Raw genomic sequence first — 107,274 nt, forward strand, 5'->3', positions numbered from 1 at the left:
GAAAACAATGATAATGAATTACTCAAAGTAATAGACGACTATGAACAAAGTGACCCTTGGACCCACCTTACACTGATGGAGCAATGGAAGAAGCTGACCCTGTTCATTACATCACTCCTCCCATCATCATACCAGCCACGAGGCCTGACCAGCTGAGACTATCCTACAGAGACGAGCTAGCCTCCCTCACCATAGAGGACTACAGAAGACCAGCCCCTCCCCCTCCAATTTGTCGTCTTGCTGTTACGCACACAGAAATTGGCACCATACACAATAAAGCGTGAACTGTCTTATTTATCTGAGCAGAGATTATAATCTCTGATTTGTAGTCTATACTTTTATACAACGTTTGAGTAGTTCAGTGTCGTTGGAATAATTCTTTATGTTTCTAGTTTAAAAATAGACTTTTGTAGAGATAATGGTTGTGCTATATAATTATGATTCAATAATATTTGATTCCACAAAACTGTTGGATAATTATGTATCGCTGCCATAGATTACATTCATGACTCGAGAAATAAGCTTGCAAATCCACGAATTAAGAGAATGTGGCTAGAATCCTATAATATTATTATAGAAGCGATTATTTTGAATGCTGAGATGTGATAGATTCTATTAAATTAAGATTAGTCCATTGATTCGAGGCAGGAACCGCAGGACTGCTCTTATATATAGCCGCAGATACTTTTGGAAATGTAGCCACCTCGCTATTGCGGCCAAACTGCACTGTCCCAAGAGTGACCGGACTAAAGAGAGTCTACTGTATGCATGCCGTGTTTTGTACAATCCACCACGATCATAAAATTAATCCATAAGTATACAACATTATTATACATATAATTATGCTAGGTTAAATCTGATGTAGACTCTAGCCAAAGCTATGCGAAAACAACAAATATGAACGTTAATGTGTGTTTCAATGTCATGCATGTCCGTCATCGATAATGTTAATCATCCAAGTCCATGTTCTCAATTGCCTTGACTAGGTGTGGTACTAGTGTGTGGTAAGGGATGCCTACACCTTGCTCACTAGTCACACCCATTCCAGTCAAGAGCTCATCCACTTCTGCAGATGTCATCTGAAAAAAATCACACATTGTCAAATTAACGTATTGGAAAAAATAGTAGGTCAAAAATAGTTGGTCAGTTTTTCAAACCCTAAGGTGCATGGAATTGAGCTTTGTACTATGTATATCATATTCATCTTCATGCACATCACACTACAGCTATGTCGGTACGCCGAATAAGATTAGATTTAGAAGCTGTTTTATATAAGAAATATAGTCGCCTGCAGAGATGTGGTTGCATATGTTACATGCCCTTAATTTCTACAACCATGCATGCACTATAATTACTTTTAATTGTCTATTCTGAATGTTCATTTGTGTACATGTATCGTATAGCTATAAACATGCTCATGCAGCACTCACCCCAGACAGCTGTCTAAGAGACGCTGTAAGCTCCCTGGTTGTTACAAACCCAGTGGATCCCAAATCCTTCTCACACAGCAGCTCCAGCAGTGTCTGTTCCAGGGGGGTGCTGGCTCGCAACTGCTCAGCTGTATGGGCACGAGAGGTGGGCGTGACCGGTTGAGGCGTAACAGGCCGTGGAGGAGGGTCCGACAAGGAAAGGTGCACACTCTCGTCTAACATAACCTTTGTGGGGGGTGGGGTGGGGGGTGTGCGTAGCTTCAGCTCTTCTTGTAGCCGTTGTAGTTCCTTAGCTTTCTTTGAGGACTTATGGGCCAGTTGTTGGATCCTGTGCATGGATATCATTTTCTATACCGTATTTGAAAAACTTTTGTAAATAAGCCAAATCAGCAGAAAATTTAACAATTTGCTATCTAACTTTTGCGATCTGGCAAGAATTGTGATGTCATACAAGTACGAAGCGATCAATACTCGTTAAATTCACGTTTTCAATTTTGTTGCTCATAAAACATTCTAGTAATACGGTGTGTAAGAGGGAACTTTCAAGGATCTCAATTCTTATTAGCATTTTGTGGTTTCATGTAGCTCGTACATTACAGTAGACTCTCGCTATTCCGGCTCTCTGAAGTGCGGCCACCTCGATATACCGGCCATTTGGTTTGGCACGGATTGCTAGCTATAATTATGTTTACTACAAAACTCACCGTGAAGTACGGCCACTCGCTATTCCGTATACTAGCTGGCCAGTGCTGGCTGTCCCAAACTAGGTTTTCAATGCAGGTTTATTACAGCCGGATATGACGCTTTGGATGTAGTTTGGCAGATAGAATTGGAAATAGAGAGCAGAATGACTCATTATCCTCGAGACAAGAACCGCAAAAGTAGTCATTAGATTCGAGGTAAGGTCGTTTTTAAGCCACGGCTATTTCGCGAAATACAGCCACCTCGCTCTTCCGGCCAAGTTGCACTGTACCAAGGGTGACCGAGAGTCTACTATATTGCCATTGGTATTTTTCTTGGTTGTGGCGATCTACCCCTTGCTATAAAGTGAGCCTATAATAGCTTGGTTATCTCAGTCAGTCGAATATTTACGTGAATTCGAATATAATTGCTTATAAGATTAGATTATATTGTGATGTGTGACATACTTTTTGCTCATACTCTCTACGCTTTCCCCTCCCTCCATAGTCAGCTGGCTCTGTGTTGAGGGAGGACTTGCTGACATGGCACTTAAACTATTCCCCTCTTGATTAACTGCATGTGGGCTCGATACCTGCATGTACAGAAATATTGCAGGCTGAGCATTCAAAAGTGAACCCTCTAGCCAGTAAATAAATAAAGGCGTCACCACAAAGACAAAAAAGCACGACTTCATACTAGAAAGACGGGTCTCTATGAAGGACAAAGTCAAACACTGTGCTGATGAAAACAAGTGTAATGTACAAATTAATGCAAGCTCCAAAACTGGACATTGCATTTGCCAGCGATCAGTATATACCTTGCTCGCTTTACTAGCTGATCGACTGATCTCAAATCCTGTAGGTAGCTTCTCTCTCACTCTAGGTACTGCAGTACCTCCACTCATGGGCTGCAGCAATAATTATACGTCACTAAACAGCAGGTATATGCTATATGCTGTATATAGGCCTGGTTTTGAATGCTCAATTTTAATTGAGGTTTCAGTATCGATTGCAACCGTTAAAATTGGCAAGAGTTACAATGGGAATGCACAGACCTCATTTAATTGTGCTATACAAATGTATGCGCCAATTCAAGGTATAGTATCACGCATTTATTTTTAGAACTATAAATTAGTATACAAATTCAAAACTCGCCTATACAGCACAATTTATTGTTGTGATGATCAACTACAATAATACCTTACGACCAGTTACACAGATGATGTCAGCAGCTTTTACCATCACGCCATGGCTGGGAGGACACTGGAAGTAGCGTCTTCCTTTTAGATACCCATCTATGTTGCCCACTAGAAACACAATCATGATAATATTATTATAGTTACACTGTGAATTACATTACCAGGCAAGTCTAGGTGTATGCCAATGAAAATGTGGTCAGCAGCGTCAAAATCCAACCTGCCAATGTAGCACACTGTTCCCAGCCTCTCTCCCTTTAGTACCACTCTGTCGCACAACAAAATCTGCTGCCCACTTCTGTATAGATAAGGGTGTACAGAAATCTCAGATCAGTATGTGAATCCACAAAATTGATTGACGGATCACATGACATTTTTGTCGTCAATCATTGTTCACTCACTTTGTGACTTGACTGGCGGTTTGATGCTGACATAGTTCCCTGTTTAGAGTCAGTGCCCCAAGGCTCTGCTGGGCATTACATTCTGAGCAAGAGCAACCGAACAATGGTGGTGGGAGGGGCTCAACCTTGGACTTTGCTGGCAACGTAAAGGGTGGAGCCTGTTTGACCTTTACACTTTGTGCTGGATAGGTTGACCTCCGTAAATGCCGTGATTTATTCTTGACTCGCCTGTACAAAAGAAACTTTCATCAAAATTAATTATTTAGGATTTAGGTAAACTTACTGGTTGTCAACGTATTTTCCCTTAGCATTAACTGTTCTTGCTCGTTCAGATGCTGTTAGTACCTGCACTGTGACCCCTCTCTCCATTAACTGACTCTATCAATAGTATTACAGTGTTGATGATGATTATAATTATCATAAGTACTGCCATATGTTGTTTTACAACTCACCCTTGCAGCTCTTTGTGCTTGCTTCTCCCTGAAAACAAATCGCATGAAAATACTGAAAAATACTACATAATCATTCTCTTACAGCTCCTGTCTTTTTCTCTCCCTCTGTTGAGTTCTGGCTCGTTCTCCGCGAATCTCTGATGGTGTCATTTGGAGAATGGAGAGCTGTCCTTTCAAGTGCTGCACATCATTAAGATATATGCGGCTGTTATACTACAAAATAATTAAATACAGCAACTCACCCTGACTTCCCTTCTTGCTCTATCAAGAGAAGCTTGCAGGTGCTCATTTTCTACAGCAGCTGATAGTGTATAAAAATAGGTGCATAACAATTTTATGGCTAGGGCACACTGCTTTTAAGTATTACACAAAGAGTGTTGCTCTTGACACTGGTTGGCAAGGGAAATACAGATGGGTGAGGCCCGCTAGATACCAGGAAGGCCGGGGAAAATGTGGGTCTGACTGCATGCCTAAACGTGGACTAGTGTAGATAAAAACTGTCTGGAACATATATACATGTATAGTCTCGTGTGCGTACTTTGGAGAGAGAACATTCATGCAAGCACAGATTTTGTGCACTGAGGAATGTAGAACATGATATTCCAAAGTCATAATTATTAGCAGCTAGCTATAGCTCTAGCTTGCTCGAGTTTATTCGCATCTATGTGTGGTGCAACATTAAATTATCTTTATCAAGTTTATTTTTGCACACAGGCAATTCGTGAACTTAGTCTTAGTTCGAAGAGGTTCGCCCTTTCGGAATCACTTCTAACTAAAGACTAAGCTAATTGGAGAACCTCGAAGTACTTGTATAGTGTTACCGCCCACTAAACACGTAGCTAGTTGTGTCCGAGGTGAGGTAGCTACATTATAATTTAAGGCAACGTAAACCATATTTGTCCTAGGGACTTCCCCATCGGCCTCAGAGGTTTGCTGCCATAAATTCTGATGTATAGTGGACAATAATTATAAACCCACTCACTTTCTTTGTACTGCTTCTCAAGGTTGTCGTCATGGGTGGTGATGACAGTCAGTTCCTCCAAGGCAGCCCTAACTTCAACGCGGACATTCTTCAACAAAATTCCAAGAGAATTAGAGCCACTCAGACCAAGCTGTACATAAATAACATACCTGAGGCTATGAAAATGATTGCCTAGCCTATGAGTACACACAGCTCTTGAGGAATGCCTCTACAGGATTGACAAACTTACAGCTTCCAACAGGTTCTCTGTAGATATTCCTATATAAAGGAATTACGTTGTGTTAGCTTGCCTGATTAAATTTTTGTGACGTTGTATAGGTAGTGCAAACTAACCTTCTTTCTTTTCGTCTGGGATAATTGGTGGCAACTGCAGCTCCTCAGATTGCTCATAAGTGACATTGGTGACACTAGCCGGTTGTCCAATTTCCTCCTCTTCTTGGATAGGTTTGAGGTCTGATCAAAAAATGGTGACACAACCGAATAAAACCAATAAAATTGGCTCAAGCTAGCTAGTCTACGGACATGGCAAAACAACTGACTGGAGTGAGGTCTCATTATATCTCACCTGGAAGTCTGCTCATTTGCTTACTGCCTCTATCTTCCCTTGGTCCTCCTACATACGACGGATTTTCTGCTACCACAGTGGCCATTGCATGCACAACATAAAAGAGGGAGGGGCTGGTTTCCATAGTATGGCTTCAGGCAATTGAAGGTAAACAAGATCACGTTAGCTCTATGACGTCAGAAAGGCTACTTCACATTGCACTTTGCACTCGAGCGTGGACGTGGACATACGTGATCAAGTCGAGCTAAACTCTTTTGTTCTATTACTCGGTCTCGGTTCTAATATGGGAGGTGCACAGTCGTCAACTGGCATCCCAGAAGGAGGCACAGAGGGGTACCATGTTTTAAAGGTAGTGTATTAACTATTTTCATTGTAAGCTTGTATGGAAAGTATTTTTACAACATTCCATCATCACCATGATAACCATGATCCGTCATAGTCCTCTGTGCTTGTACCCCAGGTACTTGACTCGTCCCCAGCCAGTAAAGCTGCTCTCGATCCATATTTTGACTTCATCGTGTGTATAGATGGGGTCAGGCTGGTAAGTCAACCATAATTATATGAAACATCCCTCCCTAAAAGCGAACCGAGTACATGTATGTTAATACGATGAGACTCTGAGACTCTTTCTGGACACTAAAAACTCTATGTTTATGTAATTTTACACCCTAAGTGTAGTTTGCCTAAAAATGTATCATTCTACAGAACCAGGAGAATGACATGTTAAAGCAGGTACTCCAGAAGTACATAGACCAGCCGGTACAGCTGGTGGTGTACAGCTCAAAGACACGGACCACCAGAGGTGAGCTTTGTATAAAATATGGTACATGTACTCACTAGTGAGCATTCAGTTCCTGTTGGTGGTGATCAGGTGTATACGTACTGTAAAATGTCTAATAAAGGTTCCAGAAAAATTATTCTTTGGCACGCACAAATAGAACGGAGAAAATTCCCTTATCGGCGATTCATTTAGAGTGCCGGCCACGTTTAAATTGTAGCAATAAATAGCTTGAAGGCGCATTTGGCGCACAATTAGATCCAAGCTGTTCAGTTCTGTGCTAAGATTAGATTTTGATGGTATTTCAGTTTGTGGTCATGTGTACCCTAGTTGATATTCCATATGTATCAGAGCACATCATACGCTTTGTAAAGTTTTCAGTGTGCTTTCGTGATACTTCTTGCAGAGTTGAGCCTGGTGCCTAGTAACGTGTGGGGAGGTCAGGGACTGTTGGGAGTGTCCATTAGATTCTGCTCATTCGAAAAGGCCACAGAGAACATCTGGCACGTGTTGGTAAGATGTTGTGTTGTGGTACTAATGCGTATCAGTCGTGTACCTTGAATTGTGGCTTTTTGGCAGTGTTACTTTATTTGAGACTAAGCATTGGCTCTATGGAGTCTGAAGGTTTACACCTAGGTTTCTATACACTTCACATTTTAAATTTATGTACATGTATGTACTGGATTCACTCATTATAATTATGCTGTATACAGTACATTGTCGTCGTACATGTAGTGTCGAATTTTAGTATCATTCCAGTCGGGGTGACTTAGCGTAGCTGTCGTGTATTGTACTTTCACCTCTTCACGCACACACATACACTGTACCATAGGAGGTTCATCCCAATTCACCAGCTGCCCAAGCTGGGCTCATTCCCCACACAGACTACATCCTAGGGTCAGAGGTGATGGCAGGGGACGATGACTTATACACTATCATCGAGAACAACGATCACAAGCAGATTAAGCTCTTTGTCTACAACGGTGACACAGACCTCTGCAGAGAGGTCAGTAATTATTTCATGACTTGTATATAGGTAGCGCAGGCAAGAGGAGGTTAGGCAATACAATAATTTATTATAGCTAATAGTGTGTTGTGCGCTCTGCAGTATAACGTACTAAGAATTTTGTAGATGGTGCAGATACAGTACTATTTAGTGTACAGTCTCTTTACAACCCCTCCCCCCACACACGCACACTCCTCAGGTTCTACTGACACCCAACACTGAGTGGGGAGGAGAGGGTTCCCTCGGCTGTGGTATTGGGTACGGCTACCTCCATCGAATCCCAGCCAAGAAGGAGACGCTGGGAGGGAAGGTTAGAGATCCTGAGCTAGGAGGCCACACCGACCTCCCTGACGGGCCAAACACAGCCCCTACTGAGGGTTACTCTGATGTAAGTCAGGAGTTACATGTATATACTATAGTCCCAGGAGTAAAAAGCTTGCGTATGTAAAAACTAAATATGGATGTACAATGTGTTCCTTCCAAGCTGTATGGTGTGATTATTTTGACTGGATGTTGTATCTTCTGTAGGTTCCTCTGTCTGTGCCAAGCCAGCCAAGTACTCCTGGACATTCTGAGGTTGCAACCACGGCAGCAAGCTCCATAGCAACCATTGAAGCCAGTGTCAACTCGATGAGCATCACACAACCAATCACGAATCTTCCAAGCTCTCTAACACCTGCTCCCGTTACTGTTGTCAGAATTCCCAACCCCAACCAGCCCTCATCTGAAGCTGTCGTTTCTCCTCAGCCTATGCCTGCATATCAAGCGCCTCCTTCAAACGTTATGCACCAAGCTTCTCCTCAACAGCAGGGTATGCCCACACAATACATAGGAGCTCCACAACTTCAAGCTACAGCAGTACCAATGGAACAACAACTTACCTCAGGAGTACCTACACAGCAGCAACAACTGTCAATGCCGCAGTCTACCCAAGTGACTTCTTTGCCTGGAGCTCAATACTCGCAACGACAGACACCTGTTCCTGCTACCTACTCCCAGCTTCCAATCAATACACATATGACGACAGGAGTGACCCCACAGGTGTTTACAAGTGCCACAGGTGCTGTGTCTGGATTACCCGCAGCCCCGCCCACTTTCTCACTCCCTAGTGTGCCCCCTACGATCAGTCTTGGACCGGCCCCTTCCTTATCGCAGAGTGTCTCAGCAAACTGATATCTATGTACTAGATTCGTATGATATCAAGTGATTCTGTAATCATGCTCATTTTCTACCTTGATGCAAGCATAATTATATAGATGCTAATTTATGATGCAAGCTTGTGACTAGGAAATGATCGATCATGAAATTGGCACGGAGTAGCCTCGTTCCAGGCGGGTTTGTCTTCGTCTACAATATTTTGCATCTGCTACCGCGCATGCGCCTAAATATACTAATTACAGTCTCCATAGAAACTAGACTATTATTATTAATGCACATCGTAATGAAGTTGAGTTCTTCTTCCACTCATCTATCTTTGCACCACCCCTAAAATGGACAAGGTGAGAGTTAGATATTTTGATATGATTTGCATCACATGTAAATCATACTATGGTTCATAGGCAAAGAATCGAAATCCAGCGGCTGATCTTCGCAAAATGCGACGAATCATTGCTGAAGACCCCGAGTGGAACTTGGAGATTGTACCTCCTCTTGTGGATGTGTGTATATCACATATAGTGGGAAACTTTGGAGGTTAGACTCGCGAGCCGTCCTTTTGCACGGCGAAAAGTAGACTGGTCACACTGTGTGTAGAATCTTGTGCAACGTTTGCCACTGTAATAGTGGCAACCAACTCAAGTGGCTAGATCGCATGCAGTTACCACAAAATAATTGATAGTAACGTTGAATGTACGTGATGTTCGCTACCATAGGCATAAGTATGCAATTTCAGTACTGGTAGTACGAACTTTCATGGCACTAGGAGATTTTTGTGCAGCTAGTTTTGTGGTAGTTTAAGTATCACATTCAGTATGCTAACATTACGAAAACCACAGCCACTTAAAATCTTATCTGATGTGCTGACTGCAACACGAGTCTCAACACAGAGTTTGACCTTTGCCGTGCAAAAGTGACAGCTCACAAGTCTAAGAAAATGTGGCTTTACGGAGTATAATATTTTGATCGAGTATACTGACCAATAAAATCTACGTGTATGTGGTATGTATGAGCAGAGGGTGACTATACTGCGTATCTAATATTTTAAACTTCATATCTTAATTAATTTGCAGAAAATCCACTTTTTGAAGAACTTTTACCAAAGCACAAACAAAACGTTCTCAAGAAACTTTCCCCTAATATTCCGCTCAAAATCACTGCCCCTTTAATTAATGACGAGTCATATTGGGAGCGTTGTTGCCGGGGGCGATGGGAGCTGTGTGACTTGTCCGAGTACAGTGGCCAGTGGAAGAGGATGTTCTTTGAGAGGAATGCACAAGAGACAGTTGAAACCTTCGTCCCTGAGCAGAGTGACATTTTCAAGGTGAGAAATTCAAGTCGTAGGAATGTTGTGAACTAGGTGCATAATTATCCTTATACAATAATAATGTGTCCTTTAGGCTTGGACACTATAATTATAATACATTGTGTGCATATAAATTATAGTTGCCTCACTCCACACATACATGTAGTTGGAGGGCACTCTGCAGTTGTCGAGTCAGTATGTACATAGATTGAGAGTAAATCAGCTTCTTCCCCCGCCCCGAGACAAGGCAATAAATGGAGATGATGATGATGGGTAAGTTTTCACTCATACGTGTACTAGTTGGCTTGGTATCATACAATAGTCTAACAAACAATAGTTTTAGCCTTTGGCCAGTAGCTTTTCTATCAGTGCTTAAATCGATGTACACATACAGTTGAGCCTCGACTATCCGAACCCCAATTATCCGAATTCTCGATTAAAGATTCGACCAAATTTAATGACATTCATAGCAAACACCTAACAATAATAGCTTGCTACTGTGTTCTGTCCACTGATGAATTACGTCAAAGACTAGTACATTTGTAAGTGCTGAACATCGTTTGCTGATTATGCATCAGAGGCTAACTCGAATTATTGAGGCGTGGATCATTTAAAGTCATTCTGGTATTCGAATATTTCAGCCATCCGGATGAGGTGGGGGACACCAGGTGTTTGGATAATCGAGGCTCAACTGTACTAGAATGTTATGTACATGTACTGTAGGTTGTAAACATAGTCTGTCTAACAAGGCCCAATGTTGCTTGTTGCTTTTCTTGCTACAATTTCGATACTTTAGCCTGAGCTGTGATTGTATCTTTACCAGCATTCCTATTTGTATGTACCATTTTCCCTGCTTTCATTTCTGTATTTAATTTTACTGGAACACTATAGTCTTTTCTGAATGACAGAATCAGGGTCAAGATACACTTTTATGTGATACACATATCTTATGACTCACACCAACATGTACATGTGTCTTATGGCTCACTCTAAGCTTGTATACTGTATTAAGTTCAGAGTTTTCTTCTCACACAGATTGACTGAGGATGGTACACTGTCAGTGTGTAACGATCATCTTAACTGCGGTCTCATCCTGAAGAACTTGCATCAACTTGATGAGCTGTCCCTCACTTTTGGGTATGAATTACTATAATTGGTATTCATGCCTACACTTGTACATACGTACTTGAGACAGCCGAACCATAATTATTCTCTGTTGGCGTGCTATTTTAACGTCTTCCCTGACGACTCTTTATGGTTTGTTGTCTTGGAAGGCGTTTTGTTCATCCTAGCCCATAATCATTTCTAACTCTAGGCTTATTTGCTTACTACATGTAGCTCTGATAAGAGTGCTCTAGCTCGTCATAAAATAATTCTCTTCACATTACACTCCGTATATTTTCCTATCCAGAGTGAAAAATTGTGGAATGAACTTTGACTGGTCTTTGTTCGAATTCACGGCTCGAGACAGCCAGCTGTTAGCCAATGGGCTCAAGGCCACGCCCACTTTGAGGGTGTTTCGCCTGAACCGTAGTAAAGTTGGTGATCAGAAGGGACGACTCATCATCTCACATCTCTTAGACCACCCTTCGCTCTCAGTGCTAGGTGTGTGTTCGTGATGTGTGTACTGTACAGTGGAACTAAGAAATGTTGAGGGCAATAATTATAAGTCATGTGAATTATTTTTTGGAGAGGTTCCGTTGTCCTTAACATGCACAGGGAAGTTTTGTAACAATTAAGAGATGGGGGCACTAGAAAGGTTGTAGTACAGTGTCCCTTGTTTGGGGAGGTTCTACTGTACTGTAAAATTACATGGCATTTATATTTATCAAAAGGCTACAGAGCTGCTACGTGTTTAGTATCTAGGTGGATTAATGTACCTGTAGGTAACCACACACCACATGCTGCTAGTACATACAAGTAGGAACCAGGTGTGGTGTGTACTTGTAATTCCAACTTTCTGATGGTCTCTTTTGTAGTACCAATTTCTCTCCAGTAACAGGATTAGGGTTATCTAATTACGTACATGTACTATACATTGTATTGCACCCTCTCTCTCTCAAAACTTTGTTATTATTGTTTATAATGACTAGTAAGAGCAAATTTGTGTTTAGGTACGTTACGTGTGTGTTGGGTACATGTAATTCAGTCATGTAATTGTGTCTCCTTCTTCAACAGATCTCTCTCACAACAAGTTGGGAGACAATGCTGGGCGAGCAATAGGCAAACTGTTAAATGGCCACTCTCCAAAACTGGTCACAGTGGAGCTGAGCAACAATCTAATCGGCAAACAAGGGGGAGTGTCAATAGGCCACGCCCTCCATAACAACGGAATTGTTAGAGAACTCAATCTCCGTATGAACAGACTTGGAGACGAGGGTACACAATCGATACTCAAGGCACTGCAGGGCAAGAACGATAGTCTACTGACCCTCAACATAGGGAGCAATGACATGGGGGAGGCCTCGGCTCAAGCACTCTCAGAGGTAACTGATTTTGGCCACTAGTTATGCAGTTACAATTTCTTTAGCACCGTTTTTAAATTCTGCTAAGCTGTGAAATTAATGTTTTGTAATTACGCACGTATGAGATTCATTGCATTTTTAATTAGCGTTCATAATCTACAGATGGTGATCATAAACAAGACACTACAGAACCTCAACATTACCTGCAACAAAATACTTGAGGTGAGTGTCAGGCACGATGCACGTACATGATGTATAGCATGCATTACCTTATTATCAAGCTTACGTGGTAATTCTGCTTTTGCTGGATATTATGGTATTAATGCTTGCCTGAGCAGGCGCTACTACAGGTATAGGAATGGATTATTTCCCCATCTCTGTAGACTCTCCCTACCTACCCTAATCAGTGACTTGCATTGTTATAAATGTGCACTGTTTTCACTGTCTTATCACATACTCTATATACAGGCTGGTGGCAAACTCATACAACACGGTATGGAGGAGAACAAGTCTCTATTGAACTTTGACCTACGTCTGACGGAGATTAGCCAGGAGAGCGAGTACTGTATTAATCAAGCAGTCAAAGACAATCAGGACAGGGGAGGGACGAGATAGCTATAGTACATAATTATGTATATAATATTTGTATGTGTTGATTATTGTTTGTCTGTACATGTATACGGTATAATATGGTGTTTGTTGGCTGTATAGCCTGTATTTACAAACTTTAATAATATTTATTGTGGTTTTTGCTGATATTCTAAAATTGATCAACTTACATGACATTGTAGTTTGTGAACATTAATTTGCAATATAATTATATACATGAAGAATGTGAAGTGAATTATGTCTTATGAGAAACAACTATTAAACACAGACACAATTATATAATACATGTAGCACCTGGACACTAAATGTCCATGAAAGTACCTTGTTCCAGTAATTCATTAGCTGATGATTCAGACTCTTGCTCGACAATAACATCTCTTATTGGGGAGACTGCACCCTTATGTTTCAGGAAAGAGTCAGAATAGGGGTTAGTTTTTGACAGCACTACATGAGTGTCCTCGGACCCTTGTTTCACGTTTACATAACTGTGTAGTGAGGGTACACTCTCTCTTGGAAACGAGTCGGAATAAGAATTGCTCGTAGTGTGATCGGAGTCACTAGGCTGCCTTTGCTCGACATTGACATATCCAGTTTGTGCATTACAGTTCTTTGGCAATGAGTCGGAATAATCCGTACTACCTTCTCTCTCGTCGCGTGATTTCTTTAATACATTTGCCATGTATATTGGGTCTCGCTCGTAATTTCCTGAATATTTGCGGCCCAGCAAGCTTCTGTCTTCTCTCAAGGGAGAGGGAACATACGTAGGATTCCTCTCATAATCTCCTCTATATTTGGAGAGGGCATCAACCCCCACGCTTTGTCGTCGAGGTACAGGCTTAGGCTCCCTATCGACGACTCGGTTTTGATTTGACGAGGTAAACGAGGCTCTACGTGGAGGGGGCTGGGGGATATAGTTGGGATCACGTTCGTAGTCCCCCCGATACTTAGGGTCAATCTCATTGGTTTTAATTTTAACAGTAGGACATGTGTACTCGGGAGAACGCTCGTAGTCACCTGTGTACCGAGGGTCGATAATTTCAAACCGTTTTTCTTTTTTACTATTGACTTTCTTCACAGGCGAGTAATCGGGATCATCAAACAAAGTGGAGCTCTTCTTGGTTGACTTCTCACTGTCTCTTCTTGGAATAACTGGATTGTAGTCAGGGTGACAATTGCGCACATTTGAGGCACTGAATCGTCGTCCCGGTCCATCTAAAGAGTTGTAAATGTTCATAGGGGGTGCACCATTTGTAGACACCTCTTTGGACACGTACCGCTCCAGATCTTTATCCTCTAGCTCGTTATATATACGAGATTCTCGTGACTGCTGAGGGACTTCTTCTCCGATGACGAGTTTGGAGTAGCCTGGGGCAATTGATTCGTGATGCGATTGGGAGGAGGAGTGTGAGCGTATAAGACGAGAGTAGTCATCTTGTGGGCTCATGCTAGATGAGACGAGTGGGGCAGGGGAGTGGGTGGAGAGGTGGTGTGGGCGTGTGGAGTGAGTTGAGCTTGTGAGAGAGGAGGGGTTATCAGCAATGACACCATTAGCAAGTTCATTGACCCTGTGTGTGTGTGTGTGTGTGTGTGTGTGTGTGTGTGTGTGTGTGTGTGTGTGTGTGTGTGTGTGTGTGTGTGTGTGTGTGTGTGTGTGTGTGTGTGTGTGTGTGTGTGTGTGTGTGTGTGTGTGTGTGTGTGTGTGTGTGTGTGTGTGTGTGTGTGTGTGTGTGTGTGTGTGTGTGTGTGTGTGTGTGTGTGTGTGTGTGTACAGTATAATGTTTTAGTGTCTAAAAGACAACCCGGATAATTATACTTAATTATGTCAGTCGCAATATTTTAATTCAATTAGGATAGATACCAAGTTACATTGTAGATACAAATGTACAATCTGTTCATATCATGCAGAAACTACATTTTTAAGATATGCAAATTTCATCACTTTAATTGTGTACGTACAGGCAACTATGACATGCGGTTGAACATGTATGACCACCCATGTCATGTTTGTGACATTTGATTCATTATCGGAATGTACCCAGGCTGACTGCCCCTAACTAACACATGTACAACTGCTGCTCGGTAATTAGCAAATATGATATTAATGTAGCATGCAGGTATTCACATCACAGCACTCACTATACATACATGCAGCTGGTTGTCATAGTGCTATAATAATTACCGGTGTATGTTAGTATTGCATTAGTATAGAAAAACACCCATCACAAAAAGATGGAAACAGGTTCGCTAATTAAGGCAATCCATGTAGGTAAGAGTTTCCAAAATAAGCAATTGTCTATATGCAAGCTCTTGGCGAGCTAAAAAAATCCATACCCCAAAAGGAAAATAGACAGAAACTAGGATGGTTATGTAAACAGTTTACATGCTTAATTGCTGTATGCTAATTAGTTTAAGTTAAGATACAGACTAGACAGGTTATGGCAGTAATGCATATACAGTGTTAGTGTGTGCTCACCTTTCCCTGTCAGTTGTAAAGCCACTGTATGGATTGCTGCCAGCTTGATCTGGGGATGTGTGCATGTGGGGTGGGCAGGTCATGCTTGAACTGAAGTGTGTACACACATAATAAGGAGTGTGTGTGTCTGTGTGTGTCTGTTGTGTACCAATACTGCAACTTTACCGAATACTTCATTGACAACATCTGTAACAATGGTACCTAATGAACTGCATTATACTATGACCAAATTGTAACAACACTTTTGCAGCTACAGTTTACAAACAACCACGGCAACACGTCGAGCTTGCACACACTCAGACATTCTAGAGTCCCATCAGAAACCACTAGTGATCATTAGCTACTTTGCTAAGTTGATCATAACAGCTGATTAAGAGCTGTGCACTAACGCTCGGTCACGTTTAAAAAGCACAAGTGAATAACAGCTTTAGTGAGTCAATTATGGCAAATACGTAGGTAACACAGATTTTCAATCCTCCTCAATAACAAGGCCTAAATTGTCTAATTTGCGAATAATGGTTCCATTCGCAAGTTTAGAATAAGGAAGAGCTGAATAGAACTGCCGATATGAAATGCCAAGATTCTGGGTACACTACCTTACCACAATGAATATGTGTAAATAGCACTGGTGGACAGGCTCAAACCACTAGCTCTGCACACACTACACACGATGAATATTGAATGACCCCAAACCACTAGCTGCCGTAACAACCTACAATGAATAGCAGGACCTGACCACTACCTGCACAGACCCCAACCACTAGTTGCACACACAACCTGTCTGCAGAAACCTCATCATAAAGGTAGTTTTGACTGGTAGGTAGCCATAGTAAGCATGACATCACTGAGAGTATAACGTAATTGAAGGGCTACAAATAGTCACAAGCACATATACTGTAACAGGAGTAGGGAAGAAAGGGCACTCTATAGTTTCAGCATCTAGAATGAAGACTCAAGACAAAATAGTCGTTGCCCTAAGGGAAGATGAATCTCCTTCCCTGTCAACAGTGCATGTTATTGATATGACCATAACTACATTCATTGAAGTGGCTAGCCACATGAAGTAAAGTAGGATGTTCCTAATTGATTTTACGTCACTCACAAGTGAAATTGTGTGTGGAGCAAAGTGCAACTAAAATTCTTTGAATGCCGCAAGTGTTTGACTACTACTTGATAGCCATTCAGCAAATGCTCATGTCCCCTCAATTAAGGGCATGCGTGCAGATGTCCTCAATGGCAATTTTAAGTATTAACCAGGACTTAAACTTTTATCATGTCGTTATTTTGTCTATTAGAGGCCATAGAGGAACACATTATTACAAGGCTTCTTGATGGAACTTATTTGTGTGAGAAAACACATTGGGGGCCGGTGCTTCAATGCATCAACATAGACGGTCTCATAGTAAATTGTAAACACCTAATCTATATATGCATGCACATAGAAAATTACGATTATACTTTGGTTGCACGGTACTGTTCATATTAACTCACCAGCAGTTTTTATGTCACCTCTTCCACACTTTCTCCTCCTGTATAGCAGCACAATGGTCACTGTTAGTGTTACTATGACGAGGCAGAACACTAGGATCACTGCAATAACTGCATAGAGAGCCGGGCCCAGACTGTCAGGGGCAGGAGGAGTGGTCTCGTTGCCGGCCATTGTGGTAGGTGAGGAGGTGATCTGATCCATTGCAAGCAGCGGTGGAGTTTCAGCAACAGAAGAGGCAGCATTTATACACCTACCAGTTGATGATTGTTCTGAAAGTTCCTCATTGGTGCAATTCATATCATTCTCATAAACGTTTTGGTTGTATAGAGTTAATTTACTGCTGTCCTCTAGTTGAGTTCCATTACTCAATGTAGCTCGGCACCAGAACATACCCACACGATTTATTAAGTTTCTGACGTTCAACCTTGACCGAATTCCGTCACTGAAATTCAAAGTATCGATCCTTACTTTCATCATGTCACTAGAGTCTAGTAACTCTATGAGCTCTGAACTGGAGTCAGCTTGCCAGATCCATTGTATGGTGAAACTAAAGTCTGGTGCTCTTACTGTGCAATGCAACGTGATACCATCTGATGGATATGGATTGCAGGGCAAGACAAGCAGTGGCTCCTCTGTAAGCTTGTACAGACAAACTGTGAGGGGAAAATGTTCCACTTTCAAGGGTTGAGAAGCATTAGAATCTACTCTAAAATAAATTTTTCATCTCCCTTGCTCACCTTGTCCATTTACAGACAGCCATGAAATAGTGAGCACAAAGGTTACTGCTAGCAGCTTCATTTTGTTTTGTTGCTTGAGCTCCATATCTGTAGTACAATAACTAGACTACTAGATACTGTACACAATCCATCTCTTCCGAGGTATTTTACCACAAACTCTGCCCACAGGACATTAATGATTCAGACTGATTGTGAATATCATTACAAAAACGTAAACTTGAGGGCGACCTCCTATGTACCAAATGTTGTCGACCTAGCGTTAAAATAGAAAACATTCAGGGATGGTGCGCGAGACTAGGTCTCTGAAATTTAAAATTAGGCCAATGTTAATCAATGTCTTGTTTCTGGTTACCTCCCTCCTCAAATTTCACTGCCTCATCAAAAAACTCATTATTATGACATCACTCCATTATTTTCATTAGCCACACCTACTTGTGGGTGTGTCACATGATAAATAGCATAGATTGCAGCATAGATTAGGTAAGATTTCCTTTTTCATATTTGTGGTTTTATTGTATATCCAGTGTGGTTATTTTAATTAACAGGAAATGGGGTTTTACAGGAAGTGATGTCACAATGAATAATGATAACCTCCCTCCCTCACTAGTGGTAAGGTGATTTCCAAACCAGAAAACAAGACATTGACGAACACTGGCCTTAAAATTAGTGGTGATCAGTTTTATATATCAAGAGTACTCTTGGTTATTGTTCTCTCTCAAGAAATTCCGGACTTGCAATTCGTTTGACACTGACTCGAGCATATTCTCTTCTTGGTTCCATTTTAGTGGAATCTAGTTTAGTGTACTGATGTTTCCTCTTCTGTGGTGATGACGACCCCTCTTTCTTGCCAGTAGGTGGTACTATTCTCCAGTGGTAGCCGTCTTTATCCTCTACTTCGATCATGCAGGGTAGAGTAATTTGATTGGTTAGCTCTACATCTGTGTTGGGTGTACCATAGCTGCTTTGTGATTTGGCGGTAGAAGTGTCACCTGCAATTACATAATTAGAGAGCATTAAGAACGGCATTATGTCACAAATAATTATTAGGCAGCCAACAAAATTAATGATTTTATTCGTAATGCATGGCAGCCTCGATTCCAGGCCGCGAAGAGAAAGGCGGCCTGGTATACTTTGTATGAGCATGCGCGTACATTACCCCAAAAAGGGGGGTAATCCGTGTATTTGTGGATACTTTCAGTAAAATAATGAAGTTACAGTCTAGTCCGTTACAAAGATGACTGAGTTCTTACGCCCTTTATTGTATCAGGCCAAGTCTCTACTTAACGACAACCTACACTGTAAGGCTATACAGATGTTATAGGAAAGGCATGATGTGTTCCTTGATGAGGCTGTGGTAATATGGACCAGGCAAGTCTTCTGCTACTAAATCTTGCCTTTATGTTTGACAGAAAGTCATTGCTGAAGATAAAAAAGCTAATGATTACTCCTGAAAGCTTTTAATAAGCTTTAACTCGACACTCAGGAAGTTTAATATTCACTCAAGATCTACTGATGTATTAAAGAGTCAACCACTCTTCCTAGCTGGCAGCTCTACTGTCTGCATGGGAGGCCTTCTTGAACTGTCTCTTTGATAAACAGAGCTAGAAGAAGTACGTTCTACTTTGATTAGTGTCTCTGAAAGCTAGCTGCCATTGTGGTCAGGGGCGTAGCCAGGATTTGAGAGAGGGGGTGCTGAATGAATGGATTGTCTGAATTACCAGTGCGCAGAGTGCATTGGCGGTGCAAAATGTGCCCCAACGTCTGGGGGCACTCCCCCAGAAATTGTTGTTGTTATATGCTCTGAGATTGATTCTAACGCAATCTGACTAAAGAAATGAGGGTACTGCTGCTTTGAGGGTACTGGTGGTTAAGCCACATCTTCATCTGAAGATGTCCTATTGTTTTGAATTAAATCATATACAGCTGCTAACCAAGTTCTGCTTGTGAATTAGCAGGACAGGGTAGCAAGCCACTTGCAGTTGCAGTGCTGCTCTGTGAACTGGGCTCAACTGAAAAGTACTCAAAGAGTGACATGACTATGATGGTGATAGCTGCTGACAGTCTGCAACTCTGTGGGGACCTTGGTCTGCTCAGCCCGGCTTTGCGCATGTGCACTGAATATTTGGAGGTGGAGCTGGAGTTTTGAGTTATCGTGCAATAGAGCTCTAGTTCTCTCATATCAGCTAGCTAGTTAGTACTTGTGGAGCAGAGTCTGCATGAGGCCAGAGGGGGGTGCTGGAGCACCCTCTGCATCCATCTGGCTACGCCACTGGTGATCACATTGTCATACGTATTCTTTCTTTTTGTAACTTTGTCCGTTTTTTTACAATTTGTATGATGAAATTGTTGTCAATTATTTCGCGCATGCGCATACAGAGTATACCAGGCCGCCTTTCTCTTCGCGGCCTGGAATCGAGGCTAAATACATGGGTGACATAGTGGCCCTGGGTCACCCACTATGATTAAATTAATCTAGGGCCTATACATGTAGCTGGTCTCCGTCAACATTCCCTTAATGTAACTGTTATACCTTCTTTCCAATTCCGCAGTAGGAACTCTCGACCTTCTGCGTCACTGTAACCAGGACACTCTAAGACATGGTAGTAGTGAGAGTCAGGTGAGTCTGAGCGTTCGCTAGAGTGTGCACCTATGTCATTGTGACGCTGCTCATCAAATTCATTGGTCAGCGAGAGTCTGTGATGCTCACAAACACCTACATTGTACATATATAATTAATTCATGTATAACTGTTACAGTATCATGATTGTTGTTACAGTATAATTACAGCCTACAGGCTAAATTTGGTGCTCCATTCAAATGCATGAAACTCATTATTTTGCCTATAACTGTAACAGTTCCTCCTATCATGTATATATGCATGCATATGCATGATAGCATCACTTACCCTTAATAACTGCTTCCCTCTGCTCCATACTTGTAGCAATTGTTAGGCTGGAGAGAGAGTCAGAGTGCCCTGAGGCTGAGGCCACTACACCAGTACACTCCTGTTTCGGCCTTGCCGTTATCGACTGTGATAGTGGTGATAATTGAGTCGACGATATGGGTGAGTCCGTGATGAGGTGTATACTACTTTCGTTGATAACAGACATTGCAGCCAAGCCTGAATTAGACTTACTCCTGAGTGTGTGAATGCATGCATGGATAACTTTTCAGTACCTGCATGCGTGAATGAATTTAGCTAATCTCAACAACGATTTATGACAACAATACCAAGGTTTTAGTTTTCCTTTCACCACAAAACTACGTACGAACAATTAAGCACATTTGGATACATGCATGCATTCGGACATATACAGATAGGGTGCGGTTGAGCACTTTCCAAGAGTGTTATAATTACAGTATATGAACACAACAGTCGCCTGGCAATTACATACATCAAAGAACATACAAGAACATCAAAGAACAAGAAAGGGGTGTTGAACATTGCATCATGTATGGGCACTATGGCTACAGCATAAAAATATCTCCGTGTGCATGGGCAACCATAGTAATTAATAATCGTTCATTGCCATGGGCCATGGCATTTACCACATGGCAGGTGTTGAGCACTAGACATCCTGTATCTCAAAGGCTTCTATTGTACAGACACAATCTCTCACACCTAGACTGCACCATATGGTGGACTGATTCTACTAATGCACTCAACTAACGTGCATGCATGCACTTACCACACGGGATTGTTGAGAGGTTGGGAGCTTATGTTGCTAGCAACGACTGACTCTTTCTCTCGTTTTTTGGCTCTTGGAACCTTACACAAAACTATCACAGCTGCCAGTAGTACCAGGATTACCACTAGCAACAGACAGCACACCCCGACACCCACATAGAGACCAACTCGGAGCTCCTGCTGAGATAGTGGTGTTTTCGTTGATTGCATTGATCCAATAGGAACCACGTTCAATGGTTGACTGCTCAAATGCATACCGTTAGACACAGAATTCATCATTGGTCCAGAATTTAGTACGAATGAGTTTTGTTGTGATAAAGGAGTGTTTGAAAAAAGTGATACTGGTGTGCTTTCAACTGCAACAGTGTTAGTTTCTACTTGATAAGTGTCAATCATTGATTGCTTTGTAGAAATGAAGACGGTTTCACTAGAACTGGATGTCGATAATGTTTGTCCTGATTCCATCAGTTCTGAAGAACTAATAGATGTCTGCACAGTGGATCCACAAATTGTATTGGCTACACACACCATTTCTTCATTCATTGGGAAACTATGGCAATTGGACATTCCAGTATACTGAGCCCCTTCCAGAAGACAAAACTGACTACTGGGTTGAATATTGAAAGCACACTTTTCCCCATCATTGACGCTGATCTCACACCAGTAACAACCCATATCACTATTACTAACATTGTGGATTATGAGTGAGAAGTTAACAAACTTAAAGTCTATCAGATCGCCACTGGAAACAGGATTAGAATATTTTGGATCAGGGCCTCCCGGATAAACTCGCATTATAGTGCCTTCATCGACAAGTCCGTTTTTATACCACTTAACATTAGGCAGATGATCGTTCTTGGGTGCTAGAATGTGGCAGTGAAGAGGAAGTGTGGTGGTATTGTTCAGTAAAGGCCAGGGATTGCATGATGCACCGAGACTCGGTTGTCTTACAAAGTAGTAGTAACAGTCACCTAGAAATGGGAGGATAGAATGGCTACATAATTTTTTTATGTATAAACATAGGTCTGACTATGCAGTTACCATAATGATCGAATTTGTGAGACTCAAAATAATAGCCACTATAAATGTGGGAGTCCATGAGATCTATAGCTAGCTCACCTTTTTGAGATAAGCAATGTCCCAATACTGATAGAAGAACAACCACCTTCAGTGGCATGAGATCCATTGTGAGATTATAGACTTAGCTAGCTATTACTATAGGCCTCTGCTTCATACACTCTTACTTAGACTATAGTATAACTTTCCTTTTATGTCTGCTGTGTAAACCTTGCACTTAAAGCTAAACCACAATAATAGATATGGTTAGATCTAGTACAGCTACAGTATATCAAACAAGCCCTCAAGGCTTGTGCACATGCACTGACTCAGAGCTAGACAATGCTGAGCTTGTGGAAGGTGTGTATAGTAGAGTCTACACTCAAGGCTAAACTATTGTATGCATTGTGCAATACAAAGTGGTTGAGGTTGGCTGCCAAGTGTGGTGACAACTTGTATTGTTTTGCTTACTGACAGTTAACACTAGGCTGGCACTTGTAATCAACATTTTGATATGGCTCTAGCAATGTATAGATGATGTTAATTTTGTCTATGCATGTATCAATTATACAAGGTGTGTGTATATATATACATAATATTAAACTCTATATAATTATTAACGTCAAATGTAATAGGCTGCCATATAATAATGTTGGTGTCAGAGATTTATAATGAACTGATGAACTGAACAGTATTTTCACAGTTAATACATCTGACTGCAGTATTGAAATGTACATGCAGACAACTTAAAATCATACACAGTGAGTAATGGTGCATCTATACTAACTTATAGAATAGTGCATGCATGCAACTATAGTATTGTTCTAGTTCTCATAAATGTCCGGCCTTGTCTTGGTTGTAGAAATCCATCTTGGCAGCCTGAGTGACCTTCTTTCTGTGGCTCCTCTCTTCATAAGCGTTTCTTGAGGTTGGATCAGAGTGACAATGGATGGAGAGCTGCGAGAAAAGTCTTTCTGTTTCGTCAGTCCACTCCTAACATAATCTCCTTCGCCGTAAGGGTCCAGTTTGAGTCTGGCATAGCGTGGATCGTCAAACAGCTCCTGCAAGTGTGCTGACACTTTGTCAATGTTTTCACCGCCTCCAACATTGAAAGCCTGGCTGCTAGTGTGACTAGCTGTTGCAGAACGCAGCATTCCCGAGCCATCATCCTCGAGAGTATGGTAATAGTGATCAGGCACTTTAGGAAGTTTCTCGTTATGCATTTCTGATGTGGACACGGCTGAATGCATCGAGGTGCTGCTTTTAATTACCATCGTGCTATTGTCCACTCTTATTGTAACTGGTTCAAGGTGATCATAGCTTGCAGGGGTGTTTGATTTTTTGGGTTTAGGGGGTAGTTCTGGAGGTGGCTTATCAGCTGAAGTTGCTAGGCAAGACTCTGTTTCAATAGTTGAGCGTTTTAGATGCCCAAATGGTGTGCTACTCTCTGAGGCAAGAGTTCTGCTTTGTTCAGAAAAACTGACTTCGACTTGTGTACCTTTCATCACTGATCTCTGCTCCAGAACACTGCATGCATATTAAAATATATACTTTCCACGCCAAATTTGTAGTACTAAGCATAAAAGCGACAATATATAATGTACCTATTTTGTAAATTAAGTGTGTACTAGCTGTTACTACTGTACTTGATCTTGATGGATATAGCTACTCATCTGTGAACACTCCTCACCTCCCATCCACTTGTTCACTCACATGATTGGCTGTATTGAGTAAAATGTTAACAAGTATTATTATACTTCCTGACGTGTACCAAATTACTTTATCCATTATACTTGTGTGCATGTGGTGTGGCTATGAAAAGTGGATTAGTGTAGTATAAACAAACTTAATTCAAAGCTGCTGGAATTCATAAGTGAAATTTTTAATGGAGTATCATGCACTGACTATGTCTATAGTCCATGTCTAACGAATAAATAATCAGCTCATACTGTGCTATAGTGCATATGCTACACTGTACAGTTTATATAGTAGCTGTGCAATGGTGTACGTGCATGTATACAGTTTAACTATAATTATACTTGCCTTCTTGTGAGTTCCTTCTTGAATTAGTAGCTCTGTGAAGCTTTTGTCTCAAATAATCACTTACTTGTACCAAACAGGAACACTTTTTCCTTACAAGACAAAGAATCATGATCACCAACCCTACAATAACTCCTATAAATAAGATGCAAACTATTATAGCAGCATAAAGGGCTCCTTCGAAGCTTGATCTTGGCACTGTCTCCTCCATTCCTCTCACTATAATAGTATTGACTGTACTAGAAGTTGTGTTGTTCATGGGAGACTCAGTTGTGCTACTACTGACAAACGAATCTTTAAGTTTTGAACTAGGAGTGGCATAAACTTGTGTCTTTGCGATAGACGTAGCAACTTTAGTGCCAATATGCAAAGTTTGAGTGTTTATCAATGTTTTGCCTGACTGAATGGCTTCACTGCCAAACATTGTGGAGACTAAGCTGCTGCCGCTTTGTGCTTTTCCTGTGAGTGATAGAATGTTACTAGAAATTGTAGGGCTAGTTATAATGTCTCTTTCATTGTTTAAGCTTTCCAGAGCACTCGCCAAATCCGGGGAAACGTGTACACACAGAACTGATGTGTTTACCAACATGACGACTGAATCACCGCAGTCATCAACTCCGGCAAAATGTTCTTCATTATCAATGCAAACAACTTCACTCTTTACCGGTAGTATAAGTCTGCTGAATTCAATTTGACACCAAAAGCAAACTCCACTCATAGTTGAATCAATATTCTTTGTAAGAAGAATAGACGTAGCACTTCTCTTCTCATCCATCACATCTAGCATGTTGTTTCTGATAAGACAGTCATTCTTTGATGTGATTCTTGTTGTGCTACTAACTGATCTGTTACTACGGTACCACTGTATACGGAACGAGGGGAGGAGCGGCCCTGTTGCTCCACAGTGTATCTGCAGCCGAGATCCATTAGGGTCACAGTTCAGTTGAGTCACAGGTTGCTGGGTGTACTGATATATACAGTTACTGGTTTTATCTAGAGAATTATTCATCATTATAAATAAACGCCAGTATTCATCTCACCTCCTCCACACTCCGTTATTGAAAGAACTAGCAGTACTAGACCTACGCAGCAATCTATTTTCACAGCCATTCCTCACACTTTGCTTGATAGCTTGATACTCTCTCAACTGGTTCTGTTCACAATTCTTTGTGTTGCCTTGTGTTCACGCCATTACTTATAAGCAGTGACAAACAACCGTTTTGTAAAGAGCCTATCTGTCTACAGGCATGCGCAATGAGTTTTTGCGTGAGGAGGTTGACACGATCACGTGCAACAAATTGGCTTAGTTGCGCATCAGAATAAGTACCACTATGATGATGCGTGTTCATCCTAGCCTCGAGACCAAAGACCAATCTCGCTACAGGGTGAAGAAAGCAATTCCCATTACCATTCTCACAAGCAATGCCTATAGTGAAGGCTGATATACTAATGAAAGAAAGCTCACTGTGCCATCTGAAGTGATGGTAAAATTTAATTCCTACAATGTGTCTGACAACCTGTACTGTGTGGAGGTGCCTATATAAATTATACATGAAACTTCTCGGTGCTACTATATATAGTTTATATACTTAGTCACCTACTAGCTTCTTGGCTGATGTCAGTCATTACTTTTGTGTTATAATTATTATTATTATAACAATGTCATAATTATTTTGTGTATGAAAATTAATGCCCATGGCGATGATCATAACCATAAATAGCCTCGATTCCAGGCCGCTTGAACAAGCTTTGTTCAAGCGGCCTGGAATCGAGGCTAAACCATAAATTATTTCTTCATTTCCTCATTTCTTATTTCTCATTTCCTCATTTCTCATTCCTGTTTTATCACCACACCCCTTTTACTGACCGTTCAACCTCATTCTAAGGAAAGGGGGGCGTGGCACGACCTGATACAGATATAGGTACGTGCTAGCTAGCTAGCTACAAGCGAGACACATACGTACATGTTTATAATAAAGGCATAGACTACAGACATAACCTACTTTGCTGCTTAACGCTTGTGATCAAGAAGTGACCAAGCAAGTTGCCGTGCAACATGAGGCTGTGCTCAAGAAGGAGAAAACTGTTGAGAAACCTATTAATCTTGGCTGTTCTAAGCTTCTCCATGTGTCTGTTTATCCTCTCATATTTTCAACATACAAATCTAGAATTAGACAAACAAGTTATGGCATTGGCACTGAAGCCTAATGGATTTGTTAACAAATTGTCTCAAAGAGAGATTCTTAACTTCGACCATGCTTGGGAACAAGACAAGAACATGTCACATGAAATTCAGAAAGGTGAGAGCACGTATCGTATATCAGTACCGTATAATTATATATCAGTACAGTGCAGTATAGCGAATACCGTATAGCACGAAATTTTCGATCTTGTGGAATGGCCTCTAAAAGCATTTCGTTGAACAATGTTCGTGGAATGACTGCTTACCTGGAAGCCTGCCTTTAATCTTTGCACGTTTAGCAGATGATTCTAACAATTTTCGTGGAGGACTTAATTTTTGTGTAGGATTGCCACCTACGGTAATCATGAACTCGACGAGATTTTTTACTTCGTTAGAAGTAAATTTTGTTCCTGCATATTCAGGCACTGTAATCATGATTATATGCTGTAATAATTATCACCATTATCCCCCTGTTTGAAAGTACCACACAGAGACCACCAGCATCAGTAACAACCTGACTGACTGACAGCACTTTCTCTTTTAGTGTGAACTTGCTGACTTCACACTCACACTCATACTCACAAACTTTTAGTGTGAGGTATGCAACTTCACACTAAAAGTGCTTTCTTCATTGTAGATCGAGGTGTAGATATAATTAGTCTATGCCTGTGTGCAACTTTACAGTGAGGTGGCCTAACATGCACATGTGCACGGTGACGTAATAAATTGTATACTGCAAAACAGATACCGGTATAGAATTATTAATACCATGCACAGGAATATCAGGTGACCACTTCTTTAGCATATCTTACACTTGACACCTTATATACAAATATACGTTAAGAGGTTTTCAACAGTCTTATAGTGTTGTCGTCATGCCAACCTTTCCCCTTGTAGAATTCTCCACTGTGTTGCTGCTGAGTGACGCTATCGCACAGACGTCAGCCGTGCCCGTTACCGATGACACCCTGTGTGTTGGCCCCTGGCCAAATCATCCGGAATGTCAGAATAAGATGAACGTGAGATAAGCATGATTGTCGGTTATATGTAGCAGGATATTGTGGTTAGTATGGGAGATTTTAGTATGGGAGATTGTTTAATATTATATTTCCAAGAAATTACCCGAATACATTAAGACAAATTGCTGTACCATTAATAGTCTGTGATGTATGTGAAAACATTGTCACCCGAATCCCCTCTACACACACACACACACACACACACACACACACACACACACACACACACACACACACACACATCAGTGGATGGAGGGCAACTGGAAGAAGGACCCATGCTATGCTGAACACGGGGTGAATGATACACCTTGTTCATTTCAGGACTACCTATCACTAGTGGAGCACTTTTGTCCACCCAGACCAGGGAAAATAATTAACCATCCCACATCAAAAAGGGTAAGTTTTACCAGCCTAATTCAGAATCTTAAAAGTAGTGTTTCCATAAGTGTCCTTTGATGGAAACTGCAATTGAAAGTCTCAGAACATCTCAGTTCTATTGGTTGTCAGTTGATTTTGTCCCCCAAAATGTTTCTTCTGTGAAAATAAGTATACTCCACTGTAAATGTATATGTGGCCAGTGTAACCTTGTGAGAATGTTAGCTGTTAACCATTTCAACTATTTCAGATACTGTGTCAGTGATTGTCCCCTGCCTTGTATTAATTAATGTTATCAAACGCTAGTGTTAAATAACTGTGTGTACATCGTTGGTGGTGTTTCCTATATACCAGCTAGTACATCAATCAATGGGGACAATTTGAGGAAGTAGACTATACAATGTCGTGATATTTGTGCCAAAAAATGGAAGTGTATATGAATTTAGGGAATAGAACAAGGAACCTAAAGCACCTGTTGTATGTAAGGAGATAAACAATGTAATATTCGTTATCTGAGGTTTCAGTGTTTCCCTTTTGGTTTTGTAGGCTACAGTAAACTCTGACCTAGCTCCATTGCTGAACGAGCTCAATCGCAACCCTAAGTTTGACTGGATTAAACGACGCATACAGAGCCTTTGGCCACAGTGGACGGATGCCCTCAAGCAGTTGGAGATGATTAGGCCATTCCAACACCGCGAGAAAAAGGTGAGCTCGAGACCTCTCAAGTGAATAATAAGTTTTGGTATCTGATAGCATGTAATGAATTCTTCTTTGAACAAAAGGTGTTTGTGATAAGTGCCCAACCAGCCCCCAGAAATATGCATGTACATGTAATTGGTGTGCGTGACATTGTTATTTAGCTACTCGTTCTACCGTAGAAACTGGATTATTAGCACATGCGCTCATGAGGTCAATACCAAAATTGTATATGCCTATATTCGAGAATGCGCCTATAATGCACTACTATAATCTATTATGCTATTATAGTTTATTGTACAGCAAAATTCAACATAATATTATCATACTTGACAGAACTGGAACAAAAAGAGTGAAGTGCACCTTATCTATATGAGGTGCCAAAAATGAGGAAAAGTTGCCCGTATTTATATATCCAGGTCATAACAAGATGGTTATGCTCCCATTTATAAATCCATATCCATTTATAATATAATTATGCCCATGCTCAGATTTATATATCCATGTCCAGATATATAAATCCTTGTCCGCGTTCATATACACATGCTGATACAGGGTGTCATACAGGATTTTGAAGTAGAGGGGGGAAATGAGAAAAGTTACCAGAAAATATTGCTAAAAAAAAGGTCAACTGTTATTTCAATACCCAGCTATGGACACTCAGTCATAATTGAAAGGGGGGGATATCCCCCCTTTCCCCCTGTAACCCTGCGATAATTATACATATGGGGTGCCAAATGTGTCTGCATTCTCTCAGCATGATCAGACAAGGTAACAGCATGTCCAGAGAGCCTTTCAGATGGATATCACCAGCTATATACATGTAGCTACCGTGCACTGTACAAGCTAACTAGCCCATAGATAAACATAGATAAACAAAGTTAACTGCTAAACTTCCTTCGCATAATTAGAACAGCGTTTCAATTCGAGTACAAAAAACCTGCAGTTGCGCATGCGCTTAAAATAAAGATACGCTTATAATCGAGCAAGCGCTAATAATCCAGTTTCTACGGTATGTGACAACAGTAGTATTTATTAATTATGCCCAACCATTTACGTAATTGGTGTTTATTTTTTATGTAACTCGAGTAGTGAATTTTTATGTGTACAATGTTTGTGGAATGACTGCTTACCCGGAAGCCACGCCTTTAATCTTTGCACGTTATAGCAGATAATTCTAATTAATGAACTGATTTTGTGGACTTAATTTTCGTGTAGAATTGACCCACGAAATCAGCGAAAATTAAGCCCCTCGAAAATTTCGCGCTATACGGCATTCATTTTTGCAGTTGTTTGTGAAAAGTGCCCAACCATATGTAATACTGTGTTCACATATTTTTGTGCTGTTGTGCGACTCGAGTTTTGATTTTACATGTTACAGTAGTATTTACTTTGTACCACAGATTCTGATACACATTGGAGCGTTGTCAGATAAATCAAAGTTCCATCTAGCCGAAACAGCTGACCATGGCGGACCTTTGGGGGAGCTGGTACAATGGAGTGACTTAATTTCGATCATTCACCTTCTAGGGCATCAAATAGTTTTTAGTACGGAACCCAATGCACTGAAGCATATCCTTCCCGGTCCTTCTAACAGCATAACTGGGGGTTGTCCAACAGGGAGAGAGAAGGATTTCAGTGCCATCTTCACGGATATTGTAGGATTCAAGCAGTTCAAGTCGGCGATGAAGAGTCAGCTTCAACACTACCTGTGAGTTTTTATTTAATCAGTGTTAGTTTTTAGTATAGGGCTGGTTACTGTGTGCCTAATAAATTAAAGTATAGTGAATAATGTTGAGTGGCGTTGGCTGGCCCTGTGGCCTAATGGATAAGGCATCAGCCTCCGGAGCTGGGGATTGTGGGTTCGAGTCCCACCAGGGTCGTTTTTTTCTTTTCAGCATTCATTTTGTTTGTTTTTCTTTAGGTGTCTGTTTAGAGTTTTGGACTCCTTTGGTACTGAGCCTCAATTTAACTACAAACCTTGGAAGTCAAACAATAAATACAAGAAACAAAGTTGGGGCAATTTGGGACTCAACCCTCGACAATTCATGACAATGTATCGTAAGTTAAAAATATGTGTGTATACTACTACTATGTGCTAAGCAGCTTCAATTTGAGTTCCCAATTTGAGTTCCCAGATTATATTTCCTTGCAGCTCATACTCCTGATAACTCATTTCTCGGTTTTGTTGTTGGTAGCAACCGCACTAATTCGCTCCCCCCTCCCGAGAAGAAAAACATCGGACTGGTGTACGGTAAAGAGCTATACATGTGGAAGGTATGTGTACAACGCAAATTGCACAATAGTAGTAGATATTTAAGATATGTGCATGTGGGAACGTGTTTGCTGAATCCATGCATCGTGCATGTACAGCATACTACTATCTGTTGTGAAACCTAAAACTTAAGGCTTGAGGTTTGGGAGTGATTAGTAAACAGTAAACACACATACTGAGATAAAATTAAAAATAAGAAATTTAACTTTCACTCACTCGTAGGGTCACCATAACTACCTGGACACAGTGAGCAAGTACATCGACATCCACTCTACCATTGGTACCACCACTCAAAAAGATCAAAATTATGACATATCCACAGTGGTTCCAGGATTTGTCAGCAACCACGGCATTCTTAACCGCACAGCTCTCATTAAATTGCTTAAGGTGTGACTCTTTAGTGTGAGATTTACGATGTTCTGCAAACGTATACAGTGTACCATGTAGCAGGTTATTTTCGTTGTGATTCTCGTGAGTAAACAATAATGGCTAATTATGACTTTTCCAACCTTTAATAGGCTATATAGGTTAGCTACTGTAGTATTCAATTGTTGTTGCTAGATCTCAGCCATTAGCACATGTGTACACTGTATTCTATGTTGTTACCCGAGACGCGCGTGGGCGGCCACAGGTATAGTAGTCCGTTGGTTTGTTTGTTTGTTTGTTTGTCTGTAATAATGTGAGTCACTAAAGTAGGAAGCAAGAATTATGATTGGAGTGTGTTGCTTTTTTGCTTATCCTAGCCCCAGGAGCCGTATTTCTAAGACTCGAGGCTTTTTGACTTTGCTGTGATCCAGTCCATGCACCTGCATGTCTCATGCACCACTAAAGACTCTGTTCTACATATGTATCAGCCAGAGCATGCCTCTAGTCAGCTACCATGCTCTACTGCATGTATTGTATAACTGTAACACTCCTCTGATTTCTATGATCTTGTACTTTTATTTATTCATGTAAACAGCCGAGGGTTAGCACTTCAGTTCTCTAGTATTTCACGTGTTCTGGTAACCATGCCTACTGAAGCCTAAGGATTTCGTGGGGTCGCCTATAATCAACCTCTGTAAACTCATAATTTGTTGGCTGTTGCAAGAATATCACTTTTGTTTAAAATTTGGCTTTGTAAAGTACGTCTAAAACAGCGTTCTGTAGCTCTTTTTTTAATGAAAGGTATACATGTATAGTGTATGGTTAGTATATAGACGTATGTGTACTTAAGTTACATGATTATACATGTACGTGTTTAGTAACATGATGGTGTTTCTTCCCACATTCAGGAATCGAAACTATTTATTGGTTTCGGGTTCCCTTACGAAGGACCTGCCCCACTCGAAGCTATTGCCAATGGCTGCTTTTTCCTAAACCCCCGATTTGACAAACCGCTTAACAGAGAAAATACAAAGTTTTTTAAGGATAAACCAACATTGCGTGGCCTCACATCACAGAATCCTTACACTGAGCACTTTATTGGGAAGCCGTACGTGTACACTGTGGATATTCTGAACTTAAAGGAAGTGAACAAAGCACTGCAAGACATGCTCTCTAAGGAGGTGAGCGTAATAATCCATTAAAGTACATGTAGTTAGTCGTGTTCACACACCCCTGGCCTTGTATAAGAACCATTACGTAATGTTTGTACCCGCAATGCTCACTAGTGTTTTCATGAATCACTGGAAATTACAAGCCTTTGTTTCAACACATTTCTTATGATTTACATTGTAACTACATGTATACACTGTATAGTACATGCGGCAAGGTTTCAATTTCAACTTGTGTTAGGATAATTAAACCACCTCTTTATAATTATTACAGCTACTGTTGGTCTGCCCAAATGGACTGTTTTACTGTTCGCCCCATAATTATTCATCCCTGTTTTTTTCTGTGATTAACCACACACACATACCTCACCCCGACAGCCCCTTCCTCCCTACATCCCATATGAGTACACGTATGAGGGCATGCTTGAGCGTGTTTCGGTGTACCTGGAGTACCAGGATCACTGTTCCCACGTCCAGTGGCCCCCTCCCTCAGCCCTTGTGGCCAAAGTCTCCAGGCAGGGAGAGAGTTGCAAAGAGGCCTGCTATAGAGAAGGTGAGTGTATAATAGTACAGTGTATATATGCTTGGCTATTTGTTATAATAGCCAAGGGAACCCCCCTCGATATAGTGCTTAAATTTGATGTGTTGAAAATCACTGCATGTACGTACGTGTAGCACTTAGTATGTGTCGGTGCGTAGCGGTCTACCATGTGTTGGAGTTTGTTAAATTTTAGCAACAATTACGGTCCATCATTTTTTACTCTTTTACATCATTCCCTGCAAAATATAAGCAGCTTCCCCACGTACCACATAATTTACAGTTTACCAGGGGGGCATGCCAGTACATGTACAGTATAGTTATTCACAGTGTTAACAGATTGCTTGTCATTTCAGGTTTGGTGTGTGAACCAGAGCTGTTCCCACTCCTTAACACGGAAGAGGCTTTGAAAAAGTGAGCACAAAGACTTAATATGTGAACGATCAGGGATATAACCATACTGGTCAATGGTACTAACCACTTCCTAAGCTATGTAATGGCAAATGTGTGTGTTGAATTGAGAGCTGGGCACATGCATCCCTGTACATCTATAGTGTATATAGTACATTATTTCCAACGTTCTTGCAGACTACAAAGTGCCACTAATATAATGAAATGTGTCATTGAATTTGCCTAAAGTAATCACGATCTTTCACCCCTATCACATTACAGCCATGATCTGAAGTGCTCCACTGTGTCTACTGAGAACAGTATCCATGGTCCCTCCATAGACTCCTCGGGACGTTGCAGCCTGCAGGAACAGAGATTATTACTGAGCTGTGTTGGGGAATATCACACTGTGAAACGACTGTGCCCTTGTCGAACTTTTAGAAAAGGACAAGTAGCTTTGTGTTCAGAGTATGTACGATAGCTATCGATCATCATTACTTTTTTTTTTCTGCATCACTTGTGTACGATAGCTATCGATCATCATTACTTATTTCCTTCTGCATCACTTGTGATTTTAATGCTCATCATGCACCTTATCTTGTGAGGAAAATCCCACAACACCAAGGGTTCTAAGATCTACACTAAAGTGGGTGGTGCCATCATTTAAATATCTGATTACTGTAGACTCTCGCTATTCCGGCTCTCTGAAGTACGGACACCTCGATATACCGGCCATTATTTTGGTTTGGCACAGATTGCTAGCTAGATATGTTTACTGCACAAAACTCTCCCTAAAATGCGGCCACTCACTATTTCGTATATAGACTACTGGCCAGTACTGACTGCCCCAAACTTTGTTTTTCATCAACAATTTCATGTTTTTATAGGGGTTTGGCTGATCAATTCATTATCCTCGAGTCAGAACCTTATTAGCCTCCTTCACCGGCCTTCATAGGAAAGAAGCCTAAGTGAAGTGGGAAGTGCGGCCTAGCTAGCTAGCTAGCTGGGATCGAGGCTAGAACCTTATTTGATTTGAGATATAATTATAGGTCGGTTTTAGCCATGGCTATTTTCTGAAATGCGGCCACCTCGTTATTCCGGCCAAGCTGCACTGTCCCCAAGGGTGACCGGATTAACGACTCTATACAATTAAAAACTTAACATTCTATCAACGGACCTATTATACACGTCTAAACTCATATGTATAATGTTATCAGTGAAGATTTTCCAGCACGAATTTAAGTATTAATCCAGTTTGCAGTCTTATCTACTGCAATGTGTCATCCAAAGCTGGTACACTAGCTGGTGGTTGCAAGCTAAAATCAGGACTAAGGCGCAGCATGAAATGTCTGTCGTAACACTTTTAATACCTCTGAAGGAACTCACTACCTGAAGGCCTAATTCATTCTTGTATATTCTCTTGCAATTCATGCTCCATTAAATATACAACTATATACTACGGGCTACTTTTTGGAACAGCTATACTTTCACTGTATGCATGGAAGCAGTCTGTCAGCGATTCTCTTTTAGGCCACTCCAAGTGATACTCTGGTTTCTGGTCCACCCCCGCATCAGATTTTATTCTTGGATTTCTATCGGATTTCTATCCCATTATTTTTTTTTTTTTTTTTTTGAACATGTGATGACAAAGTGAGTGACAAAGTGAGTGAGGCCAAAGTGGGGGCAGAATAAATTAAAATAAATTTTTTAAATTAAAATAAATTAAGATATTCCTACTACGCATGCATGCATAATGGTCCATGTGGTACAAAATAGTGTGATAATGATTTCATTTACATAAGGTGAAATTGATAATGAGAAAAGCCGCCCGCCCGCATGCAATTAGAAAAACTTCAGGACCAGAAACCAGAGTGTCACTTGGAGTGGCCTTACAAGTGGAGTGATAATTTCCAACTGAATCTGAGTTGCCTATACCGACACGCCCGGAGTCCTAAAGCTTGAGCTTTGAAGCAATTCATCGTTCGATCGTGAATATAATAGTCTAGAAAGTATGTATGACTTTTAGTTGTGAATGCCTTTAACTTCGTGTGTGATCCACTTAATTAGCTATACCGTGACTCAGCAGAAGTTAGTGCATTAATGAGGTGGAAAACTCTCAGTATTAATTTTTCTTGTCCCATGCTGAAAAGCTGCCAGTTACAGTTTTCACTTTTTAATCTGAGGTACGTCTTAATTAACAACGTATACTGTAATTATTTTTAAAGTGTTGATGTGCCTATAAAGGGCACTATAATAATTATGGGCTAGCCCTAGAGATTGTGTATGCCGCCGCACAATCTGACAGTGCTTTTCAAGTACATGTATAGATTCCAAGTTGAATGTTGAAGTGAGTGCTCACTACTCAGTGCTCACACCACTAAACCACAAAGCTAAGTCTAGTTTGCTGTTTGGTGGCTGTCGCCATAGCACATATATACCTATATCATTCCCCCTGCCAGTGCCTGTCATAGCTTTATGGTTTACGCTTGTAAGTATCCTCGGTGCGCATAAGAACATTATCATATATCTGTATATACTAGCAATAGCTTACCAGCTATTGCTTATGTTATATAGCTTTGACACATCCACCGAAGCATCAGCACCCGCGGTGCTTTCATTGTGTGAGTACTCACTTCAACAATCAACTTTAATCTTGATACTCTGAGAAAAATATGCTAAGTGCATGCCTTGCACGTTGACCTAACTACTAGGTACAAGGACATATAAGTAAAACTATATACACACTCATTACCACAACGCTTTGCAATGGTGAGCCCGACCATGACTGATGACTGTTTTAGGGTGAGGCTGCCCCTCTAATTAACTATATAGAAGAACGCAGCCCAACTTTAAAGATGCACCTTCAGTATGGAATCGTTCAATATGGAATCGAATCTGATGCCAATTTTACTGATACACTACAGTAAATACCCTCGTGCATTTATTTTGTAATTAGGCGTTTCTAATAATTATTTCTCCCCTAATTGAGTAGCCTAGCCACCACTCATAGCCTCAGCTCAGTCATGTCGTAACGGCAGAGAAGTTTATAGAAACCAAGGAAGTAATTGGGTGGTGTTTTTCAATAGTTATAGCAAGGGCAGAGATCTCAGCACAAGGTAGTCAGCTATATAACTGCACATGTGCACATAAGCTGGGCTAGGTATTTATGCATATATAATAGACACGGCTGGTGTGATACCTTGATTAACGTTGAATAATATTCAACCTCATTGTAGCTATTGTGCACAGATCATTCATTCCCAGCCTAATAAAAAATTAGTCAATTTGTATACGTGATTGTATAATTGCAGAAATCCTGTGACGCTAAAAAGATGTCAAAGCAAACCTCTATCGATTTGGAACCCATTTATGAGGAAAAAGACAAGGCGGTGCCATCTCCCAGCATTAAGTCTACGCCCAAAGCTGCAACACTGAAACGAAGACTCACAAGATCGTTTAGTATAAGGAGGTTTTCATTGAGGCAGCTAAGCCTAGAACTGTGCTTATACGAAGACTCAGTACCTGTTATCACACTGGTCACTGAAGGAAGGCTGGAGGAGCTGAAGAGTGCTGTAAAGGAGCACAATTTGACCCTGACAGAGGTTGACGCAAATGGTAAAACACTTTTGCATCATGCCGTTCTACACAACCAAGAGCTCATCATGTCGTTCCTGATTGATAATGGTGGTAATATGGATGCTGTGGATAATAGTGGAAACACTCCTCTCCATCTAGCTGCTGACAATGATCTTCCTGAAGCCTGTCACCTCCTGTTGACAAATGGTGCAAACGATTCCATCCTTAATAAAGACGCATACGCCCCGCTGCATCTTGCAGCTCGAGGGAAAAACAAGTCTCTTTCAGCCATATTAGACCACCCTATTAATACATCTGTGCAAGGACATCGTGGCATGACTGCAGTACATATTATCTGTGAGCACGACAACATCGAAGGAATGGACATCATTCAGACCAAGGTTATTGCTGATCTATTGAAGACCAAACAAACGGATTTCAAAATAAAATTTTTAGCCCCTGACGACAATGGACTGACTCCAATTCATCTAGCAGCTCGGAAAAATTCTTACCGAGTGCTCGATTACATTATCCACAGGGCAATTGAGTTTGGGCATGATATTGACGTAGTGTTCGGATTTCTGGACGAGGATAACAGTACTCCACTACACGCTGCCATAGACAGCTGCAACATAGAAGTCGTTGAGGTACTGCTTAAATACGGAGCCTCTCCAGTCGACTCCAAGGGCGACCTCATCCCCCCTCTGCATCTGGCCTGCTCTCAAGGAAAATCCGACATGGTCAAGATGATGGTGGAGCATGCTGGTCCTCAAATCATTTCATCCACAGATCAACAACAGAAGACACCTCTCCACCATTGTACACTGTCCATCCACAGCTCCTTTATGATCCCCTTCTTAATCCAAAATGGAAAAGGAATTATCCAGATTGATGCTCACGATGCAAGAGGCCGTACTCCCTTACATAACGCCATCACCTCAGCTAATCTGGTCGGTACCAAAGAGTTGATTTCGTACGGGGCGAGTCCACTTGCCAAGGATAAGAAAGGATTAAATGCTCTTCATCTTGCGTTGACCAACAAAAAGAAGGTGATAGTCAATGCTCTTTTAGAGCTGTCCTGTGCTCCTGAGCTGATTAGCCAAACTTGTAACAAAGGATACTCAGCAATCCATCACGCTCTTCATGTAGGCCATAGTGAAGTGATCCCTAAAATGAATGCAGCCCTCCGTCACGCTTCTGAGGTTCAGAAAATGGAAGACGAAGAAGGAAATAACTACCTTCACATAGCTGCCGGTAAAGGTGATTTCAAAGCTCTGAAAGCTCTCCTAAACGTGCCTCAGATTTACCTGCTGCTGAACGAACCCAACAACTGTGGCATGACCCCACTTCACTCTGCTGCCACTGCAGGTAATTTTCGATGCATTGACCTCCTGTTAAACAATGGTGCCATGTTCCACAAAGCCTTGAATGGCGAAACAGCATTCATGATAACTTGCAAGAAAGGCTTTACGAGTTGTGCCACGCTGCTGCTACAGTCGCAACCGTCGCAGATTGAAGTCACTGATGAACATGGCAATACTGCTCTTCATGCAGCGGCAATAAGCAAGACACCATCACTGATTACGTTAATACTTGACAAAAATTGCAAGCTGGGTGCCAACTTTGAATCACTAAGCTTCTTTGACATGATCATTGACAGTGGTGACTTGGACTGTGTGCTGGCAGTGATCAACCATGATCGCTGGCAGGAGTGTCTCGACTTTTTCTCTCCTTCTTGCCCCAGCCCCTTTATACGACTTATTGAGCAAATGCCTAAAGCGGCCAAAGCAGTGCTAGATCGATGTCACTCGAGAGCCACCCTCGACAAATCCCATCCAGACTATTGGGAATCCTTTGATTTTAAGTACCTCTACAGCCAAAAATTGAAGGAGAGTAAGATCGACGATAGTCTCACTTTTGCTTCCAATTCAGTACACCCAGAAAAAGAAGATGTTTCTGAGGCAACAGTAAATTACAAAGGAAACGGTCGAAGTAAATTACCTCAAGATCAAAGTCCAATACGTGTGAAGGAAGTAAATTTTGGACAGAAGACAATGAAAGTCTTACAGAAGATGAAACAATTCAAACGGCAAGCTCTTCTAACTCATCCAGTAGCGAATACTTATTTGGAGTTAAAGTGGCGAAGGTATGGGGGTATCTACTATTATAGTGTGTACGCCTTCATATTCATAATGGTTGTCCTTCTTTCAACATTTGTTGTGCTTGCTCCACATCCACTTAAACAGCTTAGCACTGTAAACGAGACTGATCCGAACAGTACTGAAATCGAGGAACTCTTAGCTCTCACTCTGGAACTCAAAGTGATACGCGGTGTGACTGTAGGCTTGAATACACTTTACCTAATATTCATCATTTTGAATATTTTCATACTTATTAAAAGGAAATGTGGTATTGGTTTATTCCTTCGAATTATAGTCAACAAAATCTTATCGGTGATCTTTATGTATGTCTTTTTTTTATACTCCAATCCGGTAGCATGGCAACTGGGAGCTGTCAGCTGCTTTTTGTCGTGGCTGTCTCTCTTCCTACTCTTAGAGACTCTTTCACTCCCTGGTACCATTGTTAAAATGCTTCTCGAAGTTACCAAAACAGTTCTCCTTGTACTTTTTGTTAGCACATTCTTGTTGCTTGCATTTGCCTTCTCATTCTACATCCTCGCTGGCAATCTCGGTGACTTTGACAATGTTGGATACTCTTTTCTCTCTATATTTGGCTTTATGCTGGGAGAGTTGCCCTATGACAAGTATGTCAGATTAGATGTGGCTGGGGATCTGCGTTTTGGGACAACTGTTCTTGTTTTCATTATGTTTTTGGCCATTTTACTAGGCATTGTCCTTGCTAACGTACTCGTTGGCTTAGCTGTGGGGGACATTGAAAGAGTAAAGTTGAATGCCATTCTGCAGAGAAAGGACATTGAGATCGAATACTTTGCTCAGGTAGACGCCTCAATTCCAAGAGGAACTTTGAAACGCTTTTCTCTTCTATCGCACACCATCTATCTGAATAGGAATCGTTTGATATGGTCATTATGGCGAGAAAGTTGGAAGTGGATTGAGCATCAAATCGAACCAGAACAATCAGACACTACTAGCTCTGCAAACATTGCAGCGTGCATCTCAGATATTGCCGACCTAAAGCTCCACGTTCTCGAGCTGAAGGAGACACTGCAGCTGATGCAAGAAACAAATGCCGAGTTAAGACGCTATCATGGTCTGTCAGCTCAGAGCAGCATGAGTTTATTTGATTTTAACGCTAGTGAAGAGCTTATATAGTTTTTTTTTGGCACATGCATGCACATTATCATTTATATATATGCACCACGATTTAATATAAATACTTATTGCAAGGAATGGTGCAAAAAGTGGGAAATGATTGACCATAATTATTACGTTTGTTTTCTATGACTAGATCTAGAAGCCTATAAAAGCTTTTACTTCTCGATCTTGCACATCACATATCATTGAGCAACTGTAGCAGTCTACACAAATATGCTACTATATACCTTGCTGTGCATTCACATGCACCCGAGGCATGTCATACTGTGAAGGCGACAGAGGGCCACAGGTTGGTTGAATCAGGACCACGTATTGTCGGCCCACACAAACAGCAGCAACTACTGCCTGGGACACACTTTTTACAAACTGGAGCCTGTATGTGTCACTCATACATCTGCAATGCCTCTACAAGCTCAAGTTTCCTATTAATACATTGTTGCTTCCACAAGAATGCAGCTTTATAAGATCGTGCCCTAGCAAATGGCTCGCAATGTGCCTCACTTATTGTCCTGGCTCTTTTCCCATGTGCGCCTGCGGAAATCTAGAATGTGCCCTGTTATTGTCCCAATCCTTGCCGGCCAATACTGACAGGATATACCCCTCCATATCAAACCTACTATTATGTGTGTACCTCAGGGCCACTGTGGAAGTAAAATTAGCAACAGAATGCGAGTTGCCCTATAGATAAAAGCATGCACTCCTGATAAAAGGTTTACTAGCTTGACACGCCCAATAAATCTTGAGGTCAGCTTTGAAACAATTCATTGCATGGTTGTCAAGTCCATCATTAAGATGACTGTGAATACTGTTTATTATTTTATTTCATGCAGAAATGTGTTGACCTTTAATTGGTTGTGAATGCCTTTAAACTTACTGGGCATGCATGTGACCTACTGACACACCAGACACTAGCCATGCATATCTTGTGCATAAAAGGGGTGGAGAACTCACAGAATTATCACTTAATTGTCCAAAGATTTGTAAACTAACTGAAAAGCTGCAGAAAGTTGATTTAGTCTGAGGTATATTCAACACTGTATAATGCTGCTCATTAGATAGGCACTTATAGTTATATGCATGGGTTAGCCTACTACTATATACAAGGACCATTGATTATTGTGCATGATGGAATAACTGCTTGAGATGACTATAGATGAACATCATAATAATTAATTTTGTTAATATTTAATGCAGTGATACTCAAAATATGTCAAAGCAAGTCTCTATCGATTTGGAACCTGTTTCTGAAAAGAAAAACAAGACGGTGTCATCTCCCAGTTTTAAATCTTCGGCCATAGTAGCTGCAGCAGTAAAACGAAGACCCAATAACAGCACAAGATCGTTTAGAATTAAGAAGTCCTCGTCGAAACAGCTAAGCCTAGAACTGTGCTTACACGAAGACTCAGTACCTGTTATCATACTGGTCACTGAAGGAAAGCTGGAGGAGCTGAAGAGTGCTGTTAACGAGCACAATTTGACCCTTACAGAGGTTGACGCAAATGGCCAAACACTTTTGCATCATGCCGTTCTACATAACCAAGAGCTCATCATGTCGTTCCTGATTGATAATGGTGGTAGTATGGATGCTGTGGATAATAGGGGAAACACTCCTCTCCATCTAGCTGCCGACAATGATATTCCTGAAGCCTGTCACCTCCTGTTGACAAATGGTGCAAACGATTCCATCCTTAATAAAGACGCATACGCCCCGCTTCATCTTGCAGCTCGAGGGAAAAATAAGTCTCTTTCAGCCATCTTAGACCACCCTATTAATACATCTGTGCAAGGACATCGTGGCATGACTGTAGTGCATATTATCTGTGAGCATGACAACATCGAAGGAATGGACATAATCCAGACCAAGATTATTGCTGATCTATTGAAGACCAGGAAAAAAGATTTTAAAATATTAGCCCCTGACGACAATGGACTGACTCCAATTCATCTAGCAGCTCGCAAAAATTCTTACCGAGTGCTCGATTACATTATCCACAGGGCAATTGAATTTGGGTATGACATTGACCTGGTATTCGGATTTATAGACGAGGATAACAGTACTCCACTACACGCTGCCGTGGACAGCTGCAACACAGAAGTCGTTGAGGTACTGCTTAAACACGGAGCCTCTCCAGTCGACTCCAAGGGCGACCTCATCCCCCCTCTGCATCTGGCTTGCTCTCAAGGAAGATCCGACATGGTCAAGATGATGGTGGAGCATGCTGGTCCTCAAGTCATTTCATCCACAGATCAACAACAGAAGACACCTCTCCACCATTGTGCACTGTCCATCCACAGCTCCTTCATGATCCCCTTCTTGATCGAGAAAGGAAAAGGAGTTATCCAGATTGATGCTCATGATGCAAGAGGCCGTACTCCCTTACACAACGCCATCACCTCAGCTAATCTGGTCGGTACCAAAGAGTTGATTTCGTACGGCGCGAGTCCACTTGCCAAAGATAAGAAAGGATTAAATGCTCTTCATCTTGCTCTGAATAGCAAAAGGAAGGTGATAGTCAATGCTCTTTTAGAGCTGTCCTGTGCTCCTGAGCTGATTAGCCAAACTTGTAACAAAGGATACTCAGCAATCCATCACGCTCTTCATGTAGGCCATAGTGAAGTGATCCCTAAAATGATTGCAGCCCTCCGTCACGCTTCCGATGTTCAGAAAATGGAAGACGAAGAAGGAAATAACTACCTCCATATAGCTGCTGGTAAAGGTGATGTCAAAGCTCTGCAGGCTCTACTAAATGTGCCTGAGATTCACCAGCTGCTGAACGAACCCAACAACTGTGGTATGACCCCACTTCACTCCGCTGCCACTGGAGGTCATTTTAGGTGTATTGACGTCCTGTTAAACAATGGTGCCATGTTCCACAAAGCCTTGAATGGTGAGACAGCATTCACTATAGCTTGCAAGAATGGCTTTACGAGTTGTGCCAAATTGCTGCTACAGTCGCAACCATCTCAGATTGCAGTCACTGATGAACATGGCAATACTGCTCTTCATGCAGCAGCAATAAGCAAGACACCATCACTGATTTTGCTGCTACTTGACAAAAAATGCAAGCTGGATGCCAACTTTGAATCACTGAGCTTCTTTGACATGATCATTGACAGTGGTGACTTGGACTGTGTGCTGGCAGTGATCAACCATGATCGCTGGCAGGAGTGTCTCGACTTTTTCTCTCCTTCTTGCCCCAGCCCCTTTATACGACTTATTGAGCAAATGCCTAAAGCAGCCAAAGCAGTGCTAGATCGATGTCACTTAAGAGCCACCCTCGACAAATCACATCCAGACTATTGGGAATCCTTTGATTTTAAGTACCTCTACAGCCAAAAATCGAAGGAGAGTAAGATCGATGATAGCCTCACTTTTGCTTCCAATTCAGTACACCCAGAAAAAGAAGATGTTTCTGAGGCAACAGTAAAATACAAAGAAAACAGTCGAAGTAAATTACCTCAAGATCAAAGTCCAATGCGTGTGAAGGAAGTAAATTTTGGACAGAAGACAATGAAAATCTTACAGAAGATGAAACAATTCAAACGGCAAGCTCTTCTAAATCATCCATTAACAAATGCTTTTTTGGATTCAAAGTGGCGAAGGTATGGAAGTATCTACTATTTTGCTGTGTACGCCTTTCAAGCTTTGATGGTGGTCCTTCTTTCAACATTTGTTGTGCTTGCTCCACATCCACTTAAACAGCTTAGCACTGTAAACGAAACTGATCCGAACAGTACTGAAATCGAGGAACTCTTAGCTCTCACTCTGGAACTCAAAGTGATACGTGGTGTGACTGTAGGCTTGAATACACTTTACTTAATATTCCTCACTTTTAATGTTGTCATACTAATTAAAAGGAGAATTAGTATTTTTTCAATCCTTCAAGTGACAGTCTCGATTAACGTCTTATCGGTGATCTTCATGTATGTCTTTTTTTTGTACGCCAATCCGGTGTCAGCATGGCCATTGGGAGCTGTCAGCTGCTTCTTGTCGTGGCTGTCTCTCCTCCTACTCTTAGAGCATCTTTCACTCCCTGGTACCATTGTTAAAATGCTTTTCGAAGTTACCAAAACAGTTCTCCTTGTACTTTTTGTCAGTACATTCTTGTTGCTTGCATTTGCCTTCTCATTCTACATCCTGGTTGGCAATCTCAGTGAATTTGACAATGTTGGATACTCTTTTCTCTCTGTATTTGGCTTTATGCTAGGAGAGTTGCCCTATGACTCGTATGTCAGATTAGATGTGGCTGGGGATCTGCGTTTTGGGAAAACAGTTCTTGTTTTTATTATGCTTTTGGCCATTTTACTAAGTATTGTCCTTGCTAATCTACTCATTGGCTTAGCTGTGGGAGACATTGAAAGAGTAAAGTTAAATGCCATTCTACAGAGAAAGGACATCGAGGTCGAATACTTTGCTCAGCTAGACGCCTCGATTCCAAGAGGATCATTGAAACGCTTTTCTCTTCTATCGCACACCATCTACCCGAACAGGAATCGTTCGATATGGTCAATATGGCGAGACAGTTGGAAATGGATTGAGGATCAAATAGAACCAGAACCGTTGGATACCACTAGCTCTGCAAACATAGCAGCATGCATCTCAGATATTGCTGACTTAAAGCTCCACGTTCTCGAGCTGAAGGAGACACTGCAGCTGATGCAAGAAACCAATGCCGAGTTCAGAAAACGCTATCATGGCCTGTCAGCTCGGAGCAGCATTAGCTCATTTGACTTTAACACTAGTGAAGAACTTACAGATAACTGGCATTAGATTTTTAGTTTTATTTGACATTATATTGTATTTGCCACACCTTGTGCATGACCAGAGGAGGTCGGACATCACTTAAACTTTTACTAATTATGACCTTTTATAACATTCCAGGCCAAATTGCTTTTCGTTTTTGCTGACTCAGCAGTAGCGTCTCCGTACTTCTGCTAGTCTCTATTTTAGCCGCCCTCTAAAAGTTGGGCGGCCTAATCACGAGTCTATGTTATAGAGGGAGACTAATTCATGAGACAATATTTCTGCATGGTTTCTGTCGCTGAATCTGTTGACAGCTAGTTGTGTTTGGTGTCTATGATGGTTACTGGACCTAACCCTATCAGCACATAATAGCCATACTAGCTAGATCCGCCTAGATCCAGTCATGTTCTACTGCTGAGTCAGCAAAAACGAAGAGCAATTTGGCCTGGAATGTCATTAAAAGGTCATAATTAGTGAAGTCCGACCTCCTCTGGTGCTCGACCCCAGGCCGATCCGTCTCCAATTGAACGCTAGGTCGCCTTTTTTAAAAAAAATCGGCCTGGGACCGAGGCTAGACAGCATTATGTGATGCTCTCTGTAATTTATAGGCATGTATGCATTACAAATTTTCCAGGTTGGTTAATGAGCAAAAGTAAATGCACACACCATAATTTCTTTTACATTCTGGCATTGAACTTTTGGGGCCGTAAGATTATGTTTTATGTTTTAGGTGGGGGGGTGGGGCAAAGCGCCGCAGGGGGTTGTACAGTAACACAACACCACTGGAGGAAAAATTTTTGAAAATATAAATAAATCTGCATGTTCTCATAGCAAAGTTTATAAAACAAGAGAAAGATGCATAAATGAATTAATCTGCATGTGAGCTATAATTATAGAAATGTCCAAAATGGTGTGTTAGTGGAAGCAAATTAGACATGCACGAGCAACTGCTTCAAGGTCAAGCGAATCAGTTAGCGACTTGTATAACTGTACAGTGTTATGTTGCAACAAACCACAATGTATTCATCAATTAATGTGGTTAGTTTCTGGGGGAAACTGCCCCCCCCAGCCCCCTCGTGGTTCTTACGGCCCTGTATTCTTTCTATGCTAGAAAAAACTCGGGTCAGGAACGAGGCACTTGTAGGGCCACCATAAATTGAAGAGGCATTTTTAGTGCAGCTGATCGATTAAGTAGCTAAGAGAGTTCACTGTAGTATACCGTATAGCGAGAAATTTCTGTGGCCCAACATTTCTGCAAATTCTGCGAATGAATGAGTAAACGCAGAAATAATTATCCGCAAATGCTTACCGTATAGCGAGTAATTTTTGTGGGGTAAAATATTCGTTATTTTTGTGGGCAGGCTGACCTCCACGAAATTTGATTGTAGGCGTGGCTTATCTGAACGTAGGAATGCCGTGCAGCCACGAGACTAAACGAAATTTTTTACTCACGAAAACTACCGTTTCTCAAGTTGAACGAATTTTTTACCCCACGAAACTTACCCGCTATACAGTATTAACCACGCCTAATGTAACAGTTGAAAATTTACTTCGCAGAAATATTATCCATGCAAAAGGTCTTTTTACAGCAATTCGCAGAATTTTTGGGCCGCAGAAATTTCTAGCTATATATGGTAGCTAGATCTAGTAGCTATAATTTATAGAGCTTTAATACAAACTAGAAATGAGTTTTAGGGCCGGGTATCATAAAATGTTGGGCCCCCATGTTTACACCCCCCTCAGGGCCTAGAATTAAAAATTTTTGTCCCCCCGCCTAGAATGTAGACACCCCAGGGGGCCCATTTTGTTACGCCCCCTACTGTGAGATTATTTTCTGCTATCCTTTTCTGCACATACAACAAAGATGAACACAAAGTCAAAGAGAGTAGAGAGTGCTATATCACAGTCATATAGTACCGTATAACGTGTAATTTTCGTGGGGCAAAATATTTGTGGTTTTCGTGATTGGAGGTCTGACCACGAATATTTTACCCACAAATGAAGCGACCTTGCCTACCTTTACCTGCAGTGCAAGCTCCAACCACAAAAATATTACCCACGAAATGTCGCAATATTGCTGAACCACGAATATTTTGTCCCCCGAAAATTACCCGCTTATACGGTATATAATTATGGTAAGGTTAGCTCTATTAGTTGACAAAGCATCAAAGAGACAGTACATGCATGCACGCAAAGACTCTGTATAAAAGTAGCAAAAATCTTGATATGGAATTCAAAAGCGAAGGAAGATTTTTACCTTTCATGTTATTACTCATGCTTATACCTATAAGAGTTTAATACTTTGATGCAGTGAATGGAGAACTCTGCAATGTTGGATCTGCCTGTAAGACAATCGATGTTGTGCATAGCTATTGCCATATTTGCAACTTTGTGCCTGACCATAGGTGCCAACTTCCCCAGACAAAACATTATCGGCTGGCCGCCAAAGGAGGCGAAATTTTGTGAATTCACAAGCACATGATTTTCAGTGCAAGGACAACAATTCACATGTTTTCCTACATGGTGTAATTGTTGAGATGCTCCAGTAGCATCATTGCTCAGCTCTCAATGTGGCTTCACTAGGCCCTGATAAATTATGGTTTTTTTCACCCATTGTTCTATTCTTTAATTCTTAAAAATTTTCCTATTATAACTCATAAAAAATCCTCATAGAAATCTTGCCAAAAAATGTGCCTTAATAATTATAGCAAAATTATAACGTAGGCATAAACACAGCACACAACTGACACACGACATAATTAATATCTCATGGTTCTCTCAGTGTTATCTTGCTGACTTGAACTGATCCATAATAATTTATTCAGGCTTCAGCCATTAGTTTGCCATGAGAACATCGTTATGCAAAACTTAATGTAATGACCTTTACCCAAAATGAACATTGGACAATAATTTTGCGTGTGTGAGGAGAGCTTCATTCAGCAACTGGCACTGCATAGACTTTAAAGACTGTAGAGACTCTATTATAATTATATAGGTAAACCTATATATATCTAGCTGGTTTTTTATTTTGTTGTACTTTTGAGAATGCACTGCCACATTCAATCAGAGATCTTTGCATCATAAAATTACCGCAGTCGCGCTGTCTCATTGTATCGGGGGGAGTGCCATTGTACAAACGGCATTCCATTGTTTATACTCTGTTGTTTACATAGCTAGCCACCGGCCAGATGTTCAATGTTAAATGATTAGCGATCTAGACTAGCCAAGATTACACTAAGCAGAAGTCAGATGTTGTGCTATTAGGAAGGGGTGAAACTCACAGTCTTTTCTTGTACGTCCCAAGCTTTGTGAGCTGCCAGTATAGTACAGTTTGCTTTTTAATCTGAGGTAGACTAGATGTCTTTACAACACTGTAATTATTTTCACTGCTGTTGATGTGTGAGTCACTTTATATAATACTAATAGAATAGATCTAAGTCCTAAGTGTAGAATCACAGAAGAGAGTGGATGATTGTGACCCACATAGTTTATAATTAATTTTATACTGATACTGATTGCAGAAATTCTGTGCTAACTCTTCAATCTATGGTGCTGGTGATACTGAAAAGATGTCAAAGCAAATCTCCATCAAATTGGAACCCATTTCTGAAAATAAAGACAAGACGGTGCCATCTCACAGCTTAAAGTCTTTGGCCATAGTAGCTGCAGCGTTTAAGCGAAGACCCAATAACAGCACAAGAGCGTTCACGAAGTGCTCGTCGAAACAGCTAAGCCTAGAACTGTACTTGTATGAAGACACAGTGCCTGTTATCACACTGGTGACTGAAGGAAGGCTGGAAGAGCTGAAGAGTGCTATTAACGAGCACAATTTGACCCTTACAGAGGTTAATGAAAATGGCCAAACTCTCTTGCATCATGCCGTTCTACACAACCAAGAGCTCATTATGTCGTTCCTGATTGATAATGGTTGTAATGTGGATGCTGTGGATAATAGGGGAAACACTCCTCTCCATCTAGCTGCTGACAATGATCTTCCTGAAGCCTGTCACCTCCTGTTGACGAATGGAGCAAATGATTCCATCCTTAATAAAGACGCATTCGCCCCGCTTCATCTTGCAGCTCGAGGGAAAAATAAGTCTCTTTCAGCCATCTTAGACCACCCTATTAATACGTCTGTGCAAGGACATCGTGGCATGACTGTAGTACATATTATCTGTGAGCATGACAACATCGAAGGAATGGACATCATCCAGACCAAGGTTACTACAGATTTATTGAAGACCAAGAAAACGGGTTTCAAACTATTAGTCCCTGACGACAATGGACTGACTCCAATTCATCTAGCAGCTCGCAAAAACTCTTACCGAGTGCTCGATTATATTATCCGCAGTGCAATTGAGTTTGGGCATGATATTGACCTAGTTTTCGGATTTCTAGACGAGGATAACAGTACTCCACTACACGCTGCCGTGGACAGCTGCAACACAGAAGTCGTTGAGGTACTGCTTAAACACGGAGCCTCTCCAGTCAACTCCAAGGGCGACCTCATCCCCCCTCTGCATCTGGCTTGCTCTCAAGGAAGATCCGACATGGTCAAGATGATGGTGGAGCATGTTGGCCCTCAAATCATTTCATCCACAGATCAACAACAGAAGACACCTCTCCACCATTGTGCACTGTCCATCTACAGCTCCTTCATGATCCCCTTCTTAATCGAAAATGGAAAAGGAATTATCCAGATTGACGCTCACGATGCAAGAGGCCGTACTCCCTTACATAACGCCATCACCTCAGCTAATCTGGCTGGTTTCAAAGAATTGATATCGTATGGGGCGAGTCCACTTGCCAAGGATCAGGAAGGATTAAATGCTCTTCATCTTGCTCTGAATAGCAAAAGGAAGGTGGTAGTCAATGCTCTTTTAGAGCTGTCCTGTGCTCCCGAGCTGATTAGCCAAACTTGTAACAAAGGATACTCAGCAATCCATCAAGCTCTTCATGTAGGCCATAGTGAAGTGATCCCTAAAATGTTTGCAGCCCTCCGTCACGCTTCCGATGTTCAAAAAATGGAAGACGAAGAAGGAAATAACTACCTCCACATAGCTGCCATTAAAGGTGATGTCAAAGCTCTGAAAGCTCTCCTAAATGTGCTTGAGATTCACCAGCTGCTGAACGAACCCAACAATTGTGGTATGACCCCACTTCACTCCGCTGCCACTGGAGGTCATTTTCGGTGCATTGACCTGCTGTTAAACAATGGTGCAATGTTCCACAAAGCCTTGAATGGCGAGACAGCATTCATGATAGCTTGCAAGAAAGGCTTTACGAGTTGTGCCACGCTGCTGCTACAGTCGCAACCATCACAGATTGAAGTCACTGATGAACATGGCAATACTGCTCTTCATGCAGCGGCAATAAGCAAGACACCATCACTGATTACGTTAATACTTGACAAAAATTGCAAGCTGGGTGCCAACTTTGAATCACTAAGCTTCTTTGACATGATCATTGACAGTGGTGACTTGGACTGTGTGTTGGCAGTGATCAACCATGATCGCTGGCAGGAGTGTCTCAACTTTTTCTCTCCTTCTTGCCCCAGCCCCTTTATACGACTTATTGAGCAAATGCCTAAAGCAGCCAAAGCAGTGCTAGATCGATGTCACTCAAGAGCCACCCTCGACAAATCCCATCCAGACTATTGGGAATCCTTTGAATTTAAGTACCTCTACAGCCAAAAGTCAAAGGAGAGTAAGATCCACGGTAGTCTCCTCTCTTTAGATTCCAATTCAGTGTACTCGAATTCAGTGCACTCAGAAAAAGAAGATGTTACCGAGGCAACAGTAAAGTACAAAGGAAATGGTCAGAGTAACCTACCTCAAGATCAAAGTCAAATTTGTGTAAAGGAAGTGAATTTTGGACAGAAGACAATGAAAATCTTACAGAAGATGAAACAATTCAGACGACAAGCTCTTCTAACTCACCCAGTAGTGAATGCTTTTTTGGAATCAAAGTGGCGAAGGTATGGAAGTATCTACTATTTTACTGTTTACGTCTTCCAAGTCTTGATGGTGGTCCTTCTTTCAACCTTTGTTGTGCTTGCTCCACATCCACTTAAACTGCTTAGCACTGTAAACGAGACTGATCCGAACAGTACTGAAAACGGAGACTATGTCTTAAATCTCACCCTGGGGCTCACAGTGATACGTGCTGTGACTACATGCTTAAATAGTGTGTACATGATACTCGTCATATTCAATGTTGTCGTACAAATTAAAAGAAAAAATGGTATTGGTCCATTCCTTCAACTTACAGTCTGGATCAACGTTTTGTCAGTGATCTTTATGTATACCTTTTTGTTGTTTATCAGTTGGGCGCCAGTGTGGCCATTTGGAGGTGTCAGCTGCTTCTTATCGTGGCTGTCTCTCCTCCTACTCTTAGAGAATCTTTCACTCCCTGGTACCATTGTTAAAATGCTTCTCGAAGTTACCAAAACAGTTCTCCTTGTACTTTTTGTCAGTACATTCTTGTTACTTGCATTTGCATTCTCATTCTACATCCTCGCTGGCAATATCAGTGAATTTGACAATATTGGATACTCTTTTCTTTCTGTATTTGGCTTTATGCTGGGAGAGTTGCCCTATGACACATATATCGGATTAGATGTGGCTGGGAATCTGTCTTTTGGGACGATAGTTCTTGTTTTCACTATGTTTTCGGGTATTATACTAAGCATTGTCCTTGCTAATCTACTCATTGGCTTAGCTGTGGGAGACATTGAAAGAGTAAAGTTAAATGCCATTCTACAGAGAAAGGACATCGAGATCGAATACTTTGCTCAGCTAGACGCCTCGATTCCAAGAGGATCATTGAAACGCTTTTCTCTTCTATCGCACACCATCTACCCGAATAGGAATCGTTCGATATGGTCAATATGGCGAGACAGTTGGAAATGGATCGAGTATCAAATAGAACCAGAACAATCGGATACTACTAGCTCTGCAAACATAGCAGCATGCATCTCAGATATTGCTGAGTTAAAGCTCCACGTTCTCGAGCTGAAGGAGACACTGCAGCTGATGCAAGAAACCAATACTGAGTTAAGACGCTATCATGGCCTGTCAGCTCGGAGCAGCCTTAGATCATTAGACTTTAATGCTAGTGAAGAACTTACAGATAACTGGCGATAGATTTCAGGCTATTTTGTTGTCACACCATTTATTTTAGTTTTTTGTAACTATTGTTTAAGATTGTGACAGCATTGAAAATTAGTATCTATAATATAATAATACTGAGCACGATGGTGATGTAATAATTATAAGCTCATCACACCACTTATATAGTTATATCACTACCTCTCTAGTCCAATAATGAGTTAATTATTGTATGCTTGCTGTACATGTGTTGACAATTGTTTGTTTAGGTACAGAATACATTGTAGTTAAAATCACAAAAGTTGCTAGCCGTAGCCAGTAGTAATTGATTGTGAATGCTCGTAATGCTCCCTCCCCCTTGTCTCGATTCTCTCGAATCATTATACCAAAGCTATATTAATCTTATAGACTAGGTCTATAATATATTGATTTTGGAGGAATCTCGAGAGTAATCAACCAACCCCTACCGGGGGCCGGGTCCAAAATATTTTGATGTACTTACATGCACCCTATACATTAATTATTAGATTGTACATGTATAGCTAATATTATATACACATGCAGTATAATAATCATAATTAATTATGCTCCAAAATAATGGTAATGGTAAGCAAAACTCATTAATGTGTTATAATAAATCAAAATGTTTCGTAACCCTAGGAGCTAAAACAGTTCATAGTTCATCTCTGAAAGAGTAACGTGATCTTCCCGGGGCCAACTTCTTGAACTCACTCTCTGGGGGGCTTCCATCCACATCTCTCCTCTGCTGTTGGTGGGAGGCCGTCTCTTGAGGCTACAATTTATGTATGTGGGGGGGGGGGGGTAGATCAACGCTAACTATCGTAGTGGAAATACTCATCATACACAATACACTATATACGTGTACCGCATTTACTGGACCAGTATATAGAGAGTGGATTGGACTTTGCTCTTGGAGCGTATACAGTGCGTGTGTCTCAGACCGCTTACAACTTAAACACAAGCACATTTCCTTACTGCATTGGTTGGGTTATGGAAATCTCTGTGAAGTTTGCCCGAGTGTAGGTCAGTAATGAACTGGTGAATCTTTCCAGGAACTCTGTAAGAATGTCAAGCGAATATACATTGTATACAGAGTAGTTTTAAGGGAAGGCAGAGCATTGAAAATGACTTGCATGAACATTATCCCGCAATTTAAAATGTATAGCTGTAACGGTCTGTCTATATATAGAGTAGAGACCAACAGTGGCTGTAACAAATAAGTGGGGTTAAAACGGAGATGTTAGGGCCCATAACCTGTAGATGGGTTGTAGTCGAATGCACATTGTGTCATGGCGGCCTTTGTATTGGTTATTTGCATGGTCTTCCCCTTTATGTACTTTGGGCATGGAACTAGAGCATTCCAAGCTTCTAGATGTGATTGTCATCAGCCATAATAAACACAGTGTAAAAGTCGTCATGCACTTTGCACCCTTCAGTAGTCTTATACCTGAAGTCGTCAAAGTTTGGGAAGACATACATGTGACGGAAACTGTCTATCGCTATCACCGGAAGGTCCTGCAGGGTTAAAAGGTCAATTGGTTTTGTACCCAGTGAATGAGAATTAGCTTACATTGGCATGTTTGCCGAGATGGTGAAGGGGGTGGGCGAACATGACACCATTGGCCGTCACCACGTTCACTGTGCCTGTGTGTGTGGGGGGGGGGTGGAGTGTGAGGTGGGTGGGGTGTGTGAATGCTTATCAACCACATCAAAATGTACAGAACATGACCCACCCCTGTGCGTGTGGGGGGTGGAGTGTGAGGTGGGTGGAGTGGGTGGGGTGTGTGAATGCTTATCAACCACATCAAAATGTACAGAACATGACCCACCGACTCTAATGGTACTAAGGTTAGGGTTAGGGTTAGTGCTGTCACTTTGATACAATTAAAGAATTATAGTCTAAAGTCTACTTTATAACAGGGCAGTTATAGCTGAAAATCCAGTCTTCTACAAAACATATCACCACGCAGTCACATGTCTCTAATGTACATGCCAACACCATCCCATAAAAACAGTAGTACAGTAGAACCTCAATTATCCGGCTTGGCAGTTTTCTTGTTATTAATTTAGAAAATGGGCGTGTCCCTCAAACGCGCATGCGCGTTGCAGCTGTTACCATGGAGACATGCCTGCTTATCTTCTGCGCATGCGCATACAACCATGTGGCACTGCTGTTTATCAATAAAGTGGGTGGATCAAGGCGTGGTTTATCTCCGGCCTGCTTCTGGAACCAAGGTGTCCGGATAATCGAGGTTCTACTGTAGCTACAAACAGGAAGACGTAATGAAGTACCGCGGGTGCTGGTGCCTCAGTGGAGGTGTAAAAGCTACATGACATAAAGCTACTATTAGCAATAGTTTTATACACACGATGAACATTTTTGCATTGATTAATTTTGCTGCATGCAGGCAGAACAGAGAAACTCAAGGAGTGGGTAATGATCGACCATGATTGTTGTTAAAAAGGATCAATGCCAAGTCTAAAATTAATGGCTGCAAGTCAGCAGAGCCTTGCAGCTCTCTTCTCACTCTTGCAGCTACTAATAGCTAGCATTCTAGTGCAGAGCTAACTACTAAGTAGAGTAGCAACACTCCATGGACACGTTTTTCTATGCACTCTTCTGAAAAGGCTGCAATGGCATTCCAAGTAAGCAAAACTAGGCATAACTCGAGAACCAAGCATTATTTTGCAAATCCACGAATTAAAATCTAAGAAAACATGACTAGAAGCCTATAGAACTCTTACTTGCACTTCATTGATCCTTGAACAGCTGTAGCAGTCTACACAGACACACAGACACACTACCGTATACCTCGCTTGCACATGCGCACCGAGGTAAAATAATTGAACTAATTAAGGCACACACTTTGGGTAAGATACATGTACTTCAGAAGATACTTAGAAATTTAACTACTGTGTATTCCTATCACACTACATTGTACATGCATGTACATGTACATATGGTTTCTAACAACATATCAGCTCTACAAAGAATTCCTCTACAAAGAATTCTACAGCAGAACCACTAAATGTGGGCTCCCTGAAACAAGGGCATCAGGACACTCAAGCAAGTCCCATATCAACACAAAACTCATAGAAACTAAACACTGAAACGCCTTGATTTTTTAGGTCCCAAATGCATGTGTCTATATTTAGAGGTTCCATTCTATACAAGTTTCCAACACAGATACTAACCTTTGTGACTGCCAAGGTCAGCTGCAACTCTTTCTCTGTATTCTTCCTTAACCTGCGGCCGGTCAGGATGGTAGAAGAGGAGCAAAAGAGGAAGTCCCTCTTCAGTGAGCTCCTCCCCATTTTGGAACGTGATCTCTCGAATAAACGGCACACAGCGATCGTGTAACCACATGACTACATTGGAAAAATCACTCGTATTTCCAGTGTACACAACATCCGAAACCTGTGTGTGTGTGTGTGTGTGTGTGTGTGTGTGTGTGTGTGTGTGTGTGTGTGTGTGTGTGTGTGTGGAGGGGAGATGAGTACATGTAAATACTATAAACTTTAATTCAAATCTCAGTGGTTAAACTACAGTGAATTGAGACAGCGAAAACCACAGTTAGAGCCCCACACATAAATATATATACTAATCCTAATAGGCCGAAAATCGGCATTACATGTACTGTATCTTAAGTAGCCCGTACAAGGGATCAAGCTATGCATGTAGAAGTGACCGGCAAGTGACCACGGTAATGGGTTGCTTACACCACAAGCCACAACTAGTGAGCCTATTCCTCCCACATACTCGGGTCATTGCATATCGGGAAACCGTTAGTTACAGATGAGCGGACGAAAATGCTTTATTCTGTTCAGTTGGCACAAGTAAACCCACAGTGTACTACTACAGTTGTGATTAGGAATTCCTGTGATCATCATGTGATCATCATGTGATCAACGTACCCCCTCTTCTCGGAAGGCCAGCTGTGTAGTTTCCGTTGTTCTGCACAAAAAGGGGAAACCATTCATAACAATTGCTCATGAAATACACGTAACTATATAAATACAATGAACCGGTATAATACAGCCTCCCTACATGACTGTATTATAGTACAGTAGGGCCGCAAACATGTGGTTGAACTTGTGTTAGCAGGTCATCCCTGCGTACTCTTGATCTACAAGGGGGACCATCCCTGCGTACTCTTGGTCTACAAGGGGGACCATCCCTGCGTACTCTTGGTCTACAAGGGGGACCATCCCTGCGTACTCTTGGTCTACAAGGGGGACCATCCCTGCGTACTCTTGGTCTACAAGGGGGACCATCCCTGCGTACTCTTGGTCTACAAGGGGGACCATCCCTGCGTACTCTTGGTCTACAAGGGGGACCATCCCTGCATACTCTTGGTCTACAAGGGGGACCATCCCTGCATACTCTTGGTATACAAGGGGGACCATCCATGCATACTCTTGGTCTATTAAGGGGTCCACTATGTGCGCTAGTGCACTTGTACAGCACCTTGTTGCTTTGATTACAGAACACTAACTCACCCTATCAAACTGTAGAACGGGCAATCGTCTCGTAGAATAATGGCAGCCTTAAGGATGTGTGTATGTGGGCGTGTGTGTGTGATCAATACTTGATAAACTTTATCGTCTGCCACACGACTCAATAAACGAAACATAAAGAAGTTTCGCTATACACTACGTAGTTACACGTAAGAAGTAAGAATTAAAGAGACAATAGTTAATTGAAGCAACCCGAAATGGCCAAGAGCGAGACTCGTGACCGTAACGTGTGTTGAGATGTGCTGGCTCACCTTTGAGAAGAAGAGGTACTCGTTGCTCTGGTTACTAGGGTAGAATCCGACAATTGCCTTCTTTACTTCCTAACAACAAGAAAATTATGGTCAGCTGTGGCAATGGCAATGGCAATGGCTTCCCGTTACAAGGAAACCATGGATAGTCATTAACAAACGCACACAAGAGATAACTATAGCGAAACTGAAACACTTTATAATCAGGTCACCCTCTATAATACAGCCAGGCTAATGGGCACCAAAGTCTCCATAGCATGCGTTTCATTCAACCTGTGTTATAGCAGGCCGCCTCCATAAATTATTTTGGTTTGCCATAGGTGACCATGCACTATAGATAAGGTTCACTATATACGTACACAACAATGGGCAATATAATTCATGTAAGACTGCAACACACGAGATCTACACAATAGGCAGGTATAATATAATTATACATACGTTGTAGAGCAAGCACAGCACTGATTTAGACTATGTATAGGTCACAACAGAATAGGAACATTCCTCTACCTCCAATTTAACATCCGTGTACTCTGAAATAGGATGAACGGGATCACTCAACTGCTCCTTCACAAACTGTATGATGGCCTCTTGCGACCGTTGACCTCTGTACTCACGTTTAGCCACCTAAAGTGAAAATACATGAAGCTGTAACTCCACTTTCTGGTTTATTACAGGCAGTGTTACACACTATATTATTATGATACAGTTGATAAATGAACCTCCAAACAAGGGACAAAGTTCAACATAATTATGCCTTTCATAAAGATAGCTAGTGCTCACATTCCCTACACATAACCTCGTCTTGTACTCACTGAGCCATGTCGTATCAACTTGATAGTTGGGTATTTGGAGATGTGGAACGGTGTTGAACATAGGTCTTCTGTGAGAGTGCAATGTGTGTGTCGTGTGTGCTGAGTTAAGTGACGAATGGATGCATGTAATTTTTCTACACACGGTAGAACTCCTAAGAAACAATGTTACAGCTCCAGCTCCAGCTATAGAGCCTTGTAGTGAATTCGTGTAAAAGTAGCAGGTGGGATGAACACGTACAATCGTACAAGATAATAATAACGCCACTTACTGTTTTGCTCACAATTCACTCTTCCCAATATCACTCGATTCTGTAAAAATACAGTTACAGTAAAACCAGGAAATACCACACCAGACGCTAGTAAAAAAGGAAGCTACTGCTATAGTGATTATGCTCTAACACACACACATACTACAGGTGTATGAAAACAGAGAGGGATGCACATACGTTATCATGAATGCTCCGCACACACACACCTACACACCGCAGTCCACCCCATTAATCATACACCCTTTACCCTTTACAATCACCACTGCTCCTACTGTGCACTTCCTACACACGCCATCCCCTCCCACCCACACACACACACACACACACACCGGCTCTTCTTCGTTCAAAATGTCTGCTGCCTTGTTGAAGATGGGCTGGAGCATCTGACTGAACCGACACCATTCAGCATAGAAATTGATCAATATAATATCAGCACTATCTGTGGGAGGTAGTCACACACGTTGTAACTAACTGAGATACGGAACAACAACTTTACTTTCAGCTTCACCATAGAGCAATAATTAATACGGGTCTTAACGGGTCTTATTTAATCATCCTAACAAATACCACGGTTACGTTTCTGTTTGAATTGTTTGGTCGGTTATTGTCAGTGCACACACCCACTTACAATGTAGGTAGCACTCAAGGTAATTAGTGTTCAGGTATGCATTGAATTTACATTTACGACTTAATTAATCAATATTACAGAATCAACCGTCTACACAATTATAAAACTTACATCTAATATCTTCATAGTTGGCCTGTGTGATGTCCATCGCTTCACCTTGAGCACCGGGGGCCAGCAACAGGCCAGCCTATAGTTTAGGGGGTGGGGGGACTCATCGACACATACACGATACACGTACACAACGTACACATAATCAATAGCTCTACACAATCGCTCGACTGTACTAACGACTGTCATTAATGTGAGGCACTGGGCATGAACTAGTGAGTGTGAGCTATAGGATAGGACAGCAGCTAGCTAGCCAAAGATACACACTAGTACTATCAATGTATGGTGACCCAGGCTGGGTGCACATCCAAGCACCATCAATATTCTCACCTGTACTATAAGTATCAGAGCAAATGTCTTCATCTTTGTTCGTCCACTGTAGTTTCACTCCAGTCTAGTCACTGGCCGGCCTTACTGCTCGATCCACAACATGAACATGCGTACGCCACATCAGCCAGTAGGATTTAGCCACACCTCCTTACTGTTTTGTACGCTGGGTAAAGGATCCTCTCAAAGAAAGCTGTAAATAGATTTAATTTTGACAAGAACATAATTATTGATAATGATCACAACAATACAATAAAAAGACAAATCACCTAACAATTACTGCTAAAAATATATTTAGTCTTTAAAACGTTTTGTGAGGAAACATTGTCCTTCATTATTGTAACCAAATTTCTCATAGAATCCAACCAGTTTTAGCTTGCAATCGAGAGTTATCTTGTAACAACCAATTTCTTCAGAAAAACAAGTTAACAGTTCCAAAAGGAATGACCCTAAACTAGAACTTCGATACTCACTATCCACGACAACGTCTTCAATACGACCTCGTATAACAGCACCATGAATAAACTTATGCTCAATCAGCAGTGTAGCACTGGCCACTAGTGTAGCCGTTGACGTGTCTTCTATCACCACTACATAGTACATTCCTGGTAGTGCTTGCATCGAGTTGAACTGTGCTTCAAATGCCTCTTTACTGTAGTCACCTACTTTTGTCAGCTGAGAGAGCAGTTGAAGAAAGCCTTTGTCATAGTCCGAGCGGCGAAGTGGTCGAGCAAACAGACTAGTTCCGGGTGTAGGGTATTGTATACCTTTCATTGCGAATTTACATTTGTCAGTGTTCATAGTTCTGAGGACAGTGTCGTCAAATAGACTGTCTTGAAGGTCACAGGGAGTTCCCTTCTCTTGTGTGGTCCTTGAGCATGGTTCCATTGTGGAAGAGAGACAACCTTAGTTCATTATTAAGAGGTCCTCAACCAAAAAGAGTGCCTCAATCAAAATTAATGATGAGGAGAGGAAAACTTTTGAGACAGGCACAGTGACAATAATTATGGTAAAGAGCGTTAACTGATCATGCTTTAATTGAACCTGGCTTGAAGTTATTTGTAATTGTGAGGATCCATACCACCAGGTCCAGGAAAATCACTCTGGTACTCGGGTGGAATTTGTGTCTTGATTCATGACTTTATTTTTGTCATGACATTGTGGTGTTGCAATCCAAGATAGAACATGTTATAATTACCACTTGTTTTTTTACCAAACTTGGTAGTAGTTCAGAACAGTGTGTGTACAGAGACCATAGTGCCAGGCTCCATTAGTGCTGGTTTGATACATGTTCCTGAGAGCAACATGTATTTAAAACACATTCATTATGTTGTTTATTTTGCAGAATTAGCATCAGTGGTAATTAGTGATCAATGAATCGTGTTGTTCACGTGTGGCCTGTTCTTTTTTTACTGCACAGACCTGTTACTAAGAATACTATTTGCCCTACAAGGAAGTAAACCTGCAATAAGGAATTCTGATTGGCTCTACGCTGTGTATTTGACAGGCTTTGTGCATAGGCGATGAATATTAACAGTTGCTTAGACACGCAAGCCAGATAAAAGAAAAGCTACAACTTGTGGTCTGATAGAAAGTTGCAAAATTAGAGAGTGCTCATTATTTGCAAGTTCTCTCTACAAAACATTCTGCAATGGCTGCCTCTATGCTGACTGTTAGCTCACTGCTTCCATCTCAAAGCATCTTTAATGAGATACAAAGTATCCATGAAACGGGATTCTTCCAAGAGATCCAAGCTATTGGAGAAATTGAGCCTGTGGCTGCAAGCAAGGTCAGTAAATACAGTTCCAAGATTTAATAAGCACATGTGTGATTATCATACAAGTCTGCAGTAATTATGATAGAATGTGTGCATACATGTTAATGGGGTTAGCTAGCTATAAGCCATTTAGAGTGAGTGTACGCATGAATATATCGAATGTAGTACGTACGTACGTAGGTGGCCCTTGATATTATTCTGTGTTAATCTGTGTGGATTCATTGTGTGTGTGTGTGTGTGCAAGCTATGCTGATGAGCTAGCAAATGTGGTGGCAGGATTATCCATGTGGTCTACCCATTGTGCACTTGATCAGCAAATTTGGCTGTACATTCCCTAGTTATGGTATCAGTATTGTACTGGTCACAATGGTCCCTTTTTGGTATTGGCAACCTCATTTTAATCATGCTTTCTTTTAATCCCCACAGACTTCATCAGCTACTACAGACTTCGACAATGCTATGAACGCACTTTTAGACATCCCCTCAAATATTCTGAACGATGCTGCCGCTTTGTTAGACAGTTTGTACGGAGGAGAAGAACTAAACAAAAAGGAACTAAAACGTACACCCGATGTTGTCAATGTCGTCACCGGCAATACACCACCACTCTCGGCAGAAGTACAGGAAAATAATCCCTTCACATTTTCGTCAAACTTCGTCACAACTTATCCGATTTTCGTTCCCAGACTCGGCGGAGCCCCCCTCCAAACTCCACCCCCAGTGTGTATGATAGAGACTGCCGACATGCCTGAAGAACGGATAGTCCCAGTATCACCTTTGGCCAAAGTGATGGCTCTCACTACAGCGGACCTTCCACGTATGCCCCCGACTCCACCGATCTCTCCTCACAGTTCGTGCCCAAGCTCGCCTGAGAGCTCAAGTGCCTCCACCCTCTCGTCTGTGATATCAACCTCCTCTGACTCTATGACAGACTCACCGTCACCGGCTCCGGTACAAGCGCTAGAAAATTTCATACTGCCCAGTCAGCAGTTGGAAGTCCGAAGAAAACGCGCAAATAAAGACACAGCGAAACGAAGCCACGAATGTAACTATACGGGCTGTAACAAGGTGTACACAAAGAGCTCACACCTCAAGGCACATCAGAGGTCTCACACAGGAGAGAAACCGTATGCCTGCTCGTGGGATGGCTGCACATGGAGGTTTGCTCGATCTGATGAACTAACCCGACACTTTAGGAAACACACAGGTGCTAGGCCCTTCAAGTGTCAGCATTGCGATCGGACGTTTGCACGCTCTGACCACCTCACACTTCATCTGAAGAGACACACAAGTGGTAAAGCATAGAAGGACTTCTAGAAGAGTTTACTCACTTATACCCCCATTATAGCCCCCATCAAATTGAACTGCCCACCAAATTTCTACCAAATTTCTACCAACTCTTTTGTATGTCACTTTGTTGTCATGATTTGTAATTTCTTTTCTTAAGTCACAAGTCATCTAAAGTGGAACGCTAATCTTCTGTTCATTGATCGTCTCAATATTGTTAATATTTCAAACTGTACCAGTATTGATATTGAAATGTTGGGACATTCTTTTGTGTTTTTGTTACACTTTATACTTTGTACTTCACAACCTTCTTATCATGAATTTCTATTCTTCAAGATCAATCTGTGATAATACTGATGAATTTTTTTTAACCAAAATTGTGAATTTTGTAAGAGCTCTGTTGGTTCCTCACAACCAACATGTGTGGGTACAGGTGACCCATGGTTGCAAACACCATGGTTGCAAACACATTCATACATGCATGTCAGGAGCATGTTACAGTGAGTACCTGCCAATACTAAGCATGCCAGCATGTCCTATACAATGCTCTACAAACCAAACAATTCAGTTTACAGCTCATGTGGCCATTGTGTACAAGCAATGTGCACTGCACTTGCACACCCTCGCTATAGCTTGTAACCACTCATGCACTCGTAGACACATTATTGGCTATACTTCCTGTAGTTATTCCTAGCAGTCTATTTTTGTCAGCACTAAGGCAACGTAACTATAGTTTGCCAAGAATCTGTATACACTTTATTGCAATCAAACAAAGTTTACTATAGCTCGGAGGCTGTTATGATAAACACAGTATGTCACACTTTGTTGACACCATGGTGAAGCAGTACATGTGTATACGTAGCTGTAAAGTATATTTGGTTGAAAATGAAGTATTTATAGTTCTATACATGTAGAGTGTACAGATAGGTATTCCGATAACATATACTGCGATTACTGACATGTATGCATGTATATGTATGTTACACCATTATCATGTACTGTACACATGCATATCAGAAGGTTGCGTTGGGAATAAGCTATGTGATAGAAAACAATTGCAACATCTTCAGCAACAATTAAGATCTATAATTAATGATCTCAATGTGTTCTCAGCTACATGTATAGAGCATCATTGTGCAAGCATTGATTGTGCTCACATAATACTCAGCTTCCCTTGCTAATATTGTACCTACTACATGTACAGTCATTGCACAATCCTTATAATTATTCACTATTTGTACTTATTATTAGCCTCACCTTATAAGGTAATGTTGCTATTCTTGGTTACTGAACATGTATTATACATTGCATGGCAACAACCAGAAGTGTACACCAATCATGCACCTCTTTAGTAATGATATCACTGTTGTTTGCCAACATAAATAAGTACACATCCACACCATTACCTTCCTATCTTAGCTTGCACAAATTCATGTATTGACAGGTATTGACAGAGAGTACATTTTGCATGTGCACAAAAAAAATGAAAATGGCACTTCTCATAGCCATGTGTACAAGGTGTGTACAATTAAACAGTATGGGCGAAGGCCATTCCTGCTATTCAGCAAATATTCTTTCAATAAGGTCAAAATGATGGAATTAACAGGAACTGAACGATAGGTATTTGCAAATGACTACTAAGAAGCATAGACTATTAACAAATTAGCAAGTCAGAGAGAACTAACCGGGGACAATAATGACAAAGAACTATAATAAAATAACACAAACAAGCAAACACACACATGAGCATATGAAGTTAGCAAGTCAGAATGCAAATACACAATAATTTCATAGGTAGGTCTACTAACATAGTCGGTTGAGGTACTAGTCCTCACCACTGTCCATATTCACATCCTCATCGACAGTAAATGTGTCGAGCTCCTCCTCTTCCCCCTCCCCTCCGCCGTAGTACACCTGGTCAATCTCCTCCCTCATCTGTCCACTCGTTTCTGTCTTGCCAAAATCTCTCGCCCAGGAGAAGTGGAGGATAGCCTCAGGCATTCTGTTCAATTTCTGGAGGATCTGCACGAGAAAATACATAGCCGTATCTTAAGACAATGCTCATTGTATACGCACAACTACACGTAAATCTTAGATCAATCAAAGCTCGATTGTTTGTAAGGTTACCATGCACCTGCTATGTATGGGTGATTAGCTTCACTCGTTAAATTATGCCTCAGGGTGCGTTAGCCACAGTGGTTTACCGCAAAGCTGTTGTTATGATGCTGTATAGAAATTCTAACCCAAAGACAAGTACAACTTCATAAATTAGTAGCAAAACGATATACGTACGTATTATAAAAGTGAAACGAGAACCGCATGCAGTTGATCTTTCAAACAAGGTATTGTAGGGGAAAGTAGAGGTATGGTCGATTATGAAATACAAACAAACATATTGTTTAATTAGCTACAAACTAGCTACGTACGAACGTAAACTGCAGTGAAACAAGCAATGAACTAGCTGCATGGTTAATTATCAGCATAACAATAATAAAATTGGTTCCAAGGCTGTTCCGAAAGGTTGCATAAAAACGTATTGTCTATATAGATGTTACCCACATACCTAAACATCTAAAATTGGATTTAGAAAACTTAGCAAGGACTACAAAGCCACAACACAGAACCTATAATTCAATTAACACAAAGGTATCTAATTCCTGAACCTAAACACACTCAACTCAAGTGCTACTAAACCTCAATAAAAAGTCATGACTATACGATTTAAAAATTTTTTTAAGTGCAACCTAAAGCAAAAAACTTCCTTAATTTATTCTACGTACTAGTAAATAAATTATCCTACACTGACTTTGCATGTCCGTAGAGAATACAGATTGTTATATTATTTTGCTTCTTGACTATCAGTATAATTAATGTGTGGTTACCGAACAGTTTAGCACCCAATGAGCCAAACAGAAACGTATACGTGATTAGTCTGCTGCTCTACATTGATCAATGGACTATACCAAATGTATAGCGTGTATAATTATTATATGCCCCACACAAAACTGGCTACATACAAGCTATAGTGCAATGTACATACAATGTGCACCTGTAAGGGAATGCATTGGAAAACACAATCCCTCTGTGCAATTAGAGCCTGCATCATGCACCCAATATTTCACCAATTTATTGATTTACGTAACAATTTATTATGAGAAGTACACACAAGTGTATACGTACGTAGTCGTTCCCAACAGCTGAGGCTTACAAAGAGGGACTTATAAATGAACCAACCCCACGTACCATTTCCTTCATAACAAGTTATTGATGCAAGGGTGATTTATAATAATATGCAGATTTCCTTTCTATGCATGGGGTTTACAAAAGAACGTGTATAAGGTTTCATTGTGCACAGATAAATTTCACTCAGAGAGGAATAATCGCTTTAGCCTCAGGAGGACTGGAATTTTACCATAGTTACATTTATGCAGTTGCAAAAACTTAGCTTAAGAAACAAATCATCTGTGTAATCAATCCACTCGCATTACCACTCGCATTACAACAGGGCCATTCTTCTGAGATTGATCACCCGAAAGGAGAACCAAAAAATTATGCAGTCATTAGATCTATGGATATGTAATACTAGAACTATAAAGTAACTCCGGCAATTCATGGAAGAGTTCCACTGTTCTAGTGCTGACACAATTTGTGGTCACTGATTAATCCCTCAAGTGTGGGTAGGTCTTCTCATAAGGCATATGAAAACCTCCCACAAGATAAACAATATACCTTTGTGTAAATACAGCTTGTGGCAGCATGGGACTACATGTCTGTTGTGGTCAAGACATACCACACTGTGTAAATATAGCACAACTGCCATGATGCATGCCCACACACGAGCGGTGCGGCGGGGACAAAGGACAGACTTCGTTAGAGCATTCTGGTGAGTGTAGGCACATCCCACTGTCTGAGCACACATTCCCCCAGGGCAAACATTCCTGTAGGGTAAATATTCCCTCAGGTCTCATATTGGATGCCACAGCATGCGGTAGGTAGAGCGAGCAGCTGGAAGGAAGTGCCATTGCAATGTGAGCACAGAACTATGTCGAGTGAAGTTTGATTTTGAGCATTGCTTAACTTGACCACACACATTGGCAAGCCACCACGGTGTGAAAATACGTCTTCCAACATAGGCCTCGGCCTCGGACAATGGATGGGCAACAGAGAGAGTGGCATTTTTAGAACGTGCTTAATTATGATTAAGATCTGGATGCAGCTACGTAGCTGTATGATTATTGGATATAATTAAACAACTTTGCACTAGCAAAACATCAAAAGGCTAGTTGAGTAATTTGTACAATGGTCGCAAACACTTGCTAATTGTGGTTCACACGAATTAGGATTGGTGAGATGCACAACCAAATAATGCAACTAATAGCACGTGCACACCTACATACGTATATCCTTATTTCCAGTAGTGAGTTTCTGAACAATACATGTAGTTTGCCATACCAACAATTTTAACTTGCGCTTAATAGTATACTGTCCACCAGGAGACTGCATGATGAGTGGATCAGAGCTACAGATATTACAACGGTGGTACATACAACACTACAAGCTGTGCATTGTGATTACCCTCATGCACCCCCCTCCAGACAGACTCGTTCCACCCGGCCATGGGAAGACTGTTCCTCCCACAGTTAAACAAAGCGCGACCAGCCTATAGGCGACAATATAGGTTACATGTACCTCTTCAGGGTAAACTTGCATGGACGAGGATCTGTGTTTGAAAGGGAACCACACCCAACTGACACACCACCACCCCTCTAGTGGCCTTATTAGCTTCAGGAAAATATCATACATGTACTACACACAGGCAACTGCTACCAACTGAGTACATGTAGGTACAACATACATCGATCAGTAAAGCCATTTTAATCTTACTGCATATGAGCTCGTTTATTCATTGGCCTTTGTGAATATTGGATTTGAAATACCTTGACACAATAAACAACTATTATGCATGAAGGCTTATGAATATAATGAGTTAATGAGCTGATTCTCATTTTGGGAACTGCGCAAGCATGCGGCAGTTCCATATGCAACTATCATAAACACATCCTGTGTTCTCACCAGTGCACTGTCATAATGGTACCAGATCATCCCACAACAAAACACCCAATCATTCTGACCACACATACAGTAAGGGTTACCTACCTACAGTTACTATATAGGTTAGCAGTTTCACCTTGTACATGTATTATACTCATCTCATTGCAATTCCAAAATTCTGACCTTACCATGTGGTCATACACAGCCCAAGCAAGGAACCACATACAAGCAATTAGTAACACAGCTATATGGTTTAAATTGCCAATACTGGGGATTCAACATAGTTCAACATCATCGTTCAATATCTGTTCTTACATGAGAGTATTACATACCGCAGATGCTTCATACACTGAAAGAGAAAGGGATTAACAGGAATGATAATAATGTGCTCCACATACCGGGATCACAAACACTTAATGTATACAACTGTATAGAATGTAGCCGCCAATGTATTAGTAACCATGGTGAATGCTCCAGCAGCATAATTATAGAAACTACAACTAATTGCTACAACCAACATGTACATACGCAAGAAGATAAACACTGTATTGTAATTATCTCTCTGCTCATTGCTCATCAATTTCCCCGACTCAGCACAATTTTGAATGATAAAATATACAACATCGGTTACAAAACGTAGTTGCTCAGAGTTAGAGGTAATATAATAATTACACATATAATTATTCAACGCAGCTCGATCAATTAATTACCATTGCAAAACACTTCTGAATTACCAACCAAAGCCAGAGAAGTAGAGATACCTGAAACCAAGGTAGGTAGTTGCTGTACTGATTCTGATACTATTATGAAATGCAACACTAGGCTATCAAGTTACGAGTACTTCTGAGTCACAGTTTTACAGGAATGTTTGATTCTTTCATTTTTTTATTGACCTATTCATTTTTAGCGTTGTTAATTACCCTGAGGAGTGACTGAGAACATATGCTATACCCGGCTTGTGTACGACTTGTGTACATTGTCAAAGCTACGCTATCTTTGGTCGGAATCAGTTAACGTAATTATTTAAAATTAGACCACTTAATTAAATTAATGGTCTAAGGGTATTGGACTGAAACAAATAATTATTGTGCAGAAAATCATGAAGTATATAGAATATCCCACTATTTCTAAAAAGGATAATTAAATTAAAGGTCAGCCATAAGAGGTCGATTAGGTTATAGCTGACAGTGGCCTTTGTACTAATAATACAATGAGCCATATGTTTTAGCCGAACAATGTCAACAAAGAATACACTATTTACACTCGACTATGGAGTCAAATAAGAAGGTCAAGTTAAGGGATGCATGCAGTGGCAGAGGGTGAAGTACATATATGGTGATACCAAGTACATTTGTCAAGGAGGAATGAAATTACACACACGAAGTATCAATAGTCAGTAAATTAAGGTAATCAATATTAATTTGTGCTCCCACACTTTCTCCCGGCTGGTGGAAGATCTCAATCCACTAAATAAACTGTCTTTGCATTGAATAATGCTGCCTACAATGTACACGTATGTGTATAATTTTACTGGATGCTGACAAAACTTGAGACATTTTAGCAACCATAATACATGTACACCCTCCTCCTAAAAAGAATACGTCATCATATTCTATAGTCTTATACTTTTGCAGAGTGTAGTATGACAGTCTAAAAAAAAGTGCACACACATGCATTCAACTACATCTGTGTGTCTCTGCGTAATTTCAGTGCTGTAATAACTGACCTTCCCCTTGGAGACGTAGAGGTTAGGTTCAGTCGGCCATATGACGGCGAGTTTGTCCAGTTGTTGGATGGCCTCCTCTTCTCTGTTTAATACCTCCAACACTTTGGCTCTGCATGTGTGAGCGGAAATGTCGAGAATACCTCAATGATTATAATTATCAAGGTAATTCGTACTGGTTAATTATCAGAGTTTTATTTAATGTACTGACTTAATTTTTAAGAATCTCTAGACAGTATGACTGTGTTTCAACCAGTGTTAGCAGGCCACCTTACTATTACATGGACTGCCGACAGATGGGATCGTAACAAACTAGTTACATATTATATCAAGGACATAACTCAATACCATAAAAAGGCTAAGATTTTTATTTAGCAAGGTGTGTGGATCAATTTATTAAAGTGAGCCAGTTAAATTTTTACCAGACCCTTAATTCCCTTGCGCTACCAACATGTATACGTATATATACATACCTGTGAAATTGTGGGATGGGATTGGTGGAGTTGATGGCTATGGCTCTGTTGAGAGAAGCCAGTGCCTCAGGGTACTGCTTCTGTTGGAACTTGGCCTGAGGGGGTATACGGAGAAAATTAGGCACTGTTTTCAGAATTTTGAAGCGAGAGATACGTATCTACGACAACCCGAGAAACAGTTTAATTAACATACTAAAATTTAACTCAGGCAAATCTATCAATTGAGGAGTAATTGTTATTGGTGCAATAAACAAATACTTTTCTGCTGGAAATCGGGATTGAATGCATGGAGTAATGTGCTATGGTAGTCAAGTTACACAGAAATTGAATTATTGGTAGACTATGCAATGTGTTTGGTAGTGCGATACTCTAGTCAAGTTACACACAACTAAGTGGGGCTACGGGGGCGACGTTTTCCAATAGTCTACCCCAGCCCCCACATGCACACGCACCACGCATCCTCTTCTGGCAGCCATTCCTTATCACATGCTGACCACAACACATCCCACTGCTATACCATACCAAACACATCATCACCACAAGTATGCACACACGCAGTACACATGGTAGAGAGTGCACACAATTATAATACTCGTTATTGTAATGTAATGAACGTTTACACAAACAAAATGTACAGTGTATATGAGATAGAGTCATCAATTTTGACAAAGACTACTGTATACATACAATGTATATATATATGTGTGCTTTATATATATTTACGAACACGATATCATCCCGGGAATAGGTGGTTTTGTAGAAACTCTCAGGGGAAATGTGTACACCCAGGACAAATATTGACGATTGACAGCTACATACATATACGTACATATCCCAGCTGATACTAATTATCATCCTTAAACATCGGCCTATCCCACTGACAACACCACCATTCTTGTGTGGTGAGATGCTTACGTCCCTCCATGAACATATTTGCACACACACACACAAACACACAAACACTCACCAGTGCCGTTTGAGTACACGCGATGGAGGAGCACTTGTTGATGGTCAGAGCTCTGACAGCGTAGATCTCGGCAAACGAGTACTTCTCCTGAGTGTAGTGAACGTGAGACAAGCCGTACCTGAGGGTAAGGGAGCGAGGTCGTTAACAAGCATGAACACACACACACAGCTCACACACATACACTGCATGAACATACTATAGTACACACAGGTTATATGTACTGATTATGTATTAATTGTATGTTAATTTCAGTCAGTGCTAGCAGGTCACCTTAATACACACCCAATATCGATCTGCTCAAAGGTGACTTAATTGGGACTTTAAAAAGTGTTATGTTGGGCATTAACCCTTCTCTCACCAAGCATTATAGTGACGAGGGTTAATGGTGACTGCCTCTTGGAAGCAAGTGAGAGCCTTGTCAAAGTCTTTAGTGATCCACCACTCTAGACCCAGGAGTGTGTGGGCGTACTCAAACTGGGGGCACACCTGTGACAGCGTGGGGGGCATGTGGGTGTGTGTGGTGAGTGTGAGTGTGTGTTGTGTGGTGAGGGTGTGAGTGGGTGTGTGTGGTGAGGGTGTGTAGCTGTGTGGGTTTGCGGGTTGCAAAGGGTGTACCTTTTCAACATACAACCCTTGCCAGCTGAAATTGCCAATTATGTTCAAATTAGACCACACATGTACTTTACAAGCAGTTGTAAATTGCTAGCGCCATGTATCCTTAAAAATCACTTAATTGTGGTTCAAATTTAGTCTTTCAGTTGCAATAAACACTACATCACAACATTTCTTTAGCGACCGTGGCCTAAACTAAACCCATCACACCCAGTTGAGCTCAGACATCAATTAGTGTAAAAACATAAACACTAGCTAATTAATTAATGTGTGTTATTTCACACCTTAAGTTAATTTTTAGAGCGCGGCTTCGTTAATTGGGGGAAAAATGTATAAATATAAACTTTGCTTCATGAAATAAGTAAGTTATGATTAGAACAATGTGTCTAAAATTCTATTTTTGGAGGACGTTAATATTATCCCCAATATAGAAACATGAGATTACACAACCAAGTCTAGATCTAGTCCTCCGCATATTTACATAACCTCAACATTATGATAATAATGAAAACATTGGGTCTTGTGTGGTCTAAGGTATTCAGTGGGCAGCAGTGTGTGTGTTGCTGCTTTGCAACAGTGCTCAGTGACAAACTATCGGCAATCTTATTATAATAACAATTATGATTACGCCTAATCGGACCAAAACAGGCGATGTAATAAGAACGTGTTTAAACGATCGAGTGTTTGTAGTGAAACAGAGTTTGCAACAAATATGATCTATAAGTTATATCATAGGGGGCTCAATCAACGTAAGAAACTTTTAAAGGAAAGCCCTTCTAATTTGAATAATGTCTGAATAGTACTGGAAGATCACTACATGTGCGTGTGCATGGTAACACTGGACACTACAAAATATAATTATTAGTACACCTTGTGATAATTATGCATGTGCACACTGATAGTCTAGAGCACCTGAATGGCCCTCTGGAGGTACTTGATGGCAGAGGTGTGATCCTTGTACCTACAGACATGTGTAAGCGTGTGAACAATTCTTATTCTAGTAAATTGAGCGCATAATTATTACATCGCATGCTATTCTTTCAGTAGCTACGTGTGTAACTGAATGTACATGTACCTGTTCATAATGGATGCCATGGCACAGAGTGCACGAGGGCTGGTCTTGTCGGAGGAGTGTAGTGCCTCGGCCACCACTGACAGCTGGACGTCTTTCTGCAGGTGACACAGCGCTGAGCTATACAACTCCATACCTGCACAGGGGGAGTAAGCAGGCAATTTAGTACGCCATTGATAGAGTACGTAACCGCAGTCACCCTATAAGCAGGTAAATCGATCTCTATAGTACATGTACGTACATGCAGTCTGAACAACGGGGTTTAAAATCTCGATCCAAAGCATGTGTTTCAACCTGTCTTAAATAGGCTAGTTCTATATTCCAGCCAATGTTGGTCTGCCTCAAGGTGACTACATTCTATGTATACTGTATATACATATAGTGTATGTAGTATCATTTAAATGATGCATTCAACTTCCTTAGTGCATATACATGTACATGTAGTTTTAAATTCATTCCCAGCCACTAAGCTGTATACTCCTCGACCAGTAATTACCTAAATAGAATCATAGCACACACGTAAGACTATACGTACGTACATGCCCTAAGGTCAATACTGGCCTACGTACCTTCCTGACGATGAGGGTCCATGGCATGCACCTCTCCATATAGTTTAGCACTCTGTAGGCCAGGGACACATTCAAATTAGCAATTGCAAAACATCATTCATTGATCGCAGACAAAGCTACTTATGACCAAGACAACACGTCATTTGTTCCAGATGGATTTAGAGTTTAGAGTTTAGACTAATTGTAACCGTGTGAAAAGTGGTCATTCTTGTGCAGACCAACAAATGGTGTTAATAATAAAGAGGTGGTCCTCCAACACAAGTTGAAAGAAAAAAGTTAAACAGGATGGGGCACAAAAAACCTGACTGAAAGTTCATTCATTCATTATTGGTTACTATCCCTCGATGGTTATGAATAAGCTTTATACTTGTGAGAGAGGTCACAAAAATAACTGCACGCAACGAAATAACTAAATTCAGACATAAGCGTGTGTACAATGAAACAAGATACATTACTACAAATGGTGATACTACAAGAGTACACACAATGTACAGTACTAGTGAGAATTAGATATGATTTAGACTAGTTTACATTACACGTGTATCAAGATACACATGTACGTATATGTATAATAATGATTTGGTACTATGGAACTGGAGTTGGGGATAAGGAGCAAAGCAAAAAATAATGTGACAAACATTATACCAGTAACATTGTATATACACCAATCACACACACACACACACACACACACACACACACACACACACACACACACACACACACACACACACACACACACACACACACACACACACACACGCACGCACACACACACACGCACACATACGCGCACACACCTGTTTGAACCTTTCTCCAGCAAAGTATGCCCTAGCCAGTTGACTAGTCACCCAGGCCGTACCAGAGTGATGCGGGGCAATCGTTTCAAACTCTTCTATTGCCTGACCAAGATTGTACAAGGACAGAGAATGGTAGGCAGAGCCTAACTTCACTAGGAGCTGCATCAGGGAATCTGTTGGGGCAGAGAAACAAAATAATAGCATTCTTTGTCACTGAGTGTGTGTTAAAAAGTAAATTGCGTGCATTTTCATAACAGAAATCATATGTATTGCACAGCTAGACTGTGGTGGTGGATATGCCAGCGTTGGCATTGTGGTTACATAGTCACAATGCAACAGCTGTTGGCTGATGTGAAAGGTGCTCCACCGTCCAATTACTACCACCGTGTTCTGCAATGTTGACATCACAAGGTCTACACTAAATTAAGGTAGAGGAGCACCTGTGTTTACATCCTTTAATTAGGGAACGAGTGCATGTGCAGGTGAGTGAAGAGCTGCATCAGCAATACACACAGAGTCTAAATGTTCTCTTATCTCTGGTCAAGTTCAAGACGACTAGTAAAAAGCTATATGTACATGTACATGTACGTACAAAGGCCATTAGGGACCCCTATAACCAAAAACTTGGAAAGTCAGTAAAAATAGAAGCACCACCACCATTACACATTTGATTGTTTCTTGTGACCACCATATTTGGGACCACTGATTGCTAACTGCAAGTGTACGTATTAGCCATACACACAATGATAAACTACAACACTATGCAAGATCTCAGAGGAGGTAAGACAGTGGGTGAATGAATGCACTCAGCTAGAGACGAAGCGGCTGCTGGAATATCCGGCCTAAAACTATAACATTATTCACGAGTCTATTCATAGCATATTTGCTCAACTGCAGAGTCAGCAGTATGCGTATCAAGCATGGGCATGCAACTTCAAAGGTGAATAACTACATGTACCTGTTGTGACACTGCACAGGTCACACATGTAACACACACATATGCATGAACTCACTGTCCTCGTACAGCTACTATAGCAACACTTAACTACCGTAATCGTTCTAATTATAGAACCAGCCTCGGTTAGGACGCCTTCTTTTATAACGCCTTATAATTATACAATATTGTTTCTAGAAAAATCATTCTTTTTTACTGGTTCTATAATTAGAACGATTATGGTACACACTACACACTGCACCAACATGCAGGTAAATGTGGATAGCCCATGCAGGGGTATCCTAGCTCAGATTACGCTTTTTAAAAGTAATGACCTTTACCAAATTCACATGTACTCACTGAGTCCGGTCATAGCAGCTTGTTCCACCTCCGCTTGTCTCTTAGCGAGCGTCTCTTCACTGCTCTCAACCGTTTTCACACTCTCACTCTCAGTCCTGACACCCTCACAAACGTTTTCTTTTACACCTCGTAGAACAGCGCTACCGTGTTGAGACGATGTAATCCTATTGGACGGAGTGTGAGCGGGTGTGGCTAGTCGAGCCACCTTGGATGAGGGGGGCAGTCTGTCGTCATGCTTACCCCCTCCACTGAGAGATGGAGAGCTGAAGGTGACCTACATGGCGTGGGAGAAGAGTAATACCGTATAGCAAGTTATTTTTGAGGGACTACATTTTCGCGAATATCTCGTCACGAATTTCATTTTTGAGGATAGAGGTTCAAATGACCACACCCCTACAGTAGAGAGGTTTCAATACCTGAAGTAAACCAATTTTTAAGGCAATAAATTACCGAGGTTCGATCAATCCTCGAAAACCGCGTGCCTCGATAATAACCAGCTATAGTACGGGTATATAGTGAAACCAGTCAACCATAGGCCGAATAACAGGCTGTATAAAAAGAGGTAGCCTTGACGCTTATTATACAGGTCAAAACAAATGAATGGTAAAGAGGCTTTAGGACTCACTGATCTGGCTATAATACACGAGGTGAGCTTAACAGACAGGTTTCACTGTATACACACACTGACACAACGTTAAATTAATACATATACATGCATGTGTGTACGTACATTATTTGTGGTATCATTATTTGTGGTATCAATAGTTGATGCATGCATCGGTGTAAGGTTAGCCTCATGCATAGAGTTCATTGTTACAATAAAAATTCAAATCAAGATAAAATCGAATAAGACTCGGAGACATAAAATTCAATATCAGAGGACCCAGAGCCATTAACGCATCAGTGTCAGGAATACTAACTCCAACATTGCCCTCGATATCACTATAAAAATGCTTCATCACCAATTATCAAAAAAGTACACATTAATGGTGGGTATACAATGTAGCTAGTGCTGTAAACATTGCAATAGTAAAGACTCACCTTCTTTAATGAGGGGTCGAAGGTTCTCCTGCTGAGGCTGCTGATCTTTGAGCGAGACTTTCCACGAGTGCTCTAGAAAACAACAGAAATATTTACACATTAGAGCCGAGTGGAAACTGTGAAATATTTAATGTTTGCTTACAAGTTTATCTGTGGATGTTTAATTGATATAACGAGCCCACATTTAGGAGTATAAGTTAATTTACAAGCCACACACTTGTACAAACACAAACCATTCGTTAATACTATACACGTATCAGCCGGCTGAGCTATTAATCATCCCATAAATCACTCGCTCCTGCCACATTTAAAGCCACACACCCTCACCCCTCACACACCACACTCACGCCTCACACCTCACACTCACCTGTACGTCTCTTTTGCCGCCCGCAAGCCTAGCACTCCTCCGAATACTCAGGGAACTCTTAGGAGGTATTCTGAGTCCCGTCCCAGGAGGCGTGGTTCTAGGAGGTGTGGTCACAGACTCACGTGCTGGCATCTGATTGGTAGCTGATGCTGATGATGTCACAGTGGTGCTGTGCATTAGCGGGTGGGTGAACTCTGACCCTCGGGCATCTGGTGAGGTGGTTGTCTCGGACTGGTCCAACAAGATTGATTGCCTATCAGCACTAGGCAATCGGAGACTCTTTCGACCCAGACCCTGCGAGGAGAAAGCAATTACTAAGATGAATGCACTCTCATAATTATTGACAGTGCTATTGTGTTGATAATTACGTCATTCGCATTGATCGTACTGTAAGTGTACTACCGATACTTAAATGTAGAAGGTAGAATACGTACATTTTACAAAGCACTTATTTCCAAAATATGGCATCAAGCAATGAACAGAGTAAGTAAACAGACCCACAGAACTGTTATAGAAATAGCTCACACAGATATGAGACGAGTTCCACAGTTAACAAAACCTCTTATAATGATCACATCACATGAAAAGGCATGCACAATGTATCTCTGCGATGGTGAATTGAAACATGTAGGATTACGTCAACAGACATAATTTTAATATCTCACTACCATAACAGTGGGACCTCTGACAATCTACACTCCCATGCATGTGCATGCACACAAATCAAGCACTTAAAAACTAAAGCATATAGCAGTGTTCCGACCACACAATAACTATAAGGCCAAAATTAAAATTATAATTAACAATGCGAAGGCTAGCTACATACTAGAAGTAAGAAATAACACATTAACACATTCCATAAAGTATCAAAAGGTAAGCAAAATTCTCAGAGTCTAAACAATTCATTCTCCTTCAACAATAACTATGTAGTATAACAATCATTAATTTTAACTATCAACCAATGTCTTCACCATGTCCAACTTAATAGGCCTGGCATTCACAAACTCCAAAATCTTCTCCCGGAGATGAAGAGCATTGTAAGTATTGGCCAGCTTGAGTAGAGTGACGGCGTTCGAGTCAGTCAGCTCATTTAGGAGGGCTTTTTCACAGAGGTTCTTGAGAGAAGAGAGTTGGTACTTATCAGCTGCTGCTAAGAGGTCAGGAGCCAGTACATTGAGATCAGGGATTTGCTCTTGACCATACATGTGTTCAATGATGGTCTGAACAATTTGAGGTTCGAGATCGGACATATCGATCGTATTATCACTTGTTTTCCAACGTTTTATCTTTGACTTGAAGAAGGGTGATTGAGAAGCAATTACAACTCGATGAACTTCAAATTGCTTCTCTCCGCATTTAATTGAAGCATCAGTGAATATTTGGTTTTCTCGGTCATTGTTTAACGCAGCTGATACGCTTACTGGAGCAACAAGTGGGATGGAATTGGTTGTGTGTTTGAGTTCGTTCACCATATGCACAGTCATCTTACAGTAAACACTAAGAGAGTCGTTGTAAGTGTACTTGCTAGAACCCAATTCTAATTCTTTTTGAGAAACGACAACAGAAATATTTAGGACTTTAGAAAAGTTAACCAATTCTGATTTCACAGATACTTTTTTAGCCTTGCAAAAATTTGCTGGAACATCCAACTTCTGATCTTCAACAAGAGCCATCAGAGATAGGCTTCCGTTAGCTAAAAGCCTCACACTTGGCTCACACTGTAAGCACACCTCAAGCCTCACACAGGTGCATTTACTAGCATCACTTCGACTTGTAACTCCATTGGGGCATGTATGGGTAACAAAAGGATACTTTAAACAGCTAGCTTGAAGGGAAAGCACACACTCGGCCTTTTTCCCTTCGATACAAAATCCAGGGTAGAAGCTTGAGCTCTTGATACTACCTCTATTGATACTATCAACAAAAGCCTTTAAGTTTCCAACAGTCCATCGATAGTTAAACGAGAATGAATCGCAATAAGTATGGCACACTGTCGCATCCATATCCATTGTATACTTCCAAACAAAGCAAATGGGCAAAGTTTAAAGATATTCATAGACTCCCATGCACTTCAATTTTGTGTACATGTATGTTACCGTAACGATTGCAAAATCAATGAATACACTTATTGTGAAAATTCACTAGTGTATGTAAATTCGAGAGTATAAATGTGTTCGCGGTTTTCGTACGCATGTACCTGCAAACATTATACTCACGAATAATATAGTATGCATGCATGCTGCAAAAAGGCTGCTATTCCGCAAAAACTTTCTAACCAATTCAATAACAAAATTCCATGAAATTTTATACCCTCGAAATATACCTGCTGTACGGTATTCCTATTCACGCACTCCTGCTGATCAAAAAAATAGAAACATACTGTCAGTTCCTTTCGAATATGCGTACTCGTCTGCGCACATGCCATGACATGCTACTTTTGTTACAATAACTTGGGCCGGGAACAAGTCTGTATAAAAGTCGAAGATATCTGCTAATTGCACAAGGGATGAAAACCGCGTATTCAGCTAACATTGACTGGAGAGTTGTATGGCAGCACATTGGAATGAACCTCTCTTACAAAGATATATAAGAATTCACTAGCAAATCGCTTCAAGTACCGCTCACATAATTTTTTCTTTATCCAAAATGTTTGGAGATGTGGTAGCCAAAAACAATGTCTTTGGACACTTGGATGATTGTTATGAGCATTGATTATTGGCTATTTACCTGAGGGAGATATGCAGCATAATTAAAGAGGCAACTGGAGTGATAGCTAGTATTTGAAACTACAGTGTGCCTAGCCTCGACCTGGAGACCTTCACAGACATCGCTGCCATGTTATGAAGAGGAATGGGTTCACAAGAAAGAAAATTTAGTATGTTTCCAAGCAGAAAGCAGAAAACATTTAGTATCAAGCTGAGTTCTTAGCACATGCATCCCTTGCTACTGGGAAAGAATAATTTGTATGGATTGACGAGACTGGAAGTGATAAGCGTAATTGAGGAAGTTTGCACGAGTACTCATTGAAAGGCGCTTTCTAGTGCATATTGTGCCATTTCTCAAGCTGATCAATGCATTCAGACCTCAGTGTGATATTCCTTGAGTAGATCCTTTCTTCAACTTAGATAGGCAGGTAAAAAAGGGAAATTGAAATCACAGTCACAAATAGTTCTTGTTTGTGCTAGATTACAATCTAACCTCACAAACCTTGATAACTTTGTTGTGTATGGCAAACCATTAAACATAAAATCAATTTGGCCAATAAACCCATGAATGTAATTCTACTTGGGTCAACATCATCTGAGTTTGCAAGTTCTGAAATAGTGCAGTGCAATGTTAGTATAGATGTGGTATTTATACTATTAACATGACCCTTACTAGACAAAAACATGGATACTGATTGTCAAGCCAAAATTAGTCGGTAAAACCCTGCAAAATGTAGCCAGTCAGTACAATAATGAGAATGTAGCTATTGAGTACTAATATAAATTATTATGCATTCATATGACAAAAGGGAATGAGCAGCACAGTGACTGAGAAAAACTATGAACAACATTAAAGGTGATGTAATCCATGACGTGTACATGTAAAATGACACCAAAAACCATGCATAAGATCCTATACAAAAGTAAAAATAAGAATGACCACAACACACTGTATGTTTGCATTAATAGTTTGGCAAAAAACAATATTGACACTTAACTACTTACTAATTAATTTGGAAGAGATAGAGATTTGTCGGTCCATGCCTCAAGCATTTGCATTTTCATCAGAGGGTTAGAATAAGCAAAGTCCACGACTTTCTGTTTCAGATCAAGAGCATTGTGGGTGGAGGCTAGCTTAAGGAGATGTGCTACATTTGAATCAGTTAGCTTTCGAACTAATGCTTTCTCGCAGAGATTCTTGAGAGAAAACAGTTGGTATTTTTCAGCAGCTGCTAAAAGATCGGGAGCTTGTTCGTCGATGTTAGCAACCTCACCAGTGTACATGTGGTCAACGATGGCTTCTACCGTCTGTGGCTTTAAATCAGACATGTCTATCGTCTTATCTCCCTTTTCCCAGTGTTCCATTTTCTTCTTGAAGAAGGCTGATTGGCTCCCAATCACAATCCTATGGACATCAAACGCTTTGGAGCCACACTTGATGATAGCATCAGTATACAGTTTTTGATCTCGATCCTTCTTTAAAACGCTCGCTAAGCTAACATGCGGAATAGAGGGGATTGAGTCTGTGATGTGGTTTAGTTCGTGGTCAACAGCATACACAGTGACTTTGCAATAAACCGTTAGTGAGTCTTCGTAAGTGTACTTGCTGCAGCCAGCGTTTAGCTCGTCACGAGAAATTCGAACAGATAACTTGCTATTAAAAGATGACCGTGATTTTGGTCCTTTATTAGTTAAATCGTGTTTCACGACTTCAACAAAGTTTTGAAGGCAATGTGTATCTGGATCTTTGTTTGGTACGAGGATAGAAACAAATCCAACTCCAAGTAGATCCAAATCTAGAAGGTTTAATGATACTTCAAGCTCTACACATTGACACTTTTCTTTTTCGTTGTATAAAAGATTATCTCCATTAGCACAAGTTGCAATATGCGAGTGTCCACGCAAATCCTCATAACACCACCCTGTAAAGTTGATAGAGACTTCTTTAATCTTCAGGCCAATACTGAATTTCGGACTATTTATACATGCCTTGCATTTGTTATAGTCACAGGCACCAAAGTGACTCTCAATAAGACTTTTCACATTTCTGATAGTCCAGGTGTAGTCAAAAGTATGAGAATCAAAGGTTGTATAGCATACACTAGCCATTCTTGTGTAGGAAGGTTCAGAGGTCAGAGTGAACAGCCTGGTGTAATAGATCTAATCATAGACTAGGGATACACTGGAGTGCAACCTCGCTATGCGTATTCATAACATTCAATAATGTTGAGGTGTGTCTCTTGGTCAGAGGGCAATAATAGGTAATGATCACTATGTCACAAATCGCCAATTTAAGCATATAGATAGAACAGGAAAGGGATTGGAAACGACCAGGCCGCCCTGTGTCAACGGGTGAAACACTCCTCGTTATGATTACGCGCTCGCGAATATTTTAGTTTTACCGCACTCTGGTTGTATTTCAACTATTTCTAGCTCTCCTATCCACTAGCAATCACTCAGGGGCTGGGAGGTACTCTAGAGAAGTAAGTTTACACTACTGACAAGCTCTAAGTCCGCTGTCTTTACTCTGTTTTCATTTTTAAATGGCTAGTCTATAATGGGTGCATAGATGGGCTGACAGGTGATCTACTATTAGTGAACCAGGAGGGGTGTACTGAAGGAAAAGACGAAAAGGTCGTTACAACACTTAGAAATGCACTTTATTGACTTGACAGAGTAACCCATAGAGGTTGCCTAATTGCTCCTTCACCATAACGTACACACACATTAGTCACTGCAGCATGCCACTGGCATATAATTTTCAGTTGGAAGTCCTATAATAAATAGCTATAATAATTATTGTACTTAACTTACTTAACCACATAAGTGGGCATACAATAACTGTACGCCCAATTAAGCGTGTGGTTGATTAAAGCGGCATTGGTTTGTGGTTTGTAGCTGCTGATGTCATCAAAACAGTAGAAAATCGTAAATTATGTAGCTTTTCAGTGTTATCTCAGCAATGGAATAAGCATATAGGATGTTCTTGGTATCAAAATGTAGCCCATTTATCTGTAAACTTACTACAGAAATTTGAAAGCTAAGCTATTAACTTTTCAGAAGTTATTACTCTAACCAAAAGTGTACCTAAAAACCAGTAAATCATGAATTATAGACACTGTGAACATAATATGTAAGACCCATAAAGGGATGGTCAGGATACCTAAACCATTGAACAACTATGTGATGAAGTCTAGGACCTTAGCTGTACAAGGTTACTATTTTATTACTCTAACCGATTACACACTATCTGTTGTTCTATTAATCACCACAAACCCACCACCTTATGTTTCCATGGAAAAATTGTTGTAGCTTGGTCATTCACCTACACATTGGTATCAGCACCATTTCTTAGAAATGTTCCAATCGAAATATATTTACATTTAAGTACAGCTATTCACAAATTTGTGGTAATCTACTCTCTAAGCTGGATGCACTGTACAATGTAGCAACAACCAAAACACGAAATTCAGCTGCTTAGGGTGGACAAGGTCTGGACCTTTCCTAGCAAACATTGTACATGCCAGCGCATATACGAAAAACAAAATCTATCTATATACATGTATACCATGCAGCAGTACCTGTATATGTGTAGTTTAGGTATTTGTGTGACCTGGTATACACAATTAAGAACACTGTTACTTAGCAAAGGATAGTAGAAATACTAGAGGGAATGATATGGGGCCCTTCTGGAAGGAGGGGCTCTCATGCCTTAAGGTCTGGTACTTCCACACGTGTAGTATAGACTACATCATGCACTCCTGACTACATATATAGTACACCGTCACGCATACACTCACAACCACAATAAACGGATGGGGTACGTACTATGCCTTATATGTGTAACTGTGTACTCACTACTTGTCGGTTAGAACAGTTATACCATGAGCAGGGTGTCATACAGGGGGCAAAGGGGGAATATTCCCCCTCTAAAATGTGCATTGTATATGACTGAGTGTCCATAGCCGAGAATATTATATACTAACAGGGTATTGAAAAAACAGTGACCTTTTTTTTTAGCAAAATTTCCAATGTATTTTCAAAACTCAAATTCTTTATGACACCCTGATGAGTGTACCTTATTAGACCTTGGTGCTGAGACGATGGTGTTGAGATAGTCTGGAGGCAGTGGTGTGGGGGAAGGGGTCACTGAGTCAAAGTTCAGGGAGTGGGGAACCCCCTCTGTGGGCGTGACCAGAGTGGGTGTGGTCAGGTTGAGAACGCCAAAACTGTAGGGGAGAGAAGAAATCAGGTACACGTGAACATAGATACACGAGAACCTGACAGCACATTAATACACCGGTCACTGGACTAGGGATATATGAAATATACCGCAGAGAAAGCTCATAACACAAGCTTATTCCCATAGTATACATGTACAAGTACAGTTGCTTGTCATCATAATTATGACCCACCCACCTTGGAGTGAGTGGCATTAATGCTGCTGTCTTGGACATGACCCTACCACTCTCTACTGAGGCTGACCCAAAATCCAGAACTCCTCTCACAACACTCAAGCCTCCATCTCCGGAGAACGTCCGCTTTCCACCGGCAACCATTTTTGGATCAGTGAGCACGCCCACTCCAGAGGAGGCGTGGTCTTTGAGGTGTCTATCTACAGACATAGTATCTTGCCCCAGTCTAAAGGGGATTGGCTCGTGAGGAAAAGATATGGTTCTCAGAGAAGAGGGGGTGGAGGAAGCTATTGCTTTGCCGAGAGTTGGCTGTGCAAAGAGGCCAGGAGTCACATAGGTGTGTTTCAATGAGGGGTCAACTGTGAAAGCATTGCTTGTTGGAGCCGGATCAATGGGAGTGTTGTGTGTGATGGTGTGAGTGCCCTGAGGCTGTGAGGGTGGTGGGTGTGTGGAGGTGTGAGGGTAGTGAGAGTGTCGTAGGAACGCTGGGAAGGCAGTCATTGTGAAGCACTCGCTGGCCGACACTGGTTCTCCTGTGTATGTGTGTGTGTGTGTGTGTGTGTGTGTGTGTGTATGTGTGCATGTGTGTGTGTGCACGCGTGTGTGTGTGTGTGTATGTGTGCGTGCGTGTGTGTGTGTGTGTGTGTGTGTGTGCGTGTGTGTGTGCGTGTGTGTGTTCGTGGGGTGGGGGGTTATGATGTGAGAGGTAGCTACGATCCACCTTGGGTATTGCTAAGTACAAAACACGAGCACTGCAGAAACACACTTGTACATGTACGATATAGTTAGAATGTAGTGGAGGATAAGCAATTTTAATGGCAAGTACTGGTAATCAGACAACGTTCTGCAATAATCGATTAGTGCAATTCAGGGTGTCATACAGGGGGGAACCTGGCTTAAATTTCCTCCTTCCCCCTAAAATTTGAATGCTAGTCGTATAACTAAGAATGCAAAGGCAACCACAAAACCACCAGAATCCCCCTAAGACAACCTAACTAACACACATTTTCCATGGGGGGCATGCCCCTGGGTTCCCCTAGCTGGCGACACACTCCGCGTGCCTTATTTCTCCCTTCTACTTCAAAATCCTGTATGACACCATGTCAGCAGCATGCGTCATTATAGTCAGCAGTACAGTTATTGCAGTCTAATGACCCACCGAGATCACACAGTTTCTCAAAGGCGGACCAGAGGAAAGGGTTGTACTTGAGAGCTGCTCTGAAGTGTCTCACGGCCTCCTTAGTTTGGTTAAGTCTCAGATTGAGCATGCCCAGTAGGTGCAGGGCAACCCCTGTCTCGTTGCCATAGCGATGTACGAAGTTGGACTCCGATACTTCACCCAGACAGAGTAGACCATGCAATGCCACCAGACCACTCTTGTATCTGTGAAGGACAGTACAAGTATTATGATGATTGACTATAGGAATCCTATAGGCAAATATTTTGTGGTCTTCACACATAATTATAGTGACAATAATTCGCTTGATTTTGGGACGTACGACTGACATGGTTAAAGAGTGCCACAATAAGACAGATGTTAAAACTATGTTCTACCCCCCCTCCCCTCCCCCACTCCCTGATGACTCACTGCTTGAGTGTGAGGCAGCACTGTGCGTAGAGCAGGGAGCAGTGAGGGTGTGAGAGGACGCCCTCCTTGGAGAGGTGGTGCTTGGCTTGCTGCACTCGTCCAGAACGATAGTAGCAAGTGGCCAGTAGGTAAGACGTGTCTGTCGAGGACACTAGTTGTGCGTGCGTGTGTAAAGTGGGGGGGGGGGGGTGACTATAAATCGTAGCTATATAGTAGGACACATTTTTGGGTGATGAAAACCTTTCATATACTGGTGCATGTGAAACAGTGTTAGACTTGTCAGTGTGTTGAAGAATGAAATACATGCAAGTCAACTGTAAGTAAGTACTGCATTTGTACCTGTGTGTGTCTTACATTTGAATGTGACTATAAAGTATTGATATAATGGAGGGAACAATGGGCAACTGTCAGCATTTGGAGAATTTGAGGAGTTAGAAAAGCGTAATAATTATAGAGTAAAAAAAGCATATTATTGTAATCCTCCCGGATCTAGAGGGGGAGGGGCTCACTTACTAAATGTCCTCCCAATGACATCACACACCTACATGCAGCTATTCATTACACACACATTCAAGCCCACTAGCTAGACCCAGCATGCAATGCAGAGTGACTCATGAGCTCACCTACCTTCAGCATGCAGTCTCTCGGCCAGAAACACAGCATCGTCATAGCAGTAGTTGTTCAGACAGTACCACACAGCTGCCTGCATGATTTATTGAGTAGTGAGAAACTGTATAATCTGATCAATACAATTCTCTTCTTACCCTGACAGGTTCCTGCATGCCTTCAAATGGAGTCATAGCACAGCTCACACAAACAATCCAACCACGAGGAATTATTATTGTTTGGTATGGTAACAATCATCAATTTCATAATCACAATTTAAGCACCATTGGGTAATAATCGTCTATATAGTTAGTCTCGCAAGTCCAGCTCTTTGCGGCTAGAATCGAGGCTAGTGCATGATGCTCATTGTGCTGGAAAGATGATACAATCTCCCAACACACACATTTTGTAAATGAAAATTAATTATTGAACAGTATGAGGAGATGATCACTGTCCTATACATCTAAAAAAGTGCATGGAATAATCACGCAGTTCACAGATCTCAAACACCATGCAGCTTGGATCAGTAGACTACCTCTCAGCAGGTGGGGATCGTGAGATGCCGTGCACACATATTCTCCACCACACGGGCTAATATTGTCACCTCCCTTGTGAGCACATTGTGACCATCACTGTCGATTAGTGTCAGCATTGTACTATCACCATGGATATCTAAAACAAGAGAGAGTATTTATAATTATTGACATACAGTAGATTAACTGATGTATGCATATAATTCGGTATCACCAATAAAATAAATATTGTGTATGTATTGTACTTCAGCAATCATACTCACACGGCTCAACTACTCTAATATACGAACCTGAATAATAATTGAGTTCACAGTTCAATTGATAATGACGATATTCACGATGCTAATGATAGTCATTGAATCAAGTGACTAATATTTGTTTGGAGAAAACCATGGAAACGAAAAAAACTGATACACTAGCTCTTAGCTTATAATTATGTAGCCGATTGTAATGTACGAATTACTATAACAAGATAGGCACTGTAATTATGCAGCCAACCTAAACACAATAATTCAAAGTGAACGTTCTCCAACTCCCACAAAATGTAAGTGCATCTCAGCTAATAAGACATAACTATAAGCAGTGTGTGTATTATTTGCTATTTCCTCACAACTTAACAGCTAGCTGCATGAATGCAATGGATCAATCTCAATCGACGCAAGAAGAACAAGAGAATGAACAGCCACAACAAGAGAGAAGTCACAGTGTGTCAGCTCAACACACAACTACTTCACCACTAATTGTGAGTATTGCAGACTCAATCAGAGAACAACATATCAATGAAACAGCCTCTAATGATACTCAGTTTTCTGCTGATACTCCCTCACAATTAATTGTCAGTATACCGTATCCAATAAGAGCACAACGAAATACTCGGTTAAAAAAACCTATCGTTAGTATTCCATATCCTCTAACTTCACCACTAATTGTGAGTATTGCAAGAGAACAACATATCAATGAAACAGCCTCTAATGATACTCGGATTTCTGCTGATACTCCCTCACAACTAATTGTCAGCATACCGTATCAAATAAGAACACAACGAGATACTCGATTAAACGTTAGTATTCCTTATCCTCTAAAAGAAAAAAATTCTGAACGTGAAATATCCAAACAATCCCACTCTACACTAGCTAGGAAACGGTTCTCTACTAGAAGCAAAAGAAAAAACTGCAAACCAAACTCTAATTTGAAAGGTGCTACTTCTACAGATATTCCACGGGTTCACCTTGATAACCCTCAACAGTTGGCAGGTAGCTCACGTCAGTACGAGAGTGATGATAGTGATAGTACATTTATACAGCAGTATGAGAGTGACAGCTCACAGCAATGTGACGGTGAATGTAGCAAAACTGATGATGACACAAGACAACATCATTTAATAGCAAGCTGTTCAAGTCAAACAATGCTAGATTTCAACAAAATATACGAAACACTTTTCGAAGCCCGTGCAAAATGGTACAACCTAGGCCTAGCCTTGGGACTTGATATAGGTACCCTCGATAGCATAAAACACAATAATAAAGAATGTGAAGATTGTTTGAGGGAAGCCCTAAAACAACGAGACAATACCACCAAATTAACTTGGACAGAAATTATAAAAGCTTTAAGAAATCTTATTGTTGGAAAACACCAGCTGGCTAATAAAATTCAAACCAAGTATGCGCCAGAATGTATGTCACAAAGTAGCTCTCAGCCTAGTAGTGAACCAACTCCAGAATGTGTTGTGAGGTACGCCAGCTTCCTCAAAGACAAGTACAAGCAGATGCCAACTTTTCCAGACGATTGGCCACCACCACTGAAAAAGAAGTTTACAAAACTAGCTCTAATTGAGAGAGAGAGAAAGAAACAGATTTGTTTACCTCAAGCTAAGCACACACAATCAATCGAGTATGACTACGCTATTGGAAATGTGGACAATATTGTTGAGAGAAAGCAAACGACTACATTAGAGAAAATCTTTCAGCCACTACCTAGTGATTCTACACCAAACAGGTACATTGTTGTAATGGACGGAGCGCCAGGAGTAGGAAAAACCACACTCAGTAGGAAGATATGCATTGATTGGGCACAAGGGAAGCTCCTTAAGGACCATCACATTGTTATCCTCAAACCACTAAGGGAACTAAACGGTCACACAGCTGTCTCACTCACTGACATACTAAAAGCTGACGACCCTAGACTAAGGAAGCAAATCGTAAAGTACATACAGGAGACATCAGGTTTGGGAGTCATGTTCATCTTTGACGGATTTGACGAGCTAAGCAGTGAGCAACAACGATCTGATAAGGAGACAATTTTCTGGGAAATTATTCGAGGAAATTGCTTACACAACTGTTCCGTGCTGGTTACATCACGCTCATACGCCTCACGCCCACTAGAAAATATCAATCGTGTCAATCGACATGTTGAAGTGTTAGGCTTTAAAAGAAAGGACATTGAACGTTGTATTAAAGAGAACATTACAGTCAAGGAAAAATCAGAGAAGCTAATACAGATGTTGAAGGACAGATTGGATATTGTCTCCCTATGCTATATACCTCTAAACTGTAGGATTGTATTGTATGTCTACCAGCAACAAGGTACTTTACCCGACACACTCACACAACTCTATGAGGTATTCATTCTGTACACAGTCAAACATTACAAACCTGACATAAATGAAATACAATATGCAAATAATATTGAGGATTTTCCCGCTACAATAATCGATTGTCTAGACTCGTTATGTGAGTTAGCATACACAGGAATGACTCAAGACAAGTTAGTCTTCAAATATAAGGAAGTCACACAGGAATTTGATACACCAACATTATCTTTAGGACTACTAAACTTGATCGAGACTTTCAACAAAAAACAAACAAAGGCTTATTACTATCAGTTCCTTCATTTAACCATTCAAGAGTTTCTAGCTGCCAGACATCTCGCACTAACAAAGAGCAACAAAGACAAACTAGAGTTTATTAAATCCAAATTTGGTGATGATAGATTTAGAATGACTTTACTCTTTCTCTCTGGATTGACTCAACTTGATTTTCTTCCCATTGAACAAACCTTCCCAGATCCGAAATCAATAGACACTGGTGGGGAACATAAATACAAAACCCAAACCAGATCTCTGCGAAAACAAGACAGATCTCAATTCTTATTCCTAGCTCATCTTCTATACGAAAGCTGTCAAACAACATACAACTGGCTCTTGCCCTGTCTGGTGACCAATTCACTCAACTTGTCAGGGCAAAGTCTCTCACAGTTCGACTGCCTTCTCTTGGCCAACTTTCTCGCCCTAACTTCCAAAGATCACGTGTGGGATGAGATAAAGTTGTCTAAATGCAGTCTTAGTACTGAGAAAATTGAACTATTACTATCTAAGAAACATTCCGAAAGAGACATTTCAGTACTGTGCCTAACCAAACAACTAGATATCTGTTCAGATGCTCGAATTTCCCAAACTTCATTTTCATTACTTTTTGAAAAAGATTCAAAACTGGAAAATGTTTACGCTCCATGTTTGAAGTTTGAAGAAAAAGTATGCTGCATATCTCCTTTAGGTGAAGCATTACTACGAACACAAAGCTTACAGGAATTAAAAATGGGATCTGATAGACAAAGAATACGGACCGATGTGATAACAAAAAGTGAACTATGGATTTCAGAAACACAGATATGTTCGGGCATGATTCAAAAATTGTTTGAATTCATTCAGCTGGAAAAAGTAAAGATAATCGCATTATGTAATCCAGACGGGTTTGAGGACTGTTCGCAATGTGCTAGCTCTGGAAGTGACGCTTGGGAGAGTTTATGCTATGTCATCAAAAATAGTAAGAAAATAAAACTCATTAAAATTAACAAGAGCCAATTCAATGCACATGATATTTCATCACTTATGGCAGCTTTGCAAAACAAGAGAAACCTACAAACTTTACAAATACCTGGAAGTAAAATAAGCCACGAGGGTCTAATACACTTCCGAAATAACATGCCAGTGAATGTACTTGCTCATATTGGCTCATTTAACTACCAAACGAATTTGACAACATTAATACACAAAGACAAGTATGTTTGTGTAAGCATCGGGCCGTTACCTCACGACATTAAGTTTTATGACGATAATGACGTCATGCATCTTGCTCAATCAACGGATCTATTTACACCCTTGCTGGAAGGGGATTTGCCACCGGAACTACATGGAGTGACTGTCAGCACTAAATCATTCATGTCTAAGGCTTTACTCAGGTCAGTAGGAAATAGCAAAATCGTAACTAGTTTGACAGTAGCTAATCTTTTTGATGAACAATTCACAAAATTTGCTGGGGACTTTCGAGATAAGCTTAAAGAAACAAAAAGTTTACAAACCCTAAAACTTGACTTATGCGGACTAAACGACACTTCAATTAAACATTTGGAGGATGGACTCTCACTCAATGAAGCTGTGGCACTGAAGTTAGATTATGAATACACGCTGAATAATGCACTTAAAGTGAGGTCGCAAAATCTTCATGAGCTTAATGTAGAAGTATGTATTCTGAGCGAAGAAGATATGAGGCAACTTTTAGAGATAGTCACAAAATGCAAGCAGCTACAAGTATTAAAAGTATGCTTAGAAGACAATTCAGAGTCTTTCTTTCATGCTCTATCAGATAATCAAAACCTGAGAGAACTCAGTATCCACACTACTAGTAAGATGTCAGTATTGCTGTTTCAAACACTCCCATCAACCTCCATCACCACTTTAGATTTCGCAGTTTTGAAAGAAGTACTTGGAAATGAGGGATCTTTAGCGTTTAAGGAGTTCATTCATCGAAATAAAGTGCTAACTGTTTTGAGAGTTAACAGATGTGGTCTAACAAATGAAGCATTCAGGGGAATCACTTTTACACACGAATCTCCTTTGAGAGAACTTTATTTCGGATTATATATTAGTGTTGACAAAGGTTGGGCAGAACTTTTCAATGCTCTTTGTTCATCACGCATCACCACACTAGACATCAGTGGTAATAAATTGTATGGAGAGGAATGTTGCACAGCTTTGAATTGTCTACTCTTAAAAAACGAAACATTAATCGTTCTAAGAATTAGTCAGCTTTGCAATAATGAAATGGTTCGTTGTATTGCTGATGCTTTGTCACAAAATTGCTCGTTGGGGGAACTAAAAATTGGCACATACGGTTTAAGCATTCAGGGATGGATAAAATTGTTTGAAAGTTTATATAAAAATACAAGGTTAGAAACACTACACTGTATTAATACACAACGCAAGAAAAAAAAGAACTTAAAGATCGCTAAATCTTTGTGTGAAATGCTAAAACACAACCGAGACCTTCAAAACCTAAACATTGACGATGAATTGATTGAGTGCAATTTAAAAGAATTTGCAATAGCGTACATTCAGAGAAAACCTGTCCTAAATTTAACTGTTAGAAAGTTACAAGAACAACTAGAGAACGAGATCGAGGAACTTGAATATACTGATAAGGAGTACAACATTCAGAACAGCGTCTGATACTCAGCCACCATGCACTTAAACACACACTGTCCAGTGTCCACCCTCTTATAATACTAAACTGAACAAGAACTAAACAGCTGCTTTTTGTATGTACATGTATAAATATGCACCCTCATTATTTTTACAAGAACATCGTATGTACAGTATTAATTTTCTGTGTAAATTTCTGTCACAAAACAGATTGAAAGTGCAATTTTATAGGATCGATTCACATGAAGATTGACACATAAGTCATGTGATGTGCTACATCAGTGTCAGGTACAAGCTCAACAACAGGTTGGCGTGGGGATGAGGCTATAATTATAATCAGGTGCAACCATACAATAACATGATAAATAACTGATGGGGTACTATACACTACACAATAAACTGTGTGCTATAGCTCTCGTTAACTACGCATACCAAATATTTAATTACCCAAGGGTCCATAATAAAGAGAGAGAGAGTGATCAAACGTAGCATATCCATGAAATATTTGGACAGTAACGTGACTTCCTGCCTGATCAATAAGGTGCTGATGCCTCGGTGGAGGTGCCAAAGCTACATAAAAGATACTAATAGCTTTTATACACACGGCATATCACACATTATAATTATCATGCATGTTGCATTGATTAATTTTGCTGTGTGCAGGAAGAATCCAGAATCGCAGGGAAACACTCAAATCAGAAGTCCAGAATCTCGAAGAGTGGGTAATAATCGACCAAGATTGTTGTTAAAAACGATTGATGCCAAACTGGCGTTTAGTGCAGAGCCTGCTAATTACTAACTAGATCTAGAGTAGCAACACTCTATGGACAAGTTTTGCTACAGTACACACTCTTCTGAAAAGGCATTCCAAGTAAGCTAAACTAGGCATCACTCGAGAACAAGCATTATTTTGCAAATCCACGAATTAAAATCCAAGTAAACGACTAGAAGCCTATAGAAACTCTTACTTGCACTTGATTGATCCTTGAGCAGCTGTAGCAGTCTACACAGACACACACAAACACACTACCATATATATTTCGCTTGCGCATGCGCACCGAGGCATAATTATAACTTATTATTATATGCAAGTTGGCCTCGAGTAGTGGCAGTATTGGTCAGATACTAGGCAGGAAGTCACGGTAACTTATGATTTACGGTTACGCAACGTTCGATATGAGAGCTCTTAGATATGAACTTTTGGCATACTCTATTGGACCTTACCGAGATGACAACGTTGAGATACTCAGTGGTGTGGGGAGGGGGTCACTGAGTAAAGGGAGTGGGCATTACCAGAGTGGGTGTGGCCAGGTTGAGAGAACGCCAAAACTGTAGGGGAGAGAAGAGATCGGGTACACGTGAACATAGATACACGAGAACCTGACAATTACACATTATTACACAGCATGGTCACTGGCCATGGACTAGGGATATACACCACACATGCATGCAGTCACTGACAGAGAAACCTCATACCGTATAGCGGGAAATTTTCGCTATTAGGCTCCAGAGCCCTCAGCAGAAATGTTCGTGAGATCTAATTTTTAAATTAAAAGTTTATCCCAGTTTTAATTTTGGCGGCTTCTGCAAAAACGCGAAATTTGCACCTCATGAAAATCCCGATGTACGGTAACACAACATTTATTTTTGATCATCAATTTCAAAAATCACAATTCATTTGGGTAAAAATCGTCATAATGCGCTTTGCAAGGGAAACAGTATAGTAATGAATCTCATTAGCATACCAACTCCCCCTGGTCTTTAAAACATGTACAAGAGAGCATGATTATCAGGATTCTGATTAACATAGATTTGGTACCATCACATCTATATTACCATCAACAATGGTGGTACTGTTAAATGTTTTATTGCAAATTACAAAATTGGTACTATAATTAATGTATTTTGTATGACAAAATGATAGTTGCCAGAAAGCAAAGGTTATAGATTGCAAAAAATGTGTGATTTGCAAAGGTTTTTCACTTATGAATACCATAGACGCTATAAAGATTATAGCAAGATATCTAATCGTAAAAGGCTATAATTGTCTAAGTGGTTTGCACAGCATTATAATTATGGTAGCTGTGGGATTGATTTCTCTATGAATATCATTATCATACAGCACTTGGAGTAGCGTATACACTGTACATATCCCTTGTGTGTTTGTCAGTTTGTACATGTACCACACTATATAACACACATGCATAGATAACAACTATCCAGAGAAACTATGTGTTCCTGTTAGTTACTACATGCATGTACACACAACGCACTACTACCTCACGAGGTATTCACGACATGCCAGGGATTCTCATGTGACCATTGTTTTGTTTAAACGAGCATGCGTCAGATATCAATGCGCGATAGGACGCCGTGCATAGGTTGGGCCGGCTGACCACAAATTCAAACTAAAGTGATGACCCTTTCCCACGGTTGCGAACGACCTGGAAAGGATTATCCGTGGTCGCCCACGCGCGCCTCGGGTAATAATGTTTATTGTACAGTGTTAACCAGTTCACAGATCTCAAACACCAGCTCCTTGTTGTCTTGAGTAGACAACCTCTCAGCAGCCGGTGGGGGGTCTGAGATGCTGTGCACAAACACTTTATCAACCACACCTCCAACATTGTGAGCACCTTAATTGTGACCATCACTGTTGGTTTGGTTTGACTAGTGTCAACATAATATTATAGTGATAGCATCCCCATGGGAGCAATAATAAATATTCTGCAGTCAGTAGATGCATGTAATTTGGTACCATTAACTGAAAAGCTGTAAAGGCAGAGCTATGGCATCCAGGTGAGCAGGCTCATAAATTACAAACAGACAAACGTCAAACAAACAAACAGACAAACCAACGGACTGGACTACTAGCTATTATACCCACTGGCCGCGGCACGACCTCAGGTATAACTACTCTAATGCACAAATCCTAAACAAGTCACGGGTTCAGTAAAATAATGTTGTCCAGTCATGTACTAACGATATTCACGATGTGCTAATGATACTCATTGACTCAAGTTACCTAAAACCATGGAGACAAAATAAACACAGACTCTTAGTCTACATAATTATGTAGCCAATTTTATACCCGTGGCATAATTTATACTATTAGGCACTGTACAACATTAATCTAAACACAAGAATTCAAAGTCCAATTTACACAAAATGTAAGTGCCAGCTAATAAGACTTATAAGCAGTGTGAGTATTACTTGCTATTTTCTTACTACATATAATAGCTATTGCTTGAGGGAACACACGAACACTATGGGTCTATCTCAATCGACACAAGGGGAACAAGAGAATGAACAGCCGCAAAAAGTGAGCAGTCACAGTCTGTCAGCTCAACACACAAATACTTTACCACTAACCGTGAGTACTCCACACCCAATAAGAGAACAACATGTTAATGAAACGGTCTTTAGTACTCGATTTTTGGCTAATACTCGTTTACAACCAACTATCTGTATCCCGAAAATACAACTAGCTACCCAGTCAAATGTTTGTACTCATGGCTCTACTTTGAAAGGTGCAAATATTCCACAAGTTAAAAGAGTTCATCAGGATAGTAGCCTTAAAAGTTTGTTTGCTAGAACCAAGGATAAAATGGGCCAACCTAGCTCCACTTTGCCACGGAAAGGTGCTAACATTCCACCAGCTAAAAAGGTTTGCCACAACAGCCCTAAACAGACATCTACTAGAAAAATGTGCCAACCAAGCTCTTTGCAAGATTCTAGTTGTGCAGGTATTCCACTAGCCAGCCCTAAACGGGTGTCTACTAGAACCAGGGGCCAACCTCCTAGCTTCACTTTGAAAGGTGCAAATATTCCATCAGTTCAGGATAGAAGCCTTAAACGTTTCCTTACTAGAACCAGGGCAAAAAAGGGCCAACCTCAAGGTGCAGACACTTCACCAGCTAAAAGGGTTTGCCACAACAGCCCTAAACGGACATCTACTAGAAAAAGATGCCAACTAAGCTCCGCTTTGCAAGATTCTAGTTGTGCAGGTATTCCACTAGCCAGCCCTAAACGGGTATCTTCTAGAACCAGGGGCCAACCTCCTAGCTTCACTTTGAAAGGTGCAAATATTCTACGAGCTAAAAGAGTTCAGGATAGACGCCTCAAACATTTGCTTACTAGAACTAGGGCCAAAAAGGGCCAACCTCAAGGTGCAGACATTCCACCAACTAAAAGGGTTTCCCACAACAGCCCTAAACAGACACCTACTAGAAAAAGGTGCCGACCAAGCTCCGCTTCGCAAGATGCTAGTTGTACAGGTACACTAGCCAGCCCTAAACGGGTGTCTTCTAGAACCAGAGGCTCTACCTTGCAACGTGTTACCCCTAAACAGTTGGCTGGTAGCTCACGTCAGTACGAGAGTGATTATAGTGATAGTACATTTATACAGCAGTATGACAGTGACAACTCACAGCAATCTGATGGTGACTGTAGCGAAACTGATGATGACACAAGACAACATCATTTGATAGCAAGTTCAAGTCAAACAAAACTAAATTTTAACCAAATACACGAAACACTTTTCGAAGTCCGTGCAAAATGGTACAACCTAGGCCTAGCCCTGGGCCTTGATACAGGTACCCTCAATAGCATAAAACTCTATAATAAAGAGGAATGTGAAGCTTGTTTGAGGGACGCCCTAACAAAACAAAAAGATACCACCAAATTGACTTGGACAAAAATTATAAAAGCTTTAAGAAATCTTACTGTTGGAGAGAACACCTTGGCAGATAAATTGCAGCGAAAGTATGCACCAGAAAGTATGTCACAAAGTAGATCACAGTCTAGGAGTGGACCAACTCCAGAATGTGTTGTGAGGTACACCAGCTTCCTCAAAGACAAGTACAAACATATGTTACCATTTCCAGACGATTGGCCACCACCCTTGGAAAAGAAAACTTCATCAAAACTAGCTCTAATTGAGAAGAAACAGCTCCATTTTCCTCAAGCTAAATACACACGATCCATCGAGTATGAGTACGCTACTGGAAATGTGGACAATATTACTGAGAGAAAGCAAGGGATTACATTAGAGCAGATCTTCATGCAACTACCCGGTGATTCTAAAGAAACCTCACAACCAAATCAAAAATCAAAAAGGTACACTGTTGTAATGGACGGAGCGCCAGGAGTAGGTAAAACCACACTCAGCAGGAAGATATGCATTGATTGGGCACAAGGGAACTTTCTCAAGGACCATCACATTGTTATCCTTAAACCACTAAGGGAATTAAGAGGTCACATAGCTGCCACATTTTCTGACTTATTCAACTCTGACGACTTTGAGCTAAATGAAAAAGAAAAAATCCTTAAGCACATAAAGAGCACGTTTGGTTCTGAAGTCATGTTCATCTTTGATGGATTTGACGAACTCAGCAGTAAGCAACGATCTGATAAGAATACTATTTTCTGGGAAATCATTCGAGGGAATAAACTACACAACTGTTCTGTGCTGGTTACATCACGCTCATACGCCTCAGGCCCATTACAGGAAATCAACCGTGTCAATCGATATGTTGAAGTGTTAGGATTCAAAAGAAACGATATTGAACATTGTATTAAACAGAACATTACAGACAAGGAAAAATCAAAGGAATTAATACAGATGTTGAAGGACAGATTGGATATTGTCTCCCTATGCTATATACCTCTAAACTGTACGATTGTATTGTATGTCTACCAGCAACAAGGTACTTTACCCGACACACTCACTCAACTCTATGAGGTATTCATTCTATACACAGTCAAACACCACATGACGACAATGTTTCAGCAAGAAGAACAAATAAGATGTGCAAATAATATCGAGGATTTTCCCGCTACAATAATCGAGCATCTAGACTCGTTGTGTGAGTTAGCATACACAGGAATGACTCAAGAGAAGCTAGTCTTCAATTATAAGGAAGTCATGATCAGACAAAAACTAGATACAACATCATTATTATCTGTAGGGCTACTAAACTTAATCAAGACTTTCAATAAGGAACAAACAGAGGCTCATTACTATCAGTTCCTTCATTTAACCACTCAAGAGTTTCTAGCTGCCAGACATCTCGCACGAACAAAGAGCAACAAAGAAAAACAACAATTTATTACATCTAAAGTGCATGTAGAAAAATTTAGAATGACTTTACTCTTTCTCTCTGGATTGACTAAACTTAATTTTATTGCTGTTGAACAAGCCTTCCCAGCTCCGAAATCTATAGAAATAGGTGTGACGTATGAATACAAAACAACGGAGAGATCTCGATTCTTATTCTTAGCCCATTTTCTATACGAAAGCCAACAAACAACGTACAACTGGCTCTTGCCCTGTCTGGTGACCAATTCACTCGACTTATCAGAGCACAGTCTTTCTCAATTCGACTGCCTTGTCTTAGCCAACTTTCTCACCCTAACTCCCAAAGATCACGTGTGGGATGAGATAAACTTGTCCCAATGCAGTCTTACTATCGATAAAATTGAACTATTAGTGTCTAAGAAACATTTACAAAGAGACATTCCAGTACTGTGCCTAACTAAACGACTAGATCTCAGTACCTTCGAAACTGCTCGAATTTCCCCAAATTCTTTCATAGCACTTTTCGGAAATGATTCCAAACTGGAAAACATTTACATTCCACATTTGAAGTTAGTGGAAAAAATATGCTGCCAGTCACTTTTAGGTGAAACATTGATACGAGCACAAAGCTTACAGGAACTAAAAATGGGATCTGCTACATCAGAATCAAGTTTCGACAGTGACATTACATGTACAAGTACATGCATAAGAAAAAGTGAAATACGGATTGATACAATGCAAATATGTTCGGGGGTAATTCAGAACTTTTTCAAGTCTGTTGAACCTAAAAAAGTAAGGACTATTGCATTATGTAAACCAGGCAGTTTTGAGAACTGTTCACAATGTAGTTCCTTAGGAAGTGACGCTTGGGAGAGTTTTTGCAATGTTATCAAAAATAGTGAGTATATACAACATCTTCAAATTAACAAGAACCACTTCCATGCACAAGATATCTTATCATTAATAGCAACTTTTCAAAACAAGAGAAACCTACGTACATTACAATTCCCAGGAAGCAAAATAGACAACGAGGGTCTAATACACTTACGAAATAACTTGCCACTAAATGTGCGTGCTGAGATTTCCACATCTTATTTCTCAAATTTGACAATGTCTTTACGCAATGACAACCTCGTTTATTTTGACATTGAGCCACGTGTCGATACGTATATATATAAGGACAACAATCACGCAGACAGTCTATGTGCGATTCTAACAATATTACCACTTTTTTGGTCAACTTACCATGCGCTGTCACCAACTAAGCAGCGTATACCACATACTTTGACAAACGGTACCATCACTGCTGACTCTCCGTTCAGCAAAGCAAATTTGCTCAACACCCACTTCACCTCATGCCTATCTAACACCACTGATGTCCTTTCATCACCTTGGGATGCTCCTGTTTCACCTTCCCTTGACTCTATTTCCTGCTCTCCGGACCAGGTGCTTTCATTGCTGTCTAGGACAAAGTTAAAAACTGCCTCAGGGCCAGACGGGATATCTAGTCACATGCTGCGCAAAACCTCATCCTCCATCCATCATTTCTTCACGTACCTTTTCAACAAATCGATAGAGACGGGTGTCTTTCCTGAAGAGTGGAAAGCCTCTAATGTAACACCAATATTTAAAGCAGGCGACCCCAAACTAGCGTCAAACTACCGTCCGATCTCATTACTATCGTTACTATCAAAGGTGCTGGAACGCATTGTTCTTAATAAGGTAGTGGAGTATCTTACTTCCAACAACCTTCTTTCAACACTTCAATTTGGCTTCAGGCGGGGCAGTTCTACCCAGGAGGCAATCCTCCATGCTACTCATGACTGGCACCGCTCATTGGACAATGGCTCTAGTGTAGCTGCTGTTTTCTTTGACCTGAGCAAAGCCTTCGACAGAGTCCCTCACCAAGGCCTCCTGAAAACTCTCTGGTCAGCAGGCATCTCGGGCAGCCTACATAAGTGGTTTACTAGCTACCTCACAAACAGGAAGCAGAAGGTAGTCCTGGATGGTCACTCTTCGTCCACCGCCAATGTCAATTCTGGAGTACCACAGGGGTCCATCTTAGGCCCCCTTCTGTTCAGCCTATACATTGATCCCCTAACAAGAATTCCTCTTTCTCCGGGCTCTCAGCTGTTATTGTATGCGGACGACATACTCCTGTACAGCCCCATTAGAAATGAATTTGACGTCTTGGATCTTCAAGGAGATATTGATGCCATAGCCAACTGGGTCAACACTGCGGGTCTCACTCTCAATCAGTCAAAAACCAAACTGCTACTCCTCTCCAGAAAGAGACAGCCCCCGTCCATCATACTCTCTACAAACTCAGGTCAAATTACACAAGTGAACTCCTTGTCCTACCTTGGAGTTACCATCACAAAAGACCTAAAATGGAATAGCCACATCTCCAACACCTGCGCTAAGGCAAAATCTAAACTTGGCTTGTTATACAGGCACTTCAACCAAGCAGATCAGTCCACTCTTTCCTCCCTGTACAAATCACTGGTGCTCCCACTCCTTGATTACTGTAGCAGTGTGTGGGACCCCTCTTCTTCTTGTGCCATCAATCAGTTGGAGTCGGTTAAGAAGTTTGGAGCGCGACTCTGTACCAAACGCTGGTCAGATCAATACTTACCTCTGTTAGCTAGTTTATCTTGGCCCTCTCTGAGCACAAGACGGTCTCAACAGAAAGTAACTCTGTGCTGCAGGATCATCAGGGGGGAATCAATTCTCCACTCATCAAGGTTCACACCCAATCCGAAACCTAACCCTCGGCATTACCATCATGACCAACCTCTACTTATCCCCTTTGCCAAAACACTGTCATATCAATCATCATTTCGTAAATGTGGTTCCACTCTGGAATTCCCTACCAAGCAGTGCTGTCTCTGCAAGTAGTTTACTTAGTTTTAAGGCTCATGTGCGGGATTGTTTCAATTAATTACTTACTTATAATTAATTGTCTGCTTGCCCTTACTTACAGTTTTGTGTCTGTTAATTAATTTGTATTTCACTGTCCTTGTCACTGCCTGCACTTTTTAGTTACTTGTGTTTTTTTGTTTGTTTTGTTTGTTTTTGTTTTTTTTTTTGTTGTTTTTTTGTTTTGCCTTTTGCTGTTTTTGTTAGGGCTACCTTAATATTAGCTCTCAGTTGCTAGTTGGTACGCACCTATGCTCTGCATTAAATTTTATAAAGAAAAAAAAAAAAAAAAAAAAGTTGCCACCAGAACTAAAGGGAGCGATTGTTATGGTTGAATCATTTATATCTAAAGATCTACTCATGTCAGTAGGAAATAGCAAAATTGAAACTAGTTTAATAGTAGTCGAACTTTTTGACGAGAAATTCACACGCTTCGCTAAGGACTTTCGAGATATGCTTGAGAGCACCCAAACTTTGCAAACACTGAAACTTGACTCGTGTGAACTAAGTGACACATCAATCAAACAATTGGAGGATGGACTCTCACTCAATGAAACTGATGTGGCCCTAAAGTTAGAAAACAAATATACGGTGAACAGTGCAATGAAAGTGACATCTCAAAATCTTCATGAGATTAATGTAATGCAATGTATTCTGAGCGATGAAAATGTGAGTCAACTTTCAAACATAGTCACAAAGTGCAAGCAGCTAAAAGTCTTAAAAATAAGGTTAGAAGACAATTCAGAAAATTTCTTTCGTGCTTTATCAAATAATAAAAGCCTGAGAGAACTCAGTATCCAAACTACTGGCAAGATGTCGGTATTGATGTTTCAAACACTCCCATCAACCTCCATCACCACTTTAGATTTAGCTATTTACAAGACTGAAGGACTTGGAAATGATGGATCTTTAGCTTTTAAAGAGTTCATTTATCGAAATAAAGTGCTAACTGTTTTGAAAGCTAATTGGTGTGGTTTAACAGATGAAGCATTTAAGGGAATTATTTTTACACGCGAATCTCCTTTGAGAGAACTTTCTCTCATGGGGAATACAGAAGTAGACAAAGGTTGGACAGATCTTTTCAATGCTCTTTGTTCATCACGCATCACCACACTAGATGTCCGTGCTAATAGACCGTATGGAGAGGAGTGTTGCACAGCTTTGAAATGTCTACTTAATAGCAAAAACACAATTAAAATTATAGCAAATGGTCGTAATGAAGACGTGGTTTGTAGTATTGCTGCTGCTCTAGCTGTCACATATTAATCGTTGTCTAAGAACTAACAATAATAAACAGCTGCTTTTGTATGTACATGTATAACTATGCGCCCTCATTTTACCAGAACATTATAATTATGTACAGTATTACTTTTCTGTGTAAATTTCGTGCCACAAAACAAGTCAAGAAAGTGCAATTAATCTAGAGGATCAGTTCACATGAAGATTGACACATAAGTCATGTGATGTGCTACATGTCAGGTACAAGCTCAACGACAGGTGGGCGTGGGGATGAGTCTATATATAATTATAATCAGGTGGAACGCATACAATAAGCATTCAATTCACTGATGGGGTATACTATACACAAGAACTGTGTGCTCTCGTTAACTATGCACACTAATATTTAATTACCCAAAGGTCCATAGTAACGAGAGTGCATCAAATGTAGCATAACCATGAAATATTCGGACAGTAACGTGACTCTCTGCCTGAACGCATGATCAATTAATAACAATTTGGGTGATACGAGGCAAGTATATAATTATAGCGGGTATGGGTACCAGGAAGTAATGTTACTGTCCGAATACATCTGATGCACGGTTATATGCTATGTTGGATTAGCTAGACAATTCCGCCATCTTTAAATGATGGACCGGTGGTATGAGATGGGCGTGGCTGAGACACACTGTGCAACAAGAAATTCGGCGAGTGCATATAAACTCCAATCCATTACAACGTCATGAACATGTACATGCAGCTAGCTGATAAGTTGCATTATATAATAGTAATAATAGCATCACAATAATTATTAATAGTGACAGATAAATCAATTAGGATCAGAAATTCGTTGCAACGGATTGGAGTTATGCACTCACCAAATTTCTTGTTTACACGCTTTTAAGGTTTTTCCCTTAATTGGGCCAATCCTAGTTTCATATTGAACTCTAGTCGGATTAAACACAGACTTGTCAGCGTTTTGGAGAATGAAAGCAACTGTAAGTACACTGCATTGTACCTGACTATACGTATAAAGGCAACTGTCTGGACAATTTGGGGATTTGAAAAAACATTGTGCTTCTCCAGGATCTGGAGGGGGGAGGGGCTCACTCACTTACCACATCACATATAAACTATATTCAGCTATTCACATACATTCAAACCCACTAGTTAGACCCAGCATGCAATGCAGAGTGACTTCATGAGCTCACCTACCTTTAGCATGCAGTCTATCGGCCAGAAACACAGCATGATGCCATCGTCATAGCAGTAGTTGTTCTGGCAGTACCATACAGCTGCCTGCATATTGATTTATTTAGTAGTGAGCAAATCAATACATCATTAATTCTGTTATACCCTGACAGGTTCCTGCATGCCTGCAAACAGAGCATAGCTCAGCAAATGAATTGGAGTGTTTGGTATGGTAAGTATCATCAACTTTATAATTGCAAAATCACAATTCCATTACTGCATTATGTTAGGGCATATCTATAATGGTTACCGTATAGCGGGTAAGTTTCGTGGGGTAAAAAATTCGTTCAACTCGAGAAACGATAGTTTTAAAAATTTCGTTTAGTCTCGTGGCTGCACGGCATTCCTACGTTTAGATAAGCCACGCCTACGATAAAATTTCGTGGAGGTCAGCCTGCCCACGTAAATAACGAATATTTTACCCCACGAAAATTACCCGCTATATGGTATACAGTGTATACTGTAATGAAAAACACCAGAAATAAGTATAATTATGTCAAAATACAGGTGATCCAGAAAAATCAGCCTGGTGACAATGCTAGGTCTGTCTAATAGAGGGCTAGTAAAAAAAATATAAAAAAAGTTCATGCAATAAAAATATGTACATAAAACTAGCCTCCTTCACTGGCCTTCAAGAGAAAAGGATCGAGAAGGTGCGGCCTGGGATCGAGGCCAACATAAAACATGAATGATTACAGTTCACACATCTCAAACACCACAGCTTGGGTGTTTGTGTTAATAGACAACCTCTCAGCAGGTGGGGTCATGAGATGCTGTGTACACACTTTCTCCACCACACCTCTAACAACGTGAGCACCTTACGATCGACTATCTGATCGATGTCAGTTTGGTTTGTAGTGTCAGCTCGAGACGCATTAATAATAGTAGTAATCTCCCCGTGGATCTCTTGTCTGCACAGAATGTGGATGAGAGCAATAACATTAAAATTGGCATAGATGTACTTATGTACCATCAATAAAATTAATGTAGGGGCTAGATAGTATCAAAAATCATGCTCGGATGTCTCACACAGCCCTTAAAGCTCAACAAGTATATAGAGTACCGGTATTCAACACGTGCGTGAGCTTCATTGCGTAGCGGTAAAACAGATAAAACATTATGGGAATGATTGTGAATCTATAAAACAACAATATAGATCGACAGTGTTTTTTGTATTTTTGTCGCCTGTCTTCCTACTATATAAGTAGCCTATAATTTTCAATCTTAGCAGTTTCCACAAAAAATCGACACACACAGGGTAATAATTGAGAAAACACTTTGCCAATCCTATGTACAACCTATAGATCTATATTGCATGGTTGTACCAAGGGCGTTTATAAGCCCATATTATAGTCTTACTAATGGAGCTTAGTGTTTATAAGTCATAGTGTCAATGTTGAACCTTGTGAATCTCAGCTCAGACATTAAATTCTACGCTGCATGGATTCGTTAATCTGACTTTTATTTGCAAACAAATCACAAATAGCTCGTCGACCCATGCATGCACATCTTATATCGTTGATCTACTCACAAATTATAGTGAATGTTATTTTTCCATTTTGGCCGACACCTCACTGTATTGGGAGTTGTATGCTCTGTGGTGAATGAGCTGAGGTCTTTGACAATGTGGTCTAAGATAAAATAATCGTTTCATGTGTCAAATTTGCGGTGGGAGATATACATCTTAATATAGGCTATATTGTATGTGTACAATGTATTTAAATGGTTTACTTAGAAAATGGATTATAGAGTATGTTTAGGTTGTTGTTTTCATTGAGTGCAAACTTTCATTTCCTTATCATATCTGGCAGATTGACATAAGTCATTTAGAGCACATTATAGCTACTAGTAGATTCTGTAGTGTGTGAGGTGTATAATATCCACCACAACTATAATTATATCAACAATTCCTAAAAAGGTTACAAACCCTCTGCCAACTAATGAAAACCTGGCTGTAATAGATACATCTAATTATTATTGCAGAAAAACTTACTATAGCTATATACCTATAAACTATAAAGTAACATGGAGTCAGTGTCATATTTTTTCATCAGTAGTTTTTGTTTGATCCTATGTGCCTGTTTTGGCGCTAATGGCCAAGAAAAAGTTGTACCACCAGAAGGTATATTACATAATTGAATAGTGAATGGCTTGCATGATTTTTACTGAATCTCACTTATAGAAAATGTACAATGTGTGATCTCTGATGAGCTGGAGAGTTTGAGGTATCGCGTGTACTCTGAACTGTCGGAGAGCAAGAAGGAGATGGACTCACTGAGGAATGACCTGCAGTACTGGAAAAATGAGACTTTGACTATCCTTAGAAAATATCTGATCATCAAAGAAAGTGAGAGTAATCTGTACATGCTATTGGTTGTCTCTCCATTCTTAATATGCATGCGCACTGTATATACGTAGATTCGGAGTCTGACCAATCAACGTGTGATCTCACCACTGTCAATGAGAAGTTGGCTAGCTTGCAGCTGCAACCTAGTACCCGCAATACCACCACTGAAGGTATATACAGATTATAGATCTTAGTACGTACATGAAAAATATATACAGAGACATGCGTAACTAACTCTATAATGTATACAGAAATCATTGATCAAGTGAGGGCAGTGATGGAGAGCTACAAAAAAGCCCAGTCCCATGAACTACGTGAGATCATCTCAGAGATGAGCAGTGGTCGTTTGCCCCTCGGCACATTTCTCAACCCGGCACCGTCCTGTAAACATCTGCCTGAAGGCAGCTCCTCTGGAAACTACTGGATCCAGAATGCTGGTACCGGCTATGCTAGTCTGGAGTACTGTGACATGAGCAGGAGGTGCTGCAACAGTACTGGTGGGTGGATGAGAGTGGCCCACCTCGACATGACCGACCCCACTCACCACTGTCCCGCTGGATTTAGGAAAATTGGGTCTCCAAGGAGGACATGCGGACGATCTAATTCTGGTAGTGGTTGTCACTCCACAACTTATTCTGTGGATGGGATATCATATTCACGAGTGTGTGGTAAGATTAAGGCCTATCAGTACAGCACTCCAGATGCTTTCCATTCGTATTACATCAATCGAGCACGAACCATTGATGATGTGTATGTTGATGGAGTCAGTCTAACCCACGGTCAAAATCCTCGCAAACACATCTGGACATTTGCTAATGCAGTAGATGAAGTCCATAGCAATGAATGGGTTTGTCCCTGTACAAAGACTAACACTCCTTACACTGGTGTTGTACCACCTTTTATTGGCAACGACTATTTCTGTGACACCGGAAGCCGATACAATTATGCACATCACCAGTTCTACAGCGAGGACCCACTATGGGACGGAGCTGGATGTGGTGGTACCAGTATCTGCTGTGAGTTCAATAATCCTCCGTGGTTTTGTAAACAGCTGTCACAACCTACTACTGATGATATCGAGTTGAGGCTTTGTGCTGATGAAAAATGGACCATTGATGACTGTACTATTGAGCAGGTCGAAATTTTTGTTCAATAACAATTATTATTGAAACACTATAATTATAGTTATAGTTACCAGTAATGCATGAGATTATTGTTATAGAGAGTGTGTGTTTGAACAGAACTGTTATCATTATGAGGATTGGAATGCATATACGATGTATCAACACTATTATGAAACAATGTAAACGGAAAATTTTACATGTATATAATTATATAAACTAGATCTAGATACAAAACGCAATCAGCATGCAGCTAAAACTTTTGTGCATCATCCAGAGAAACAGATCGATATGGCAACTTACTCTCCTCGCCCCCAAAAAATTAATGATACTGTCACCTTGTGGCAGCTTTTTGAACAAGCAGCCAAGCAACGATATACGATAAGGACAGAACATTCGAGTTGTCAAAAGAGACTTGTTTGAGACAAACGTCAACAGTATTGACCTTCAACTGAGCGTTGTTGCTATGGAGCCAAAACCTAGCGAAAAAACACGAACTATCATAGATGTCAACATGAAGGAGTACGTAAATCATGGAAAAGTGGTCCAGGATGAAAGCATCGTTCAAATCAACAAAAAGCCATTCAAGACTGAAGGAGATCGTTACAGCTTCTCTACGACGAAAGGAATCAACTTTGGGGTTGGAGGACACTTTGAAGCACAGGTGATGGATGGGTGCAGCTGTAGCTGGAGGGAGCATCGGAATAAGTGGGCATTATGACAAAAGCAAGTCTACGACTGAAGAAACAGAGCAGTCGAGCACAGAAGACTCTGAGCACAGTTAGGAGAAGATAGTCGTGCCGCC

At 40.8% G+C, this 107,274-nt stretch overlaps 20 protein-coding genes and 1 non-coding gene across 24 annotated transcripts; 12 read left to right on the plus strand and 9 right to left on the minus strand.

Annotated features, from left to right (window-relative positions):
- Positions 1-791: 791 nt before the first annotated feature.
- LOC135337791 (uncharacterized) lies at positions 792-5,863 on the minus strand. The gene is made up of 15 exons (XM_064533781.1): positions 5,707-5,863; positions 5,475-5,594; positions 5,371-5,399; positions 5,142-5,271; positions 4,402-4,460; positions 4,242-4,339; positions 4,160-4,187; positions 3,991-4,085; positions 3,708-3,935; positions 3,471-3,604; positions 3,311-3,417; positions 2,929-3,018; positions 2,579-2,703; positions 1,431-1,758; positions 792-1,079 (listed from the first exon to the last, which is right to left on the minus strand). Exons 1-15 carry the CDS (start codon positions 5,828-5,830, stop codon positions 948-950), a joined length of 1,827 nt encoding a protein of 608 aa, XP_064389851.1. The 5' UTR covers positions 5,831-5,863; the 3' UTR covers positions 792-947.
- A 50-nt stretch (positions 5,864-5,913) lies between these two features.
- On the plus strand, positions 5,914-8,727 carry LOC135337797 (Golgi reassembly-stacking protein 2-like). Its single transcript, XM_064533788.1, has 7 exons — positions 5,914-6,055; positions 6,167-6,247; positions 6,412-6,508; positions 6,891-6,997; positions 7,317-7,490; positions 7,690-7,878; positions 8,019-8,727. Exons 1-7 carry the CDS (start codon positions 5,990-5,992, stop codon positions 8,661-8,663), a joined length of 1,359 nt encoding a protein of 452 aa, XP_064389858.1. The 5' UTR covers positions 5,914-5,989; the 3' UTR covers positions 8,664-8,727.
- A 147-nt stretch (positions 8,728-8,874) lies between these two features.
- On the plus strand, positions 8,875-13,206 carry LOC135337798 (dynein regulatory complex subunit 5-like). The gene is made up of 9 exons (XM_064533789.1): positions 8,875-8,989; positions 9,050-9,182; positions 9,719-9,969; positions 10,118-10,224; positions 10,987-11,088; positions 11,363-11,556; positions 12,130-12,437; positions 12,579-12,638; positions 12,885-13,206. The coding sequence occupies exons 1-9, from the start codon at positions 8,981-8,983 to the stop codon at positions 13,029-13,031; spliced, it is 1,311 nt and encodes a 436-aa protein (XP_064389859.1). The 5' UTR covers positions 8,875-8,980; the 3' UTR covers positions 13,032-13,206.
- LOC135337790 (uncharacterized) lies at positions 13,202-17,890 on the minus strand. The gene is made up of 4 exons (XM_064533780.1): positions 17,725-17,890; positions 16,990-17,640; positions 15,499-15,547; positions 13,202-14,590 (listed from the first exon to the last, which is right to left on the minus strand). Exons 1-4 carry the CDS (start codon positions 17,807-17,809, stop codon positions 13,327-13,329), a joined length of 2,049 nt encoding a protein of 682 aa, XP_064389850.1. The 5' UTR covers positions 17,810-17,890; the 3' UTR covers positions 13,202-13,326.
- A 51-nt stretch (positions 17,891-17,941) lies between these two features.
- LOC135337793 (uncharacterized) lies at positions 17,942-22,941 on the minus strand. The gene is made up of 5 exons (XM_064533783.1): positions 22,532-22,941; positions 21,414-22,383; positions 20,630-20,862; positions 20,255-20,437; positions 17,942-18,713 (listed from the first exon to the last, which is right to left on the minus strand). The coding sequence occupies exons 1-5, from the start codon at positions 22,596-22,598 to the stop codon at positions 18,427-18,429; spliced, it is 1,740 nt and encodes a 579-aa protein (XP_064389853.1). The 5' UTR covers positions 22,599-22,941; the 3' UTR covers positions 17,942-18,426.
- Positions 22,942-23,094: 153 nt separating this feature from the next.
- On the minus strand, positions 23,095-26,122 carry LOC135337792 (uncharacterized). The gene is made up of 4 exons (XM_064533782.1): positions 25,549-26,122; positions 24,512-25,501; positions 24,159-24,189; positions 23,095-23,995 (listed from the first exon to the last, which is right to left on the minus strand). Exons 1-4 carry the CDS (start codon positions 25,616-25,618, stop codon positions 23,293-23,295), a joined length of 1,794 nt encoding a protein of 597 aa, XP_064389852.1. The 5' UTR covers positions 25,619-26,122; the 3' UTR covers positions 23,095-23,292.
- A 281-nt stretch (positions 26,123-26,403) lies between these two features.
- LOC135337789 (alpha-1,6-mannosylglycoprotein 6-beta-N-acetylglucosaminyltransferase A-like) lies at positions 26,404-34,180 on the plus strand. The gene is made up of 12 exons (XM_064533779.1): positions 26,404-26,808; positions 27,588-27,709; positions 27,956-28,105; positions 28,631-28,789; positions 30,184-30,491; positions 30,705-30,841; positions 30,936-31,057; positions 31,278-31,442; positions 32,330-32,602; positions 32,969-33,143; positions 33,485-33,542; positions 33,801-34,180. The coding sequence occupies exons 1-12, from the start codon at positions 26,565-26,567 to the stop codon at positions 33,997-33,999; spliced, it is 2,112 nt and encodes a 703-aa protein (XP_064389849.1). The 5' UTR covers positions 26,404-26,564; the 3' UTR covers positions 34,000-34,180.
- Positions 30,591-30,663, plus strand: Trnar-ccg (transfer RNA arginine (anticodon CCG)). Its single transcript has one exon. It is a non-coding gene; the product is annotated as a tRNA-Arg (tRNA).
- Positions 34,181-35,591: 1,411 nt separating the features above from the next.
- LOC135337785 (transient receptor potential cation channel subfamily A member 1-like) lies at positions 35,592-40,625 on the plus strand. The gene is made up of 2 exons (XM_064533774.1): positions 35,592-35,701; positions 36,830-40,625. Exon 2 carries the CDS (start codon positions 36,851-36,853, stop codon positions 40,385-40,387), a length of 3,537 nt encoding a protein of 1,178 aa, XP_064389844.1. The 5' UTR covers positions 35,592-35,701; positions 36,830-36,850; the 3' UTR covers positions 40,388-40,625.
- Positions 40,626-41,312: 687 nt separating this feature from the next.
- LOC135337784 (transient receptor potential cation channel subfamily A member 1-like) lies at positions 41,313-45,266 on the plus strand. Its single transcript, XM_064533773.1, has 2 exons — positions 41,313-41,412; positions 41,585-45,266. Exon 2 carries the CDS (start codon positions 41,598-41,600, stop codon positions 45,159-45,161), a length of 3,564 nt encoding a protein of 1,187 aa, XP_064389843.1. The 5' UTR covers positions 41,313-41,412; positions 41,585-41,597; the 3' UTR covers positions 45,162-45,266.
- Positions 45,267-48,289: 3,023 nt separating this feature from the next.
- On the plus strand, positions 48,290-52,357 carry LOC135337782 (transient receptor potential cation channel subfamily A member 1-like). Of its 3 annotated transcripts, none has more exons than XM_064533770.1 (2): positions 48,290-48,426; positions 48,656-52,357. In XM_064533770.1, the coding sequence occupies exon 2, from the start codon at positions 48,704-48,706 to the stop codon at positions 52,277-52,279; it is 3,576 nt and encodes a 1,191-aa protein (XP_064389840.1). In that variant the 5' UTR covers positions 48,290-48,426; positions 48,656-48,703; the 3' UTR covers positions 52,280-52,357. The 3 variants fall into 3 exon arrangements, with proteins under 3 accessions (XP_064389840.1, XP_064389841.1, XP_064389842.1); XM_064533771.1 differs by having other exon boundaries at positions 48,300-48,442; XM_064533772.1 differs by having other exon boundaries at positions 48,340-48,533.
- A 468-nt stretch (positions 52,358-52,825) lies between these two features.
- On the minus strand, positions 52,826-59,340 carry LOC135337799 (endoplasmic reticulum resident protein 44-like). Its single transcript, XM_064533790.1, has 14 exons — positions 59,181-59,340; positions 58,854-58,929; positions 58,444-58,553; positions 58,115-58,154; positions 57,846-57,913; positions 57,541-57,657; positions 57,034-57,102; positions 56,765-56,811; positions 56,180-56,219; positions 55,460-55,682; positions 53,835-53,908; positions 53,712-53,779; positions 53,240-53,321; positions 52,826-53,036 (listed from the first exon to the last, which is right to left on the minus strand). The coding sequence occupies exons 1-14, from the start codon at positions 59,211-59,213 to the stop codon at positions 52,917-52,919; spliced, it is 1,167 nt and encodes a 388-aa protein (XP_064389860.1). The 5' UTR covers positions 59,214-59,340; the 3' UTR covers positions 52,826-52,916.
- A 20-nt stretch (positions 59,341-59,360) lies between these two features.
- LOC135337807 (glucosamine 6-phosphate N-acetyltransferase-like) lies at positions 59,361-60,224 on the minus strand. Its single transcript, XM_064533798.1, has one exon. The coding sequence runs from the start codon at positions 60,063-60,065 to the stop codon at positions 59,472-59,474; it is 594 nt and encodes a 197-aa protein (XP_064389868.1). The 5' UTR covers positions 60,066-60,224; the 3' UTR covers positions 59,361-59,471.
- Positions 60,225-60,710: 486 nt separating this feature from the next.
- On the plus strand, positions 60,711-62,618 carry LOC135337805 (Krueppel-like factor 6). The gene is made up of 2 exons (XM_064533795.1): positions 60,711-60,966; positions 61,381-62,618. The coding sequence occupies exons 1-2, from the start codon at positions 60,829-60,831 to the stop codon at positions 62,257-62,259; spliced, it is 1,017 nt and encodes a 338-aa protein (XP_064389865.1). The 5' UTR covers positions 60,711-60,828; the 3' UTR covers positions 62,260-62,618.
- Positions 62,619-63,799: 1,181 nt separating this feature from the next.
- On the minus strand, positions 63,800-85,778 carry LOC135337787 (cell division cycle protein 27 homolog). 2 transcript variants are annotated; one of them, XM_064533776.1, is made up of 18 exons: positions 85,684-85,778; positions 85,543-85,622; positions 84,920-85,070; positions 84,491-84,714; positions 83,336-83,864; positions 82,995-83,145; positions 76,212-76,505; positions 75,845-75,916; positions 74,804-75,077; positions 73,510-73,682; positions 72,710-72,761; positions 72,144-72,276; positions 71,981-72,029; positions 70,815-70,942; positions 70,457-70,574; positions 69,490-69,584; positions 69,020-69,128; positions 63,800-64,263 (listed from the first exon to the last, which is right to left on the minus strand). In XM_064533776.1, exons 2-18 carry the CDS (start codon positions 85,586-85,588, stop codon positions 64,066-64,068), a joined length of 2,796 nt encoding a protein of 931 aa, XP_064389846.1. In that variant the 5' UTR covers positions 85,589-85,622; positions 85,684-85,778; the 3' UTR covers positions 63,800-64,065. The 2 variants fall into 2 exon arrangements, with proteins under 2 accessions (XP_064389846.1, XP_064389845.1); XM_064533775.1 differs by having other exon boundaries at positions 85,547-85,622; positions 85,684-85,772.
- Positions 76,943-78,257, minus strand: LOC135337802 (speckle-type POZ protein-like). Its single transcript, XM_064533793.1, has one exon. The coding sequence runs from the start codon at positions 78,218-78,220 to the stop codon at positions 77,159-77,161; it is 1,062 nt and encodes a 353-aa protein (XP_064389863.1). The 5' UTR covers positions 78,221-78,257; the 3' UTR covers positions 76,943-77,158.
- On the minus strand, positions 79,604-81,149 carry LOC135337801 (speckle-type POZ protein-like). Its single transcript, XM_064533792.1, has one exon. It carries the CDS (start codon positions 81,023-81,025, stop codon positions 79,925-79,927), a length of 1,101 nt encoding a protein of 366 aa, XP_064389862.1. The 5' UTR covers positions 81,026-81,149; the 3' UTR covers positions 79,604-79,924.
- Positions 85,779-86,452: 674 nt separating the features above from the next.
- On the plus strand, positions 86,453-91,757 carry LOC135337780 (NACHT, LRR and PYD domains-containing protein 14-like). Its single transcript, XM_064533768.1, has 2 exons — positions 86,453-86,602; positions 86,679-91,757. Exon 2 carries the CDS (start codon positions 86,687-86,689, stop codon positions 91,559-91,561), a length of 4,875 nt encoding a protein of 1,624 aa, XP_064389838.1. The 5' UTR covers positions 86,453-86,602; positions 86,679-86,686; the 3' UTR covers positions 91,562-91,757.
- A 2,846-nt stretch (positions 91,758-94,603) lies between these two features.
- Positions 94,604-100,520, plus strand: LOC135337956 (uncharacterized). Its single transcript, XM_064533976.1, has 2 exons — positions 94,604-94,704; positions 94,775-100,520. Exon 2 carries the CDS (start codon positions 94,803-94,805, stop codon positions 100,509-100,511), a length of 5,709 nt encoding a protein of 1,902 aa, XP_064390046.1. The 5' UTR covers positions 94,604-94,704; positions 94,775-94,802; the 3' UTR covers positions 100,512-100,520.
- Positions 100,521-100,859: 339 nt separating this feature from the next.
- Positions 100,860-101,798, plus strand: LOC135337957 (uncharacterized). The gene has a single exon (XM_064533978.1). It carries the CDS (start codon positions 100,860-100,862, stop codon positions 101,796-101,798), a length of 939 nt encoding a protein of 312 aa, XP_064390048.1.
- Positions 101,799-104,815: 3,017 nt separating this feature from the next.
- Positions 104,816-106,603, plus strand: LOC135336927 (uncharacterized). The gene is made up of 4 exons (XM_064532800.1): positions 104,816-105,123; positions 105,184-105,348; positions 105,420-105,518; positions 105,600-106,603. Exons 1-4 carry the CDS (start codon positions 105,027-105,029, stop codon positions 106,502-106,504), a joined length of 1,266 nt encoding a protein of 421 aa, XP_064388870.1. The 5' UTR covers positions 104,816-105,026; the 3' UTR covers positions 106,505-106,603.
- Positions 106,604-107,274: the final 671 nt, after the last annotated feature.

This window comes from Halichondria panicea, chromosome 6, assembly GCF_963675165.1.
Source record: "Halichondria panicea chromosome 6, odHalPani1.1, whole genome shotgun sequence".
Lineage (NCBI taxonomy): Eukaryota > Metazoa > Porifera > Demospongiae > Suberitida > Halichondriidae > Halichondria > Halichondria panicea.

Coding starts and splice junctions, on each gene's coding strand:
- LOC135337792 (XM_064533782.1), bottom strand. CDS start 25,618: ATGGCTGTGAAAATAGATTGCTGCGTAGGTCTAGTACTGCTAGTTCTT. Junction 24,190..24,511: donor AAGAAGGAACTCACAAGAAG/GCAAGTATAATT, acceptor TACTCAATACAG/CCAATCATGTGAGTGAACAA. Junction 23,996..24,158: donor AGTGAACAAGTGGATGGGAG/GTGAGGAGTGTT, acceptor ATATGCATGCAG/TGTTCTGGAGCAGAGATCAG.
- LOC135337780 (XM_064533768.1), top strand. CDS start 86,687: ATGAATGCAATGGATCAATCTCAATCGACGCAAGAAGAACAAGAGAAT.
- LOC135337791 (XM_064533781.1), bottom strand. CDS start 5,830: ATGGAAACCAGCCCCTCCCTCTTTTATGTTGTGCATGCAATGGCCACT. Junction 4,461..5,141: donor TGAGAAGCAGTACAAAGAAA/GTGAGTGGGTTT, acceptor ATACACTATCAG/CTGCTGTAGAAAATGAGCAC. Junction 2,704..2,928: donor CAGCTAGTAAAGCGAGCAAG/GTATATACTGAT, acceptor CTGTACATGCAG/GTATCGAGCCCACATGCAGT.
- LOC135337956 (XM_064533976.1), top strand. CDS start 94,803: ATGGGTCTATCTCAATCGACACAAGGGGAACAAGAGAATGAACAGCCG.
- LOC135337805 (XM_064533795.1), top strand. CDS start 60,829: ATGGCTGCCTCTATGCTGACTGTTAGCTCACTGCTTCCATCTCAAAGC. Junction 60,967..61,380: donor AGCCTGTGGCTGCAAGCAAG/GTCAGTAAATAC, acceptor TAATCCCCACAG/ACTTCATCAGCTACTACAGA.
- LOC135337793 (XM_064533783.1), bottom strand. CDS start 22,598: ATGGATCTCATGCCACTGAAGGTGGTTGTTCTTCTATCAGTATTGGGA. Junction 20,863..21,413: donor CCTCTCAACAATCCCGTGTG/GTAAGTGCATGC, acceptor TCACACACTCAG/GAGTAAGTCTAATTCAGGCT. Junction 20,438..20,629: donor GAGGGAAGCAGTTATTAAGG/GTAAGTGATGCT, acceptor TGTACAATGTAG/GTGTTTGTGAGCATCACAGA.
- LOC135336927 (XM_064532800.1), top strand. CDS start 105,027: ATGGAGTCAGTGTCATATTTTTTCATCAGTAGTTTTTGTTTGATCCTA. Junction 105,124..105,183: donor AAAAGTTGTACCACCAGAAG/GTATATTACATA, acceptor TCTCACTTATAG/AAAATGTACAATGTGTGATC. Junction 105,349..105,419: donor ATATCTGATCATCAAAGAAA/GTGAGAGTAATC, acceptor GTATATACGTAG/ATTCGGAGTCTGACCAATCA.
- LOC135337784 (XM_064533773.1), top strand. CDS start 41,598: ATGTCAAAGCAAGTCTCTATCGATTTGGAACCTGTTTCTGAAAAGAAA.
- LOC135337957 (XM_064533978.1), top strand. CDS start 100,860: ATGGTTGAATCATTTATATCTAAAGATCTACTCATGTCAGTAGGAAAT.
- LOC135337790 (XM_064533780.1), bottom strand. CDS start 17,809: ATGGAGCTCAAGCAACAAAACAAAATGAAGCTGCTAGCAGTAACCTTT. Junction 17,641..17,724: donor GCTGTCTGTAAATGGACAAG/GTGAGCAAGGGA, acceptor TTCCCCTCACAG/TTTGTCTGTACAAGCTTACA. Junction 14,591..15,498: donor TTTACAACTGACAGGGAAAG/GTGAGCACACAC, acceptor ACACACACACAG/GGTCAATGAACTTGCTAATG.
- LOC135337797 (XM_064533788.1), top strand. CDS start 5,990: ATGGGAGGTGCACAGTCGTCAACTGGCATCCCAGAAGGAGGCACAGAG. Junction 6,056..6,166: donor AGGGGTACCATGTTTTAAAG/GTAGTGTATTAA, acceptor CTTGTACCCCAG/GTACTTGACTCGTCCCCAGC. Junction 6,509..6,890: donor AAAGACACGGACCACCAGAG/GTGAGCTTTGTA, acceptor TACTTCTTGCAG/AGTTGAGCCTGGTGCCTAGT.
- LOC135337798 (XM_064533789.1), top strand. Junction 11,089..11,362: donor GAGCTGTCCCTCACTTTTGG/GTATGAATTACT, acceptor TTTCCTATCCAG/AGTGAAAAATTGTGGAATGA. Junction 11,557..12,129: donor CCCTTCGCTCTCAGTGCTAG/GTGTGTGTTCGT, acceptor CTTCTTCAACAG/ATCTCTCTCACAACAAGTTG.
- LOC135337787 (XM_064533775.1), bottom strand. CDS start 85,719: ATGACTCCATTTGAAGGCATGCAGGAACCTGTCAGG. Junction 84,715..84,919: donor TGCTGCCTCACACTCAAGCA/GTGAGTCATCAG, acceptor TGTCCTTCACAG/ATACAAGAGTGGTCTGGTGG. Junction 72,030..72,143: donor ATGGCATCCATTATGAACAG/GTACATGTACAT, acceptor ACATGTCTGTAG/GTACAAGGATCACACCTCTG.
- LOC135337799 (XM_064533790.1), bottom strand. CDS start 59,213: ATGAAGACATTTGCTCTGATACTTATAGTACAG. Junction 58,930..59,180: donor CTCTGATACTTATAGTACAG/GTGAGAATATTG, acceptor CCTAAACTATAG/GCTGGCCTGTTGCTGGCCCC. Junction 53,909..55,459: donor TGACCTTGGCAGTCACAAAG/GTTAGTATCTGT, acceptor CCACACACACAG/GCACAGTGAACGTGGTGACG.
- LOC135337782 (XM_064533770.1), top strand. CDS start 48,704: ATGTCAAAGCAAATCTCCATCAAATTGGAACCCATTTCTGAAAATAAA.
- LOC135337785 (XM_064533774.1), top strand. CDS start 36,851: ATGTCAAAGCAAACCTCTATCGATTTGGAACCCATTTATGAGGAAAAA.
- LOC135337801 (XM_064533792.1), bottom strand. CDS start 81,025: ATGGCTAGTGTATGCTATACAACCTTTGATTCTCATACTTTTGACTAC.
- LOC135337789 (XM_064533779.1), top strand. CDS start 26,565: ATGAGGCTGTGCTCAAGAAGGAGAAAACTGTTGAGAAACCTATTAATC. Junction 28,790..30,183: donor TCCAACACCGCGAGAAAAAG/GTGAGCTCGAGA, acceptor TTTGTACCACAG/ATTCTGATACACATTGGAGC. Junction 32,603..32,968: donor AAGACATGCTCTCTAAGGAG/GTGAGCGTAATA, acceptor TCACCCCGACAG/CCCCTTCCTCCCTACATCCC.
- LOC135337802 (XM_064533793.1), bottom strand. CDS start 78,220: ATGGATATGGATGCGACAGTGTGCCATACTTATTGCGATTCATTCTCG.
- LOC135337807 (XM_064533798.1), bottom strand. CDS start 60,065: ATGGAACCATGCTCAAGGACCACACAAGAGAAGGGAACTCCCTGTGAC.